We start from the raw sequence: 144179 nt of genomic DNA, 5'->3' as shown, positions 1-144179 counted from the left end.
TTAATAGACATTGCCATTTCATGCATCACCGTTCCCACCCTACGTTTATACACGGGTAAACATACAGATCACAAGAGGACAAAGTCACAGGAGCAACCAGCAAAGCTTCAGAAGGAATAGAAAGCTCTTTGAGGTAGTTAAAAGCTAAACATCCTGTCACAGCCAGGAGGGAAGCTACTGAATTATTTAATAATCTCAGGCCATTTAAAAAGAGAAGCAGCTCACTGCCCGCTTCCATGGGACTTAGATGAAGCGGCATGAGCATTATATATTTATTCACCATGGACTCTGGTAAACTATTTACTAGTTCAGCTGCCACTGACAAGATCTCTGAATGGAGGGGGTGTCTCTGCAGTACCCAAATTTAAACATTCCCTTCATCATTTATGCAGATCTAGTGCTATAGTCCCTCAAATCACCTAAATAGCAGGTAAACCTTTTGCAACATGGCTAAAACTTATTCTACTTTCTATCCACCATGCTGGGTCCAATCCTAGTTGATAGACATTAAATTAATGTGGTTTACTAGATCAGAGCCTCCACTTTCACATAGAGAAGGTAAGAAGATATATGGCTACTGCAGCATTGTGCTTACAAATCATTTCATTCAATGCCAAGAAATAGTGCTTTCAGCTGGCTGTACAAAAGACAAGAGCACTATCCACTAGCCAGTATTGTTAAATGCAGGGAAGCAGAATTTATGCTCCTCCCTGAACAGTGTGTCTTTCTTATTCTTTTTAAATAGATGGGCTAGTTGCCATCTCTAAGCCTGCTCTGAGACCATTCTTTTGAACAGATTCCAATTAAACCTTTCCAGTCATATTTGCTTATTATCGAGCAATAGTGACATCCAGTGGCCTAGCTAGTAGGTCGCTGGCATTTTTTTCCCCTTCTGCATTTTCAGGGAAGGAATTAGTTGTCATCAGTCCTCTATGGAAACAGATCTGAAATAAATCCAGCATTGATCATTTATCCTGCTTGAGACATCTCTAACCAGTATGATTTACATTGTGTTTACATATGATAATAATATGATTTAACATAGATCCTCTGTCTTTCCTGCCTTGTGAAGAATCATTAGTCATTATTATTTGTGTTACTGGAGTGCTTGCAGTCCCAGCCAACAATCAGGGGATTCATCTACACGTGTGCTTTAATGCGCATTAACCTATATTTTGATGCGCATTAAAGCATCACAAAAAAACTGCGTGCTTTCGCTAATCATGTTAAGATAAACCAATGCACCTTTTTTTCTAGTACCTCACAATGGAGGTAGTAATTTAACATGCATTAGCAAAAACACATTTTGAACATGTAGATGCACCTAGGATCTTTCTGTCCTAAACCTTATAAGCACAAAGCCAAAAGGTTGTTCTTTCCCTAAGAGCTTATGATCTAAAACATGACTGTGCCAACTAGTGGCCTGTGGGCTACATGCAACCAGAAGGGATTAAAAATTGCAGCCCCAGGCTCCCATCTGGCTACCACCCCCCTTGTTCCAAGGGGCAAATGTATCAGCAAGAGGGGCGGGAATCATGACCACTCCCCTGTGCAGTTGGAGGGGTGCAGTGCAGCAATGGGACAAGGGGTCACACAGGCATGCAGAGCAGCAGGGAGGAGCGTCTGTGCAACATGTGGCCCATGGCTTGCTTAGTGCAGCCCACACAAGTGTGCACCCCCTGCTAGTGAGGCCCCCAGGGGCTCTAGACAGCCCTGGTCTAAAATGAAAAGATAGGTGCATATGGCAAACAGATGAATGAGCACACAGTAGCAATGGGCAATAATGAGCAGCATGATAAGTAGTGGTTCCAGTCCACAGATGCCTAAATGATAAAAGTAGATAGAAGCCCTAATTAATAAGGATGCGTTGTGCCTACAGCCATAGAAAGCAGTCAAGCCATCAATAGAAAGCAGTTTTGGTCAAGAGGACCACCTGGCTATAAAATGAACTTTCAGAAGAAGGCAAGATAATCAGTGTGATCACCTCCAGGAAATGCTCAAACTCTTCCTCTCTGTAAGAGCCTTTTTATCGTAAAAATGGTGCAACATGAAATCTAAGTAATAAATAAAAATTCTCACTTTAGAATTTTGACCCTGAAAAGCAGAAGTGCCAGACACCTGTGCTAAGTTCCCTAAGTAGTTTCTTGCTGCTTCTAATATTATAATACTCATAATAATACTGTGGGAATACCACAGTGCTTGGATACTATGCTCCTTGGCAGCAGTATAAAACCCTTAGAACCCTGCCAGATGTAACATGTATGGCATGATTAACATGTTACCTGAGTTCCAGCTGAACTGGCAGGTAGAAGTGGCACTGTTGGGATCTGATCCCAAAATTGAGCGTCCTGCAATTCTATTGAGCCATTAAATTAACGTCTGCCAGGGCCTTAGAGAGACAGTATTGTGTGCTTCTTTCTTCTTCTGAGCTTGTCAGTACCACACAGGAACACTGAGGCAGACTAACTGAAAAATTATGATAGAACTACTTGATTAATACTAAGTTTGTGCATTATTGCCCTCAAGTACTTAGGATATTTGGCAAGTGCTGGTTACTTCACAGAAATGTTCATGACTCCCGAAAGTTTCACAAGTTATAGCACCAAGAATTATTAATCTAAAAATCCATTCTGGAAGTATAATTCAATAACAGCTCATTATTTGTTATCAGCTTATTAAGCTTGGTCATTTTGGTCATCTTATCAGGGAGAAGAAATAATACCATCCGATTTAGATGAACAATCAGACATCTAGTAACAGCTGAACAAGATGTGGGTTGAAATTTTTTTTCTCACAAGCTCTCTAGAAAATATTGATGAAGAACCAGCACCTGGTAAGAAATAAAAATGTGTTTAGTAACCAGTCACAGAAAGAGGGCTAAAGGAGTGAAATTATTCATTTTCCACTAGTCATTTGACCATCTTTAAGTGATAGAAATTAGGGCTGTGCGAAGCTTCAGTCCTTGATTTGATTCAGCTGAGATTTAGCCCGATTTGGTGGCTGAATCTCCAAATCCAAATCGAATCAGAGGACCCTTTAATCTCTCTGAATCAAATCAGAACCCTCTGAATTGATTCAGAGAGATTCGCAAAGATTCGGAAATTTGTATATAGACACAGCTTTAAATATTTTTTCTACATCTCTCTAGGTAGCAAGGGCTCATGAATGCTGAGGTGCTGGGGTGCATGGAGTGTCCCACAGAAACACAGGGGAGAGGTCCACCACGCACTTGGCAGCAGACCTGGAAGTGGACCAGAAGCATTTCCGGTCAGCTTCCAGGTCTGCTGGGGAGCACGCAGGGCTTCCCTGCACTCCCCCATCTCGCTGGCTGGTGCCTGCTGGGTTGGAGGGGTACCTGAGGTCTCCCCACAGCTGATCACTGAGCCAGGGGGGCCCCCAGCATGCTCCCCAGCAGACCCAGCAGTAGACTGGAAGTACTTCTGATCTAATTCCAGCTTTGCCGCCAAGCATATGGGGGGGGCCCCCCCTGCACTCCTGTGGGATGCTCCATCTGCCCCACCATTGCAGGGATCTCGAGTCATGCCTGCCACCTAAAGGTATGTAGAAAAAAACTTTTAAAGCTGTGTCTATGTCCGAACTGCTGATTCTCCGAATCAGTATCGAATCTTCAGATTGGGATTCGGCCGAATCGAATCAGGGACAGCGATCCAAATCAACAAATTGAATTACTGGCTAAATTATTCAAGCCAAATCTAAATTGAATAGGGCCCCTAACAGAAATTGGAGAAAGCTTTATAAGGCATGCTCTAGCCTACTTAAGCTCTTTGCAACATTACCATAAGTTCCATGCATGTGATCCCTTTGTAGAAAGTGTTTTTCATACATGCATAGGGAGCACAGCTTTTTGCATCTGCCCATACTGAACGAGTCAGACTTGAAGCATTTATGAACAATTTTGACAGTGTGCAAGGAAGAAAGTACGGACTGTGTTGATGATACATGCAAGACAGCTTTAATCTAGTTAGCCCAGGTAAGAATAGCACTGAAGACAGAGTGGTGTGGGCTTCAGTACAAGGTAACCACTGAAGCTTTTACAATTTCTAAGACAAAAGGGCTTATTAATGTACAGAAATCAGCAGCTGGGGCCACCAGTGTCAGACTCTGTGGTCAAGGTTGGAGTAGTACTGGTCACATCAGACTCCCTTAGTTTTGGATGGTCTGTGCACACTGTCAGGATACTGCTGGTGATACTGCATCACTACTACAGTGGATGCTGCCCCCCCTTGATTTGTCTGCCCATGTTATCGCCAGACTTTCATTTTGCTGTATAAACATACCTAATTACCATGTGGCTTCTCAAATACTGCAGAAACAGAGGTTATAGTCTTTGGTTTCAATTCAAAATTAGTGTTCAAGACAACTATATTTGTGCCCCTTTTTTGGTTCTTATGTGCTAATATTCAAACAAACCAGTTCTTTTCCCTGTGAATGCTTATATGTATTATATGAGTGCCAAAAGTTGCTTGTGAACAAAAATAAAAGCAAGAAAATGTCTTCTATGTCATTAGCTATTCACTTTGTGTTTTCTAACATTCATTAGTCTCCTGTTTAACTAGAGTCATTCAAGTAGGGAGCAAAGACAATACCATGTGACTTATGTGAACACTTACACACCATGAATAATGAATAGGCAAAGTGAACAGCTCAAAGCCTATAGATGGAAAATAATTTACCCAAACTGTTGAACGAATACTTATAAATAACATTTACATTCACAGAAATTAGGTTAGATTTGGGAGTAATTCACAAAAAAAAGAAATGAAACTAAAGACTAAATTTGGACACTAGGCAATTCAACCAGCTCCATTTCCCAGTAACCACAGGAAACCCCAATTGGTTCCGTGAAACAAATTACTTGACCTTTTTTTTTCTTTTTTCTTTGCTGCTTTTTCTAATTTTCCAGAAGGTGGTAGTACTGAAATAATACACTTTGACAGCATGTATGTAAAGAAAGCAAAAGGGAAAAAGTAGGGCAAAGGAAGATATAAAGGAAGTCATAATATCAGACTTCAGAGGGAAAAAAATCATTCCAGCAGTAGGTTCCCTAAGAAAACATGGGCAAATCTTGTCAAATGAATGAAGATGCCCCCTTTGTCATTCTGGCTTGTCGTATTTTGATATTTATTCTGGCTCTTCCATGTTAGGTGCTCATATTCTGTTGAAATCAAGCTTCTGTCTTGAAATAAGATAATGAGAACTGTGATGTCTCTCACAATGAAGACTGCATAAAGCAAAACTGACCATTTGAAAAAGAAATTATGTATATTATCAACACTTTGGGCATAAGAACTATAAGAACTAGAAGCATGCTTGGGAATTGTGAATGACTGAACAAGATAGAAGTTCAGAAAACTTCTGAAGTAGCCTGTGAAATCAATAAGAAAAAAAACATGCAAGACTTTGAATACACTTAGACCCCACAGCATCTAAAACTGTATAGTGCATCATAGGGTACTGTGAACCTTACTTAATTCATGCAAACGCTATATTAAAAGAGCTAGAGTCTATATGAAAGAGCTAGTCACATCTTTGCTAATAGATAGTAAAAAATAAAAATAAAAAAATAGAAAAGCTCACAGCACCTGAACAAAAGGTACCCAGGTGGTTTACAAACAATATTTTGAGCAAGAGCCACATCACTCATACTATGACACGGTATATAATATTTTTCTTGGGAATTGTGTGACCCATATCATTTCCCAACAGGAGGAATGGCTGAAAACTCTTCCCCTCACAATTGTCATTAAGTCTTGTGTTTAATATTACTTCAGCCTAATAATACTTCAATACTTACCCCTGTTTTTGCTTTTGTACAGGAGTCACAATTAGTGATACAGATAGAGAGAAAATTTGTGTTGCGTTTAAAATTGCCAGATGCAAAGCTAAATGGATGAATATACTTTTCTACAAACTGGTAAAATGAAAACATCTGATATACTTCCATGCAGTTTGCCCCAGGCAAAGAGCATTCCATTAAAATGCTTTTGGTTAGAGAAAATTAAATGTTCCCATGGAGGAATAGCTAGAGGTCAAAGGTGAGCTCACTTTGCTGGCACATGTGTTTTCAATCTGTTTGACCCCTGTGATCAGTGAGGCTCAGACATGCCAAAGGAAAGAGGTTTGAATGGGACTGGGGAGAATAAAAAAAAAAATCAAGAGAAATACTTAAAGCTAGCTGCAAAATATAGGTATACATTCCCTTTTGTTTGAAGGAAAAGTAGTATTGAAGTGGATTTTCCCATTTTCTTTGTTAGAAGAAAAAGGAGAAGGAGAAGGTGAACTGTGACAAGAAATAGCTGTTTTCTTAACAGTAAGGAGAGAGAGAATTAACTGAGAGCTGTTTTTAGGGAGATTTGTTTATGATGTAGTGGCTGATGATGAACATATTTGAAAAGAAGCAAGAGCAAAGGGATCACCAAATGAAAAATAAAAATAGGGAGCTGAGTCAGCACTCCCCTTGTACTGCTTACTTCTGTGAACATCTTCCAGCTGGTTACTTTCACAACCTGGTATTTTAGGCATGCCATCCCCTTGGGGAAGCTGGGGGGGAAGTCAACAAAAAAAGAATGCCATGATATCCCAAAAGATGGACTTCCTCTTTCCAAAGCAAGCCTACAGAACAATAGGTCCTTCTGTTGCAAAACTCAATTTTGTAATTCCTGCTAACCTTCCCTGTTTTGCTACCAAGGAAGTCTAGGTCAGATTTGTCCAGGAAAGTCATTCCTTCCCCCGCTAGCCCTTCACGGTGCATTTTCTCAACCATAAACCTCCCTTAGCAGTCCCTTCTGGGCTAATCAGGGTAACATTAATGGAAGTTAGTAATAGGCGGTTGCATGAGTGTGGTATAAATACCTATGTAGAGTAGGCAAACTAGTTATGTAGACTCAGATGTAGGAGCTACTACTGGCTCTTTTAAAGCTGCTCAATTTTACCGTAGGATAAGATAAAGTCATCCCCCTATCTCTCACACTTCTCTACACTGTTGTCACAAAGCCTGAACCCACTGAATGAATGCTGATTTGATCTTTTTTTGTCCCATCATATTGCAGAATGATCCACTTCTGACATTTTCTGCCTTTGCAGTTCCTGGCTGCATGCTTGCCTCCATGTGTAGCTATTACTGTGGATTGCATAGTGCCTGCTTGTTGCAGCTATCTCTGAGTTTGGCTGTGAACACTGTAATTTCCTATGCTGTTTTATGGGCTGCAGGTTTTTAAGTGGAAGTTCCCTGAGTTCTTTGCAGCTCCACTGCTTATCTGACTTTAAGGAATCTTTTAGTGGTTAACAATTGTGATTAAATTCTTTAGGGTCAAAGCAATCTTGGTGGCAATGCCTGTGCTAAACCCCTACCAGAAAAAGCAATTATAAATTTGTTACAAATGTTCAATCCCACTAATCCTGGAGTCAGCTCCTTAGCTGGTATAAATATGCATGTGCCCTGCAATATGAACTTCAATGGTATTATGTGGATTTACATCAGCTGAGGGTCTTCCCCCCATGTGCTGGGATTAGGTCCTGAGGGCCCAACACTGCCCCTTCCCAGCCTCCTTCCACTGGGATGGGGCCCTGGGGCCTGGTACCACCCTCACCTGGCCCTGCGTGCTGCGACTGGGTGGCCACTGTAGGCTGGATGACACAGGGCCAGGAGCTGAACCCTCCTGAACTGTAAAGCGGTTCAGATAAAAGATACCATGAAAAACCCCTGCCACTCATAAAGGTAATGATATTTACCCTACACTGATAACATCTAACCAGCAGGGAGTTCTGCCCTTTTCAGGTCATTCAAAGTGGAGGGAACAGGCTTTCTCAGTAGGCAAACAAGGGGAAGAGGTTGTGCCGTATTAGAACCAATGGAAGTTACGTTTGTATGAAGCTTTCCATTCCTAACATAGATGCATTTCAGGCAGCCCAGGGCTTCATCAACTATACGATGGTGTCACCAGCAAACCTGCAAAGAGATTCCAGAAAATAAGAGTTAAATAGAGCAAAAGTGTGCCAAGGGGACACACAAGCAGAAACATCTAAGTGGAATCCAGAGATGTAGTTGGCTGATATCTGCTTCTGTCACTGGATTTACATCAGTGTAACTCCTCCATTGAAGTGAATGGATTTATACCTATATCACTGAGGCCTTTGATCACCCTTTTAAATGCTATGCTCCTCTTTATAATTAGGTGTTGTGATTAGAATCTGTTTTACATTCCTCTGGAGTTCTCCTTTCAGCACAATGCTGAAGGTTTGCTCTTTAGTTTTTGCATACGAGATTGAGGATTGATGATCCCATTCATTTCCCTTTCATCTGTCTGTGAGCTGTATAACTAAAGTCTCCACTCTCTTGTCTTATATTCAGTGCAGAGTGACTCATCTGCAAGCACAAATTACCTTGCTAAAGTATTCTTAGGAGAAATAATTAGCCACAAGCACCTCCTCTGCAGGCTCCTGCATATGCCTCAGGGGACCAGGACGCTTGACATAAATCATTTAGTCCTGAGCCCTAGCACACACCTTTCCCAATGGACTCCATAATTGGCAAAGTAGTTGCCAACTGGGTTTAAAGTGATTTGAAATTGTTTTCCATACAGCCTTGCTGATAGCAAAAGGTTTCCCCTTTACCTCAAGCATGAGTTACAGTAACATGATTGAATGTAACCAGTTATTCAGTTCAAGCTGTGATTCTGATACAGTATAGACAATATAAATTCCCTGGAGCAATGTGAGGCCACCTCAATGGTCCATTTAAGTCCAATTCAATTAGGCTCACTATAGTTCTTAGGATTTCTTAGGTATGTTTGCAGCAGCCTTGGGGTTTGAATGTGAGAACAGTATTCATCTAGGAGTTTTAAATTAGGTCTCAGGTGTCATCATTCTAAATTAATTATTACAGTGGTGTGTTCATGCCATTACAGTTAAGGTTATGTTAGCATCCCCACTCAGCCATTTTAATGCACTCAGGGCTGAGAGATGGCATGTAAGGTGCTTGCCTAACAGTGACTTTTTAACCCAAATTTTCAAATAATTGCTCTATCACATAAATACAAAGGTGTATTTTTTTTTAAATCAGTAAATAAGTTGTTTACTTCCAGTTTTTGATTGCCAGTGTCATTAAAACACATATCAGGCATACAGCAGCACTAACACCATGCTACTATAGACATCTCTACAGGGAGCAGAGGTGCCTGGAGAACTTGCAATCAAAATACACCCTGAATAAATAGGGGGGAAGGGGCAAAGAAATGGAATGCAAGAACATGCAAAGTGATCAAGCAGTGAATTTTAGCTTATGTCTGGATGAGTCCCTGGATTTTCTTCAGACATATTTGGTTGGAACATAGTTTGTCTGGTCAAAACTTTATTCTGTAAAAAAAATTATTATAGTATATTTGCATGGTCCGGTTGCATAGGATCCATGTTGCATGTGTGCATATATCTGAGTTTTAGGGGTAAAGAAGATGCATGATTTTGAGCATGTAAAGCTGGATTGATACCTTTCATAGCTATAGCCTTTAGACTTGGATTTAAAAGGAAAAAGTAACATCATTTTATGTCTTTCTATTGATTGAATCGATCATTTTTATTATGGTCTTGCCTAAAGGACCCAGTCAAAAACTGGAGCCTACAATACAATCCTCTAAATAAACACACAGTAAAACACGCTCCTGAAGAGTTTTAAAAAGACAACCAGTTAGGAAAACTTCAGTGAAGGGGAACTAAGGTTCAAAATAATTAAGTAACTGGCACCCAATTTCTGTGACAGTCTAGAATTGGACCCCTGTCCTCATCAATTGCCTAATCACAAAACCACCTGCCACCTTCTTGTTTTAAGTAGTCTGTTGTTCCTAATAACTTGCCTTGGAAACTTCAAATCACAACCGTTTTGCTAGGTTCCATTTCCTGCACTCCAGGAAGGCCAATATGTTCTGTACTGTTTCGGACAGAACAGGTTAGACAAAAATGCTCAAAATACCTTCTCCATCCCTTTTGTAGACCTGTGTAAGGGCAGCCATAATCCTCTCCTAAGTTATTTCTTCTAAAATGAAAATAAATGTTTGCAGGCAGGCAGAGATCAAAGGAAAATAAATTTGGGGGTCACTGGTCTAGATATTTCGTCTTAGTAAGGTGACATGTTATGAGGTGATGATATACAACAATTGTGAGCCAAAGCATGGTTCTTCAGGGGCAGTGGCATGCTAGGGAGGAAAAGAATTGAGAGAACCATAGATTGTAGGGTCAGAAGGGACCATTTGGCTATCTAATCTGGTTTTCTGAATATCACAATAAGGAGTTGGTGCCATTATGGCTTCAATATCTGCTTGTGAATTCATAGTACTGTCAGAGGCAGTGGGGAAGCACTGAGGAATAGCCTTTGCCATGTGGTTTGAAAGGAGTTGCCTGTGCAACCTTTCTGTTGTGCAGGAAGAGGCCAAATCTTCCTCTTCTGCAGGTGGAACTATGGACCACCAACCATCACCACTGTTGCTTCTCAATAACAACAGCCAAACTGTGCCTGCTTCTTGAAATACTGTGTAAAGGAAGAGAAAGTGTTCATCATTTAGTCCTAAATGCATAGCTGAACTAGCAAAGGGTCATTACATGCATTGAGGGAATATTAAGAATCTTGAACTCTATGAGAAAAAATCTATTTTATTTTCCTCTAGATTTGTGCACTTCCTAAAATGCACATTCCCAGTGTGAAGGCAGCATATACTCTTATCACTCCTCCTGTCTCATTCGTCATAGAATACTTACTGCAGAGAGAGGTAGGTAGGTAGCCATGTTAGCCTGAAGTAACCCAGAAGCCAGGGTAGAGATGCACCTTATGGACAAACTAAATCACAGACACATACACTTCCATGAGACTCAGCTCACTTCAACAGATGCTGCGAAAGGACATGCACACAGCAGGGTATTAAATATAGAGTGAGTTGAATACAGGGAAGGGAGATGAGAGAGGGAAGAGAGCATTTTGGGAGAGGCAAAATAATAAACCTGTAGAGACAAAGGTCACAAAAGCTAATCCAGGTAACGGGATACAAATCCTACAATCCAGTTTGTGGGTGATTGCTTGTTCTGCAATTTTGCATTCAAGTCACCTTTTAAATTGTCATTAAGAGCCACTCTGAGGTCAGCAATGGAATGTCCAGGAAGTGTAAGTGTTCTGCCACTGGGTTTTATGTGTTTTTGGACTTGATGTCAGGTTGGTGTCCCTTTATTCTTTCATGTAGGGGTTGTCCCATATGTCCAATATAGACAGCAGAAGGGTACTGTAAAGAGGTGATAGCATATATGATGTTGACAGAGGTGCAGGTGAATGAACCTCAGCCGTTATTTAGTCCAGTGATGATGAAGTCTGTATTGATGAAGGGGCATAGTTTGCATCTAAGTCTGCTGCGAGACCTTGTACCTCGGTGAGATAACAGTTAGGTAGCCTGTTGCTTGAGAGACAGATAGAAAAGGCCTAGCATCTTAGTCACTATAGGCCACCTACCTACCTCCTTCCTATACTACCCTGGATATTTTCAAGTATCTTTTCAGATAGTATCTACTTCCAGAAATGGAGCACCCAAAAGTGACTAGCAAACCATCCAACACTCCAAGCACCGATACTGTAAAAATTATTTCCTGAGTTCAATTATAAATTTCTTTTTAGCTGGCTTCATCCTTTTATCCTTTGGCTGCATACTACCATGGCATGTTCCTCTCTCTCTTCAATATTGCTACCATCTGAGTACAATCAAATTGACTTCAAAGTGTTACTGCCATTCAGGGAAAGTGTCTCTTATGTCAGGAACTCAAAGAAATTGAATTTGTGCATTAAGTTTCAGCACGCATCTACATGTGCATGCGCTAAGGCGCATTTACACGGTGTGTGTCCATTGACTTGGGACTAATTTAGTCCCAAGTCAGTCTACACACCCACATTAATGCAACTTAGCACATACATGTGTAGACGTGGACCTAAACTTAATGCACATTAGTCTACTGCATAAAAGTACATGTAGAAAAGCCCAGTGTGTTGGAACTATATTTAAAAGAGAGAATAAATATCTCCTAAGAAATGGGGTTACTTATAGCCAGTTTCCTAAAGAACTTAACATTTTAGATCAATTTTCAGCACTTTTGGGTAGCTGTGATTATCTTTTATTAGATCAACTAAATAGTTGGAAAAATTGTTCTTTGTAAGCTTTCAGGCACAAACAGTTCTACATTCATAGAGAGGTTTCTGGGTATGTTATCATCAGTTAACAACCTCCTTTTGCTAATAACCCTTTTGAAAGCTTCTGCATCAACCACACAATTAGATTTTAGTAGGAATACAGCAGATGCCTATTTCATGCATTGTGATGGGCATGAAAATCCACATGCTAGGCTAAAATCCCTACAGAAATCCCAACAGAATTTGCAGAAAGCTATATCGGTAATTATGAATGAAAGAATTTGCTAAAGGTGCACAATGCTAAAGCCTGGCAACACTGTAAGAGATTTTCAGATCTAGAAACTGATCCTCATTTGATCACAGCTTATGTTCAGCACAAAGAGGCAAACAGAGGTCTAAGCGGTCTTTCTGCTTGTCCTACCCTGAGACTGACCAGGGCCCAGATTGGTCCCAGGGTAGTTTAAAGCTGCTCCAGCTTGCACCAATTGCAATGATCCTTTCAGGACAGTTCCACAGATCTAGAATTATGGAAGCTCATTGTGCTCTAGCTATACACACTTTGGTGGCCTTGCTTACCTCAGGGAGACAACCTGTTTTTGTCTACATACAGGTTGTATAGACAAGTAGCCTTATGGATCAACTGAACCAATTTTACTTCATGAGTATGTTCCCATACATAACAGAATTTTGCCTTCCTTTCCCTACCAGACCTCACCTGATTTTTGCTATCATCTTACGTTAATGAAGTTTTAGAAAAAAACTCCTAAAAATCTTGGTAGAGGTTCTCAGAAAAGAACTTCTGTTTTGCAGAATTAGGATGTACATCATCAAAAGAAGTCTTTCCCTTACAAAATGCCACCCTGACAACACCCATTTGGGTCCTTTTCCTGTAAATCACCTTCCAAACCTACTTAACAAAGAGGCATCCTATAGACTAGAGGATGTGAAAAGCATACTACGCTGTACCTCGGCCAGGAGCTGACATAATAGAACCCTATATTTCTGTGGATCAATAGTGACATCCAGTGGCCAGTTAGTTGAAGTTAAAAGGTGTCCTCCATAAAACAGGAATTTCTCCTGGGAAAGCACATCTACTTTACTTTTCTCACATAAAAGTGATAGTTCAAATTACTAAGAAGCATGAGATATAAAAATTGCTAGTCATTTCTGAGAATCCAGGTCTCTTTCATTTAAATGGAAAATGTTGTACTGTTATGATGAAGTAAATCTATGCATGAAACATTCAGTCTCATGGAATTTCCTGGACCATCATGGCTACACCAACATTTCAACCCTACTGCATTCAGTAAGGCAATCTAGTAGGCTTAAAATCAGAATTGGTCCAAAGAAGAAGAGTAAAGATTTATCCTACAAAACCTTACCCCAGGCCAGGTCTGACCTAGAAACTTTGGTCAGAATAGCAGTAGTGGTTAAGGAAGATATTTTTGTGCCAGAAGAATCCTTAGCTTTAAGTAACTAAAGCCAAAACTTCAGCCTAAAACACCCAATTCAATAACTGTGTAACCCTGAAGTTGCCCAAACTCACTAGGAGTCCCCCTGTTTGAACAGAAAATTTTGAAGGCATCTTCAGTTCTGTATTTGTGCATGCACAGGACTTCCCTAGTCTGAGCAGCTAGATATCGTCTACCTACCTCAGCCCATTTGGATCCAGAAACTAGGTGATACAGCACCTATGTCCCTGGGGGATGTGACCCACTAGGTGTGCAAAGCCCCTTCCCAAAATCAGTAGCTCTGTTTTTAAAATGGCAGTGGTATTGGTATAGACTGGCCATCTTCTATATAATAGCTTAGATGTTAGAGCACTTCCCAGGAAGTGGAAGACCTAGCTTCAGTGCCCTCCTTAGTGTGAAGGGGTTCAAAACAGAGGAATGGAAATTTCAACAGGACCACCCAGACAGAGCAAGAAAGAGGGAGACTGATTCTGCTTAGGAGACTTAACTTGGAAGAGGGAGACCTGGGTTTTAGAGCAAGCTTCTTAAATCCATTTTACATTAACAGAAATAGCCAAGGAAGCAGGAAAGAGAAACCAGGATTCCCCTCCCCAAGGTGTCTGAGTGCAGGCCAGGTCAGCTCTGGAGAAGGGAGGGGTTGCCATAACACCCATGTTTAGCATTTCCAGGTTAGTTTGTTGAGGGGGTTTTTGTTGTTTTGTTTTGTTTTTTTTGGGGGGGGGGGGTTAAGGAAAATGTTGCGTGTTCCAAGTCAAATCAGCCAAATCAATACCAAATCTGTGAGTCAGTCAAGAACCAGATGTGGCCCAACTACCAGCAAACATCTTGCACCCTCAGCTGGGGCTTCAGATGCTTCCAAATCCTTTGGCGGGCATCCTATGTGCAGGCCCAAGCCCGGAGACTTGGGGTTTGGATGCCCCCCAAGTGTCACTTGCCCTCAGCTGTGTGGCCACAAGAGCAAGCTAGGGAGGAGTCTCCCATTTCCGTAAAGTTGGCATAGAGCCAGGATCCTCCCACTGGAAGTGAAAGTGGGTGACTAACTATCATTACCTTGGTCAGGGTACTACCCCCTGCCAAAAGTGGTTTTCCCCTACCAGTAGGAAAACCACCTTTGTGGTCATGGTAACATGCTGCATAGGTTAGTGCCGCCCATTTCCAGGTGGTCGCCTCTTGGTGGCTCCCTACACAGTGTGTGGGATTGCTGCACTGCCATTCTGGGGCACCTCATTCTCCTCATGAACTGCATAGGGAAAGCCTAAGAGCCTCACTCTGGCAACCAGAGGCCTCCAGGCCAGGCATTTTATCACCTAATACGCGGGCACCAAAGTCCATTAACAGATCGAGCCCCTAGTTCAGAAACAGCTGTACCAATAAAAGCACTCCTAGGAGAGTTTACCAGCTTAGCTTTATTAGTACAGAGCGATCTTAGAGTAGCCTTCTGTAACAGGGTGGCCTCTCGCCTTAAGAGGGAGCAGCCCGTCCAGCTGAGTAGTTGCGCTGCAGGAAAGCTGCTGCTAAGGGAGTGGCTCACTGGGTGAAAGCCAAAGCCACAAGGACCCTTCCCAGTGCCCAGGACAGGACAGCAAGGTTTTGCTTGTTATTTAGTTGTTTAAAGACTGTTTTATTGGTGTGGACTGGCCCACTTACACCTTCCTGTGACATTCCTCTGCAACAGAAAATGCCTACAATCAAAGAAAGGACTACAGAACATCTTGATTTTAGCCAAAAGGCCAAAAAGCCGCACGTGATAGCAATGATAAATCATTTTCCCAGTGTAAAACAGCTGGGCATTGCTCTGGATGTCATAGTTCTAACATTAAAAAAAAAATTAACCTGGGCACAAGGGGGAATCCAGAACATACGTGAGTCAATAGGTGATATCTTTCTTCATGGAAGAAAGAAAATTAGCAAGTTTTATCCAGGTCAGTATTTGTTGTCCTCCCTGCTGTCTCAGATGGCCACAGGGACATTCAGAGGTACCCACTGGGTAGGGAAAAAATCAAAAACTAATTGAGAAGAAAGCATTCATTTGTCACAGCCCTCTTGCAATGGAATTGGAGACCTACCTATTGCTATTAGAATCCCACTGCTTTCTAGACCCTTTCTGGAAGTCCTGGAGGCAGATTCCTCCAAGACATTCTCTTGCATTTGGATAGGATATAGGACATACCAGAAACCCTGTCAAAGTATAAGCAACCACAACTGCTTTATATATATGAAAAGCTCGAATAGGATCCTGATAACTCAGGTGATCCCACCCACGTCTATTTTTAAAATGTTTCTGTGGAAACTTTTAAAAGAAGCATGCCTAGAAAATATTTGCTGCAATACATTCCATTGATCTCATGAAGGGAGGGATAAAATTGCTTTTTTACTGCTGCTGCTTTTGTACTTACTGTTGCTGTCTCCCCAGGCTCATATATGAAGAAATATACACTCTGTTTCTTAATCAGCAAGTTCCTGCTGCTGCAGTGTCTGAGAGTGGTCTGTGCATGGAAGGAGAGGGAAAGGAGGATGTTGGCTATTCCACGAGGCATTCAGAAGCAGGGCAGAGCATACCTCACAACTGTACCAATTAGGCCTGTACAGCAGTGGGCTTCTCTCCTGAGTAATAGGCTTGACTGTGTTGGCTATTACTGATTTCTTCCCTCCTCAAGTCTGACAGAACAAAACCTGTGAAGAAGCAGCTATTGATAAGTACACAAGAGCTGCGGTTAGGTCCCCAGGTCAGTGTCAACAGCAGTGTGATTGTTATCTAGCAATGTTCCTGCATCAGCAGTACAACTGTCGGCTCTATAAGATGTGCACCAAAGTTATGCCAATGTATCACTGGCCCAGAAGGACAGCTCTGGACAGAAAGAGCCATAGACTACAGAGCAGAGGGAAACCACAATAGTATTAATGTTGACATCCATGCTACAATCAACAGCTCCATGCTGTTATATAGGTAGTAAGGAGAAAGCTTCCGGCTTGCCCTCCTAACAGGAAAACAGTGTAGGTTTCTGATAACCTCACTCTGGTTTTGTCTGCCTTTTCATGTGCAGAACAGTCACCATCAGAGACAGGGATCGATGAGAGCCACTTCCATGTAGCGATCCCTGGTAATGTCTCCAATGTCCAAGAGCTCCCGAATTGACAAAAATGCCAAAGCACACGGAGATAAAGATACAGACACTGTTTCTATCATACGAAAGAAGAAACCATCAGAAGCAACATCTCCTATCAAATGCCAACAAGGGCTCCTACCTAAAACAGCACAGATGCTGTGTCATGGTGGAAGGGGACAATATGCCAGCAGTAGAGCGGTGTTGAGTATCAGAAGATTTAAGGGGAACATGCTCATCTTGTAAAGGAAAAGGTGGATGGTAAGAACAAAGATGGCAGTATGAATGAAAGGGAAGAAAAAATCTGATGTGAAGAAATAAGGGACATATAACAATGGAGTGGAGGAGAGCGTTACTGTTAATTTTGGTATGATAAATTGTAGTGCCTTTACTGTTTCCTGCCCTCTTCCTCAGACTTAGCCTCACACTGATGCTGCTGATTATCTCGAAGAGTCAAAGGCAGGAGGGATAGTGCAATAGAAGTCTACTTTATTTCCATCTAAACCTATCCTTTGTCACTAATCAGGACCAAGATCCCATAATTCCTCACTCTCACAGTTCCGAAATTCCTCATACACCTATGATACTCCCCTCACTTTTGCAGTTTGACGTTAAAATGAGAAACATGGAACCACGAGCTATCCAGAGCCAATTTGTCTGAGTACGCCTTAATATGGACTAACAACAAATACAGAGGTTCTGCCTTTTGGCACCCAGCAAGAATTTTTCATCCTCTTTCATTTCTTTTTTCAACCACCTGAGGATATTTTGCCATGGCAACTTTCTTTTATATGAAGCCCTAAATTCCCATGTATTTTCCCATAACCCTTTGTTTCACAGCCCGTTAAACCTCTAACTGTACCAATTAGGCCTCTAAGCATTGCTCATTCCTATTTTCCTATATCCCACCCTTTTCTCTCAGCAGTTTCTTCTATACATGCTACCTTTGCTTTCCTTACCAGACTTCCACCTACTGTGCCTTACTTTCTGCTTTTACTCTGCAATCCCAGGTGTTATATCTGAGGTTTGTTTTATAGCAGCATAGTCACTCTTGTTCACCTGGAAAATTGAGCCATCTGACACTGAATTTGTACTTTCCCAGAGGCCAACAGGCTTCAGCTAGTAAACCATCATCATCTAGATTTCCTCTATGGAGATGATATGCTAATTTATGCCCAAAATCAAGCATCTGTGCTGCCATTTGTGCTGTAGATAGTGTGCAGGGATTTGACAGTTATTCAGATTTTGTGTTAACTGGGAAAAGATCTGATTTATTCCCCCCTGAGTGGAGTAGTTACTAGAGTGTGTGTAGATGAATTTCCTTTCTCAGTGGGTCTTGGCATACTAATAGTTTGGAGTCTAGGTGACACATTCATTGGAGAAACTTTTCTCACTGAATTATTCACTTATTCTGCCTACTAAGCCAGTTAATAAGAGATGGCAGAACCTTCTCTTGTCTCTCATGGGGCATATTAATATATTTTAAACATTAATATTCTGCCCAAATATATATCTTTCAAGACTTATTTTTACCTGGTCCTTTTTCTGTAGTTCAAAAGAAGGCTACAATCATTGTTTTTGTGTAGCATTTTAGGTGAGTCCATGGTGTACACTGGAGTGCCAGGTACAAAAACACAAACCAGCCAAGGGAGCAATCTAGCCACAATAGTACAGACCTCCAGTTACCCAGCTGAGAAGCTCCATACGGTATTACTTCACTGCTTCCAGCAGGTGAGCTACCTCAAGTATCTCCCTCCTGCACCACAGTATTCAGTGTATCCATACCCTTTGCTTGAGTTGTCCCCATTTTGAGTACATCTACCAATTTCCACTTTTCCATTGCATCAAGTTCAAGCTTCTTGTCCTCATGTCCAAGCCTTTCACTTCTCCACTTCTCCAAACTTATCCACTGTTTCTGGGTATATCACTGCACCCTCTGCTTTGCCCATGATACTAGCCATGACCATCCCTGTCCACATGGAGCATACTTTCCATCATCTCAAGAATGGCACACACAGTACTAATACCTCCTTTGACACAATCCTCTACCAACTTCCTTGTCCCCCCCCATAACCCCGCAGTAAAAATTAGAAACAAACTGTACCTCAAGGACCTAAACAACTTAGATGGAGGGGAATTCCAAAGGGATTTCACCATTGCTATCTAGTTTGTGCGTAAGGGGTTTGGAAAGTATGGTGGTAAATGACAGTAGAAAACCATAAGGTGGATAAAATATTTCAGAGAAACTCCATTCTCCTCCTTTAAATCTCTCCTGGAAGTTTCACTTCTTCCAGGATTCCTATGAGACAGGATCATTTGGGGAAAAGTTAGGAAGAAATGAGGTGTTTATTTTATTAATTTTTTTTTTAACTATGTAGTTTGTGTATTTAAGCTGTCCATACTTTCTGCTTTGGGGGTCAGGGACCATCATTTTATTCTGCATCTGTACAGCAACAAACACAGTGGGGACAAAGTACATCACTAAATCTCCTAGGTTATGGGCAGTATAAATAACAATATTTTATTTTATTCCTGTCTGCTCCCCTTATCTTCCATTTGTTCTTAACATCCTAAGTCAGGGAGGTCCAACTGGTGACCCATGATGTTGCTACTGTCCCTTGCTTTGACTGCAGCAGCAACCAAGGACATGAGGCTCCCACTCCCTCCCCTGGCTTCTGCTACATGACCCTACTCCAGAGGGCAGCCCAGAGTACCTGTGTGGCACGGTGCTATGGCAGAGCCGACAGGAAACTGCAGCAGAGGCAGGGCATTGTGCTGTGCAGGAGTGGTGGCTGGGCCTGCCTGCCTCCAGGTGCACAGTACAGAGGGGTGAAAGAGCTCCTGCCCTCCCACACACAGTGCAGAGGGGAGTTGGGAGTGCCCACCAACCCACACACAGGCATGGTGCACTGCTGGGGGCCTGTGGCCTCTGCTAGTGCAGCCTTTGCAGTGTGCAGCCCCTGCTGGCACAATCCAGGGACCAGGTGGCCCCCCAGTAACTTAGAAGTTGGACAGACCTGTCTTAGATTGTCACCTCCTTTAAGCTGGGGCTGAGTTCTTCCTACACATTCATGTCTGTATCTTGCACAAGAGATCCTATTGGGATGTCTGAGCACTATTGCAGCACTAATAAAACATAACAATATATTGCAAGGCATGACTCAGAACACTTTTTTTCCATTTACTCTTGTCACAGGAAATGTTAGAGAGATCCCAGCTAAATGATAATGAAGTTAGGCTTAATTCTGTAAATGTATGAGGAAAGCATCTGATCATGATAAGGTGAAACAGACCTTGTTTCTGCTGTGGTCTATTTGCTCCATGTTATTATTTACCCCTGGCTCTTCCTAACCCTGCTGTGCTAATACTGTTTCAACAGTTTCAACATTTGATAGAGGAGCCATGTTAGCACTTAACCAAGTGATTGTTAAATGCCGTATTGCTAAATCTATTTTTTCCCCAGTTTCTTCAAGCTAAGCATTACATTTCACTTCAACCAAATCACTCCCTTAATAGGCTGAATTTAAGTCTGATGGAACATTCCAATGACTTCACTACTAGTGCATAAAACAGCATCTACACTATATATGTTTTGCAGTGTAATTCCAAATGATAAATTACGAGCCAAATGGAAAAGAGGGTTGGATACTAGCCAGAGAATGAAGTCTCATAAGATTCTCTGTTTTTAAGTATTTATAGGCTATCAAAAAAAAAGGCTGAAGATCATCTACAAGGCAGGCTAACTATGTATAACATACACACAGGTGCAAGCAGAATTCAAGCAGATTTTTCTTTTTTACACAGGTGACATAAATGGTCACCTACAATTTCATGCTTTGCACTCAGGGGAACACAGAAGCTGCTTTTTCCACATATCCTTATGAAGCGGAGGAGCAGAAAAGGTCTGATGTGCCCTTCCATGGATACCAGCAAATTCAGGAAGGCACTGTGTCTCTACGTGTTTTCCTATGGGGGCTGCTTGGCCACACTACCCCTTATAGGTATGATCTTGCCCAGTGTGTTTGTCCTATCTTAATAGCAGATGAATTAAAGAGAGACAGTGTTAAATTTTTCTAGCATCTATTTCAACAGCTTCTCCATTCTGGGACTTTAATTATGTCCAGGTGGTGTCCAGGTGCAGTTGTCTGGACTATGTCCATTGGGCACATTTGCTTATAAAATGGTCTAGCTGGTGCTTTCTTCCTCTTTAGAAAAATGTGCTTTGCTGGCCATTCATTATAGGTTTGTCTTTCTTTTTTTTCCCAATTTTTTCCTCATACCTCCAGACAGAATAGCAGCTGATCAACATCATAAAATAAGAAGCCAGCTCCAGTGGCGACACATAGGGGGTACACAGGGGGGCCTCTCCCCAGTCAATGCGATCGATCACAGTCTCTGACTGGCTGCTGGTGGGGTATGTGCCCCCCCAACTCAGGTGGCACCAGTCACCCATGGCCAGCTCTGAAAGTTAAATAATTTAATATGTTACCCTACAACATGTTTAGCTTTACCATTCTTTCTAAATTATGCAAGTCAATTTTTAACATAAATGCTTTTCTTGTGCTAAATGTAATGAATCTTTTTTTTTTCTTTTTTTCCTCACATTAAATAAGGGAATCTAAGGTGTTGATAGTGACATAATCTGGCAACACTGTCAACACCTGCTGCTATGAAAACTGACAAGTCTGTCACCAAAGCAGATCCAGAAAATAGGAGGGTGAGCTCTCAGCCAAGAGCAGAGATGTAAGATCAGGACTGTGGCAGCTGGAGCCATTCATGGGAGCCAGGGGCTCCAAGAGCCTGCCCCAGGGACCCTGGCCCCAGACAGGGGACCCTGGGGCAGGTAGGGAACTCACCTGAAGGGAAGCAGGAGCTGGAGCAAGAATGGTGCACGATGCCGGTGCCCAGGCTTTTGAACTGACTGTCAATTAGGATTGGCAGACACCACTGAAATAATGCTTAGACATCCCAATAAGGATCTCAGCCTGTTGTGCAAAATCAATATATGAATGTGTAGGAAGACTCAGCCCCAGATTAAAGGAAGTGACAGTCTAAAATGGGGCTGTCCAACTTCTAAGTTATTAGGGGGGCACCTGCTCCATGGATTGCACCAGCAGGGGCTGCACACTGCAAAGGCTGCACTAGCAGAGGCCACAGGCCCCCAGCAGTGCACTATGCCTGTGTATGGGTTGGTGGGCACTCCCAACTCCCCTCTGCACTGTGTGTGGGAGGGCAGGAGCTCTTTCACCCCTCTCTACTGTGCATCTAGAGGCAGGCACCCCAGCCTCTATTCCCGGCTGATGACATAAGGCACTGCCACAAGAAGTTGAAAAACCCCAGGAGATGTCAGGCAGGGGAGAAGCAAATGGAGACATAGCCAGGGCAGCCCAAACGCATCCAGGCTGTGGGTCACTTCCCAGCACTCTGTCCTCTTGGGACTGGACATGGGGGCAGGGACAGCAAGGCTGTGAATACTTCCCTAACTGGGTGTAGCCCAGAGTGGAAGCCAGGGGGAGGCAGTTTGCCTTCCCCTTATCTGCCTTTTTTTATTTTATTGTTTAATGGGGTTGCTGCTCAGAGGACCAGGGCAGAGGCAACCACTGTAGAGGTGGGCACGGGAGTGTCCCTAGCCCAAACCTCCTCAGATGGGAGTTGGCAGGGAGCTTCAACAAGGAAACTCCAGAGGCCTGAACCAGTGGCTGAAGACCATGGGGTCCAGACTTGCATGGCAGGTGTGTGGACTGGGGTGTAGGGGAGGTGGAGCCCCAGGACAATCAGCACTGGCAATGTGAGCACTACTGGCATCGGGCGCGAGATAACACCACTGAACCCCTCCTCATTACATTTTGACATCAAGGTGTGGCAGAATATTGAGGGAGCCTGCCCACCCTTAGGTGCCAGGTGGTATGCCCAACACATAAGCCATCACTGCAGGGACCCTTCTTCACAAAGACCTAAAACCTGAAGTGTTTTAATAGAAGCAGGAAAAATTCCACTGACTGTCTTTCACCTTAGGACAAATCCCACTACAGATGAAGGGGGTGGCTGTTCCAGACTGGCCAAAGTTCTCAAAGAAATGGAGGTTCTAGTATTCTTTAGTGGAATTCCTGTGGTGTTCCACAGGGCAAGATAATAAAAAATATTGATAGATCTAGTACTGATGCTATAAGGCAAGTTCTGGGATATTCAACCATTGGGAGACATTCACTGTAAGAGGACTCCACACAAAGTGTGGACTTAGTTCCTTGGGCCTGGCATTCTGGCACGAAGGGTCACACAAGGTATAGTTTAAACCAGTGGTTCTCAACCTATTTGCCATAGTAGGCCACACTTGCAGCTCTCAATATGTTATGTGGGCCATACCCACATAACATACATTCTGTGTATCCATTTAAAAATGCTTTAACAGGATGTCACATAGGCCTCAACAGTCTGTTGATTTGGCCACATGCAGCTCGCGGCTGAGAACCACTGCTTTAAACTAAGAAATGACAGGAAAAAATCTTGCACAATCTTCTTGCCAGGTTTTAGTATACAGAAAGAGGAAAACTGGGAATAAGGATACGGCAGTGAATAGAGGAATATGAATGAGGAGAAGGGTACATCACATAGAGGGAGAAGAGCTGTTTAAGCTGAAAGGACAATACTGGGACAGGAGCAAACACATATAAACTCAGCACACATAAAATTAAGCTAGAAACGAACTTAAGTTGGTCATTAGAGAAGTGAAGTTTTAGAACAACTTTCCAATAAGAGAAGCAGGGTCAAAAAAATCTGACTACTTTTCAAAAGGAACTTGAACATCTTATGAAAAATATTATCTAATGTAGTGCCTGCAGTAGCAGGTTACTGAACTTGATGACCTAGGAGGTCTCTTCTAAGTCCTTCATCCATGTTCCTCACTGACGCTTTTCTCAGAAGACAGTTGTTTTCACAACTTATTTGCACCTGTGTCTTTTGACACTGAACTATATTTCCTTTCCTAATATTATTTATTTATTCACATCAAAATCCTGTTCATGGTGCTATTCAGTGATAGTAAAATCTATCTCTGAATATGAATTGTGTGAATTATGGCAGACAAGGTTCTTTGGGTAAATGTGATATCTTTTATTAGACCAACACAAATAGGTGGAAGAAATTCTTCTTTGCAAGCTTTTGGGTATAAATACCCTTTCTCAGGCTGACGAAGCATCTGCAGTTGGTCTGTGATCTTCCTGGATGGAATGAATTGTAAAGAAGCCAGAGTCTTGTATGCATGCAAGAAAGGCAGTCAGTGACAATATAAATTAAGGAGTCAATGGGTGAGAGACAGGTTTGGCGGTGGAGGGGAGAGAATGTAGCTGGTAAATAGTGGAGAGGTACCTGGGGAGTCAGATGTGAGGCAGGTTATAATGTGTCATAAATCCAATGTTAATACTTAGTCCATGATTTTTCATATCCAGGAGGTTGATAAAGTGAAGTTCATAGGCTTGTCTGTGAAAGGTGTTTTGTAAATTCCCTTTGAGGATTAGAACTGAGAGATTGGAAAGAGAGTGGTTTTCTTGTGAGAAATGTGCCCCCACAGGTATTTGGGTATTCTTGTCTTTGATAGATTTCTGGTCTGCATTCATTCTGGTATGAAATTGTTTAGTCTCTCCTACATGTTTTCCATCAGGGCATTTGGTGCATTGGATGAGATATGTAACATTTCTGGAGGTGCAGCTGTAAGATCCTGAAATGCTGATGGTTCTGTTGTGGGGTGTAGTAATGGTCTAAATCAAGGGTTGTCAACCAGGGATATGCATACCCCTGAGGTAATTAGAAAGGCCATAGTGGGTACATGTGGGTGGGCAGGCAGATGAGGACGCAGCATGCCCTGGAGCCCAGCAGCAGTGTCTCCCTGGTGCATTCTCACAGTTCACCTCTTACCCGGGATGGGGCAGGGGGGGAGCAGGAGGAGGAAGAGGGTGCCAGACACCACAGCATACCACAGTACCTCCCCACCCACCACCTCATCTCACTCTCCTCTACCCCCCTCCTGGAGAGCAGCAAGGGGAAGGGGACTGTGCTTCTGTGCCTGCCCCCAAGAGCAGAGCCAGGGGAGCAAGGGCAGTGGCACTCCTCTGTGGGCTGCACAGGCACTGCCCAGCTGGCCAGACATGGTGGCCACTGTCGCCATCACCACTCATCGCCCCACACCACCATTGCACCCATGCTGCTTTCCCACTGGGAGCAGGAGTTGAAACTTTGAATCACAAGGGGTACACTTATTAAAAAAGGTTGAAAACCCCTGGTTTAAATGTATAAATAGTAATGGACTAAATATAGACATTGGATTCATAACACATTATAACCCGCCTAACATCTGACTGCCCAGGTACCTCTCCACTATTTACCAGCTACATTCATTTCCCCCCACTTCTCCCACAACCGGCCTCTCACCCATTGACTCCTTAATTTACATTGTCACTGACTGCTTTTCTTGCATGCATACGAGCCTCTGACTTTTTTGCTATTGATTCCATCCAGGAAGATCACAGACCAACTGCAGATGCTTCGTCAGCCTGATGAAGGGTGTTTATGCCCAAAAGCTTGCAAAGAAGAATTTCTTCCACCTATTTGTGTTGGTCTAATAAAAGATATCAGATTTACCCAAAGAACCTTGTCTGCCATAATTCACATCACTCATATTCACAGATAGATTTTACTATCACTGAATAGCATCATGAGCAGGATTTTGATGTGAATAAATAAATAATATTAGGAAAGGAAATATAGTTCAGTGTCAAAAGACACAGGCGCAAATAATAAAAGATTCAGATGATGTTCCTGGCTTTACCACAGACTTCTTGTGTGATGGAAAATTTACAGAAGAGGCTGTTCTCATTTAAATTAACTAAAATAGGCTCAAACAATTTCTGTTTTTTCTTCAGTTTCCCCATTCCTAAAATAACAATACTATAAACTGGGGAGGCAGGGAGTGTTTGAATATATGAATCCTGATTTGAGAAGTTATTTGGCTACCTTGGATAAAAAAATGGAAAGAGTGATTCTTAAATAATGAGCAAAAATTGGCTCAGTAATAAAACTGAGTGTTGTGAAGAATAATGCAAAATATTGGGATTATATTTTTGCTCGGAAGGAAAAAATATCTACAAAACAGCGACTCTGAGGAAAGAGATAATTAGATATATGTGTTGGTTCCTCTGATTGAATATACATGTACTCTGTCCTTGTAAAAATGGATCATTAGGGCAATTGCTATTATTGTTTATTAAAAATGGATATACTTAACACTTAGATCCTACCATGATGTATATTACTGAAAACTGCTAAGATTGCATAGATGTTCCTGGCACTGTTGGACTCTAAATAAAGGAAATCTGACCCTGGAAGTGCTTAAAATGTAATGAATGGAAATAAAGAAGACAGGACACACTAGGAAGCTCCAAATTAAACCTGTATGTATGTTTAGGGCTAAGTACAGACATTCAAACAGCCTGAGCCTGAATTGATTCAATCTTTTCAGGTTAATCTAACCTGCATAGCTTGAACCATTTTGCAAGTAAATAGACGTTCACTTTTGATTCAGGAAATGCAGATACAGGTATGCAGTGGTTCAGGCTAGAAGCTGTGGGGCATGAAAGTGAGCCCTCCCTTCTCTTTGGGAGCAGCAGCAAGGCTGGAGGGAAGCAGACCTGGGGGTGTGATCAGGCCCTGGCAGGCTGCAAAGTATGAGCGGGAAAGGGTTTAAACTCCCCACGGTCTTCAGGAACCCCAGCCAGGGTGTGCCTGGAAGAGGGAGGAAGCAGCCCCTGCCAGGTTGTCCTTTGGGGTGTGGGGGGAGGGACTGGCCAGACACCAGCCTGGGCAGCACCTGAGGTAAAGGTGGGTAGAGAGGGGGATTAAATTCCTTGTCTCCCCTCTGTCCCACTAGCATGGGGACCCCAGCTGGAGTCTGCCCAGCTTTCCACCCACACTCATGCAACAGGGGTCGTCAGGCAGCAGCCTCAGGCAAAGATGGGGACAGGAAAGGGGATTAAATGGCCCTGTCTCCCCTCTCAGGCACGGGGACTCCATCTGGGGTCCACTCAGCTTTCTGCCCTACTGGGCAGATGCCACCAATCTCAGGGGCTACATGTGCATCCGCATGCATCCCCTATGCCTTGCCAATGGGTGAAGTGGGTGGATAGCGGGTCCATACTGGCTGGCTCTGGCCACATCCCAGGCCTACTATCTAATCTCCTCTTCCAAGGCTTTGCTGTGGGCACTGCTAAGAACAAGTGTGGAGGGGTCAGCTCAGGCTGGGCTGCCGGGGCAGGGCCCTTCCTAGCCAGCTGCAGCCCCATGACAGCCCAGCCCAGGCACAGGGAGCTGGGAGCAGTCCTGGTGCACCGCTCCCATAGCCCCAGCCCAAGCCACAGCCAGCTGGGAAGGGCCTGCCCCCTGTAGCCCAGTCCAAGCCAGCCCCTCTGCACCTGCCCTCAGCAGTGCCGACAGGCCAACCCAACTCAGCCCGCTGCCCCAGCCCCAGCCTCAGCCCCAGGTGAGGTCAGTGGATAGTGGGGCCACCTGGTTGGCTCTGGTCACAACCCTGCCCCTGCTACTACAGAAGCCAGGAGGTAGGGATCGTCACAGGAGCTGCTCCGGCCCAGCCAAGCAGACCCTGGCTACAGTCCCCCAGAAGGAGAGAAGAGGGAGGGGGAATAAACCCCTTCCCTGCCCCTTCACCTTAAGGGGCCATGCCAGCCAGTGTCTGGCTATGCCCCCATCCCTGCACAGCCTAGCCCAGGGCTGAAAAGCATGCTGGGATGCTGGGGGACTCTGATTTAATTTAAACCAGGAAGGGGTCTGAGACAGAAGTTCCATAAACCAGTTTGACCCAAATCAGTTAAGTCTGATACTACATTCAACCAGGTTTATCTTAAACCAGTTTCGGCCATTTTGAAACTGGTTTATGTGCACTGAAGTTATGTTCTGTGACAGATTTAAACCAATTTTTTGATCACTTGAACCAATTTATGTATAACTTGTGTCCCTTGCCCAGGTATACTGGGTTTTCTTTTCTTTTTTTTTCTTTTTACTTTGATTGGTTTTGTTTTATGCAAGTAAATTCCTGTTTAAATGTCTATTTGACAGGTAACTTCACCATCATGTCAGAACTGACAACCAAGCAGCAAGAAAAATAGGATGTTGGTTTAATGAATTTAAATAAAAAGTGGTCTTAGAAGAATTTCTTCTTTAATTGACATTTGCTTTGACTTTGTAGCATCAGAGATCTTATATTCATTTCAATTAAATGATGTCGATTCAATCAAATATAATTCAAGTTTGTTCTTTCCAGTGTGTTTTTCAAGTGTTCTTTCCTGCTAATTTTTTTTTTTTTTAAGTGACAGGTGATAGGGTTCTCACCCTTCCCTTAGGGATACTATTTTACTGTCCAAAACATCTTATTGTCATGGTAAAAAAAAGGCCAAAGAAAATGAATAAAACTTTTTTATCTAGGACAGTTGAAATATACATTCTACCTTTTAATTATATTATTTCTCAGCTCTGGTACAATCCGTTGCACTGAAAGAGGAGGAATGGGAGAGAGGATTAAACAGATTAGATAAATATACTTTATAGGTTTTCAACTTTGCAACATGGGATAAAAATTAGAAGCTCTGTTTCATTCACATCCAAATTAGTCTTAGAAGTATCTGAAAGACCTGCCTGGAAATTACAGATTTATTCCAGGTTATGTGTCAATTGGGGATTTATATGCATAAAACATCAAATTTGAAAACTTAAAATTATCTCCTGAATGCTATTTTGAGTTTCTGCAATGTTCACATTTTTGCATTCAAGTTAAACCCAGTTCCTTCAAACACTTATGCTTAAGGCTATCCATGAGAATAGATCCATTGATTGAAATAAGCTTGCTCATATGCATGAAGATAAGCACATGTTTAAGTGTTTGCAGAATTCAGGCCTGTGTGTCCTACTTTACAACACAGAGTCTCTGATATTTATTGGAGAAGATTTTTGCCCTTTTACATGGTTTTCTTATCGCAATCCCAGTAGTGCACTACACTGGAGTCCAGCTGTTGTTCCATGCCTCCATTTCATCTGCTCCAAAGCAGCTCTGAGCAGGCTTCATGGAAGCAGCCAACATCAGTGAGAATGAGCAAACTCAAGAGATGGCTGTCATTTTAGGTCCTAGTTACATGGTAATTTTGGGTAGCTCCTGGAGCTCTTAACACCTGGACTGTCTGCACAGTAACACTTAAAACTAGTTTTAAACATTCATCAGGCAGGTCAAAGTTGCAGTGCTTTAGGCAGGATTATCTCTGATTTGTGTTACACTAAAGTGTAGCCACTCTAGGCTACACTTTAGTGTAAACACCCCTGTGCCCCTTCCGTGATGACCCAGATTGGGCCCACTTCCTTTCCCCACACCCAATCTCTCTGAGGCCTCCAAATCCTAATTCAGTGCCACCCCATCCCTCCTGCTTACTTGTGGCTGTCTGTTGCAGGGGAGCAGGCACATAAGGGTTAATCTGCCTGCCTGGATTTCACTGACACTGCTGCTGTCTCCCGAGCTCAGCCCAGAAGACAGCATCAGCCCAGCAGCAGTGGGGGTGGGGCTGGCAAGATAATCCCCCCCTGGCTGCTTCCCGGGGACAGAGAGCACAGGCAGCTACAAGCGGGGGGGCGGGGGCAGGGGGTACAGAGGGATCCCCAAGGGCAGTGGTGGAGCCCAGAATGAGAGAGGAGGGTAGGGATTCTTACTTTCCAGTCTTCCAGGCCCCTGATGGCCTTAATGTGAGACTGCTGCAAACTCAAGCTAGTACTAACACAAAACAGCTCACAGGAGTAACATGTAACAAATTCCTTAATCTCAAAAACATGCACACTCCATAGAAATGCAGGATCCCCTCAGTTCTGTTGCTAATATTTATTTACATCTGTATAAAATAATAAAACTGAAATGACTAAGTTCTTTATACTAAAGAAATACTTCTCTAATGAATAACTTTGTCTCTCACATATTGGGTCTTTGCCACATATGGCATCACATAGACAGACTTTGTCACCTTGAGAGGTATTGGCCAGTTGAGAAAGGAATATTATCTCATTGATTTAAGTGGGGAGGAAAAATAGTCTTTGAACTCTATTTTAATGTAAGTTGCAACACGCTTTTTAAAAATGTGAAATAATACTTGTAGTTTTATTTTTACATAGATGCGTTTCCCTTTTATCTAGAAGGAATGCAGTTCAAGTAAGCTAATACTGAAGAAAGCAATCCCATTCCGCATTCGTCTTATAACTTTTCAATACCCTGCTACAGAATACGCCTTTTATTAGTCTCAGTAACAGTTTCTTCCATCCATCTTTCTTTTGAGGGCCAAGAAAACCTTTCCTCCACCCCCTGCTTTGATTCTTTGTAAACTTTTCCTTCCAGTTCCTGCAATATTTCTTTTTACTTTGTGTGATGGTCCAAAGAAAAGACAATTTGGATTCTTTTCTCTTCACCAGTACAAAACTTCTTGCTGAACAAACTTTTTTTTTCCCTTTCTGCTTTTTGTACGTCTTCCATGTTTGAAAGGACTCATCTCTCACTTTGGTGATGGTTACTCTGCAAAGGAGTGGGTGGAAGAAAACAAAGGTGGTTTTCAAATGACATTTGCAATTTCCTGATCCACTACCAATACTGGAGTAACTTGGAGTATCGTTAAGATTCACTGAAGATATGTATAGATGTCCACAGCAATAAGGGCTCTACTCAGAAATGTTCTACCCACACAGACTTTCATGGTGGGAAATCCATTATACACAGAGCTAGCTGCTCCTGCTCTGAACTACATGGGTATTCCCCACTATCAAGGAAATGAATCTGCCAATGACTAAATCTATAAGATTTGGCAGTTTTGCACCAGATGTAAAGGTGGTACAAAGGGCAAGGATACTCTTCCATCAGGTATCGCCAACGATGCGACTCCCAGTCAGACAGTGGGCAGCTTATAGGCTGAAAACCTCATAAGCAACCAGTTCTTGCATTATGTCCAAAGCATTAAAGAACAGGCAATGCCTTTGGACCTTTGCTCACATTTTAGACCAAGAAAAAAGTGAGTACTCCGCCAGGAAGTAAATTCATATCATGATAAACCTAGAATAAATGCAAAACTGAAAAAATCAATGAGTCCACTGCCCAGTTTTGAACTCAGAAGTCTTGAGATAGTTGTAAATTAGGCAAAACATGCTGTTGATCTGTAGTTTCCCATAATATAATAATTTATCACTCAAATACTTAAAGGCCTTAGATGCAGGATTCCTTAATGCACAGGAGACTCAAAACTTGAGAGAGGCATCTTGGGCTTAATTTTATGCAGCCAACTCTAAATCTTTCCCCTCTCCTCTCTTGGGTCTAGCTATGGCTTTCAGTACCATTTTGTGGCCACTCAGCAGCTTTCACCTATTAAGAAAGCTAAATTGGATGCTAGGTGTCTCAACTGCCTGCAAAGCACCGATAATGACAATGGCCAAGGGGGAAGTTTGAAATACAGCTCTTTGCAATTTGCTTGCTTGGCCACAAGGTTCAGCACAGCTCCTCAGGTAGCTGGCCCATCTTGGAAGGTTTCCTTTCAATTAATAAATCTAAACCAGGAGCAGTCAGACAGAGGGAAGAATTATTCAGCATAGTCAAACAGGACACAGCAAAATCTAATGGCCTGAAGCTAGAAATAAAGACAATCCGAGATAAAAAGAATCCTAACAGCAGGATCAGCCAAGCAAGAATCACCCGAGGGAAGTCATCAAGACACCATCCCTGGCTGTAGTGAAGGCAAGATTGGATTTGATAGTTTCCATAGGGCAGAGCAAGTCTTGCACTGGTGACCTTTGGGGGCAAGTAAGGAGAGGTAATGACCTACATGGAGAATTCCTGCCTTCAACCATATGATATAAACAGATTCAGCCTGAGAAGGAAAAAACCCTATAGCCTTTAAGCTACTCTACTTTCAGTAAGGAAGTGCACATCTAGACCATGGCCTAATGGTTTGGGCACAGTGCTAGAAAGAGGGAGGTGCCAATTCAAGCCCTGCTGTGGCTGAAGAGAGCCAGCAACATGGGTCTCCCACCCCCCAGGTGCTTTAACCAGCAAACTGTTAAGCTGAAAGAATTTCCTTACATTTACTACTTCAATTTCTTTCTGGGATTTACATGAATTTACACACCAGCCCAGGAAATCCTATTCCACCACAGAACGTATGTGGACATTTGTGGGGCATTCTGAGCATGCTCAGATGTGGACGTATGACTGCACAGGTGAAAACAGGATGTAAAATCTGCATAAGTTCCAAAAGTCCCACTTTTGCAGCTATACCTGGGCATGTAAAGAACAGAAATAATATTCAGTTCTGTGTTTATATAACCAACCTATTAAAAGCAAAAGCTATCTTTTTAATCAGTTTAGTCTTAATCTTGCAAAGAATAGTCTGGTTTTTAATGTCCCTTTTATACACAGTGTAAGAATACAACAACAAAGAAAGTTTCCAGTGAAACCATTTAGCTGCCAGTATCTTCAGTCTGTCTCAGGCAGGTTTGAGGCCAGAGAGTGGTACTGCTAGTTGCTCTAGTAGTTTGCCCTCTCACATCTATAAATAAGGGAAACCTCTGCCTATACAACCTGACAGTCTTCTTGGTACAATCTGATACAGCTGATCTTCAGAAACTTCTATCCTGTCTCCAAGAAGCTGCAAAGGGAAAAGAAAGAATTGTGTGTGGCTCAGGGTCTCTGAACAACTGATTCCTCACCTGTTGAGTCCCAACTGATCTAGTCTTGGGGTCCATCACTATTGGACAGCTACTAAAAATACACAGGCTTTTCCCCTAAGTTATCCATGCATTTAGCTGCTTTGCCTAAAATGCTGGCCTTCTTGACTTCCCTCATATTATCCCAGAGATTACTATATTACACTTACCTATGCATATCCTTTCAATGGTGGCCAATCACAACACCTACCAATATCCCGCAGCTGCATTACTGCCCTGTAAAAAATAAAATGTCAGCAAACCCTTTATTTTTTTATTTTACTTTTTATTTTCCAAGCCCATACTCAAATTCTGTACTTCGCTATACACAGCTCAAACCCTTATTTAAAAGTTGATAAATTTCTTTGTTTTAAATGCAGAATACAGGGTGCCTTCTATGCTGGAAACTGGAGTGAAAGTAAAACATAACTCAAAAGGTTTGGTAGCCTTCCAGCAGAAATTTTCTACCAATATCCTATCAGATGATATTATACAAATGTTGTTTTTTAAAAGACTAGTCATTTGAAAGATATGCAACTACCATGTAGCACTAGTGACATCTACTGGAGAGAGCCTGTTGAAACAGTGACAGGAAAATACAAACTACATTCAGCCTCTTGCAAGCAAGTCACTGGAGAACTTAGAGTTGGTTTTTGGAGAGACTGGATATTAGCACAGCACTTCCAGACATTTGGAACCAACAAGCCTGTGCAGCCATGACAGAAAACCAGTAAAATAATGTTGTGGAGTAAATTAAGGCTGATATGGCTAAATACTGCCCTTCATTCAAGATAGCTGCTTTGCATCCCCAAAAAAGGCAAATGCATGTGAATTCTCTGGGTTGAAAAGTTTATGAAAGTATTAATGAGAGAGAGCCCCACAGAAACTCAAAAGCAAGAAATGCTGACTGGAAGTTGTTTGGTACTGTCAGTATGGCAACTGATTATTTTATTCCTCCTGAGCTTAATCAGGAATTACTTAGACCTTATATTTTATCTAGCAGCTTGGGTCAAAAATAGTTAGCAATATCAACCAGCTAATGGGTATTAAATTTTGACTGTAAATTCCATGGTAAGGAGGGTGGCATGTTGCACTGCAGTATTGCATGGTTGGAAAAATAACAATTCCCAATATAATTATACTACCTGGGACTGGTAGGCAGCAATGTAGCCAGGCACCCAGGACACAGCACTGACTTCTGGTTGCCACCATGCCACCAGTAGCCAGTTTTTTTGGGCCCCTCCATACCCCCAGCTGGCACCTGGAGCAGTTGCCCCAGGCACCCCACCCTAGTTATACCAGTGCAATACTGTACCAAACAGGACATTCAAATCTTCACATTAATAGGACATTAATATCCTCTTTGTCTCTACTCAAACCACAATCATAAATATAAGTTTATAATAAAACCCACTGTTCATACTTTAGGCACAGATTACTAACAATCCTGTTAGGCAAATACCTTAAAACTAAGAGCATATGTACAGAAAATCAGAAAGAACTTGCAGTAACTATACCTTCTCAATTTCCACACATTTATTGAGCTCCTTTGCTTAAAATGCTAGCTAGCCATCTGTTGTTTTGGAAGAAAGGACCAGATTTCACATATTTATAGCACTTTTCATCCACAGCTCACGAAGAACTTTACAGATATTATACCAGATCCATTATAATTTTATTGAGAGCTGTTTGGATGGCAGTAGATAAAAGAACATCAGTGGGGAAATGGATGAGCATCATGGAAAATGAAAGTGCTCATATTGATGGGAATAGATAAATGATACAGTCTTAGGCAACTGTCTGAGCTGGTTACAAGTAGTTTAAATGCAAAATGATAAAATTAGGAGATCTACTTACTGTATTAGTGTTAAAAGAGCTTCATATTATCAACTAGCTAATAAATGGAGTAGCTTTACCCTTGGATTGGGTTCCTCTTGCTTGAAGTCTGGTTTGAGCAGAGGATCCTACATGCAGTTATTATAAAACCCTTGCTCCTTCAGGACTTAGTCTCTGAAAACTTGGGAAAGGTTGTCCCTTTCAGATTGGCCACCTGTTAGAAAGACTTAAGAACATAATGAGTTAGATACTTTAAGATTTTAGAACATAATAAGTTAGATAAATAAAGATCACTTTCTTTCTGTGTCAGGTATTGTAATCTTTTCTCTATTGTTCAGATTCATAACTATTTTATCATTTGTAACTGGCACATTTTTCAGCAAATAGTCACTGAACCAACAGGAGTTTTTGCAATTTTACATTTGATTTTGGCAAATAGTAACGGCATTCTAGAAAAGCTGCCCATAGAAAACACACATGGATAAAGCAATCAACAGTTTTTCAATGTAAAATAAAATGAAAGAAAGACAAAAGTAGGTTTGTAACTAAGATTTCTTATCTTAAAAATGAAAAAATTGATAAACTAAGACAACTAGTTTGTAAAATCAACAGAGCTACTTCCAGGGTTTGCATAAAGAACAGGTTTTGAATTTCTATAAATCAAAATGCAAAACCTATCTGAAATACATTTCCTCAGCAAGGAAAAAAAAACATGTAGGGAAGGTCTGCAGACCAAACTGGAAGGGCCATAAAAAGAAGATTAAAAGCAAGCAGGGAGCTAAAAAGAATGTGAAAAAGTGCAGATCAGCACAAAACATTCTTCTTAGAGGTCAGGAAGGGTGAAAATTGAGAAAGCATGAACTTCCAAAATCAAGTTGTGTTAGACTTTGCAAAGGATATTAAAACAAATAGGATCTACAGATACTAGAAATACAAAATTAAGAAAATATGGAAAGAATAAGTTGAACCACTGTGCAAAGAGGTTAAGGATAATCTGGTATGGCCCCAAAATGAAATTATTACTTTCCCTCCGTTTCCAGTAATGGCAATGATAATGAAGGGAGAACAACGACAATATACCTATTGGAATTATAGGACAGAAATGGAAGTTAGTGCAGCTGAGATGGGAGCAAATTCAAATTGTTCATCGTATTGAAATGAGAACAGTCAGATAATCTCAAACCTACAATTAGGAAAATATGGTTTATGAAATCATAGGCCTCCTAGCAAATTAGACATAGCATGTGTATTAGGGTTGGAGTTTGTATAAATGAATAAAAACAAAGGGCTTATATTTGAGGAGGGGAAGCAAACTGGGTAACTATAGTTCAATAAGTACAACCTTAGTTTTAGGGAAGGCTTAATGAAAGAAGTGGAAGGAAACAATAATTAAATGTATGGAGGTGAATAGCAAAGAAGATCAAAAGCAACATGGATTTACCAAAAGTAGATTGTGACAGACTAACCTGATACAGTAGGACCCAAATCATTCATCGCCAGGTAGTTCACAATCTACTTCACTCACAGCAGGCTGCCAAAGAACCATCTACTCAGCTGTTTGCAGTAGTTTACTTCAAAGTGTGCTGCTTCTCCACTCAGTTGGAGCTCATCAATGGTCTTACAATCAGAGAAGTTGTGCTCTTTGAAATAAAAACTGCAACAGAGAGTTGAAATGCCTCAGTGGTCCTGTACAGATGTTTGCTGTAGCTCTGTACATCCCCAGATACTTAGCAAACACTTATCTTTCCAGGAGGTAGGAACCTAACCCTTCAAAGAGTCTGGGCTGTCTTGTAAAAAGATAACTGATTTTTCTCAATGTAAGAAATGCAGTTGATCTCATCATCTGGACTTCAGTAAAGCATTTGATTCAGTGCCACATGGAAATTTATTAGCTCAACTAAAGAAGCTAGAGATTAGCAGAAAATAAACTGAGTAAGGAACTAGCTACAGGGGAAACAACAAAAAGTACTGATATAAGGGGAACAGTCAGGCTGGACAGAAATTACCACTCAAGGATAAATTTAATATTTTAATTAATGATTTTGGCATAAAGAAGTAGAAGCGTGCTAATGATCCTTCCTAATGACAGAGTTTGGAGATAGTGTTGATACAAAGGAAGGAATGGAATGCCTTGAGAACTGTAGTAGTAAAAATAAAATGACACTCAATAGTACAAAATGGGAGGACATGTGTTTAGGGATTAACAAAAATATTGTCTCTAATCTGGGAACTCATCAGTTGGAAACCATCTTAATTTATTGCTATATAAGAAAAAGTCAAATGTTATTCTACCATGTATCAGGAAAGGTATTTCCAGGAGAGAATCCAGTATAATTTTATAAGGCACTGGTAGGACCTTATCTGGGAAACTGCATAAATTCTGGTCACCTACATTCAATAAAGAGGAATTTAAGCTGGAAAAAGTGCAGAGAAAGACCAGCAGAATTATCAGGGAAATGGAAAGCCCACCGTAGGTGAAGAGACTCAAAGAAATTAATTTGTTCAGGCTAGTAAAATGAAGGCAGAGAAGGGGAATATGCTTGGTCACAACACATAATTCATGAAAAATACCAGAGCAACAAAATAACTAAGTGAAACTATAATGCTGTCCAAAGAACAACAAGGAAAAAACAAACCATGATTAAATTTAGATAGGGAATAAGAAGAGTTTTTCTAATGATCAGAGCAGTAGGATATGCTAAAAGTCTTCCAATCACAGTACTGAAAACACAGAAAAGAAAGCTGCATCTTTTTCAGATGGAGTTTGATCACTTTAGGAAAGGAATGAGGAATGATGGGATTCAGTTTCCTATAAAATTGCTATGAGTTGATGATTCATGAAGTACCTTGGACTCACGGAAAAAAAATCATTCCACAAATCAGCATGAAAACTAGGAGTAGAAACCAGAAATCCTGACTCCCAGTTCAATTTGAGTCAAGTAAAAAGTTAGAAAAACATCATATTTAGGGGTAGACAGTCCCTGACCTATTGCACAATGACTTAAGCTTTTAGCATATATCTGAACTCTGTTTAGGTAAGAAAGTTCTTGTTGGGAAACAATCACATACCAGTTCTCAAACAGAATATTTATTTTGATGTATACTGTTTAAAGTCACTCTGTTATTTTGTATGAGACAGGACATCTATTTAAATAAGGAAACAGAAAGAGAGTTATGTCTTCACTCTTGCCTGCCAGCCTATGGGTGAGCCTCCTGGATTCTCAGAGACCACCCTCAGTGCCTGAGATCACATAAAAAGCATTGCCTGGCTTGATAGGAACTGCCGTTTGTATTAGCGTGGTCTCATCCTAACTGCCTTCTCTCAGTATCATATCTACCCACAAATTTCCTCTGCACAGCCTCTGTGGACTGCAAAAAGTAGGCTATCCGCAACACAGCTGGTTGGGACAGTGGTGCCAGATCCACTACCACAGGAAATTCCCAGCCAAGTGGTCACCCCCAGAGCAGTGAATCTGAAATAGGAGTGTGGTGCTTACTGCTCAGACCCCTAGTATCTTGTGCTTTGCAATGACGGAGGGCTCTCAAGTAGTAGCCAGAGGCTACAATTAGGATTCAGAATGACCTTAAACTTGGAAAATGCCCCAAAATGATTAAACTGAAATCAATAAGAGCAAGTACAAAGTCCTGTGCTTAAAAATGGAACAATCAAATGCACAAATACAAACTACAGACTGACTGACTTGGCTACAGAAAAACACTTGGTGGGCACTTGTACTGTTGCAAAAAAAACAATATCATAATGGATGTATTAATACAAGTGTTGCTTGCAAGTGAAGAGAAGTGAATCTTCTGTTCCATTCAGCAGTGATTAAGCCTCACGACTGTGTTTAAGCTAGGGTACCACAGTTCAAAAAAAAGTTATATGAATTATCATTTATAGGTGTTCCCTAACAGGACGCTGAGGGAATTGGGAGATAGTCCCTTAGGGAGCAGCTAGTTAGGAGTTACAGCACTTTCAAAACATTTTGAAGGTGCACAGGAGTGACTTGCCACTAGAGGGCCTGGCGAGCAGGGACATGGACAGGAGCCAGGACTCAGAGGTGGCACATAGCTCAGAGGCAGAGAAACCAGCATAGGGCCTGTGGCTTGGGAGGAGAAAAGTCTTGAAAAAAGATTGTTTGAAGCGAACCACAGGAGGAGAGAAGTGAAGAGAAGTAAAGAGAAAGGAGTGAAAAAAAAAAAGAATTGAAAAAATAAAAGACCAAAATCTTGCACATTTCATTGAATTGGGGTTGGGGCTGAGAGGAGTTAGTACTCACACCAGGGCAGAGATGACACTCAGGGGTCTCTCTGCATATTGCATGAGGGCAGAGTTGAGACCCAGTACTACAGAAGTAATAGGATTAATTGCCACTGCCATCTGCACAGGTGATGCTTCTGGGTGCTCCGAGCAAGCAGCAAACTGATGGGCTGAACCTTGGTAGTCAGTGTGCTCAGGGTTGCAACCCTAGGGAGGGGAAGAAGTGTTGATTTGTGGCCAGCGCAACCCCTGGGCAGTAGAGTTGAGGAGGGCTGAAAGTTTGTCCACAGAGCAGAGGAATGAGAAGGGTTGAATGGTGTATCCTGGGATGCTGGAAGAATGAAAGTAGAGCATTTCATCTCCCCAAAGCATTCCAACGAAATCCTGGAATAGCTGGATAAAATGGTTCAAAGATGAACTTTACCCTGAGTTTTTGGCCCTGGATTTGGACCCAGCCCCTGTACCTTTGTTCCGGGCAAGCACAACCCTCAAACCAACCACAACACCTGCCAGTTGATAATAGGCGAGTTTATTGATAAAGAGTGATAACAGAAAAATAACAATACAAACAATCAAACAATTTTCTCTCCACCAATCCTAGGGCTGTCATCAGAGTCAAAGTACATCTGGTCAGCATGCAGGGTCTACTCTGAGGCTCTTTCCCTTAGGTGTGAGCAGTCTGGAGGTGGGATGCCGAGGCCCACAGACCCCCTCCAGTGGGGTGCATGAGACAGGCTACTGGTATGCCCTTAGTCCATAATGACCTTCGGGACCCTTCTGGGGGAACAGGGATGGGGACCCCTCCTGGGAGCAAGACAGGAGGGACAGGGAGGAAGAGGAGGGACGAGAAGTAACAGGGAGGGATGGAGAGGAACAGGGAGGGACCCTTTGTTAATCTCAAGTCTCTGCTTTTGTATTCTCCTTTCTCCCTTGATGACTCCTGATGACACTTCATCTGTCGCTATCTCTGGTTGGTTGTCTCTCTGTGGTCACACATCCACTTTAGCCTTCCAGGCCTTCTCCTAATTTGGTCTGTTCCCCTCAAACTAGGACTCAGCCCCCACTCTGCTCCGGGGCCTTGTAGCCGGTGTCACTTATCTCGTGTTATGGAACAATATTATGTATACTTCCTCAGTTCCCAGGTTTTGTGTCCTTGTTGTGTTAGGCAACCTGTATGCCTTGAAGGCTGTGATCTTGTGTTATGGCATGCCCCCCTCAATTCTCAGGCTGTGTCCATCTGTTGGCCTTATTGTGCTAGACATCCAGTCTTCTTCCAGGAGCTATATGGCACTCCGTGTGTGAAACACAGGCTCTTACAAATCAATTAATCCCTTCTGCCTAACTAGACCCCCTATAAAGCATATATCTAATACCTATAAGCCAGCTCCCAAAAAACAGACCCTTAAATGCCATTTTTAACCCAACATGACTGGCATAACTTTAAAACATTTGGAGGGAACATGTAGTGGGTTGACACTTTTTAATGAGTGAATGTTCCCATTTTAAGTGCCTTAATGACCTTACAGGTTACCTTCAAACCACCCACCTTAGTGAGTGACATACCAAGGGTCTGCAGATGTGTACTAGTCCCGTTGTTCTTCTCATTCTTTGTATTTACTGAACCTGGTGATCACTGCATTAAGAATTTAAATGATGCATTTCACTGGAAAAGAAAAGATACGGGGAAAAATCTGGGTGGCTACGCTTTGGTACAGACTACCTAGAGCAGTTGTGGAACCTCCATCTTTGGAAGTTTTTAAGAACAGTTTAGTCCAATGCTTGTCTGGAATGGTTTAGACAAGGCAGGAGCATCCCTGAGCAATGGGCTGGACTAGGTGACTTTCCAATGTTCCTTCTAGCCCTGTTTTTCCATAAGTCTATCATTATACATAAAAATGTATGAAAAATGGTTAGGAGAGAGGTACAAGACATTTTGTTTTTTATCTTTAAATATTATGTGTGCTGCCTATTGATACATTTGATTGAATTAAAAATTAGGCAAGTGCTTGACTCTAGCAAAGCAAAGAAATTGAAGGTTTGTTAGATAGTACAATATATTCAAATACACTTTCCACCATAAATACCCTCCAAAATCTTTAACTTGTGCTGCGTAATATTTTTTTAAAAGAAAATGCTAATCCCCCATGGAGGATACTCATTGACCTTTTAATAGTGCATCTTTTTTTTAGATGACAGTTACACAATGCATGAACATGCTCTGCTCTTTAAAACCTGCTCGTTCCCTATGAATGAGAAATGCAAGCTTATTTTTTCTCCTGTAAAACCTCAAGAAGTCTTTTAAAATATTACTATGTTCTCTCAGTTTTATATAATAATATCCATGGTTTTTGTATCTAAGGACAAAAAAGATGAATTAACAGAACAAGCCAAAAGATACTGAGAAAACAAAAAGATCCTGAAAATTACCAAAGTCATGGCAGCTTACATATTGAGTACATACTTAATGTCATGTATAAACAAAGATATCTACTGTATTATTATTGGAGATGATGTATGAACATCTTTAAAATATGATGAGGGATCTTCTCCTGCATGTCCTTGAGTTTTGTTTTCTAAGGAGAACCTGATGGCCACAGGGCAATACTTCATGCATTTCTTTGCATATTTTCCTGAAATCTTTCTGAAACTTAGCATGACAGAGAGGATAGACAAGAGGATTCACAGAGGAATAAAGCCACAAAAGCCAAAATGTAATTTCATACAAGATTTGCAGATACAATTTCCATTGTAGGCTGTGTGAATAATCATGAGCAATGAATATGCTGCCAGACAGTTATGGCAAGTGACTTGGCAACTTTTCTGTCCCTTTGCATCTTGGAGCTAGTCTTTTCTTTGAAAGATCCTGACGGATCATTTTCAGAGATTATGGGAAGGACACAAGATGGGTCTGAACTATCAGGTGGCACTAACTGCATCCGTCTCCTTGAAGAACTAGATTGTCCTCTGTTTCAAAATCAGGTGCGTCTTCCTCAACAAATAACAAAGTCTCCATATTTGGATTCTGCTCTTTGAGGTTCAGACAGCTCTTAAGAGACATTTCTCAGATTATTTTAGGTACTCTGAAAGATTCACATGTTGAACTAGGCCACCAAGATCAAACATATAAAGGACTCAAAGGTTGAAATGCCCAAAGAGGAAGTGCCAGTTGGAGACTAATTCAACATAGCACTTGCCATCAGTACAGTGGTGCAGCTGATAACACCTAAATGGAACTGTTGGACCATGGAGGAAGAATGCAAACACCCAGACTGCAACCATCAGTACAATTAACCTTTGAGATCATTCCCAGGTGCATTCTATAAAACACCTAAAGCAAAATGAAAAGTCCACATTGAGAGATCTTTTTGGAACCAGTGTGAGTACCTCATAAAGCAACTTCTGGGAACCTCAGAACAATATTTATATGGTAAGTCTCCAGATGTCGAGAACATCTGTACTTCTTTCAAGCCCTGAAAGAAGTATTACCCTGCCAAATTTCAAGACTTAAAAAGGAGCTACTAGTCCTTGTTATGGAAAAGGTATTATTAGAGGTATCATTATCAAAACAAAGTGCTTTCAGTTAAGAGATGTTGCAGAAGTGTTTATCTTTATCCTGGTACAAACAGCTAAGTATAAACTTCAGTAGGCATGAAAGGCTAACCAGGAACTTTATACTTACAGCTTTAGTAACTGACAGAAACAGGGTGGATTTGATTTCAATCAAATAGATTTAATTCATGATTTAAATCACAATTTAAATCATTGATCACAAGGCTTCAATTTAATTATTGTTTTCCACAAAAAGTGCATTATTGTTGTTTGATATAACCTCAATACATATTATTCACAAATTAGATGTAGGTTTCATTTTTAGACAGTACACTGTATGTTATAAATAAGTTCTTTTGATATTTTTCAGATTAATTTTGCAACTACATCAGAAAACTTAATTATGATTGGGGTATTTTATTTACTAAATCTAACTGAAGCAGATACTTGTGAAACCACTGGGAGGTGAACTATCTCCAATTCACTAGACTAATCATGGATATTTGGGGGATATTTTTTCCATTAGGACAACTACCACCAAAAATAATAGACATTTAAATGGTTTTATTTAACTAAAGCAGTTGAGCATATACCCAGAGGTACAGCAGCACAGCTCCAAGCCTGGGGCAGCTGCCTGGTACCCAGAGCAGCACTGACTCCTGCCATACCTATTGTGGTGGTGAAGTCAATCACTGCTACAGCAGCATTGACTGCTTTTGTGTCCCATCCCATCCAAACCTCCCTATCCCCTCCACACACAAAGGTGCCACCCAGGGCTGCTTCCCCCATCACACCCCTCCCAAGTTATGCTGCTACATATACTGTTGAGATCCACTGGAACATACAAGAGTCCTGTCTAAATGTAGTGACCTTAGGAGGAGCTGCTTCATGCTGCTCCATCAGTATCTTTTGAAAAAAATCAAACCATTTGCTTAGGAAATAAATTTAAGGGTTATATTTAAAAAAAAAACCCTCAAAACCTGTAATTTATTTAATAAGAAAGACTTTCATCCTGGTTCCTGCCCAGCAACAGTGCTTCAATGGCTGTGCAGAGCTCGCCAAGTGTTTCACCCAATATGGCGGTGTCTTTAAAATCCATAGTCTTTGCTATATTGACAACACATTTCAACATTATCTACAGAGTATGGAATCTGTGTCCAATTTGTAATAAATAATTATCCAATTGATGTTATGTGACTGCAGGGGGTGACATTTCTCTGTTCATATTATAAGTTTGGTATAAAGTATAAAGTTAAGCACAAATTAAACACTTAGGAGCCACATATACTAGTTGAAAAATTTCACATATTCCCTTGCTGCTCTTTGAACTTCCCTGTTAGTCACTATGTTGCCCTGTGGGTCAGGTCAACTCTCAGGATCTCAACATTGCGCTGTTAGACAGGAGGGTGTGACACAATTGCACATATACAAACACACAAATCAATCAGGTGCATACACACACACACACACACACACTACCAGCTCAGACACAAACACATCCAAACCAACCTAGGCACATGCATACCTATTACCAATTCAAGCACATACACTATACACTGCAGAAGTTAGACACAGATCACTAATTCATGTATCATGCACACAATGCCATATTTTTATACACACGCACACACACACTAGCAACTCAGATACACACACATTCAAAATAACTGGTCTAGGTTCATGCATGCACACCTATCACCAGTTTAAGCCCATACACGCTACACACACCAAATTTAGACAGAATCAGTTACCAACACCTGCACATTCAATACATATACATGGATTACTAATTTATATACCATACACACGCAATGATATCTGTATATCTATATCTATATATATCTATCTATATATATGTGTGTGTGTACTCACTAATTTACAGACATACCACCCACCTACACATACACACAGGTGAGTTCCTAAGTTGGGTGTTGTGATGTGTATGTATGTATGTGCCTGGTATACTTGGGATACCTGGGGAAAGGTTAAGGTAAGAAAATAGAAGTGTAGGGAGTTAAAGTTATCAGGACCGGGATTAGAACTGGTAGACTACACGGGCCTCAGCTGAAGAACTGAGGCCCTGGGGTAACTTTAGGTTAATTAATCTTAATTGATTAAAAGACAATGTCAAAGTCTGCAGAACAGGGAAGCAATGCTGGCACAGAGGCTGGGACTGGAGCCAGAGCTATGGGGGGATGAAAAGATAGATGGGGAGACGGAAAATGGGACTAAGGGAAAGTGTGGGTGTTAAAGAGGGGCTCTGGGTGTGGGGAGCCAGAGGATGGCTCCAGGGCAGCTAGAGAAGTTGCAGGGAGTGGGTGGGGGGGAGGATTACAGAAGGTGCAAGGGAAGCTTGAAAACAGAGAGATGGACAGGAGAAAATCACAGGAAAAGCAGCAGGTAGCAGGGCAGCAGGAAAGCAGAGAAAGGTAGCAGAAAGTCACAGGGAAAAGGCAGTAGGAACAGGGGAGGCTGAGAGGTGGCAGAAAAGAGGAGATGGAATTGGGAGGAGATCAGGAAACTAGCAGAGAGGGTGGGGACTGGAGCTGAGAGAGAGAATGAGGCTGGAATTTAAGATAGGGAAGAGACTGGAATTCAGTAAAACATGACCCAACTCAGGGTTGCAAATGACAGTGGTTTTATTGAACAGGGGAGATAGTGACACAATGTCTTATTGGTTCTCTTGTACCCACAAACACACACACACACACAAAATGATAGCAGGGGTTAGAGAGGCTTGGTGCAGGGGCTGAAGTCCATTGAAGTCCAGGAGGAGAGAGAGACAGAGAGAGAGTCCAAATTGTAGGAGGAGGTGTGCAGGTAATATCTACCTATCCAGGCTGGAAAGGGATCCTTGTCTATTAGGTGTTGTCCAGAGGGGGGTCACCTGCAGGGCCTCTGGGTGAATAGGTGGTATGGTGCTGGTCCAGATGGAGAGAGAGCATCCCACTGGGTCCATCTTCACTACCTCTTTTTATAGGGGCAGACCTCGCGTGACCCTAGTGACAGGAGACATGCCCAGACAAGGGTCAGCGCCTGGTGTACTGAGCATGTGTGCTCCATGCAGTGATGTACAGTTTTGGGTATCTGTAATGGTGAGAGTTGCTGGTTCTGCAGGGTCTTTTGTCTTTCAAATGCTGGGTTCTTGTCTCTGTTCCTGGGTGAGATCCATGGTTCCTGGATGAATCAATGCAAGGTGATGGCCCAGTTGAGGCTTGCTACCATTGTATTTCAATCATTCCCAATCACACTCGTTCATTGGGGAATCAATTTACATGGGAGGGATACACGACTCATACAGCTGCAACACAGGGGATGCCCAGGCAGAGGACACAAGATGGAGACTTGACATATAAAATGGAAACTTGACATGACTTTGGTTCACTTACAAACACAGGCCTAAACCATACAAAATCCATATGAAACAATAAAAATCAATACAAAAATGATGATAAAACAATATACAACAGTAAAAATCAATACACACCTAATAATACAATATAAAACAGTGGATATCCAAAACCAAAAACTTGCTACCAAAATAAAAATGTTTAAAGCTTATCCTACATCTTAGCTTACTTATACTTATCTATAGGGAATAGAGAGGGAGAGAAAAAGTCAGAAATGGTGGGGGAAGGGGAGCGAATGCAATAAAAACAAACAAACCCAAAACAAACAAACAAACAAAAGCTGGGGGTTTTGCTACAATCCCTCCTGGAAGAACAGTAGGATTGCACCTTCTTTGGCCAGCAACTTTGTTCCTGAAACTGAAAAACTTTTCCTTCTCCCCAGTGGATGGAATACACATTTCTTAACAGCATTCCTAGCCCACTAGCAACATGAGTAGAAATCTGAGACCACAAAGGTAATCTAAGACATTAAAGAGAGGTCTGCAGCTGATCCCAGGAGCTGAAAATCTCTCCCAAATGGTACACATGCTAAGAACATAACTTCGAGGTAAATTTAAAATTTAAATAATCCTTAAAATGCTGCTTTATTTTGTGCATATTTAAAGCAACATCCTCTGCTCCAAGAAGAAAAGACTTGTTTCTTTTAGGTGTAGTCATTACATTCAAACATAGCAGTACAATACTGTTGTTTAAAATGAACAGCTATATGTACCAATTCCATTCTATAATAGCAGTTATATGGTGCATGTCTCAGGGTCACTCTACTCATCAGGCCCAAAAGAAAAAAGGGCCTTGTTACATGGTAAATTTAGGTGGCTTCTGGATTTCTTAGCCCCTGGATTAGCTGCATGTTAACACCTTTAAGTGATGTAAAGCACTTGTTATTCAGCCTAAAGTTACACCACTCCAGGGCAAGGTTTTCTCTAATGCATCTAATTTTGCTCCTGTTCCGTTAAGGTGTGGCCACTCCCCTCAGTTCAGCTATTCCACTGATGTTAAAGTGCTCTAGCCCCCTAGGATGAGTGGGGATGCTGGGGTTCAGTGGAGCTGGGCACAGTGCTTCAACCCCTGGAGACAGTGGGCAGAGCAAGTGCTGCAGCCCAGAGTAGCAAGCAGCTGTGGCACCTCCTGCCACCACATGAATCAGCTCACTGCTCCTACCAATGGTGGAAGAGGAATGGGGGGGAAACAAGTTCCAGAGGAAAAAAAGGATCAGGTCCCCTTGGAGCTCAGGTGGTGGTATGAACAACATGTGCCCCCGATGGCTGGACAGCAACAGCATGGCGGCAGTAAGAGCAGAGCTCCTGCAGACACCACCAGCTCTGTCAGTGGGAAGGGGAGGCAGGGGTGAGTGCCAACCAGGGGTCAGTGACCACCCGCAGATGCTGCTGGCAACTGAATGGGGTGGCAAGTGGCGACCACCCACAGGTGTCACCGACACTGTTGTAGGGGTGCACCGCCACGCTCAGGGGGTGCACATGCACCTGCATGCCCACTCACGTGTCACCCCTGGCTGGCAACCAGCATCCTGGGTAGGGGTGGCAGAGGGAGGTATGCTCCAGAATAAAAAGGGATTTCATGCAGCAAGCCAGTCTGACTGACTACACGAGGCACAATAGTTGCTGGGTGCTCCAGGGCTGTGGTCCTTGCTTTGTCCAGCTGGAGTAATGAGCTGGTCCTGCCCCTAGCATATTTATTGACATTGGCTGTTTATTACAATCAAGGTAAGAATTTAAACATGTCTGTAGAATCAAAGGGCCAAACCATTGTCACCCAGAGCAAACTTTTTCATTCTCTGACTACCTCAATTCTGCTTCCTCCTCTTCTACAACAGACTAAAAACACCCAGAAAAGGTGAAGACACAGTAGCTGACAGCAATGTCTTGATGTGCACTAAGAAACATTTAACATTGGCTCTTTTCCGTGTTCACCAAGCCTCTAGTGGCAAGTCACAGTTGTGCAGGTGAAGGACAGTCAGACAGTTTTTCATGCCTTAAAGCATGACTGCTCCACTAAGCCAATTAACATTTTGGGGGCTTACAAGGTAAGGTGTAAAGAGTCCCTAGGGCTCACGATCATCAGCCTCAGGCCTCTGAATAGCAGATGAGGTTACACCATAATCATCCAGAAATTAACTTCTGATCTTATCGTTCAATCTTAATGCTTATCTAAAAATATTACACACCCGCGTAATCATCAGATCAACAAGGTTTTTATGCTCTTAAATATGCAAAGACACACAGGACTGTAATGTAGAATACTGCCTGGCTCAACTAAGTCAGAAGGTAATTTAATACAATAGACAAGGACACTTGCAACATATACAGAATATATTCTCTTTCTGATACATTTCTAAAACCTAACAGGTTGCTAAAGTGCTGAACAATTTCCACCACATTATTTTTCCACATACTTTTAGGGAGTTTCAGCACTACATTGAGAATGCAACTCAGTTTTGTAAGATTTCCTGATTCCAGAAGTGAGAGGCATGACCTAAAAAAAATTCAAACTGTAAAAAAGAGTCACCAAGAACTGCATGCAGGGTTTTCAAGTCCGTATTTTAAAATACTCTGTCCATGCTTCTTCTTCTGGCTGATCCTTTTCTACTGAGATCAGAAAAGCTAGCTTGAAAAACAGCTCTGGCTTTCATTCTATACAGAAGAATGTCTTTGTTTTTAGGATTGTGCCCATCGTTTTTCTCTGAAATTATTTTTCAACTTCAAATGTGCAGCAGCAGCATTTTTTTCCATCCTCCCCACACACATAATTGGCACCTGGGGCAGCTGCCCCAGTCACCCTACCCTAGTTATGCTACAAATTTTGCATTAAGAAATGTGTCAAGAAACAATTAAAAAAAGTAATATTTCTGTCAAGAAAACTACAAAAAAATATTTTTTTGTAAAACTGCTATAATCTTTGACCAGTCAAAAAACATGTAGTCAATTGACCAGCTTGCTAACCCTATTTTGAACTGTTAAAAATTATTTTACTCATTTAAGAGGAAAGGATTTCTGTGAGTGATATCTTTTGTTGGATCAACTGCATGGTTGAGATAAGCTATTGAATGCAGTGCTTTTGACTTGCAGTTGGTTAAGATATTACCCACAAAAATCCTTGTTTCTCACACATTTCCTAGACCATCATGCCTACAACATCATTCCCACATTCTTTTTACTCTTTGTTATTTTGAGTTTGGGACAGGATATTTTTTAATAAGGAGGCAAAACAAATCCCATGTTCATTCTTACCTACCAGCCTATGCACAAGATTCCTGGTTTTGATGGTTCACAGACAACTCATAATGCCCAAGATCACATAAGAAATGTTGCTTCTCTTCTCTCCATCATATCTACCACAAATTTACTCCGCAAAGCCACTGCAAACAGAAAGTAGGCCTCCCCAGCACAGTTCCCTCTCCAAAAGACCTCCCGCTTTATTCTAGCCCTAGCTGAAGCCTACAGCCTATTTCTCTTTTCTTGTTTAACAAGAAACTTCCAGGCTTTATTCCCCTTCTGCTAACTCTCTCTACAACAAACCCACCTATTCTAACCACACCACTATTCACCCGTCAAACATACTGGCCAGTAAGAGGGAGAGTATCACAGCCTGACTATTAGGCCCTAATGGGGCCTGCTCAACTGACCTTGCAAGGGACCCCGATTCATTTGACCAGACCTTGATCTCCAGTAGCATTGGAGGACTCCAGTGAGTTTGCTCCATTGCTCCTGCAGCCAGTAGGACATTGGCCTTCCTGAAGAGTGAGCAATAAAACTCAAAAAGAAACTCAAATCTTTTTCTCTTGTGGGAATTCCCTCAACTGCCCTACTTCTTTGGCTAAAAGTCTCCTGCTTATTTCTCTCAACTGACAATAAAACAAACAAAAAAAGTGGGAAGTATTAGAAGAAGGTAGCAGTAAGTACCATCCCAATGTACTGAACCAACAATATTGGTCTGTGACTATCTGCTGGTGGTAAAGATTGGGAACTGGACTGTCTCTGCCTATCCAAAATGAAGGGAAATTCTTAATGTTTTGTCCAAATAAAAGCATTATAGGTATTATTTTTACAGCACCCAACATGCTAAGCACTTGGCAGCACAAACAAAAAGACATGCAGTACCTAACTACTACTCTACAAGTCTGTTTAGTACCATACAGCCACTGTCCCAAAGTGTTCCTATGGACATGAGTGCACAAGCTATGAATTAAAATAGGGATGGCTTTACAATGCATCAACTGGTCTGCAATAGTTGCCTGTGTACTTGCTTTTACCCCCAGGTAAGTGAAAACTAAACCTGCTACAACTTGTCCTCGAAGGAAGTGTGATAAACTGCTGTGAGTTTGGCTTTCATTGACTGCAGAGTGAAAGCATGCACACAAGCCACTAACACAGAGCAGGTAACATGTTGGTAAAGCTTTGCCCACCTTTAGCTCATGATAACGTGCTTGTGTGCTGGTACCCTATATTTTAGCTGTTGCCCCACTCCTTACAGCACCTAACTGTGATAGGATTCACAAAATATGCATTCTCTCAGGAGAACTCCAGTACCACAAATCTGACAGTCTGGGGTCAGTTTCTCTAAGTCAATGGTCTCCAAACTTTTTTGATCATGCACCCCTATCAGTAAAAATGTTAGGCATGCACCCCCAATATATGTATATTTATATATACACATCTAAATAGAAGTTCTTCCTGTACCCCAATGGATCATCTCACGCACCCCTTGGTGTACGCACCCCACTTTGGAGACCACTGCTCTAAGTCTCTCCTTTGAATTTGTTCTTGATACACAATGCTTAAGTATTCATGAGGGCAGGGGCTGGATCCTGGGTCTCTCAGATCATGTACAGAGTCCTTGTCTGGCCCCCAAGAAATAAAAAAGACTCACCCCAAAGCAGTTTAGAACCCTGTGGTTGAAGTGCCCAGTTGGGAGCTGGCAGACCTGGATTCAGATTCCTTTTCCAAATGAGACAGAAGAGTGATTTGGATCTGGGAATCCCATATCTTAAGCCTGCGCTCTAACCAGTAGGATATGAGGGGAGGGGGGGAGTAGAGTGTGAGAGAGAGAGAGAGACCTTTTCTTCCTCCATCTTTTTTTTTTTTAAGTTTTGAACCAGCTAAAAGAGAAAGCACAGCTCTTATCTCAGAAGGAAGGAAGCTTCTTTCTTCACCTCATACTTAGATACCTAACTCCCTGAGAGGAAGGAGCTTGAACGGTAGCCTTCTCCTAGCCATTCTTTTGGCTACTTTAGACAGCTCCATGCTTTGCTGACCTCAGTAAATTCTACCCTTAGACACTGTACATGGAGACGAAGTGCTTGACTGGGGATTGTGGATTCCACTAGCTAACAGGCTTTCTAAATGTTAGATATTCCAATGCCTAAATCCATTCAGAAATGCAAAACTCAACAACTCTTGGTTCAGAGATGATACCTTTTACTAGACCAACTAAGAAATTGCAACAACAACAACAAAAATTTGCGAAAAAATTATAGTGTTTTGCATTTCTTTTTGCCTCAGATCAACATGGCTACCAAATACATCCCTAAATCCATTCATGGATTTAACCCATTATAGTCTCTGCCTGGGAGGGATAACAGACTAATATTAGACATAAACATGACAAGTGGAGATAAAAAAAAAAAAAAAAAAAGCAGAAAGGAAGATGAGAAAAAATGAGGGTTACAATATGATCACACAATTTCTCAGTCTTAACATGCAAGAATCCTGCTTCATAAATCATGAAATGCCAGAATTGATTATCAGAACTCTTGTACAATAAAAGCTACAGAATATCACCCACTTCTTCCTGTATTCAGCCTGAAAGCTTGAAATCAACTAAAGCAGTAGTTCTCAATCTTTTTAGAGTCCAGGCACTCTTGGATAGATTTGCAGCACCCTCCGAAAATACCAGCTCTTCGTTTTCATACTTTTTCACTGCATAAAAATAATAGAACAGTTTTTCTGTTGCAGAGAACTCAGGAATACTTTAACTACGGATTTCTATTTGAAATCTGTGTTTTTCTTGGGAATCATGCTAGCAACATACCAGTGCTACCATTGTGTGATGCTGGCAACCAGAATCACCCTTGAGAAGATCTTGCCACCCTGGTTAAGAATCATTGGACTAAAACATACCTTCCATTCTCAATGTGAAGGCCTCAAAGGGAGATTAACTCTTTAGTGCCCTGTACCTGCACCACAGAAAAGTAATTTTACACCACAATCAAGTCACTCATTCTTCTTTTTGATAAACTAAACATGTTGAGCTCTTCGCATTTTCAAAAGCATTGCTTACCAACATTTGTTTGCCCCTAATGCCAAAGCAAAAATATTTCTTTGTGCAGGGAAGTAACTTTTTTCAATTTAAAAAAAATCTTGAAATGAATCAGAGCTAATCTTCGTGAAAAACTGATAAATGTGTCAGTTAAAGAAGACAGCTGGTTATAATACATGCATATGTTTTATTCTTTACTATGCTTTAGATCAGTGGTTTCCAGCCATTTTGGACCAGAAGACTACTGTCAACTCTTAAAATTAGGTATAGGCCACTATGCATTCTCATCTTCAAATTTTAATAGAAAAGGGAAAGTCCAGAGAAATCTGCACACCACTTAGCAGGACCTTCTGGTCCACCAGTCTGGTGGTCTGCTTTAAATATTTCCAGCAACTCTAGTAAATATCTATATAATATTGGATAGGTACAAGGCTTCATATCATAATGCTCTTAATAGGGATATCCCAACGGACAATCAACATGCATTACTAAATGCAAACTCTAAGTTGACAGCAGGAGCGGCAGCAGCAGCAGCAGCTGCTAGGCAGCAGCAATCCTTTCATTCAAGAATGACAGCCTGCTCAATGGCGTCCAAGGCCTCTTGATAGCCTGGTGAATCTGCAAGGTTGTCCTTAATTGGGTGCTGTGGAATGGCTTTGGTGGTCTTATCTTTGACGTTAGAAGATCAGTTCAGAACCTCCTGAACATGTTCTTTCCACTGTGCATGGATGGTGGAGCTCTCTTTATATAGTGTTGTTCCATCCCCAGAACTCACAGGAAAGTCCCTTTGTGTGCTTGGCCCATAGACAGCTTTGGTTGCACTGAGGAAACTACACATACTGTAGCTGTCTGCAAACTTTTGTAGCTCTTTTGCTTTGTCCTCCCACCATTTATTCATTTGCTCTCAGATTTTACTCTGGGTATCAGCTTTAATGTGACAGCAGGTGTCTTGCTTCTGTTTGGAGCTGATGTTATTCTGCCAAACTGTGAAAGTGGAAAGCAGAAAAAAGAGGCTTTTTCTGTTAATGAGAGCTTAAATTTCCTTATTACTCTGATCAAACCAGTCCTGAAGTTTCTTTGTGGAAAAGCCTAGAAGCTTGAAGAGCCTTTTAAAAAGATTATGTAATAATGTTATAATAATACATGGCATAACTTTGCACTACATAAAAATGTACAAAATAACATGGAAATACACTGTATTCCACATCTGATGTTTGCTTCTTGCTTTCATACTGATTTACCAACCTCTATTTGATTGTCAGTATAAAAGGAAGAACCTACATTGAATTAAAAGGAGTTATGTCTGATCACTGATAAATTTAGTACCAGATCTCTGAAATTCATAACTGAAACCACTAACATTTTGGAAACTGCATGAGTCCAAGAAATTTATGATCATTCTGACCTACTACAAGTAATTTTCATTGTGTAGGAAGTACATTGTAATTGGTGTCCTGAAAATTACTGAACTTGTGGCAAATTCACACATTTATCATATTAACTAATGCCCTCAATAAAAATATGGATCTACAGTATTACCGGAGATAATGCAAGTTTAACTAACATCAAACAGGGGAGCTTCTATGAATCTTTTAGTTTTGCTTCTTAAAAAGAAACTGATTGCCGTGGCGATGATACTGCACTCTTGTAGGGGCACAATATTTTTCTGAAAGCATTCCGAAACTTAATATGACAGAGAGGATAGAGAAAAGGATTCACAGAAGAATTGAGCCACAAAAACCAAAATGAAATTTCATACAAGTATTTGCTGATGCAATTTCCATTGCAGGTTGCAGAAATAATCATGAGCAATGAATATGGTGCCCAGCAAAGGACAAAGATACAAACAATTATGGCAAGTGACTTTGCAATTTTTTTGTCTCTTTGCAGTTTGGAGCCAGTCTTCACTTTGAAAGTTCCCATAGAATCAGTTTCAGAGGGACGGGAAAGTAAGTGTGATGGTTTTGGTCTGTCAGACGTCGGCAAGTGCCTCTGTGACCCTGAAGTAGAACAACTCTTCTCTGTTTCAGAATCAGAAAAAGATGCGTCTTCCTTCAACAAGCAACAAAGCCACCATACTTGGCTCTTGCTCTTTGGAGACTCAGAAAGCTCTTGGGGAATTTTTCTCAGGCGATTTTGGATGCTGTGGAAGATTTGTATATTGAAGTAGGCCACTAAAATTAAAGGTATGAAGAACTCAAAGGTTGAAGTGCCCAAAAGAAGATGCCAGTTGTAAATGAATTCAGCATAACATTCGTCATCAGGTACAATGCTGCAGCCAACCACATATTCCCAAATGATAATTGCTGGGCCATAGAGTAAGAATGCAAACACCCAGATTGCCACCATCATTGCACTAGCTTTTGACGTCATTCCTGGGTTAGTTCTGTAAGACACCTAAAAGCAGAATGAAAAGTCCACCTTGAGAGATCTTTTAGAAACCAGCGTAAGTATTTTGTAAAGCAACTTCTGGAACCCTAAGACAAAATGTGTACTTTAAGTCTCTTGTTGTCCAGAACACTCATGCTTCTATAAAGCCAGGGAAATTTTTATTAATGTATTTACTCCAATATGAGATGAGGGTTTTCCCCCCAGTCAGCATGGAGGAAAAAGCCTTTCATTTTACATTCATATACAAGGAAACCTCACATTTTTACTTCCTCTTCACTCCCATAGCTGAGCTGTACCTTTCTATCCAAATTTCAAGAATTCCTGTTTCCCCACCAGCCTTAAATGCCTGGCAAACATCACCAAATTGGACCCCAAGCAGTTTTCCCCAGACTCTCTCTGTTGCCCCATCTCTCAGTCTGTCACATATCATTAGTGTGGCCTTATCCTCCATGAGGTGAAGCCAGACCAGCTTGCCCTATGCCTCATCTGTATATAAATTTTTGAAGGGTCCCAAGACTCATGACAAAAAACACATGGTTCCAGTCAGGCAGGGGGTGGAGGGAAAACTAGCACATGGATCTTTTGTGGAGCACACATGCATACTGAGCAGTGTTGAGCTGTGGGGTCACCGTGGCTTGAAATGCTGTTGACTCTTCTGGGACAAAGCCCAAAAAACTATATGGTACATCATGAGCCTTTTTGACTTTGGACAACTATCAGACATAATGGAGATACCCTTCTTCCTGGCCTTGAATAGCCTGGTGTAGTTAAAAAGTGAAGTTGCTTGCACTGTGGGCAGGTTGACCACTGAGACAATCCACAAATGCCTCCAAATACAAGGATCATGACTGCGCAATTTATAGTGATGGGGGACTGCTCTTGGGCTTTCCTTCTAGCTTGTTCCTTTGGCCTTTTGGCTAGGGCAGGGGTGGGCAATTATTTCAGGTGAAGGGCTGCTTAATGAGTTTTTGCAAGCTGTCGAGGGCCACAAGGGTAGCCCACTCCTTGACAGGTGCCCCGCCCCTCTGGTTACCATCTTGGGACCAGAAGTCCCACCTCCTAACACCTGACCTTTGCCAATGGAAGTCCCTCCCCTCGCCCCCCAAAGTACTCCTTTAGGGACAGCAGTACCCATTTTAGAACTGGAAAAAAAACAAATATACTAAAAATCAAACACCGACAATAGCATATTTTAATTTTATTTCTAAAAATATTTTTGTCCTGATTTGTGTGAGTTTATGTGGTGTATATAGAGGTGACTGCATAATAGCTCAAAATAAGGTCTTACTCTTGTATATTGTAGGGGAGCAGGGTATGAAGGGTTGTTTATGGGGCTTGCAGGGGCTGTGGGTGTGTGCATATGTGGATGTGTGTGTATGTGGGGTGTGGGGGAGGCTGTGGGGATGTGTGGATGGGTGGGTATGGGGGGGTTGTGGAGGGGGAGGGGTATGGAGTGTGCCTGGGAGGGGTGTAGGGGTGTGTGTGGTGGGGTGTGTGCACATAGCAGTGAGCAGGACTCCTGCCAAAGGCATGCACACAGATGCGTACGGGGCCAGGTGGCAGGTGGCTCCTTCAGGGTGCCACCGCCACTGTCCCCAGCCCCATGGTACCAGCAGGGACCCACACCACACAGCCCCAACCTGGTGCCCTCTGCACCTACTTCAGGCTTGCCCATCCAGGCTGAGCAGCAGCAGTGTGGCATAGAAGCTGTTGCTCAGCATGGAGGGAATGTGACCCCTCCCGCTGCCAGCAGTTTCCTGCTGCAGCTGCCTGAAGCCCACACCAGGCTGCCCTGCAGCTGCTCTGTGCTGCCACTGCTGCCCTGCTGAGCAGCCCGGAGCAGTAACAGTGCAAAGCAGCTGCCAGGCAGCCCACCACAGGCTCCATGGGCAGCTGCAGCATGGAACTGCCAGCAGCAGAAGGGACCATTTCCCCCCCACACTGAGCAATATCTTCTGTGACATTGCTGCTGCTCAGCCTGGACAGGCAAGCCCAGAGCAGGTGGGGCACACGAGGTTGGGGCTGTGTGGTGCAGGTCCCCACTGGTACCACAGGTCTGGGGCTAGCAGCAGTGGCAGTCAGGAGCTGCCTGCCCCCTGGGCTGCCTAGAAAGATAGTCCAGCTGCAGAGCCACCCCAGCCTGCTGCATTCCCAGGGGGCAGCAGAATGCACCACAGCTGGACTGTGCCTGGGTCAGGGGACCAAAGGACCCTCTGTGGTCCAGACAAAGAACAACCATAGTCCAGATCCGGCCTGCAAACCATATTTCGCCCACCACAAGACTAGAGGCAAACGAGATTAGGGGACATCTGAATTCCAAGGCCTCTGGGCTTGGGGTCTACATGTAGGATACTTGCCACGGATTTGAAAGTGTCTGAAGCCCCAGGCTGAAGAGTCTGGTATGGAGGATTCTTTGCCAATGGCAGCACCACAGTCTTGAACAATTCAGCTCTGTTCAGCCAACAGAATTAGGAATCAATTTGGCTGATTTGGCTCAAGACACAAAATTTCAAAAAATCATGTACTAAATATAAGTAGGTGCCAAAGTGCTGCTCAAATGTATGTTTATGGAGTACCTGTTCTAAAACTTGTGGCAGTTCCAAAAAAAGTAAAATGCACCAGTTCTGGAAGAGCTAAGTTTATAGGTACCCTGAATAAATGGCCTACTTGCAAAGTCAGTGTTTTCAAATCTGCCCCTAACTTCCATGTGCTCAGGGAAAGTAAAGTCTGACAGGAAAAAGTGAAGGGAAGAAGCTACAGGGGCAAACATTGGGGAAGAAGATGGCAAAAGGGCCACCTGACCTTCCAGTTTTATTTTCCCTGCTGTAGCACTGGGAGGGGGACAAATTCAAGACAAGCTCCCAATAATTAGATTCTATATCTAGAAAAATATGACAAATTTATATATTTTTTCTAGATAGAATTTAAGTGTTGGTAGGGTCATCTTATAATCAGGATCATCTTATATTCAAGTAAATACAGTGGTTTTGGCCTCAAGTGCCCTGGACTGCTTAAAAATCCTTGACATCTGTGGGGAATAAACCACGCACCTCAGGTTAATAAATAACAGGAAATGCTTCATTTCATCACCTCCATGCTAAGGAAATGACAAGGAGTTAACTTCTAATACATGGCAATATTTCATCTCAGAAGTGAACTGCAAATTACAGAGGTTTCTTATGCTATGGTAGACACAACAGTAAAAATACTGTATCTTAGAGTACCATGATATCTTTCAATCTCTAGGTAGTGTCTAAATTTAAATACAGTTGCTGCTGCCACTAGAAAATGTAATCCAGGTGGATATGCATCACCATCATCTCTCCTATGCAAAAATAATACAGTTCAATCTTGTAAAAATATAATTTAAATATTCTCTTCAAGTGTCCACTCAGCTAATATCTGATATGGAATTTAATGTCTTCCTAACTTTATTCATATTTTCAGTATCCTGCAGCATAATCAAACAAGTACCTTGTAAGGCCATCAAAGTGGCAGTCAAGTCTTTAGCAATAATGCAGCCCAGGCTTCTTTAGTTGAGCCACTGTATACATAGCTGCATAATTAGATTATCTTTTTTTTTAAAAAACTGGGCCCCCTGCTCTGTTGATGTAAAGGATGAACAGCACTCACTGAATAAGTAACTATTCAATAGTTTGTGTTCTTGTCATTGTTCAATGTGTGTCCCCTGCCTTAGTAGTGTGCACTCTTCAAACCTCCCTGCCTTTTCTATAGGGGTGTGGGTTGTAGCCATCTTACTCCAAGGACATAGGCAGACAAGGTTCTTTGGGTAAATCTGATACATTTTATTAGACCAACTAAATAGCTGGAATTTTTTTTCTTAACAAGCTTTCAGGTTTAAAAACCCTACGTTAGGCTGAAGAAGCATCCAGGAAGAGCACACAACTGCAGATGCTTCCTCAACCTGACATAGGGTTTTTAAACCCGAAAGCTTACTACGAAAAATGTTTCCACCTATTTAGTTGGTCTAATAGATATCAGATTTACCCAAAGAACCTTGTTTGCCTCTTCTATAGCATTCAGCATTGTGACATGCAAGTACTTCACAAGCAGTAATAAATTCATCTCCACAGCATCCTATGAAGTGAGGAAGTTTTATCATCCCCATTTTACAGATGGAGAACTGAGACACAGAAGCAGTGTCAGAGGTGTACAGGAATTTTGGATCCCTGATTTTTCCATGTATTTAGCATGTTATAAAACTGCATGCGTTCAGAACAGAACTCTTGGTCTTAGCTGCAGTTAGGATCATTCAGCACATCATTTGAAACCTTAGCTGTCACGGTCTGGACACATACAATGAGAAAAACAGTTAAGGCCATCTGTGAAAAGTTTCATACAAAGCAACTTGCCCAGAAACACATAAGAGTTATCCAGCAGATGTAAGTCTACAACTAAATTGTACAGGGCACTTCAACTGCCTTAATCATGAGATCAGACCTCCTCTTCCTACAGCTCCCACCTCACCACCTATGTTCTTTCCAACTTCTGACTTAAAGGCAGGCATTCTAAAGATAACAAATCTCCTTTGCCATAGTACCCTAAATACCATCCGCTGTCGGTGCTGCACAAGGCAGAGGCCCTGTGGAAAAATAGCATGTGATTATGTAATTACAGACTCTATCATTATGCCTATTTCCAAGGTGCTTAAGTGAAGTTACACAGGCAGTCTTTAATTTGGCTTTTCCTAAATTTGGAGTGTTTAACTTTGAAATCTTGTTTCTTATATCTAGCAATGTTGTATTCAATTCCCTAGGTCTTTTGAAAAAGAAAGCTTATAAAACCCCAGAAACTCATCACAATATCATATTGACAGCCATAAGGGTTATCAACAGGGTCAGCCCTACTGAAGTCTACCGCACAGACATATAGGGTAGGAGCTAACAGAGATATAAACTGGGCATTTTAGTGGGTTGCCTCTAATCCAGTATGCCAACCACTAACAGAAGGTAACACATATTTTGCCGCTAATCTTCACAAATATAAATAGGGATCTACCCTATTTGTAATTTCGTGCTTTTCACAAAAACTGTGAAAAGAAAGAGTTTCTGTGAACCCTGCAAAAATAATCAAACAAGTTTCTGTGAACCCTGCAAAAATAATCAAACAAGGTGATCTTGACAATTTTGGCAAGGAATCTCCGGGAGGGGGGAACAAAACCAAACACTTATTAAAAATGAAATGCTGGCTCACTCTCCAGTGGTCCTCAGGGTTGCTGTGGCCCAGGCTCACAGTCAGCTGGGGGTGTGGGGCGGGGAACTGCCAGCATGAAAGCAAGCAGCAAAGATGCAGGCTACCTCCCACTACTGTTTGACCAAGAGGACTGCCCATCACATGGCCCTACTCCCCACCCGCCCCCAATCAGCAGCAAAAGTATGGGGCATATGATGGACCACCTCTTGGCCAATCAGTGGTGAGGGGCAGGGCTGTCAGCTAATGAGTGGCAGGGGAGGCCACCATGAAAAACCCATGAAAATGGTGCCATGGGCTGTTTGTGGTCCATGATTTTGCTTTCGTCTCAGAACAATTTAGGTAGATCCCTAGATATATACCAAAAACAAAGGAAGAGCGAGAGTCTGGGATCTTAGATTCTCTTCCAGGTTCAGAGAAAAGTAAATGCTGCTGGTTATAGACTCTCATATCCATTGTCCACCAGTCTGTTTTTTTATGGAGTGGATCATAGAATCATAGAAAATTAGGGTTGGAAGGGACCTCAGGAGGTCATCTAGTCCAATCTCCTGCTCAAAACAGGATCATCCCAGCATGCTACTTGCTCTCCTTCAGTTCCCTGTCCCAGACTCAGTTGTTCCTTGCAACCCCCACCTTGTAGTCATCTCTGAGTCCCAATTTCCTCCCTTCTCTCCATTCAGCTCCTTGTCTTGGTCTCCTCTACCACACCTCAGCAACCCTTCACAGGCCCAGTATCCACCCCACATCCCACTTCCAATTCGTCCTATTCAACTCTACCACATTATTCCTGTGCTTCCTCAGCCCTTCATCCCAACACCACTCTGCACTCCTTTTCACTACTTGGGAACTTTGGAAAAATATTCTCCCTGCTCCTCAGTCCTGTGCCACAGCAGCCAGAAAACTGCTCAAAAAGCCCTGTTCCAAGCACAGCCCAACTGGCCCTGCACTACTTACCCAGCCTGCAGGACTGGAAGGTTACGTTTCACCAACCTAAAGCAAATCTTTTATATTTTCTTATCCTTCTTAGTAAAGTGCTTTCAAATCTATGGATGAAATGGTTAATACTTAGCTGTTGACCATTACGGCTACACAAAGCTATATATAAACCTCAGTAGTCACACAAGGCTAACTAGGAATCTTATACTTACAGCTTTAGTAACTGACAGAAACCGATCATAGCTTATCAGGACAATGTTAAATACCGAAGCTGTGCACATTAGATAATCAACAACAAGCCAGAGTTTGCAGAGGCCTCTTCCAAATGGCCACTTGCTTGTCAGGATATACGGGATATATAGAGGGATGCAGAACGCACCTGTGGGAGGAAATAACAAGAACTTAATCCAGAGATTATCATCAGGATTGCATCTGGTGCAAATGTGAGCACAAGACAACATGGTAAGAAATCAAAACAATGTTAATAGAAACCAATAGAACTGTAGAGGCTGAAGTTCTTGTATTCTCATGAAATCCAAAGGGATTCCTGGGCACTAGGTTTTAGCATGGGTTTTTATGCACGGTTCATTTTCTTGCCAACACACCATAGTGCTGACTTTTAGTACAATAGTCCAGACTTGTATCACAACTTAAAGGAGTAGCTGAGATATCTTTAGCCACATTTTTAAAATCCTCAATCTGTGCTAAATGACTGGAGTCATCACCCTTTAAATGCGTGTGACAACAGCATCTACTACAACTCCAGAAGTACTAATTGTAGAAGCACATTGCAACTTCAATATCCATGTAAACATTTTTCAACAATTTTCTTAACCATACCAGTAACAGATTAAGCGATCATATAGTGTATTAAGCATATTCAGGCCACTTTTCCCACTGATCTTAATCCTAACTTGGTAAAAAGATAGAATACATTGGTTAAATGCACTGAAGCACCGTCGTTCCCCAGCCAGCTAGGGCAGCATCTACACGTGTGCTACTTCACGCAAAAAAAACTCCACACAAGGTAGCATTTGTATTTACAAGTACTTTGCTACTAATGGAGTTTATCAGCTTTGTGTGCCCTAACAGAGATGCACATATAGATGCCAAGATGTTTACTGTGCAGTTAATTAGTCAACTGTGCAGTACATGCCTATGTAGATGTACCCACTGTGAAATATTTAGGAGCAACATACTGCTGTTGGAATGCTTAGTATGCTCTTTTCCTTATCTTTGAAATCTCTTACATTTGCCATCATTCCCTGGAGTCCATCAGAAATAAAGCATCTGTGGCCAGAAGGTTGCTCATGACCACTGTGAGGCCTTAAAAAAATCCTTTGCTCAGAGAAGGAAAGACTAGTTCACTTGTTTACTACTACTAGCTCATTACCACTCTTGTATCAGTTCTGTTCTATGATAACCGCATTATCCCATGCCATCTTAGGGGTTGTTATACTTAGACTCAAGATCATCAGCCATAAATGCCTCGGAAATAGTAGCTGAGGTTATGCTTTAATCATCCAGAAATTCACTGGTGATCTTATGTTAATGCTTATTTAGAAGCATTACATACTCGCACCAAATGATTAGACCACACAAGTAATTAATTTTCTATTCTTCACAGAAGCCCATATGAGAAGACACTGGCACACAGAATGCTTGAAAACACTGACTGGTTACAGCTAGTTGGCTTACTAGTTTAACTGTCAGCCTATAGTTCAATAAATAGATAAAAGACATTTGCAACATATACATGATCTACTAGCAAATGCATACTCTGTTCAGTCTGACAATATAAGGGGAAGAATTTTAAAGGTAAATAAAACTCAATCACGACATGTAACAAGCCAGATCTTCAATATTCATGTAAAAAGAAAAAAAAGTCAGCAATATAAATCTTACCTTGTCTCAAAAATACTGTTAAAAGAAAGATTACATTCCTTCATAGTAACAACTTACCTACTATAAAGTCAGAAATTGCAAGATTAAGAAAGAAATAATTACTCCGATGTCTCAGATTTTTGTCCACAACAAAAGCCAGGATGACCAAGGCATTTCCAAGGGCTGTAATAAGGATTACTATCACCATAAGAATACCTAGTAATGCCAAAGTCCCCACTGAAAAAGTTGGTTCTGAATTTGTGGCTGAAGACAGACTTCTGTTACATGTTGCAGACATATCTACAGCTTTATAGCACTGTTATATTCTGGATCCTGTTCAGTTCACTTCATGAAGAAAATCAAATCCAGTGAATGTATCCAGTTAAGCTGATGTAAATAAATAAAGTTAGTAAAATAGGTTGGCAAGAAGATATAGAAATATATTTAAAAAATTTAAAAAAAAAAAACAAAAACACACCAACTGTGAGATTCTGTTCCTTACTAAGCCTGAATTTTGTAAGACTTCCTGGTTATAAAAACCAAGAGTTATATAGCTGAAATGTTCCAAAAACTGAAACTAAAGGAAAGCCACTCTTTACAGTACAAGCAGGTTTTAAGTACAAAATTTAAATGCAAGTACAGTGTTTCTCCTACAGGCTACTCTTTATCAATTGAGATCAGGAAGTCAAGTTAAAAAAAACAAATTCCTGCTTTCTCTTTCAAAACATTGTACATGTTCACATTAGGTGCGTGTCATATTTTCTTTAGAATTTGTTTCTTGTTTTCATGTTTTGTACAGATACTTCTGCTGAAGAAACAAATAGGTTTTATTTCCAATATTCTCAATATTCATCTGACTGCAATTAATAATGTTTTTTTTCTATTACAGTTGGGTTGAAGTCCACTGTGCTTGGTTCTGTAAAAATCATACAATACAACATAATCCATAACTCCAAGATCAATATTTTTAGATGATCCTGTTTACACAGTATCTGGAATTCAAAGCTTGTAGGCTACAATGATACCAAGACTGATACTAATCAATAAATCAATGAAATAGTTGCAAACCTGTCACTGACCTCAATCATCCAATGAATAAAAAGATAATTTCCTAGAAAGGGGCCATATCTTGCCCCATTAAAATAAGTGGATGTTGACTATTGACTTCTGTGGGATTAGGATCTCGTCTCAGCATTGGTGACAGAAATAGAATGACATTTGCATGGATATGTTAGATTCGTACTTGTAATTCATCCATTTATTAGAGGTAGAAGACATTAACACCTCTGACAATCCAGTCACCTTTATCCCAGGACCTGAATGGATTTGGGTGTCCAATTTTAAACATGTTTGTAAAATGCTGGCCTCAATTTCTGTACCCTGTTGTGAGGAATAATTCCTTAATGTTTGCAAAATGGTTTGAGAGTACTTTGATTTAGGGCACTGTAAAAATGCAACAGCATGATTTTTCCAAATATCTGCATACATCAAATTTTAAAATATGTTTTTAAAAATTCACTTCTGCCTTAAGTTTTGTTATCTACTTACAGATATTTGCAAGTGTTGTAGTAACCACAGTTGTAGGCAACAACTACCAAGCAATTCTGCAAACTGCTTTCTGCCATCAATACCGAAACTAATCTAAACAAAATTAGCACCAACTTCAATGAAGGATTTTCCACGTAAGGCATACTTTTCTACCTGCAGTATGAGAAACGACAAGTCATACAGTGGACTACCCAATGATTTTTCCAGTTGGTAAAGCTCAAAAACAATTTGAGAGCTAACTGCTTTATCACCAAAACACACAGACACAACAGCCTGTGAGAAGCTGAAAGGGAATTATTTAGGCTATGTTTTTGTCAGAAGTTCAAGTCTTGCAATGGGATCAATGGAATTCCATGTTAATCAGTTTCACCAGAGGGGAATATGGAATTTGAGTAACTCCAATATTGCTAGAGAAAAAACTGGGGCTGGGCATAACTACCAGAGATGTGATTCAAACCCATTATCAATCTAAAAAGCTTTTCTCCCTCCCCAATATTCATCCAACAAATGCATGCAAAGGATCATCGTATCCATTTCCAAACTTTTTTATTAAGCTATACAGGCCTACTCCTTCCTTTCCTAGGTAAGTTTCCATTCCTTTAAACATCCTAGAGGTCCTTCTTTGAACCTATTCCAATTTATTTTTTAAGCTTAGTGACCAGAACTACACACAATATTTTAAATGGGATCCTATCAATTTTTCACTAACAATGCTTATTGAGTACAAGAACACCCTGCACAAAGCTTTTTTGCATCTCATTAGAGCTCCTTAATCTGCTTCTCAGAACAGATACACCTCTAATAGTTGCCTTGAAACTGACAGTACAAAGCTGTTTTCTAAAGCCTTGAAATTGATGGCTCCTACTCAGTGTCACCAATTATGTACAAGTAGGCATAACCAATTACATACAATTACATTGCAAAGCAGACAAAAAGGCTGAAGATTTCCTATGTACTTAAGCAGTTTATACATTTAAACAATGTTTGTTACAGTGGAAGCAATAGGCAAAAAGTAGGAATTGGTATCATATTGTATAATTAAGTGAATTATACACTTATCCTCTGCACATACAAGTAGAGTCCAGTGTACTCCAATATTTTTCAGGGAAGCCCATAAAACATTTCAGGTTACAACAACAGTTCCCTGTTTTCTTGCATACCATGTAAGCTCCCAAATAAGACATGCACCTTGTTTTTGGGAAGGCAGAGTAAAACAAAAGAGACTTCCAGTTATGGCTGGAATAAAAATAAGGCTAGAGCCTAGTCTTCAGCTCATGCACCTGCCCTTTCCTGCTTAACCAAAAAGCTGAAACCATAGCTACTGCTGAAAATTGGTCTCTGAGCAGATCTATGATTTTAAAAAGAGCTAAAAACAGTTTGCAAAGCAATGGAATAGGAGAGAGACCAGGAGCAGCTAGCATACAGCAAAAGAGCCAGCAGAAAGGTTAGTTTTATTAATGGAACATCAGGACCATTAAATAGTAGAGACTATCATAAATATCATACAAGCCATTAAGTCAACTGATTTCCTCAGCCACTTAAATAGAAATGCTGCTGTTGTAATCAGGAACAAAGTAGAATGCTTTTATTGCAGGCAGAAAATCAGATTCCCTGGTTAAGACATGCACCTCAATTCAGGGGGAGGAATTTTTTGGCAAAAGGTATGTAGTTTAATTGAACAAATATGGTACTACCAAAATGGGTCAGGCTTTAAGATACTAAAATTCACTGAAGGCAATAATATGTATTTCTCCATAAAAGCAAAAGTAAACAAATATCCATTTATTTTGAGCTAAACTATATATTTGCCAAAAACCCTGACTAAAGGGGCAGCAACAGACCATATTGTGAATCAGCCCAAGTGGAATACCCTATTAATCCCTTATTCCATTTTAGGGCAGTAAATTGTGCCAAATAGACCACAGACAACCCTCCTTCAAATAACAGCACAGCTAAACCTGGCATGGAAGAGGCAAAAATCAAGGTTCGGCACACGCTCCCTGCCCACCTCCACAAAACAGAAAAAAATTGCTCTGCAGAGGGTGCTATGCTCCAGTACCATGACTGCAATTTAAAATTATGATTTCTTATTCAGAAGGAGAGAATCCAACTGTAGGCACAGATGGAAAACCACAGTTGTGCTCTGTGCCATTAGCTCTAAAACAAGAGGGCAGATTGCATCAGTGGCTGGCATAGTTATAAGGATGGAAAAGACCCTTCCATTTCGTGCCAGTTAATACATTACCACCAATCTAGAGTTTAGCGGCACAGCAAGATTGGAAAAAGCATATTTTTTAAATTATATTTCATTTGATACAGCAGAAAATACTTAGGAAGCATGTGCATCTAGCTACACTGTCAGGTTTATGTGAAGGTACGAATCCATGCAAGACCAGAATGTGTGCCTGCTGTGCTTGCTGTCATAAGAGCAGAGGTAGCATTACTTCAAAAACCCTGTGACCACATGCAGCCGCTGAGCCTGGAGTTTTTTCTGATCAGCATTGATTTGAAATAGGTTGGCTTCCTGAAGGTAACCATCTTTTAACAGTGATTCTCATCAGCTACTGAGACATCTCTGTGCTCTAAAGAAGTTAGAGCAAAAAACCATTTTTGTAGTCCAGTTTCTGGGGACGACAGTTCCATAGCTTCTTGATGATTCTTTGGTTTCATGAAAAGCTACGGGAAGCCATCAAGGAACTATCAATCTGGTGTTAGGTTCTGATAGAAATTGCACTTCCCTTGGCATCTAGCATAACAGTGAAAAAAGAAAAAAAAAAAAAACAAACTTCCCTGGCATATATCTTCCAGTTGTCACACAACATTTCTGATGCATCTTAGAGGCCTTCACACTTACAAACCAATACTAAAAACTTGATCTCTCACATCTGGTGACCTATGCCGGCCCATACACCAATACTCAAAATCAGGGGTGCTCAACCTCTGGTCCATGGGCCGCACCCCCTCCCCCCCCAGATGGCTGGATCAGATCTAGGCCATGCTCCTTCCCCACACAGCTGGATCAAGGCTGCCCCCCCCACACACACACACATACATGAGGTCAGATGGGGACTCATTACACCTGCTTTGGGCACCAAACAGGGACCACCAGGTGGATCTGGCCTGGGGATGGATTGGGCAGCACTCATCTGGCTCACAAGGCAAAAAGGTTGAGCATCACTGCTCTAAATTATAATGCAGAAACAGGTATCTGCAATCAAATGTTAGAGCACAGCCCCCTTGAAGCTCAGACAATAGTCCTAACTACAGCATGGAACAGGGAGTGAATGAAAGACAGCATTGCACAACTCATAATGCTGAAGAGAAAAAACACTCTCTTAAAAAGCTAATTTCCAAGAAAATTTTTTGTGAGTTTCCACAGAATACAGGAAGTTTTAACTTAGATAACTTCTTATGAACAGAAAAGCAGAAGAGGATGCAAATATCTTCACTGGCCATCTCCAGACAAAGACAGTTGTCTTCATGCAAAAATGTCTTTGTGCAAAAACAAATGCAAAAATGTCTTTGTGCAAAACCACATTTTGTTCACTCTGATGGTTTGCTATTAGGAGCATATTACTGGCATTCTGTCCAACTATCATCACTTGGATAACAAGCATTTTAGGCAAGAAATAAATAGCCTGGACTAATTTCTTTAGATTTTCTACTGAGCAATTATTTGGACTAAGGCATATTAACCTCTTGGAGCTCTCTAACATTCTTATAAAAAACAGTACTTTTAATGTATTCAAGCAATTTTCATGACACTGTGAATAGCTGCTCAGCAACGTTAATCATTTACATACTAAAATATATTAACATTTTTTAGTATTATTCAATCAGCTCCGAACTAGAGACTTCCATGTATGTCTTTTCAAGAATTCTCACTTCATTTAGCTTTGCAAATCACTTACTAGCCCCCGGAATGAAAATTTGGTCTACCGTATTTTTGGAAAAATATATAGGTTTAAAAAATGACTAGTGGGAATATTTATCAGTAGTGTGCCGAAAACAGACAGCAGTATTTTAGCTTCAAAAGACTCCATCAGTAAAATAATTAAACAAAAGAAGGGATAGTACAGTCAGAGAAGATTCAAAAAACTGCTTTAAATTAGTTCCCCTACAGCTTTCCCTTTACTAATTACAAAAGCAGGCATCAGACAAAACACAAGAGATATTACAAAATTAGGTGCTGTAGCTGAATAAAGGTAAAAGTCAAGAAATCAATGCAAAAAGTTTATTTTCAAAGATGCTGATAACCTGCAACTCCCTTTGTTGTAGTAGAATCTGTGGTTATTCTGTACTTTCAAAAACAGTCAGGTCATTAGGCTCCTTTGCTGCAACTTCATCCTGACTAAATGCTAAAACGTTCTCCATTTCTGCAAGGCATTTTGAAGTAACTAGTTTAATTAGGCCAACTTTACACTAGGACAGGTTGGTGGCATAAGCTACACTGGTGAACTCTAGACATAGATAGAACTCAGGCTGGCAAAACAGTGGATTTGCTGCATAGTTTATATCACTTTTACAAGCCAACAATATCACAAACATATTTTATGCTACTATGACCGTATCTGCACTATGATTTTTCTGGTATAGAAATGTCAGTACTAAAATCATGCCATTAACTGATATCATTATCCAGCAAAAGTTTCAACTACAGACCAGGCTAAGAAAGTAGCTTTACTGTTAAAACTTAACAGAATTCTAGCAGTTAAAAAATAAAAAAACAGTAGAAAAGAAAAATATCCATCAAATTATCCACTACATCCTCTGCAAGTAAGGGATAAAGTATAAATCAGTGGCTCCCAACCTTTTTTGCTGCAACCCTAAATCCAAGTCGCAACCCCCGCCCCCTACTCATTCATGCCTGGCAGTGCCAGCAGAACCCAGGCTGCACCAGGATTGCAGGGAGCAGTGGTAGCGAGAGCTGCACAGACCATGTGCTGGGACAGCCCTGCAGGCAGAAGGGGCTGAGCGTGGAGTGGACCTCCCACAACCCTGATTTGGGTCATGCCCTGAGGTTGGAAGCCACTGGTGCAGAATCTAGTTTTTTATATTTACTTCTGCCAGTCTCCACATAGCAAGTCCTTAATACCAAATGACTCCCTTTTATAGTACCAAGGCTTAAATTGTTAATGCATTACAGAAAAATCCAGCAGAAGGAGAAATAAAGTTACTGAAAAAAATCTATGAAATGCAATCACTAGGACTAATATTTCATATGTTTATAATTAAATTCAAAATACGTTTCAAAATTTGTTTCTTGATCTAAAATCATTGGCTCTTTCAGTTTCACAGCTCACCACTGATAAATTCAGCCAGTTTTCATAATCTGACACTTTCAGCAAATCCTCAATAAATTAATAAAGTGATTCCTTTACATTCCTGTAGGTTGACACTTCTTCCAATGGTTCTTTTATGTCATCAAGCAAACTCCAATGCTGTGCTCAACGACGAAGCAGACGCAAGAAAGTCCATGTAGCAGTATGCTACTTGCTTTCTTCCCAAACATATAAAGTTTTAATAGACAATATCCTAAAACATAATATCTTTTACAAAAGTTACAGTACCATCATTCCAATGAAGAACTCAACTAAGGAGAAATTAGGGCAATTAAGGGAACCTATACACATGCTCCAAGGTGGGGGTGGTGTTTTAATTAGAGCAGAGTGGCTCTTGGGAACTGTTCTAATTACAGCTTTCAACGAGCTTTAGTTAAAGTGCCCCCACTGCCATTCTGAAACCCAAGGGTGCTGAATACAAGAGATGCTACAGCACGCTGGAGTATTTTGATCAGAAAGCTCCAACACACTCAATTAATCGAGTGTGCTCTGACACATTCTAACTGGAACATGTCAGAACATGTGTAAAAGTGCCCTAAGATTCCAGTACAAAAGAGGTATTTAATTAGTGATGGTACAGAGGACAGCTGATCCATATTCTGAGTTACTTAAAAGGTGAAAGCTATAAAGTACTGGTTTTGTTACGCTTTGGAATTCATTGTAATGTATGAATGTATGGCAAAATCATTTGTTCACATTCCCCACTCCAAAACAACTAAGGTAACCACAGAAGAAAGTGAAAATGCTGCTAAGGCCATCCTAAATTTTCTGCTGAATCTGATATGTCTTTTTTTAATGTAGGACTTTATAAAATATGTGCAAACTGAACGCTGTCAACAGGTTCTTTTAAAAATTTATTAATGTTCAGATTTCTTCTTGTTGTCCTTCCTTATTCTTCTGTTCTTACCCAACTGTTTAGACAATTCTTCCTGAAAGAAAATCAAAAGAAATATGACTATAATCTATAAAGACAGCTGTGCTCTCCTCTACACTGCTAAGATCTTTCAGTCATACACTAGGCACCAGTTATGTTATAATGAATTTTGAATATTGTTCACTGAGATTTGTAACAATTCTGACTATGTCCACACCAAGGCTTTGTGATGGCACAAGTATATTAGTTAGGGACCTCAACTCTTCAAATCCTAAATGGGCATGGCTATGTCAGAAGTCTCCAGTATAGATACAGCTAAACCTTTTCTAGAACAGGAGTCCATTTCCAGGAGAGTAATACTGGTATATTACACTGGCAAACTGTTCCTAGTGGGATTGCAGCTACATCAACAATAGGGCACGTTAAATTGGCAGAGTAAAACACCTTCCCTCTGAAAACAAGGCTAGAGTAGTAAAAGCCCAATTTTAACACACCAAAGGATTCTGCCTACACGTCTGTGTTGGCAAGGATCACATCTGATCACACCCATGACCAACGCAGTGTTGGCAGAAGTCAGAAAGGTAAATGTAGCTAATGTGGATTATCAAGTCTAAATTCAATAGTTTTCCTCACAAGGAGAAATTAGCAAGCTGAAAAAAGGATTTCTTCACCTTTCACCTGACAACACTGAAACTGGTGTTTGGGGGATTGCAATTACAACTGCTCCAACTTTTGTGGGTTCTACTGTGTTAATATGTTACAAAGGGTCCAGCTGAGGGCTATAAATTCAGCTGGCTACCTAAACAGTGGTCCCAGGCACTTCTGCGAAAGGATATTTCTTACGCTGCAAGCAACAGTACAGATGCAATGAAGGGATCTGCCTTTATGGCCCCAACAGACTTTACATGCATCACACAATTTGTGCCACATATGCAAACAATCTAATCATGCAATAAAATGACAAATGAGCCACAAACATGTTCCACATTAAATGTGGAGGTGGAACATTTAATGTGGAACATCTTTGTGGCTGGTTTGTATTGAGCTTTAATTTGAATGTATGGCATAGATGTTATTAATTTAAAAGGCATACAAGGAGTCTAAACTAGAGAGCCGCTCCTCATTGATGGGTTGCCCACTTACCCTTGCCACTTTGGAAATTGGCTCCCCTATGCTGGGCTGACTAGGCACTCCCTTTAAGTTCTCTCTTAATGTGCCAGCATGTGGGAAATGGGTGCCTAATCTTAGGCTCCCCACGCACTTTTAAAAGGTGCACGTGCAGCTGGCAGCTGCTGCCTGGTACTGGGTTTCCAAAGTACCAGCAGACATGAATTGGGATTTATCCCACATCCTGAACACCTGGCACAACAAGATGTACAATTTTGGAGATCCAGAATAAAATCCCAACAAATTTAAAATAACATCTCCCAGGCACCTATGTCTCACATAACTCAAGTCTTGCCTTACCTCATCTCTCACAACTAGCGTGAATGAGGGGAGGGGGTCAGAGCTCTGGCTTCCAGCAGGGCTCTTAGCAGATATAAAGTTTGCAAGGGGCCATATCTCACACACTCGCCCACAGATTTATATTTCATTGGAGATACTGATGAGTAGCCTGCAGTGGCTCACCCCAGTTTATCATTAATCATTAAAAAGATGCCACCTCCTCCAACAATTACTGTATTTTCTCAAAACCAATATAAGATTTCCATACCCCCCCCCATTTAGCATGGGGGAAAATGCCCTTCCTCTTGAATATGAGTACAGGGCAGAGGTGGGAGGGGAAGGCAGCTGCTCCAGCTCTGACTTCAACTCCAAACCTGACTCTCAGACAGTCAGAGCCACAGCAGCCATCTTCTCCCAGCTCTGCCTGCCCCTGAGCCCTCTGCCCCGCCCCCTACATCATCTGCCACCACAGCCTCTGCGCCTTTCTCCTGTTACTGTCACGCATGGCTTCAGCTCCAGTCATTCCCAGGGCATGAAGCACATGGAAAACCCTGCCCAGTCAATCACCACCAGCACAGCTCCAGCTCCAGCTCCAGCCCCAGCCCCAGCCCTAGAACATAGCTGTATGGCTGGGCAGGGGTCACACTCCCATGTGCTCTGTGCCCTGGGAAGGAATGGAGCTGCAACTGTATCTGTCAGTAAGAGAGGGGAGAAACAGGCAGAGGCTGTGGGGTACAGGGGTGGGGAAATGGCAGAGGCTCCACAAAGCAGGGGAACAAAAGCTGTGGGAGGGTAGGGGACAAAGACCACAGGAGACAGGAACCAGGGCAAGGCTGCAAGGGCAGGCACAAGGTAGACAGGCAGCAGGGAGTGCAGTCATCACAGCTGCAGGGTGCATCCTGCATACAGAAGAAGAGTTGGAATGTGGGTTAGGTCAGAGGGCAAGGGGACCACCTAGTCCCTCAGCCACCAGACCCTCCCAGCTGCCTGCTCCCTGACACTGCTTTTACACTGTAGCAGTAGCAGCAGATACATTTAAGACAACCCTCCTATAATACAATTCTATACCTGAAAAATTATAACCTTTTCATATATTTATAATTTTTCCTTAATTTTACCTTAAAGTCCGGTAAATACAGTATTCATATGTGTGCTTCTTATGGCTCTCTATTCAAATGAACATAGTGTTCAGGTGCCAGCCACAGTGCAGGGCCATCCATTTTTAGGTATGCAATAAATACTAAACACATTTACATATGGTACAATAACTTGTTGTCTTCTTACTGTCATGAAATTCTGATGTTTTATGAATGATTTACAATTATCTGACTTCTAACTGGAAACTAGCTTGAAAAATCAGAAAGATCAACTTTTGGACCACACTGAAATGTATGGTTGCATTCTTACTTACTTCATTCTTAAGAAAGTTAGCAAAAAGGGAAAATTTTTCCAAGAGTCAGAGAGAATTATAAAATAACCTATTAATAGTTTTAATGCTTATTTGAAAAACAAGAACCCTCCCCTCAAAAGAGGAAGCTAATCAACTGACAAGAACAAGAAAGTGAAAAGGTACAAAATGCTGCCAAATGAAGAAAAGGGGAATTCATCCTTTTTCAATCTTAGATATTTTTGCATTAAAATACAAAAGTATTTTCAGACAGAAGTGTATTTTTGAAGTATTTCTTTACATAATTAGCTTTAAATTTCTCTAACTTTTTACAAATGATAATTGTGTACATATATTACATTTTATTGTATAGAGATAAACAAAAAAACCCCCAAAAAAACATTAAGGACAGTAAAAATAGTATGAATGGTTAAGTGTTGCAGGTATGAGACCTGACATCTGCATATGTGAGTTATCTGGGGCAAAACAGAAGAGAATATAATCCTAAAAATCATAGAAAAATATGGCTGAAGACATCTCAAAAGGCCATCTAGTACTATCCCTACTTGAAGCAGGCCCATCAGTGTCCAAATCATCCCAAATATTTGTCTAATCTACATTTTAAAACTTCTAGTGACAGATGCCACAACCTCTCTATAATCTATACTGACAAGTAACTTCTAATTAAGATGTTTTACAAATATCTAGTCATCCTTAATACAGCACAGCATGAACAAATATTACTGCTTACACAGTGCATTAAGTAAGCAAGTACTATTGCTTGCATTGTAATAAAGTATTATTATCCTATATTTCATAGATACAGAACCAAAAAAATCCATAAAATTTAAGAGGCTTACCCAGCATGAAAAAGGGAGTCTATGGAAGAGGCAAGACTAGAAACCAGGTGACCACATTTCAAATTAAATACTTTCATATCAAAACCACCATAATCTCTTATTATCCTGTCAGAAGTGATACCCAAACTGATATCCTACTCTGGAAGGCCTTGTAGAACCATTCAAGCTTAAAACTGTAGCAGTTTCATAAAAAGCAGGAGTGAGCAGTAGGGCTGTAAAAAGCTATGGTTCCCGATTCAATTCGGTGGAGATTCAGCCCAGTTAGGTGACCAAATCTCCAAATCCAAATCGAATCAGAGGACCCTTTAATCTCTCCAAATCGATTTGGAGATTAGAACAAATTTGGAGATTCGGATGTAGATACAGCTTTAAATGGTGGGGTTTTTTTTTACATACCTCTAGGTAGCAGGGACTCTGAACGCTGCGGAGCTGGGGCAGATGCAGTGTCCCACAGGAGCACAGGGGGTCCTCAGCGTGCTTGGCAGCAGACCCCAAAGTGGACCAGAAGCACTTCCAGTACACTTCCTGATCCACCAGGGAGCCCGTGGGAGGGCCCCCCATGCCCCGCCCCAGCTTGGCAACTGGTGCCTCCTGAGTCAGGGGTGGCACCTAGGGTCCCCCTGTGGCCAACTGCCAAGCCAGGGGAAGTGGGGGGACCCCCCAGTGCACTCCCTGGCAGACCCAGAGGTGAACCAGAAATTCTTCCGGTCCACTTCCGGGTTTGCTGCCAATCACGCTGGAAAGCCCCCCTGTGCTCCTGTAGGATGCTCCATGTGCCTCAGCACTGCAGCTATCCCAGCTGTGCCTGCTACCTCGAGGTATGTAGAAAATAACTTTTAAAGCTGTGTCTGTGTCCAAATCGCCAAATCAGCATCAAATCTTCAGATTCAGATTCACCGAATTGAATCAGGGACAGTCATCCAAATCAACGGGTTGAATCACTGCCCCCAATTTGGGCCATATCCAAATCTGAATAGAATAGGGCCCATTTCATATGGCCCTAGCGAGCATTCCTCAAACTCACTGGAAAGGGAATATAGTTCTGCACTAGACTTGCAGACAACACTGCCAGGTGACTTGGTACTAATTTGTAAAAGTATCGATGTCTATATTATACAATCCCTTAAAATTATAGCAAAATTTTGAAAATTTCATAAATTGTGTAAGTGATTTAGGTGGATTTTAAATCTCCATGAAAGTCAATTTAAGATTTATACCCTTAAGCCAGTTGGATCCCATTTAAAAACTTATCTTAAGAGTGTACAGTTATTGGTATTAACTCTTCTAGTCTATTTGAACAAGGAAAATGTTTGGTATTACTATTTATATATTGTAATGTTTTCCTGTAGCTAAAATAATGAACTATAGTCCACAGTAATTCTGAGAGCTATTTTCTGTTTAACAAATCACATAAACATTTGAATAGTACAAGCTGCACAAAATACATTCTATCATTTCTGAAAAACATCAGATTGAAAAATACCTTAGATACAAGCTTATTAAAACAAGTAACATGTTGAAACAATTGCTGCTATCAGGCCAAACTCCAATCTCTTTGAAGTTAATGTCAACATTTCTGTAGACTTAAATGGGATAAGAACACTTGCCTAGTCCTTACTAGCAGTGAATAAAACAAAAAGGCTTTTTCCCCTCATTTAATCTACTTGTCACCTGATGGTGGCTCTCATAACACTATCCATCACAAATTTGGTTATGAAGGAATGGACTTTAATGTGAGGATGGCAACACCTACATATTTTGCAAATAAGTCATTCAAGTATTAGCGTTTATTTAAATTTTACAGTTAATATTGTTTACCTCAAATTATTATTATTGCTGTGGTCAAAAGTGATCTTTACAAATCCAAGAGAAAATACCAAAAAAAAGTTAGAAACCAGCGGAAACCTATAGAATGATAATACAGAAATAAAATTCCAAAGAAACTTTTATTACCATTCTACTATCAACCATGCCTCTGGATAACCATAGGAGAGATCATCATGGGGCTTCTTTTGTGATACCCTTTACTAAATCAACTGTGCAGCTGGGAGAGGTACTTGCCAAGCTTTCAGATACAAAGCATCGTTTTGAGGTCTCAGGACCCAGCTTCTCCCAACTAAAATAAAAGATATCACAAAAAAACCTTTCCCCAAATATTTTTCCTGGACTATCACAGCTACAACAACCCTCCAATCCTACTGTAGCATGAAGGATACTGAACATATACAATATGACCTGAAGAACGGTGCTTTGGATCCCAAAATAGTGTCAAATATCTTCCCCAACTGTAGTTGATTCAATAAAGAGTATCATTTAAAAAAAAAAAAACAAAACAAAAAAACCCCATACACACACATACCTTCGCATACATCTCCTCAATCATAACAGCCACAACAACACTCCAACCCCAGGAAATATCCTCAAGTAACGTATATTTTCATAGCTCCAGGGATTGCAACTGCATATGACAATTTACACAGATTGAAAAACCAACACCATTGGTCTATCAGTCACAACTTACAGCTGAATTTGTATAGTTGTATTCCACTAGTATATTTCTGGCACAATTGTTGATGTGTTTAAAACGATCTGGTCCTAACAGGATTCCTCCATACCAACGGGATACCACAACCAAAACATTACGGACATTCAAAATCTGTATAAAAAAAAAAAAGATTATGCATCAACAGTAAAACCAGAGTATTGTACATTGAAAGATTTCTTTCCCCAAAGAAATTCAGATATTTTAAAGGGATTTTTATCAAATCACATTTATTGTTTTTAAATACACGTTCTTTGTATTGTAGTCTGAATCCCTGCCGCATGAATACACTGTGTATCCATATTCTTAACTGTGCCCCAAAATATTGGAGGTAACATCTTGGGCCAGTGTTCTGAAGACCATTGTAATCAGCAGCCTGGGAACATATGGATAAAGCAGAGCACTTGCGAATGCTCTTTTAACGCTCAGGGTCTAGCTTACTGCTATAATAGCACTTAGGGGGAGACCTAAATAGCAAAGAGGTCTTCAGTTTTGAAATAAGTTCCTTTCCCACACTGAACTAATTGTAACGAGTCTTTCAAAATGTATGTATTCATTAAAATGTATGGTAGAGTACGGTATACAGAGTTTTATGCATTTATGAAAGATGCTTTCAGTTTTAAGTACAATTACATACTGAACTTGAGACCTTTTTAAAAAATAACAGGAGTAAAATTGAAACAAAAAATCTTGATTTAATATTGCACTGGGCTGTAAAATGAAAAGCACAGAAAATTTTCTAAAAGTTTTATTTTTCATTGCACCCAATTCCTTGTGCATGAATACTGACTGGAAAACTGCATCATCTACCCCTTCTGGTATTCTAAATATTATGCCAGTTCCTCCTTCAAACAGATTTCCCCCCCACCCTGCCCCATGATAGGCAAGAATTGGCATTGCAATGAATGATTGTATTCTCTGTCTAGGAGAGACAGGGTTTCTGTTTTCCAGCAAAACATTGACTATTTCCTACTACTTTCGCTCTCTTTACTCCCCCGTTCTATGTTAGCCGCCCCTAAGCATTTCACAGCCCCATTATTTCTCCCCAATCCCTTTTTATCACCTTTCAAATGAATGTATTCTCAGAAAAACAACTAACCCACTAGTTTGTATTACCAGTTTGTATATATTTTACACATTTCCATTTGCTTGTATACAATTTCATGTATTCCTCAGACATGCTTAAGAATAAATATCAGGAACATGCCAAAAGAAAGGTTTCTTGATTTAAATAACTCCTGGAATGCTAAATCGCTTCTACAAGAATTGATTAATTTTCAGTTTGGATTCAATAGGTGGAGCTGCACCTGTAATTAGCTCATTGGGATTCTTTTTAATTCTTTATAAAGACAATGTTTTGCAGGAGGCTAATTTTCACTATGGTTAAATCTTATGCAAATTTACTTGTATAAGACAATCATGCTTGCTATTTCCAGCTAAAATTTCCTAAAATGTTTAGATTTTGAACTAAAAATACACTTAAAAACCAGGAGTAAACATACATAAGAAGTCTGGGTGAAATACAAAATACTCTTTCCTGAGAAAGTTATGTGCCTAACTTTCATCAAATGTTGATAAGATTTAGTGCCTAACTCCCTTAGGTCCTTTTGAAAATCTTTCCCTGAACTTCTTTGAAGATTCAAAGCACAAACCATAGGTAATTATTAATTTATTGGACTAAATTATTTTCTGATGTATCCATGAACTTCAATGGCGCAGCAGTACTGTAACTTTAGGTATAAAATTTGAAGCTGTATAACAAATGGACCCACAAGTAAGCCAGTAAAATTACATGTTCAGTGGCATCCTTAGCCCAGATAAGTATGTACGACATGAAAACTTGTCCTTGTTTATGTAACTGTAAAACAATATCAGATTGAATACTTAAAATATTCCAATATAGGAAAAGTTAAGGAAATTATCTTTAAAAGATTGTTTGGGGCTGTTTTTGCAAAATTCACATTCACAGCAGCTATGAATTCAGGAATAAACTGTCATAGCAAACAGATACCAAGATAACTTTTGAATTCTCAGTTTTAACTTTAACCGGAAAGTGCTATCTTGATTGAAATGTTCTTAGCTTATCTTACACAAGATAAGAATGCTATTGCAGAAGAGGCTACGTGGACCTTCAGTGATTAAGACATATGCCCATTTTTTGTTGTGTAGTTTTTACGATGCAATGTCTAGATGGCACTTTACTGCAAACTGTCCTTTATTCAAAAGGATGTGGAAAGGAAGAACTAGAGCATATTTAACTGCATACAGTCAATCCTCTTTTCCATGGACAGGTATTTGTAAACTAATACTTCTCCCTCAGTTCTTTCAATGGCAGAGGTTAATTTAACCTCCTTTGTAACATTGGGTGGAGTATCCTTAGGCCAGAGATAAGAAAATCAGAGAATTAAGAGAGAATTTATGGTTTAAATTCTTGACACATTGTTTTGAAAAAACAGAGATTGGACATGTTGAAAGTGATATACTTATAAATGCCATAAAATCTCATATAAAAGCAATAACTATAGCAACAGAAGAAGTGGTTTAACTCACATAATATTTCAGTGAGTATCATCAATTCTAAGTGTTTTTAAGAAGGAAATCAAGAGAACTCAGTGACCAGCTAACTTTGACTGTTTACTACTCCTTTATTTTCTTACCTTTGGGTATTGTGCTTTATGATCCATACAGAATTATTCTTTCAAAACACACTCTCCATGAACTATGATTAAACATTATTGACCATATGGCTGATAGGCACTGAACCTTGAGAAATCACACTTTATGTCACTTGATTGTGTGATATATGTGGAATGCTGAGAGCCCCGGTGCACTTTTAAGAGCGACCAAATTCACAATGTTTACAGACAAAGAATGTGCACACATTCAAAACAACTCTCAGAGTAAGCAAGCTATCACTAAATACAATTCTACATAAACTAATTTTTCATGACTATACTTTATTACACAAACACTGATATCCAGTGTACTTTCTTGTATGTTTTGCATAAATAGCATTGGCCATGAGCTAACAAGGAAGGTTTCAAAAACTTCCAAATTAAAAAATGGAGAACATTAAAACAAGTCCTGGAATGTCACTCAAGTGACAATCAACAAAATAAGCATTTTATGAAATAATCCCATGTAAGCGGGGGAATTACTAGGGATTATATGTACTGAGAATGGTGGAACTGCTGAACTAGAAAGTGAACATTTCAAGAAAATCGTGAGTACTCTGCGTGGCTGTGTGTTAAAGGGGCAAATGTGTGTAAATGTTGCTTAAGCCTGTAATATACCATCATTATTGGTTTTCATTTTAAAATGCTGAAATAATACATGAAAAAATTAAATTAACAGTTCCTATTGTGAGGGAACTTCTAAAATTCATTTATGTGAACATGAGGCTAAGAATTCAGGGTAGAGCCCCATCTTCTTTATTTAGAAGTGCTACTCACATGCTTTAGATACGAGTCCCTATTTTAATCAAGAAAAATCATAATGAGAAATTGAAGTCAACTGTAAATAAGGATGTCCTCTTGTGCCCAACATCTTTCCTATATACTTGTTTTGCCTTTCGGCTTGATTCTTTTGTGCTACAAAAGGTATAGGGAGTCAATACAATTCTTCTCTTAAAAACAGACAGGCTGTCAAAACTGTATATGAAATACAACCTACTTTATCTGTGGCACTACACAAGTGAAGTCGATATCCCTAAGAGCTGGAAGGCCAAGTTTGGCAAGCTATACTTTCTTCTGTTTCACTTCTTTGAAAAGCTAAGTAATATACAGAATACTCTCATATGATAGGCTATGTACACAGCAAGAATTAAGACCAGTGTAGGACTTAAAGCAGCAAGTTTTTGTTAAACTTTTCTGATTTTAGAGAGAAATGTAAAACTATCTAGGGCATTTTTACACATGCAGTGGGATGATGCTCCAGGCATTTTAAGTAGCAAGCCATGCTAATTAAAAGCACCTTCACATCACATGCATCAGCATCCCTGTGCTGGAAAAATGGCAGCAGGACACTATGAAATAAAGCTTATTGAATGTGTTTATTTAAAGGTGTCCCACTGCCATTTTTCAGTGTGGTGACACTAATACATGAAAATTGTGCTTCTAAGTCATGTTCCAGAAGACTTAATTAATCGAGTTTGCTCTGATGCACTGGATTTCCAGTGTGTCGGAACAGTCCCCTCACACATGTACAGGAGCTGATAAGACAAAGTTTGTTGCCTTTTAACCTGCATAAGATGGAGGAGGCGTCCACCTGCAGCAGTCTCCCCATCATCCTCACAATCCTGTAAGTATGTCTGCTTATCTTCACAGTATATTCTAAAAATAAACAGCATTAGATGCAATACAAAATATTATTAAAGACGTCTAGGATACCTTAGAACAGTTTCATAAACACTATATCAATGTTGCTTTTTCATAATAGATATGTGCACGAAAACAGGATGAGTCTTGAGGTAAATAAATATTTGTGGTTTACATCAAGGCACAAATGTCTGGTGACTGTCTTTACAGGCTTTTACAAATGCATTGACTCCCTCATGTAAATTGGCAATTGACTATCACAAAGTAAAATAACCTAGTCGAGGCAGGCTTAGCTTAACTAGACCTGAAGGATTTTGGCAAGTAACTTCGAATTAAAATGTTTTACAAATATCAAGTCATCCTTAATACAGCGTTGCATGAGCAAATATTACTGCTTACACACTGCATTAAGTAATCAAGTATTATTGCTTGCATTGTAAGAAAGTATTATTAGCCTATATTTCAAAGATACAGAACCAAAAAAATCCATAAAATTTAAGACTTACCCAGCATGTAAAGGGAGTCTATGGAAAAGGCAAGATTAGAAACCAGGTGATCAAATTTCAAATTAAATATTTTCACATTAAAACCACCTTAATCTCTTATGATCCTGTCAGAAGTGATCCCCAAAAGGATATCAGATATTACCCTTACCAGATATTACCAGATGGATTTTATGGATACCTGGTCAGATATTACCTCCAAAATTACATCAGAGACAAAAAGAAGTTCTATATCAGGAAGAGAGTCCAGGAAACTCTAGGACTTCTGGTAAAACGACCACTGATTTCAATGAAGTCGAGATTTTCATCGCCAGTCTGAAATTACTCCTGAGATTTACCTCCAAACTTCCCATTCTACTTTCTGCCAGGAACGGCTTTGTACATGGACATTACAAGAACTATACACCCCAGAACAGTTAGTTTATATGAAAGCAGAATGGTTTCAATCCAGTTTCAAAAATAAAATCCTCCGCACAGCTGGTGTCCGACTGCTTGTTTCCTAAATGATTTCATAACTTTGTAACATTGTAACTTTGTACTTAAGAAGTCATGTTAGCAAAATAGGGTTTTTATGTTGCTTTTAAGAAAATTTGGTGACACAAAGTGACAAGTGCCAGGTAGGCAGCAATAAGAAATTAAACTCTTTCATCACAGACAGATGCAGCAGAGATGAACTTTTAAGTCCTAAATATTCTTAAAGTATACATCTCCATTTCCTACAGCCATACTACTGCGAGAGGACTGGTCAGTATCCATCCCTGGTGCTACAGATCATAGGCTTCTTTGCTAATTCTACTGAGCTCTGGGGGGCTGGATTCCTCCCCCGCCCCCACTTCCCCTCCCAATTTCACTAAGATCTAATAAACTCTGTATGAGCAGGGTTTTTTAATCTCAATATTCCAAAGATGTATGACTGGATGCAGAAAAAATGATGATGTAGGTTGCTCTCAGAGCACATGCTATCACTCTGTAGGTATTCTAACGCTTTATTTAAATCCAGATGCATTTTAAGAGTTATGAACATATTTAAAAAGTTTCTAGCTTTCCCTTTATTTTACATCTCTGATCTCATGATTTCTATAAGTTCATATACCAATAATGAATATTAACACATTTCATGTAGTTATGGCTGACCAAGAAATATGCCAAAAATTGATTTAATTGGCCAAGAGAATAATTTATTTGAGGGATTCCCTCTGAACAGTGTTTTACTTCTTCGACACCTCTCAAAAGCTTGCAAAAGTGCACTGAAAGTTCTTTAATCACAGCTTACCGATAGGCATATATGTTGTGTGTAGCATTCTCTATTTTCTTATTCTCATACAATTTGTCCAGAACTGTTTTCACCTGGAAAAACAACAAATGTGCATCTTTTAAGAGTATAGTTTGTTATGTAGGATTTGTTAACTAATATTAAATTAATACTATCAAACAGTAATTTTACTCTAATAAAAAATGTTTGGCTGGTCTTTCATACAAATTATACAAGTTACTACTACCCACTTCTCTCTGTGGCTCTGATTCAGGAAAGTACTTTAGCAAATCTTTACCCATATAAATAGTCCCACTGCATTCAGCACTTTACTGAATCAATATGAAAAGCAACATTTTTTTGGTGAAACCACAGAATCATACAGAAGCACGGATGCAAGGGACTTCCAGAGGTCATCTAGTCCAATCCCCTGCCTAAAGAAAGATCCAAACCATCCCATACACATAAAACTCAACTGTAAGACTGTTATCAGTCCTGACACAACACAGACCTAACATGCCAAAGCTAAAGTATGGGAACCACGGCAACCGATGTCCTGCTTCTATGAAATTCTATCAATATATGCTCAAGCACTCACAGGCAGAAGGTCACACCCCTCCGCTACAGAAGAAGGCAAACCACACCAGTCCACCCCCAATATAATCATGGGATAACATTCATTCCTGACCCTAAACATGGCAATGGATTTAACCCCGAGTGGAGGGGTAAAATCCTCTAGCTAGGAACATCTGGCTTTGGTCTCAGGCGGAGCACTGACACACCCAACCTTGACTGTAGCCAATACCCAATGCCTTTGAGGAAGCCTTAAAAAAAATCCTGACACATAGTAGAAAGGGGGGTGGGAAAAGGACAATCACCAAAGCCCAGAAGCCTGGGACATACCCATAGCAGAACATACACCTAAATCACCCCAACCCCAGTGGCTGTCCAACCTCTTCTTGAACACCTCCAGCAATGGAGAGTCCAGAACTTCCCAAGGCAGTCTACTCTACTGCCTCAATATTCTAACAGTGAAGAAGTTATTTCTGAATATTCAGTCTAAACTTACTTTCCTGCAACTTCAAGCCACTGGTCCACATCCTCTGATCTGCAGTGATCTTCTTTATGGCAGTCCTTCAAGTATTTGAAGGCTGCTATCATGTCCCCTCTTTTTAAGCATCTTTTCCACAAGCTGAACATTCCTAGCTCCTTCAGCTTCTCCTTGATTTGCTATCCAAACCCTTTATCCTCTTCAATGCACACCTCTGAATTGCTGGATCCTCTTCTACTAGACCCAACAATATTGTTGGGAAAAATGTTAAACAAGTTTTTGCAAACAAAGTGCCCTTCCTCAAGTCTTGACTAACATCTCCCAATTGTACAGCTGGTCCAATAAAAAATACCACAAAACCCCCTTGCATTCTGCATGCTTCCTGGAGCATCACTGCCATGCTACCACTCCAACCCTATTACTGAGTCAAGGCATATGCAACCACATTTAGAGCACCCATCATCTAGATCAGTGGTTCCCAACCTTTTTTGTACCAGGACCCATTTGTAAACATCAATGGCTAGTCCTGACCCAGTGCAGCCCTCTCTCCTGATCTGGTGCCCCCTTGCCCCAGCCCCACAGTGTGTGAGATGGGGGGAGGGGGAGGGGAGAGGTGTGGAAGCAGCCCCTCACAGGCTGGAACTCTGTCAGCCTGCAAGTGAAAAGCCATGGTTTCCCATTTTTGTCTCCTTTAAAGGCGAATCCTTTTTAAAGTTTGTCCACAGCCCTTTCACTTGTGACCCACTTTTGGGTCATGACCTATGGGTTGAGAAACACTGACCTAGATCGATCAGGGTGGTCAAATATGTAGCCCACAGCGCCATTCCAATTCTATTGATGGGCCAGAGACTTTTGGGGCTTTGCTGCTAGTGGGCATGGCCAACCACAGAATTTGGGGCCCCATTGGACATGGCCATCAGAAGCAGATGGGCAAGCATGGGTTGTGCTAACAGAGCCCAACTAACCCTATGACCATTTCATAGAATCATGGAAAAGTTAGGGTTGGAAAGAACCTCAGGAGGTTATCTACTCCAACGCCCTGCTCAAAGCAAGACCATCCCAGCCAAGGCTCTGTCTACCTAGGTCTTAAAAACCTTCAAGGATGGAGAGTCCACAACCTCTCTGGCTAACCTGTTCCAGTGTTTTACTACCCTCCTAGTGAGAAAAGTTTTCCTAATATCTAACCTAAATTTCTCTTGCTGCAACTGGAGACCATTGCTCCTTGTTCTGTCATCTGCCACCACTGAGAACAGTCTAGCTCCATCCTCTGAAACCAGCCTTCAGGTAGTTGAAGGCTGCTATTAAATCCCTCCTCAATCTTCTCTTCTCCAGACAAAATAACCCCAGGTTCTTCAGCCTCTTCTCAGAAGTCATATACCCCAGCTCCCTAACCATTTTCACTGCCCTCTGCTGGACTCTCTCCAATTTGTCCACATCTTTTCTGTATTGGAGGGGCGCAAAACTGGACACAGGACTCCAGTTGTGACCTCACCAGTGCCAAATACAAAGGAATAATCACTTCTCTCGAACTGCTGGCAACGCTCCTAGTAATGCAGCCCAATATGCCATTAGCCTTCTTCACAACAAGGGCATACTGTTCACTCATTCAGCTTACTGTCCACTGTAACCCTTAGGTCCTTTTCTGCAGAGCTGCTGCTTAGTACAGGCTGGGAACCAACTGGCTGAGTCATGGCATTGTTCTGTCCCATGTGCAGGACTTTGTCCTTGTCCTTATTGAACCTCATGAGATTTCTTTTGGTCAAATCCTTCAATTTGTCAAGGTCTCTCTGAATCCTAGCCCTACCCTCCAACATATGTACTACTCCCCGCAGCTTGGTGTCATATGCAAACTTGCTGAAGGTGTACTCTATCCCATCTTTAGGTCATTGATCAAAATATTGAACAAAAACAGCTCCAGGACCAACCCCTGGGGCACTAGACAGTTTTCTGACTCATAGGGTAGTAGTCAATGTCTGGACCATCAATCTGCTTTACATTCTATTCATCCAATCTGTACTTCCTTAGTTTCCCTGTGAGAATGTTGTGGGAAACTGTATCAAAAGCCTGGCTGAATTCAAGGTACATCACACATCCACTAGTCTCTCCATCTCCACAGAGCCAGTCAGCTCATCATAGAAGGCAATCAGGCTGGTCAGGTATGACCTGCTTTTGGTGCATCCACACTGACTGTTCCTAATCACCTTCTTCTCCTCCAAGGGCTTAGAAATAGATTCTGTGAGGACCTGCTCCATAATTTTTCCAGGAACTGAGGTGAACTGATAGGTCTGTATTTCCCCGGATCCTCCTTCTTCCTTTTTTGAAAGACAGGGCACTATATTTACCTTATTCCAATCATCTGGGACCTCTTCCGATTGCTATGAGTTTTTAAAGATGATGGCCAGAGGCTCTGCGATCACATCGGCCAACTCCCACAGTGCCCTCGGCAGATATCCAGCCCCATGGCCTTGCACACACATCCAGATTTTTTAAATAGTCCCGCACCTGTTCTTTTGCCACTGTTGGATGCTCACCTTCTCCACAAAGTGTGCTGCCAGGTGCAGTAGTCTGGGAGCTGACCTTGCCTGTGAAGACTGAGGTTAAAAAGGCATTGAGTACTTCAGCCTTCACTGCATCTTCTGTCACTAGGTTGCCTCCCCCATTTAGTAAAGGACCCGTACTTTCCCTGATCCTCCTCTTGTTGCTTACATGCTCGCAGAACCCTTCTTGTTACCCTTCATGTCTCTTACTAGCTGCAACTCCAACTGTGCTTTGGCTTTGCTGATTTCACCCCTACATGCCTGAGAAATACTCCTATACTCCTCCCTAGTTGTCTGTCTAAAGTTCCACTTCTTATAAGCTTTCCTTTTGTGTTTTAGCCTGCTAAGCCAAGCTGGTCCTCTGCCATACTTTCTGATCTTCCTGCACATCAGAATGGTTTGTTTCCTTAAAGTACTGTCAATTCTCCTGGACTCCTCTCCCTCTCAGACTGGCCTCCCACAGGATACTGCCTATGAGCTCCTTGAGTGAGTCAAAGTCTGCTTTTCTGAAGTCCAGGGTCCATTCTCTGCTGCTCTCCTTCCTTCTTTTCCTCGGGATCCTGAACTCAATCATCTGATGGTCACTACTGCCCAAGTTACCCTCCACTACTATTCCCTGTTTGCAAGCAACATGTCAGGAAGAACACAGCCCCTAGCTGTCCTCTTTAGCACTTGCACCATGAAATTGTCCCCAGCACTCCCCAAAAACTTCCTGGATTGCCTGTGCACTGCTGTACTGTCCTCTCAGCAGATGTCAGGGAGATTGAAGTCCCCCATGGGAACCAGGGCCTTTTATCAGGAAACTTAGCTAGAAGAAAACCTCACCTACCACATCCTCCTGGTCTGGTGATTTATGGCCACAACACCACCCTTGTTGCTCTCCCCTCTGACCCTAAACCAGAGACTTTCAGCAGGCCTATCTCCAGTTTCACACTGGGCCTCTGAGCTGATAGCTTTTTTACATAAACAGCAGCTCCTCCTCCTCTTCTCCCCCATCTGTCTTTCCTGAACATTTTATACCCATCCATGACAGTGCTCCAGTCATGCAAGCTATCCCACCAAGTCTCTGTTATTCCAAATGCATAGTTCCATGACTGTGTGAGGACTTCTAATTCTGACTACTTGTTTTCCAGGCTCTGTGCATTCATGTATAGATGCCAAGGGTGGCTGGTAAACTCAGAGATAGATGGGGCGGAGGGCATAAGTGGAGGGAGAAAAAGAAAATGGGGTGGGAGGGCTGAAAATGCGTGAGCACCCCTCTGCCCCCAGGAAAGTCTGTGGGGGGAGGAAGAAGGGCCGTGGTGGGGAATGGGTCTGGGACTGGGCAGGGATCAAAACACAGCTGGGCCCAGGATTGGGGCTGGAGCTGGGGGCAGGGCCTGCTGCGCCCATCCCTTCCCCAGTGCCCAGGAGTCATTGCCCAGTGCTGGCAACCCCTGTAAATTTGCCAAGGAGAACAGAACATGAGCCCCTGTCCCCTTTACCCTTGCACCAAGCCCTGAAGTCACTTTATCTGCTCAGGGTCTCCACAGGGAGTATCACTGGTACCCACATGGATGAAGAACGTGGGGTAGTAGTCAGACGGCCAGATGAGTCCCAGTAATCCTTCCATGACATCTTGGATCTGGACAAGCAGCAGACCTCCCAAGACAACAGGTCAGGCCAGTAGATAGATGCTTCCATCCTCACCAAAGGGGAGTCTCCAACCACCACCCATCGCTGCTTCTTGGTAGCAGTGGTATCTTTCCAACCTTGGGGAGGCCTGGCCTGTCCTCCACCACCAATGGAATATGCTCCTTCTCCTATAGTGCTAGGGCTCCATATCTGTTCTCCAGGCCAACTGCTACAGGTGGAGACAAAGACTTTTGCTTGCTACCAGAAGTCACAAGCTTCCAGCTTCCACCTTTCTGGGAGTCCTTGTCCGCTCCCTTGTCTAGCACTGGCTTTAGCAGTCCTTCCTCCACAGTTCTAGAGGTCTCCTTCAGCATTTAATCAATGAAGTACTCATGTTAAAGGATGCTTCAGAGCCTTGCCACCTCCCTCCTATAGCTCTCTTGCTTGCTCCTTGAGGAACACTACAAGGAGGCACTGCTCACATCACAGGCACTCCCCAACCTGGATGGCGCTGGAATGAACCTGTAAGCCGCAGTTTACACAGCACCAAACCAGGACCTGGGTGGAAGCCTTGACAGTGAGCAGTCTTGCCTGGACAGACACCTCACAGGGGCAAGCAGAAGCAGTGGCAGTGGCTCTGGCACTGCAGTGTCCTCCAGCCATTTCTCTAGGTCTCAGTCTGTCGCCCCTGTCTTGCCCCTCTTCTTCCAACCTGATGTTCCCTAGCAAATTCACCTGTAAGCTGTCCTGTCTATTGCTCCTTGCCCCAAAAAGTTCCTTTTCCCCTGCTTCCTCTCACCAAGCTTAACGGTTCCTCTTTAAAGCAGGGGGCAACAAACTGCATGCTGCCCCTGTTCACTCACTCCGTGGTTGCTTGGGGAGTCTCCTTTTATACCCTGCTGGGCCTGGATTCACAGCTGCTTGGCTTGTAGCCACTTAGCCCATTACCTCTACCAATGCACCTAGTCCTGCCACAGCTACCACTTGCCCTGTGGATGCAGAATTCTGGCTTAGGCCACAGAGTGAATGTGACATTCCTTAAGGATTAAAAGATTTTACAACATTCTGCCCTGAACATTTGCATGTAATTCCTGAAAGCATCAGTGGTACTTACACATAGCATAATGTAAAGACTACACCATGACACTATTAATGGAAGCACAAATTTGCTACCATCACTGCTATACATGAGCATGCAATGCACACAGGAAGAACTCACATAACTTGCAGAGCAGTCTCTAAATTGTACATTGTGTAAGTTTCACAGACATACATTTTATAAACTCAGCAGACTACTGGGCTCTCATGAGTATTCTGTTGATACTTTTTTGTGGAACAGTACTAACATTTTCTTTAAAAATAAGTCCAATTCATTATATTCAGTTTCTATTACGCACACCTGCAGCTTCATTCCAGCAAGCAGCATTTTAAATTACTTCTCTTATGTAATACATACACTACAGTATATGAACACCTAAGCCTTAGAATCATTGAAAGTTAGGGTTGGAAGGGACCTCAGGAGGTCATCTAGTCCAACCCCCTGCTCAAAGCAGAACCATCCCCAACTAGATCATCCCAGCCAAAGCTCTGTCTAGCCAGGTTTTGAAAGCCTGCAAGGATGGAGTTTCCACCACCTGTCTGGGTAACCTATTCCAGTGTTTTACTACTTTCAGCTGCCAACTAGACATCAAGCCATTGATTACAACCCTGTGAGCCTGGTGCTCCAGCCAGTTTTCTATCCACCTTGCAGTCCATTCATCCAGCCAATATTTCCTTAGCTTGCCTGGGAGAAAATTGTGGGAGACTGTATCAAAAGCCTTGCTAAAAATCAAGGTACACCACACCCACCAGTCTCCCTGCATCCACAGAGCCAGTCATTTCATCATAGAAAGCAATCAGAGTGGTAAGGCACGACCTGCCCCTGGTAAATCCACACTGACTGTTTCTAATCACCTTTTTCTCCTCCAAGTGCTTACAGCTTCTTACTGGTTTTTCCTCTTATGATTTCTTTTAAGTTGTACCATATACAAAATTAACAACCAGAAAAACAGAAGTTTAAAAAATATATATTATATTTTTGTGACTTTGTTTTGATATGCACAGAAATAATACATTAATAGAACTATTCAAAATATTTTCATTTGATCAGTTTTCCATTGAACATGGATGTTTCAATTAAGTCATCATTTTGTGAAATCACACCAACTGATGACATGTCCTGAAAAGACCAGCTCTGAAGTGGGAAATTTCCGACTTGGAAACATTTCAGTAAAGAAAAATCTTAAAATGTTGGTTTAAAATGAAACTTTCATTTTGAAAAGTATATTTATAAGCTTTTATTACTTACATTATTTCATGATGCCAGTATTAGTATAAACTGATGTGATATGATGTGCCATCTTACATATGACTGTGATGTCATAATATGCCATGCCATAAAAATATAAAAATAAGATATCCTGCCTATATTAACACTATTAAAGGAAATGAAACAATACTGATTATAGTATCTTAGGACTCCTATACACATGCAAGAAGACTGCTCCAACACACTGTAATTATAGCACGTTGGAACAGTCTTGATTAATCAGGTCTCTTAGAGCATGGTAATTACCACGCTCCAGCACACTCCCAGCATCGTATATACCAGTGTTCAATGAACTTTGGTTCAAAGTGCCCCATCAACATTTTTCAGCGCAGGGACACTGATACACATGACACTCTGGGAGCTTTTCATTAGTGCAGCTCTTGGAGCTGTGCTAATTAAAGCACCCCCCGCCCCAACACACACACCCCTCCCACAGCACATCTATTTTCTGAATCAGTGTGTTTTTAGAGGAACAGCTGCTCTCAATAACGTAGAAAACTGATTCCAGGCCAATACAAGGATATCAAAAACAGCCGCTTCACTGGTTAGAAGAGTGAAACAGAGATCCCTTATAGGGTTTGGCAATGAGTGCTTCATTTTCTAGAACAAAGTGACAGGAACTCTCTCCTTGTTACTTGGTAATAAAACAGACGGATGCTTGTTTTCAACAAGAAAAATATATTAAGCAGGCAATGTTCTAATCTGAAAAGCAGTATTTTGCATCACACTTGCATAACTTGGAATCATTTTTCCTGCTTGCTAAAAATAGCTACTCCTCTAACTAGTACATTAAGCACTTTTTGGCTGAAAATGTCACACAGTTTCATTACAACAAAAACAAGAGATACATTTTTGTGGGTTACATATGTAGATCCAGGGTACCAGCCACTTTTTACTACAAAGTGTGTTCCAGTTTTCATGTTGCTAAATCATTTGTTTTAGTGCAAATATGACAGGGGGGAGGGGCATCGGCTTGTGTGTCTGATTTGTACAGCACGTATTATAATCTTGTTTTCTATATTTGAGATCTGGTCTCCTCTTCTCTAGTTAGGTAATTTCAAGAAGAAGCTGCACTGTGCAAATACCTGAGGCAGAAAAGGCACTTGTGGCTTCCTTTTTAAAAAAAAGGTACAAATGTTTACTAGAACCAAGAAACCTGGCCTCTAGTCACCTACAAACCAGGAGGAAGTGGTGAATGAGGCTTTCTTCAAACAACTAACAGAAGTTTCCCAATGACAAGTCCTGGTTCTCATGGAGGACTTCAATCACCCTGACATCTGCTAGGAAGGCAACACAGCAGTGCGCAGGCAATCCAAGAAATTTTTGGAAAGTATTGGGAATAACTTGCTGGTACAAATGCTGGAGTGGCCATCTAGAGGCCATGCTCTTCTTGACCAGATGCTCACAAACAGGGAAGAACTGGTGGGGAATGTAGTATAACGGAGGGTGTCACAGCACACTATGGTGCCCTGCTCCTTTAAAGAGCTGAAACTGCTAGGGAAAGAGCCCTAGCAGTGAGGTGGAAGCCCCAGCTGCCGGTTACCAAGGCAGCCAGAATGAGCTAGTGGCCCACAGCTGTCAGCAGTCAGCTGCCCGGAAGGGGCAGGGCCTGACTCATATATAAACCCAAAGGCTGAGGCCGGAAGGGCAGTTCCCTGCCAGCAGCAAAGGGAGAAGGGCGCAGCACTTGGGGTGCACCGACCCCTGGCGCCAGAGGGGGCGCAGAACTTTGCAGGGCCGTGAGGAGCAGAGCGAAACTGAGCTGCAGAAAGCCCGAGCACCAGCGAGGTACGGAGCCAGACTGGGCTGTGGAGGGCCCAGGGAGGACAAGGGGGCCAAATTACAACAAGGCCCAGACCAAACAACATTGGTACCATCTCCAAGGCTTAGGGTGTGGTAAAGGGGTGGTTGGAGCCACGCATAGCCCATAAGGCTAGGGTGCCCCAAAACACCCATTGTGACATCTGTCTTGGAGCGGGATCCACCAGGGGTCCAGAAACCCACGGGGTCCAGAGAGTCAATCAAGACTGTGTCCAAGAGGACTGAAAGGCAGCCTCCCTATCATTCATACCATTAAAGACATGGTGGGCAAGAATCGAGGATGCCCATTGGGCCAACTTGGCACGGTTAAGGGGCCTTGGGAAATCACGACCCTCCTCAAGGACCCCTGTCCCGTGACAGGGCAACTTAGCCAGCAGTGACCACAGAATGATTCAGTTCAGGATCCTGAGGAAAGGAAGGATGGAGAGCAGCAGAGTATGGACCCTGGACTTCAGAAAAGCAGGGGTCAGTCTCGCTCAATGTCTTCATCAATGACCTGGAAGATGGCATAGAGTACACCCTCAGCTTATAGATGATGCCAAGCTGGGGGGAGCAGTAGATATGCTGGAGGGTAGGGCTAGGATTCAGAGTGACCTAGACAAATTGGAGGACTGGGCCAAAGAAGGCTAACAGCACACTGGGCTGCATCAGTAGGTGTGTTGCCAGTAGGTCAAGGGAAGTGATTAGTCCCCTCTATTCATCACTGATGAGGCCACATCTGGAGTACTGTGTTCAGTTTTGCCCTCTTTCCCCCCCCACTACAGAAAAGATGTGGACAAATTGGAGAGGGTCCAAACAAAAATGGTAAGGGGGCTGGGGAACAAGATGTATGAGGAAAGACTGAGGGAACTGGGCTTATTTAGTCTAGAGAAGAGAAGACTGAGAAGGGATTTAATAGTAGCCTTCAACTACCTGAAGGGGGGTTCAAAAAAGGATGAAGCTAGACTGTTCTTAGTGGTGTCAGATGACAGAACCAGAAACAATGGTCTCAAATTGCAACAAGGGGAGTTTAGGTTAGATATTAGGAAGAATTTTCTTACCGGGGGGTAGTAAAGCACTGGAGTTTGTTGCCCAGAGAGGTGGTGGAATCTCCATCCTTGCAGGCTTTTAAGACCCAGCTAGACAAAGCTTTGGCTGGGATGATCAAGTTGGGGATGGTCCTGCCTTGAGCAGGGGGTTGGACTTGATGACCTCCTGAGGTTCCTTCCAACTCTAATTATCTATGATTCTACACAAGGGGATCAGACCCCTAGCATAACTGGCTAACTGGGCAGTTTTTTTAATCAATTGGTTAAGAGGAAAAACAGTAAGCAGGGCAAGCCCTGATTGGAAAAGCTTGGGTGATGTCATGCCAGGCTGTATAGGAAACACTCAGATAAGGTTCTCTCTCTTTTTGGGGACTTGAGTGAGAGCTGCTATAGAGGCTGCTGAATTGGGAGCCAGAAAAACTGATCCCTTGTGGGAAGGGGTCTCCCCTCCCCTGCCCTTCACTGGAGAAGGGAGTTGGAGCTATGTGAAGGGGAAATACAAGGTATACTAATAGAAACTGTCTCAGAGTTTAAGACTAAGCTCTTGTCTTTCTTTCCCCCGTTTTCCTTTGAGTTTTGAGTAGGATAATACTATGGGGAGGTATTAATCCCTGGAACAGACTAACCAGGTTTGGAGCCTGGCAATTTTTGGGCCAGATTTAAGGCGCTGAGTAGGATAATACAGTGGAGGTAGTAACCCCTTGAGCAAACTCACTTGGAATGGAGTCCTGGCAGTTATTGGCCAGGACAGGCCTGACCTTCCCCCTTTGTTTTCTAGCATAATTGTATAGCAGAGACCAGGGGTGTTGACAGGTATGAAAAAAAAAACCCAAAACTGTGCTTAACTGGAAGAAGTAGAGCATTAGTTTGACCTGGCTCTGCAACATCTGTATAGATCAGGCCCTTCAGCAGGCCTTTTTGATGCTATTATCTAATAGCTGCTTCAATTATTCTAATTGCTATTAGATAAAAGCTCCCAATCTATACAGATACTGGGCAAGTCAGATCCCACTAACACAATGTCTCTTCTGGGCATGCACTGGGCTCAGCACAGGCATGCCAAGTTTAAAGTAAAACACAGTCTGTAAGCCACCTAGATGTCCAGGCCACTGTCTGCTAGGCCTGGCACTTGTCGTTTGGTCCAGGCCCAGCACATAATGGCCTGGCTGTCTTTTATTGTCTAGTCCACACCCAGTGAAAAAGGGCCTGGCCCTTTTTTTTTGAGTTTGTTTGTAGCTTTCTGCCATAGCAGACCTGGGGAATTGGCACCACGAATTTGAGTGCAGAATGCTGACAGAAGCTGCAGTTAACCCCTCAAAGCCACCATGTGGAAGTGGAGATCAGTGCCCTACACCTTCCCAGGAAGCAATGAAGAGCACTTTGCAACAGAGAAGGACCTATGCCCTATAGCAGCTCTCTGCAGCACAGCAAACCCAAGGAGCAGCTCATAAGACTCTCCGGTGTGGCTCCCCCTCTCCAGCCCATTGCTGAAGGGCAGATACAGGGGGTACAAGCCCTTGTACCAGAACTACCGTTTGTGGACCCCGCCAAATCCCAGACTGTTTGAGCATGGGTGAAGCCTCCCCAAGACATAACTGGTACTGTTTTAAGTTGCATTTGGTGTCTTCCTTTGCTCTCCTTGCCTTCGTTTTCTGTAATAAATCTGTCCTTTGTGTTTATACTGCTTGCAAGAAGGGGGTTTTGTTTATGGGGGACACCCCAGCCAAATTCAGGGATCCCAGATTTTTTGGTGGAGGCTCAAGCCATAGTAAAAATTTATTGGGTAGCCCAAAATTTGAACCCAGCCTTGCTGCTGCTAACCAGTACCCAGCAGATGAGTTACACAAAATAATACATTTCAACCAGTGTCCTTAATGATTTAAAAAAATGAAATTAAAATAAATTATTTTGGCTATTATACATATGTCAGAATATAATATATTATGGTATGATGTCACATAATGCCCTATTATTGTGATTAGGAAATAACAGTAAAAGATGAAATAAAAGCTTAAAAACCTATTTTCAAACTACATTTTTCCAAACTTCTTTTTTTAGAATTTCTATTTCATGGGAAATATACAAATATGCATCTGCATTTTGATTAGAAATATAAACAAATTTCATTTTACAACTTCCTGTGAAGTAGAAGTTTCTGATTTTAAGTAGCTCTGTCTATTAACAAACTTCTGCTATCCCTGCTTTCAATAGTTGGTAAATCAATGCTAGTTCCTTTTCTAAATCTAATTAAGCAGACTATCAATTGTTCTGCCCTGATCAACTCAGTCTAGGAAAGAAAAAACATTGAAGAACATGCTATTTAAAAACATTATACATAATTAATACTAATTTGAGCACAAAAAAAAAGTATTTGTCTTTCTAATATTATGCATTTTCCATTTTTCCCCAGAGTAAATTCAGGCAGTCTACTGTAAAAAATAAAAAACACGATACTGCAACAAAAATTACACTTTTCAAAGGGACTGTTGCTTTAGTAACTTTTTTCACTAAATGTCATTATGTTTTTCTTTAAAAATACTGGAAGAGGACTATATCTCACTTAATACACTTTCAGAAATGTACCTGATTGGATTAATTTAAATTATGTGATGTAAGGATCATCACCCACCTGAGACTGCCAACCTAAAATAGTACATGACAATCTATTAACTATCAGGCTCTCAAAAGTGTGACGTAAAAGGCTCATTATATACTTGTATGCCTCATGTCCCTTCAAGATGTGCACATATAACTAAGCAGCCGAATAACTGTTCTGATTTTTTACTACTTGTTTCTTCTTATTATTTCCTCTCTCTATTGATCTTACCGTATATTTAGATGGTGTTCCTACAGATAAGGAATATAACTCATTTAATGTCCATCTGGAACCTAAGCAGTTTTGAGGCACTTGATAAAATAACAAAGTAGGACACTATTTCATATAAACAGTCTCTTCTGGGGTAATAATTTTATAGATAACTTTGATGCAACCATTCATGAATTTCAATAACTCAGTACTTAAGAGGTGTTTTTTTTGATTTGTTGAATGCTGCAATACTTGTCTTGTAGATACTTGGAATGTTTAGCAGAATCCACAGCCCTAAATTAAGCATATTTGCTCCCTACACAATATTTAGGGAGAATTAAGTCCCTCACAATGAGATACCCAAAAGCCAATTTGATGATCAAGCAGGCAGTAGGAAGGGCTGAGGATGAGAGGAATAGCAAAGGAGCATAAGAAAGTCGGAACTAAGGGATGGCACAAAGTCATCCATCCAGACCCTTACTCATCTCTGACAAGACCATCACAGCGAAGGGTCTGTCCAACATGCTTTTGAAAATTTCCACAGCTGGAGATTTGACTTCTCTAGTTAGCCTAATCAAAAGCTCGACCATCCTTGTTAGAAATGTCTTCCTAATCTCCAACCTAAATTTCCTCTACTGCAGTTTAAGGCCCTTGCTCCTAGTCCTGTTCCATATGACCACAGAGAAAAGTTCATTACACGAAGAATTTCAGGCACCTAAGGAACTCTGAAGTTGAATGAAAAACGTTTCCGAATTTTAGATGCATCCAAGATTAAGCAGCGTCTGAGCAGGGTTTTGTAGATCATAATTCTGGACTGAGGCATGTAAATCCCACTACAATCTTCTACATGCCTAAATCCTTTCATGGACCCAGGTCTTATGAATTTTAAATAATTAATCTCATTAGGGTCAGCCAAAGAACAGAATAAGTTGTATTGCTGAACATGTTGATGTATCCCTTCTAATCATATTTTCTACTTTTCTTCCGCTATAACATTTTCATATAAATTTGCTGATGTTACCAAGACTGCAGCTCACTTTCCAATAATTCTGTTGGCTATGTAGTATTAAACAATTGTTTTTCACTAAAGCAAGAACACATAACTAAGAACATAAATGAGGATCAGATCTGTTATAACAAGAGTATGTTTATGCAGTCACAGAATAAAAATGTACTTTAAATGATTTCTCTCAGGTGACTTCATAAGTCAAAGAATCCTGTCTCCTGATGGGGGTGGGTAACCAGAAGCACATAACTCCACGGCTCCACAGTCTGCACTGATGTTCAACAGCTTTCCAGATGCAATTAAGATGCCGGTTTCAACCTATGAAGCCTAAAATGGCACAGGCCCTACAACCCCTAAGGCAGTGGTTCCCAACCTTTTTTTTCTGCGACCTGCTGCTGGGAGCGCAGTGCAGCGGCAGCCTGGGAGCAGGGGAGCTCCCGGCATGCGGTGTGGCTCACTTTTTGTGTACAGCGCTGCAGGCATTGCCCTCACAACCCCCATTTGGGTCATGATCCGGGGTTGGGAACAATTGCCTTAAGGTCAGCATACAATCACTAAGGTCAACCCAGAGCAACTTCCTGCAAATCCTATCTGTGAGCCAACTTCATTTAGCAAAACCAGGTCATTCTCAGTAATCATCCCTGGAATTGGAACTCCTTGTCCTTTGAGGGTGTCAGAGCCTGAACCTGGGCATCTTCCAGAAACACTTTAGCAAGTAAGGTTGTGTTTGGAGGTGTGTAGCAGAGCACAGGGTGTGCTCTGTTACTCACAGGGGCGTGAGTAGCAGCAAGGCAGCCTGCAGCTGGTTGCGATCCCAATTAGGCTCAGTTGTCTGACTGGGAACAGGCTCCGGCTGTTTCCTACAAAAACAGGGCTCTGAGCAGTAAGGCTGGCAGGTTGCTGCTAGCAGCTGAGAGAATACCACCACCCAGTTGGAGCTGCTGCTCATGCCCTCTTGGAGGTAAGAGAAGAAGCTATGCAGATGGCTGGAGGCTCCTTGTCCTGGGGCGTGACCTAAAACTACAACCTGCTAGGGAAGATTAAGTGTCATGGGACTGCTGGTGGTGGGGCAGTCTCCAGGAAATGCCACACCTGGGGCCTCCCCAGCGAAGGGAGAATATGTGGTGCCAGACAGCTTTAGCCCCTGCTGCCTTGTGGCTGACCCCATGGAGGGAAAAGACTAGGGGAGTACACCCTAAAGAACAAAGCAAAGGCCCAGACTCACGGTGAGCTCTGAGGCAGTGTCCTGGCCAGGTAAAGAAGCCAGAGAGAGTGCCCAGACTTGCTGAAAGCTCTGAGGCTGCATTAAGGAGCTGAGTGTGTGGTTCCAAGGAAGTGGGACCCTGAACCTGTGGGGAACCATGCATGAAGCTCCTGGAACAAAGGGATAAGGGAACCGTAGCCCAGTATAGGGCAAAAGGACAAGGCCCCAGTGTGGAGATGTTAGGGGACCAGGACTGTCCCAAGCTCGGCTAGGAGCCCTGAATTGGTAGGAGCTGGGAATCTTGAATTGGTAGGGGCTGGGAGCCCGAGTAACAGTGAAGGGCTGGGAACCCCAAGTGATTGAGTGGCTGGGTGTTAGACCAGACAAATAGGCCAGCTGTTAGGCATGGGACACAGTATAGGGTAAGTCAGAGCTGTGTAGATAAGCTCTTGACATTAGGGAAAGTAAATGGGTAGCCTCCCACCCTACTGACATCTTCTAACTGATACCAACTAAGGCAAGGTAGGTAAAGTAGGTGGGCAGTTTGCCCACAGGCAAGTGGGCAGGCTGATGATTTGACTGGCCCAGGGATGCTCACTTGTTATAGGGTATTAAACTACCATTATTTTATTTGGTTGTTTATTATATAAGCTGCCTTGAACTTTTTGGGGAGGGCAGCATATAGATCATACAAATAAATAAAAGTGTCATGCTTGGGTCTAGAAACCATATTTCCTCTCACACCCATTCCCATGGATATAGCTAACTCCAAATTCTCTGTTGGGGTTTAAGCAAACTTAAAATAGCAGGCAAAAAATTAATCCTTCAAAATTTTACTAACCTGTTTGGGGCTCACTACTGGAGCCAAATGTGCCTGGAAAGTGCTCCTTCGATCTGTGATGGGGTTTCCATGATGAATTTGTGGTAGTTCTTCACCTACAGATTTAATATTACGACACTTTGATATAAATATTGTGGGGGTGGGAGGCACAATGTAGCTTCAAATTCCTAAAAATATACTTGGCTAGTCAGGAAGTACAACATGTCTTTAAGAGTCAAAGATCAACAAAAGCTGGACGGCAAGATTTGACAAACCACAAGAACATTTTACAGTTACTGGATAGAATGGTTTAATTTACCATACTATTATTCTCTGGTAAAATACAAAAGGTTTGAGACAAAAGGCTGAAATATAAAATGGCTCTCTCTTCTAAACAACTGCATCAAAGTTTAGTATTAGTTACTTTACCTTCTTGGCTTTCAGGTATAATAAAATTTAAAGTTTTAACTGTATCCTCTTGGTTCAGTTGATAGTCCAGGGAATAATCATCATCATAATCCTCTTCAATCTCTTCAGTAATTTTCTTAGTATCTGGTCCTGTTAACATACATTCTATTGCTTTATTAGACATTTTTATGAAAACTGAACAGTACAAAGGAAACCCACATCATTTTGCTCGTTGTTTGTGTTGGTGGTTTTTTTGTGTTTTTTTTTTTTTCTCTAGGTTGTCACTTCAAGTCAGTTTTATAACTAGTAACCTCTAAAACAGGGGTCAGCAATGTTTTTGGCCCAATGCCAAAAACAACCCAAACCTGACCTATGCCTCAACTTGGTGTGCCAGGGAAGACCATGGGGGCCAATCCTCGTTTTACTGGTGGCAGGTACAAGCACACTTCTGGGCAGACAGCAAAGGAGGGGCAGGGTTGTGTTGCCCCGGCCCCTCCCTGCCCTCTCATTGGGGCGCTCATGCAGTCACTGCCAGCATGGAACCAGTGCCAGGGCTCTGGAGCCTAGTGCAGCTGGTTGCAGCCTGCCTGCTGCCTGCTGCAGCTGCCCAGGGCCCATGCTGGCTGTGACAGACAGCCCACAGACTGCAAACAGTTTCACTAGGCTCTGGAGCCCCAGCATTGGCTCTGTGCTGACAGCAACTTCACGCACGCCACTAAAAAGACAGCAGGGGCCAAGGTTATGCTGCCCCAGGCCCCTCCCCTGCCATCCATCCATTCAGCCACCACCACCACAGAACCCAGCCAGGGCTCTAAAGCTTGGTACTGATGTTTGCAGCCTCCCAGGTACAGCCAGCCCGGGCTCTGGGCAGCTGCTGCCAGCCACAGAGCCTGGGCTGCTTGCAGCAGGGCTTGCAGACTCCTGCTGCAAGCAGCCCAGGCTCTGTGGCTGGCAGCAGCTGCCCAGAGCCTGGCCCAGCAGTTGCATGCTAAGCAAAATGGCATCGCTTGCCATGCTCTGGTACACATGCCAGGGGTTCCCAACCCCTGCTCTAAAACACATTGGAAAATAACAGTGATTATAACTTAGATTTCCAGCCCAACTAGTAAGATTGCCATCATGGGTGTGTCACTCCAAAACTGGTGGTATTTTGATTCCAGTTTAAAAGACCTGGGGGGCGGGGGGAGGTGAATGATGTCCAATATTTAAACATTTAAAAAGTGATTATACTATAATAGTAAAAGAACAATGCAAACTGGTTCTCTACTAACAGACTTTTTTTTTTTAAATGTCATTCACTCTCTCTCAGGAATAAAATTAAGTCATCCTAGCATGATTTAGTTCAGTCTCCATGCCTATTCCTGGTAAAGGCAGAGAACGCCAGCTGCAAATGACAGGGGGTTTTTTAATGTCATAAAAAGGAATTAGCCAAATAACATTTTTTTAAAGGCCTTGACAAACTTATCAGATGTGCAGTGTAACAGGAAGCCCAAGGCTCCTGTTACTTTAAGGAGAAAGCAGACCAAGCTTTCTAGGTGGGACCAACAGCTGAGCAGAAACAAGCTGCTGAGAAGGGATAGAGATCAGAGCGATCACTGGGGGAATAACTATTCTGAGAGCTAGAGGTGCTGTAGTAAGCAGCTAAGGGGGACAGACACCTAGGCAGCCCAGAAGCAAAGAACTGCAAGCAGCTGAGCTAAACTTCAGCAAAGGAGTGCAGGCTGGTCTTCAAGCAAAAACCCCTGAAGGTGGCTGAAGAGCCACCTGACAGTTAGGGTTGGAGCTCTGGAGGCACGTAAGGCCAGTGCTTGAGACTAGGTGGTCCGTCTGGGCCTGCAAGCTGCAGTGATAGGAGCTCCTGAGCAAGAGGGCTGCAGGAAGTGGACTGACTGGCACCCAAGCCATCCAGGAGAGCTATGAGGAAAGAGCTAAGGAGGACTTGCAGCTTGCAGGGAAATGATGACCCAGTATGGGGAAGATTTTTGTTGTACAGCCATTTTGCTTGTGTTTATGTTCTTATTAGGCTAACTGGAGTACTGGGTTATACCTACAGGGGAGGTGGGGAAGCTATGGCGGGTACCTGATCAGGCACTCAATAGCAGGCAACCTAGCTGGGGGTTAGGGACCCAGAGGGCTAAGGCTGATGTAATGTGTTCAAGCAATGGCTGGGAGAGCTCAGGCCAGGGTCAGGCAGCCTAGCACCACCCACAGAGCAGTGGGCTGGTGCAGGCTGACTCAGAAAGCTGGTCAGGGACCCAGAAAGTTGAGGGCTGAGACAATTACAGCAGCCGTGGTAGAGCCAGGAGCCAAGAAGGCTGAAGGCTGAAGCCAGAGCCATCTTAAACTGAGAGGGCCAAAGCCTGGGGAAGGATTAGAAACCAGAGGCCCAGGGAAAAGAGAACCTTACCAAGGACCAGGGGCCTGCCCAACTGACTACAGTATTTGATGGACAGGCCGGAGGGCCCAGTGGACAACTTAAAGTAACATCTGCAAGGCCTGGGCTTAGCTATGGGGGGGAGGAGGGGGGGGAAGGAGGCCACAAATAGCCTCTAAGGCAACTTAGTGCCCTGAGGCACTAATAGGGCTAGGAGGGCCACGGCATAGGAGTCCAAGGGGAAGGTGAAACTAGACTGGGCTCTCTTTGGGACCCCTGGTGGCAGCTTCCCAAAGTGTTATAAATAACATAGATTTTATAGATGTCTAGGATCAGAAGGGACCTTAGTAGATCATTGAGTTCAACTCCCAGCCCTGGGCAGGAAAGAGCGCTGGGGTCAGATGACCGCAGCCAGGTGCTTATCCAGTCTCCTCTTGAAGACCCCCAAGGTAGGGGAGAGCACCAGCTCCCTTGGAAGCCCGTTCCAGATTCTGGTAGTCCTTACCATAAAGAAGTTCTTCTTAATGTCCGATCTAACTTTGCTCTGTCAGTTTGTGACTGTTATTTCTAGTAACTCCAAGGGGTGCCCTACATCAAGGTATGGCAGACAAGGTAAAAAGTGAGGGTATCCCAAGGAGCCACAGTGCTGGGGGTAAGTGGTCACCAGGAGCGTCACAGTCAACCCTAGGTCCTGATCTGTCACTGTAGGCAGTAATTAAAAGTTGTTACCAACATCCCTGCTGTCAAACCAGTGGCCTATACATTAAAGCTTTAATCTCTCATATCCCTTCTTCTACCAGTCAACCAGTCACTCATTTAGTATTTAAACTCAAACACTAAAACATTTGACTTTTTAGATTACTATATTACTGAAAACTAAAACCAGGCCTTACTATTAGGGAACAGAAGAATGAACAGTGGCTTTGCTTTGCATTTTTTATTTCTTAAGAGACAAAATCTGTTTTTCAAAATCCTTGATAAAGAAGTCCTTCCAGGTTCCTTGCTGTCATAAGTTCACATGCACTGCTCACCCCCTATCAGCACTCTAACTTGTTAACACACAAACTCATTTTTAAGAACATAAACATGAATTTACATAAACCTCAGTCTCTGTGGGAGACAGGAAATCTCTTAAGACTAGCTAAGTCCATGCTGAGACCTGGGTTTTTGGCTGTAGCCTTGTTGGTCTAAGGATGTAGGCAGGCAAGGTTCTTTGGGTAGATACGATATCTTTTATTAAACCGAGTAGCTGGAAAAAAGTTCTCTGTGAGCTTTCAGGTGCAATCGCCCTTCTTCAGGCATACATTCTCACTGAGATCCTGTCACACTTTAAGCTTCTTTCACTCCTTGGTGTCTCAGAACAGCAGACTCCCTATGCCTGAAGAAGGGTGATTTGTGCCCAAAAGCTTGCAAAGAACTTTTTTCCAACTACTCAGTTGGTTTAATAAAAGATATCACATCTACGCAAAGAACCTTGCCTGCCTACGTTGATCATGCCCAGGAACAGCATCTTGAAGCACCCTATTCTGCAATGGAATACCTGAATTGGAAGATCATGTGTCTGCATATTCTAAACAGACTTTTTTTTCCTCTCTTGTTCAGAATATCCTTATCCTAAGAGCATGCTCAGTGCAACAAGAAGGCCAAGCATTCTATATCTGTGCATTTCTAATTTGAACTTTACCATCATATTAGTTCCTCAACATTTATTGAATTACAATCATTATTCCTGTCTACTATTAAATTCCTATTTCTCTCTTGGTATTTAAAAAGAGAGAAATTTGTGTTAGAACCCCTTTTGGAAAGGCATAAAAAGTTCAAGAACATAATAAATGCTGAGCTAACTTTAGAATAACACAGAATATATAGATTTTTTTTTTTTTTAAATCTACACCTACTAAAACGACCCAGAGAATTCAAAACAATATTAAATGGTAGAATTTAACCAGGAGTAAAGAAAGACCAGCACATTTTTCTATATTACCTGGATCAGAAGACTGAGACTTTTCTACCAAAACTTCTCTTATCTTCTCCACCCATAAGTAAAGGATACTTTCACCAAGGTTCTGTCTGAAAGTTATTTAAAAATCACAAAGTAAGTGATCCTTCTTGTAGGGTTTGCTTGGAAATTATTTACATTCAGTTTATAAATATAAACATTTTAGAAGCTTTTTAAAATATAAAAGTGCTCAGATGAACTTGTGGGTGCAAAGAACCTTTTTTGTGTGATCATTTCTGTAAGATGATGCATTTCATGCTATCTTCTGCACAAGGTATACCATTCATATTTCTCTTGGGTATAAGGGCTCCGTATGCATTCCTGATTCCCCCTGCTAGGCTGTATGTGAAGCTCTTCCAAAATTTCAACATATTGTGAACAGTACAAAAGGCAAAATTTTAATAAAACATTGTTCTCACCTTAGAAGGGGGTATACATCTAGCTTTAGGCTCCTGATTTTGAAAATCTGTGTGCTGTTTGTTTTAGACATTGTGACCTTCCAAGTAAAGTAGGGTTGCACAGAACACAGTTTTACAGTTGGGGTCCACAGACTCAGGGCACCCACCCCTCCACAGACCCTGACCTCTGCACAGTTAGCTTTTAAATGAGCGAACATTCCAACTAGCTTCAATTAAATTTCTAGTACATAAAATTAAGCTTATGCATATGACTGCAAGACTAGGGTTTTAAAAGTTGCTATAAAAAACCCCCACCTTCTTACAAATTCTCCAAATGTGTAGATTAAAGTGAGAAACAAGATAAAAGGCCTTCCACAAAATGGACTTTTACTAAATAAATTTCTAGAAGACGTATGTGTAGCAGACAGACTGAAACCACATTCAAATAAGTGTATTGCTTTAATCCGCTCCTACTTGCACCTGAAATCACTACATGTTTGAAATAAAGCTGCCCTGCATTTCTGATTTAAAGCTCAGTTCATACCTTAACGGAACCTTACTCTTGGTTCTGCAACTAGACCAGATTCTTGGTTTCAGAAGACAGTCCTTCACAGTGTCTGTTTCAATTAAGCATTCCCTCAACCTGCTTCCCGAGATCCCTTTACAGTTTTTACAGTGTGGCTCTGCAGAGGCAATTTACGGTGAAAAAAGAAAGGTTGAAAGGATTTGTGCCTGAATTACTTTTGCAGAGCCACATTATTTCACTTCCCCTCTACTTTTAATCATTTTTAATACATAAGGAAAGAAAGGAACCAAGAACTGGTATGAGGACTGCTTTTATTTTGAGTCCTTGCATTTTCAGATCTTAAATGGGTCCAAATGGCACCTTAAAAAATCACATGACTATAAATGGCTGTATGACTTTCTAAACATGTCATAAGACTTCAATATGTGGATCTGCAGGAACAATAAATTCAGAGCGCTACATTTACTGGTTATTAACCACCTGTTACTAAAGTTTGTTTTAGTTACAGATGAACAGAATTGCTGACAATACCATTAATTTGTATTGTATAAGAAATAAAAGGAGAACATGACGGATGTCCAAAATAAACCAAATTGCAGTGAGGCAGTACAATGTTAAAGTATAATAAACATTAAATCAGTAATCTGATTTGTAACTAATTTTCTCTGAGATGTTTCCTCAAACAATGCATATAACTCAAAACAGGAAATGTGTGTTTCAGTTTCTTGCAGTCATTTTGTTATGAATCATAATTTTACACGAGAAACTTATTTTTGCAACTTAATTTACACATTTCAGCTTCACTTTGCCAAAATAGGACAAATGTTTAAAATCTTAGCAAACTTGTACTGTTTCTTCATCCTTTATAAAGAAACAGAAAATAATAACCAAGGACACTTATGCTTTGCATGTGATTGGAAATATTTTAGGCTGAAACTGACGTGAAGAAGAATGCCTTAAATTTAAAAGCTTGTCTAACCTGCAGGTCTGATCTTGCAGTCAGACTTGTCTAACTATACCAACTATACAGTTGGTCCAATAAAAGATATCACCACCAACAAAAAAAACCAAAAAACTTTGCGCCTTGTGTATATACATACTAGATATAAATGGCTTTACTAAACACTCATGTTTTAAGGAAAGTATTGAAGTAAGAGTTTGGAAAATACAGACTTGTAGCTATGACCTCAAATTTTAGACAAGGGGCAGATAAAGCTGAATACCATATTTCATACTGGTGTTTAACAAATATATAAATGCATGTTATTTGTAATACAGAAAAACATATTAAGTTCTTTATTATAAAAAGCAAGTCCTTAATTATTAAACTGGGTAGTACTTCCATAACCCATGTTTAACAATATTGTTGTTCCAAAGGATATTTTATACTGTTGAAGTCCTCAGAAGGAAAAGTTTGCAAAAGGAAGTGATCAGATAATTCATGCAGTTCTACTGCTGGGTGCAGACAACTGATTTCTGGAATCTTAGTCATAAACTACACATATTATCTGCATGACACCCATTCTGGTGGTCATTTCCCTACGCTCTATGAAGTTTCTTAGCTTTTGTACCAATGTTGCTAAATTATATTTCCTTTGAGAGAACTTTTAATACTGAGAATCTCTGGAAAAGGACCAGCATCCATCCACTTGTTAGAAGTTTAGTGTTTAATACTTTGAAGTAGGTCTGTTTGTGGTCTTTAAAAACTAGACCAATGACTATTCAAGAATACTTATTTTTGTAATTTTTTCAAAGCGTTTTATGACTTTATTTGGGAAGACCATCAGCAGGGAGGGTTGTTTGAGGACATGAGACTGGCTTCATATCTTATCAGTAACCCTCACACAGTACCAGTACCCCTCTTCCCTCCCAGCCGTCTCATAAGTGCTGTGTCCGCTTTTATGAAACAGAGGCAAAAAGACAAAGAAATGGCCTCACTTTTAGAATTACAAAGCCTTGCTTTTAGCCCTACAAGATTCATGTACAACATCAATGTGCCCAAGAGGTAGCATAGGATCTGGCCCAGAGTGAACAGTGAGCATGAACTATATTAGATTGTTTTATTTTGTCTCAGCTATTGCTGCAATAATTTCGTAACCATTCTAATTTATACATTACCTAGCTTCTTACATTAATGAACTGAAATTACCCTATTCAATTTTGTAGAGTTTTCCAGATTCTGTCACTTACACATATATTTCTTCCAGGCTGTTTCCTAATTCCATATAATCTTGTCTTCGAAGCCAAGGAGCGCTGGAATGAAAGTAGACAATGAAGGGTGGAGTCAATAAACTGATTAAGGTATTGTATGCTTCAGTGACTGTATTTTCCTCAACAAATGTTTTTCTTTAAAACAAAATACAATAAACTCCTGAAGAATAAGAATTTTTAAATAAAAGACTGTCAACTGTTCCTTCTGATTTAAAGATTTGGAGTTTTTAAATGTAAGAGGCATTTAAAAGGTCATCTTACCTTGGGGTTTACTCTCACTCCCTGTGCAAAGAGCTGATCACTTTTTCCATGCTAGTTCATTAATGTAACTACCATTGCACACTAACCCAAGTTTTCTCTGGAGAGTCTTTCAAACCTATGCATGTGGCATAATTTTTATTTGTATCTGGTGCAAGGGCTCAAGAACTTCCTCCAACCTGTCTTCCACTGATCCTTGACGATGATTCTTCAGGCTTACAGTGCTAGCTTTTACATCCCAAATGAACCACAAACTTTTTACAAAAGTTTTCTTTTTTTTTTTCTTCTTCTTCTTATTGTTAGAACTTTATTCTATACCGATACCTAAGCACTGCTTATCGGAGTGAGGGGGATTGGAACCTTACTGTATTAAGGGTTGTACTAACTAGGAAGAATCCCAACCCAAACTTACAATCCAAGCATAAACCAACAGGTAACAGGTGGATTCAGACAGACCACAAGAAAACAAAGAGGCACTATAGAATCAATGTGATAGGCAGAAGCCAAGACACATCACCAGCATAATTGTAGTTCAGAACTTTGTAGGCTTCACTGCAAAGGTAAGTGTTAAGGACGAATCTGGAGGAGAACAAGGCAGCTTTACAAATTTTTATGGGCATTTCTTCCTAAACATAAGTGGCATCACAGAAGAAAGTTTCATGGCAAGCCTATCCACCATCTCCCTGCCCGCCCCCCCCAGTGTCTGGAAGGCCTGGGCTCTTTCCACCCTACTTCACCCACACCACTGCAATACTGATCATTTAACAAAAATGCAATAACTGGTTAAAGAGGTTGACTAAGTGATATCACTTACTTCAGTTGATAAATTGGTGGGGCTGAGGTTGGGTATTCAGGAGGCAGAATCACCTGAAAGAATTTTAACATAATCATTAGGCTGGTCCTCCAAAACTAGCCAAAAGCTAATTATAGATTTTGGTACGGAGAATTCAGGTTAAGCAGTCGTCCACAATGGGGGGGAAAAAAATTGTTCCACTATTATTATGTGGTGACAGAAAGATGCATCCTTCTACACTAAGGGTATAATCTTGGTATTATTTTAAGATACTGATATCTATAATGTACATAAGTAACATGTCCTACGGTCTGGTCTATGTGAAATAAGTGTTATGAAAAATAAAGGAGTGAAGAAATTCCATGTGAGCCAACACACAGCTATTAACTTACTGAGAAGCTTGTACTCACATATACGTAGAAATTTCAGTTCTGTCCATGCTACAGAAAAATGTGTTTTAATTCTAAGTGTTTTTGGTTTACAGCAGTGCATAGTGACATGCATAACTGCTGTCCCAAATATTTTAGACATTTCAATTAAAACAAGTATATTAATCCTTTCAGGTATGTCAAACTAAGGTGTTATGTAGCTGTACCACTTCAGCAAAATCAATATAAAAACAGCTAAAAAGAAAAAGGACAGTTTAGGAACTTTTTTTTAAGTCAAATTTTTAACAGTGCGAAATAGTGCAAAAATCATTCCTAAATAGTTAGCATGTAACTTTTAAGGCAGTGATTACAAAAACAGGATTAAAGGTCCCATTTAAACAATGGGAATACTGAACAACCAAACAAATGCTGGAATCCCACTAAATGGGACTCCAAGGAGTAATAGAGATAGCTGTGTGATTAATTACACAGTCTATTAAAACTATGTACCTACAAACCCAGTACCTGCAAACAAAGAGTCCATTTTGGTTGCTCCAAGCAATCGCTGATCTTAATGCAAAATATCCTTTCAGCTTCCTCAACAACACACCAATCATCACCATATATGGATGACAGGGCATCTATTTCATCAATCTACAAGACAAGTACATTAAAACTGAAAAAGGCACTTTTCTTAGAAGCTAAGCAGCCTCCCATCACGCTCACCAGAACTGTGATCCTATCTAGAAATAAAGTCTAAGTTGTTACACACACACACAGAAACAATGGACTTGTTTACTTCAGACCTCTCTTCAGTTTCATGCATACTTTATAAAAGCACACCACCAACAAAACCTTCCATTCTTGTCTGGAAATGTCATACCATAGGGGTGCAAGAGTACTATTGTAGCTACAATAATCCAGAAATTATGCGAGACAAGGATTTTTCACTATGCTGTGCCTGATTTCCTGTGAGCAGACTTGAAGAATGTCTTATAGTTGAAAGATTAAGTTAGATAATCTCAACTACATAGTTGGTTCCACCCCAAGACAGAGGTTTTCAACCAGGGGTACTTTGGAAGGCCCCAGTGGCAGCAGCATGGCAAACCTGGCAGCACTCCCGGGTTTTGTTGCTGCACGCCACGCAGAGGCCCCCTTCCCCCCCCCCCAACTCGTCAACCGGCCACAGGGGGAATCCCTGCCTCTCGACCAGCCGCCAGAGGTACCCCAACCAAAAAAGGTTGAAAACTCATGCCCTAAGAAATCCTTGCCTCCTGCATATTACAGGTCATACCAACCTACATGAAACCTAAATTATGTTATCAGTCACTCTTTGAAAGACTGAACCTCATGAGACTTTGCCTATATAATCCACTACTCTAAATGTCTTGATTCCAGAGAGTAAAGTTTCCTGAAAAAATGAATCAGTGAATGAAGCATTTAGACCTGTGGATCTCAACCTTTTTAGACTCAAGCTACCCCTCAGAAAATGCTGCTCTTGGCTCTCACTCGGTCTTTTTGACTATGGAAAAATAATAGCAAAATCTTTCTGTTGCAAAGAACTCAGAAAGACTGCAACAGGTCAGAATGGTTCTGATACTTTGGATTCCTATTTGAAATCTCTGGGTTTATCGTGTGAACCATGTGTGGGTGTTTGCACAGCTAACCGTGCTAAAGCTGTGCAGCTCTCTTTAAAGGATCTCATCACAGATGGGCTGCAAACCACCTGTCTAAAGAAGAGCAGTGACACAGGTGTTTAAGACATGGTTCTTTCGTTGTTAGGAGGTTAAAGCCATGATCTCACATCATGTAGCTTTAGGCTAATGGCAATCAGCCTTCCCTAGACCCAAGGCACAAAACTACCCTCCCCACCCTGCTGACTCCAGGAGCCCCTTAGTACTTCGCTTCTCTCTTTTTTTTTTTTTTGACTGCAGGAAAATACAGCAGCTCCTTCTGCTGCAAACAACCCTGAAAGCCCACAACAGGTTGACCCTGCCAGCTCCCGCATGAAGTCTCTGCATTTACACCATGCATCAGGCACAAGCATCAGCATACCCTCGGTTTTCCTAATAAGGGTGCATCACCCTTACAAGGATCAATGCTCCGCCCCCAGTTAAGAAGCACTGCTTTCTCCCCCGTTATTTCCTTGTTTACAAGGACACAAGGTGCAACCCACTGGGCGCAAACACCACCCTCCCCCCAGCCAGGAGCCTCAATCCCTAAACATTTCTAAGCCGACACTGCGGAGCGACGTCCCCACTAGGGCTGGGCAGGCGCAGAGGAAACCCCCCCGCCACCACAGTCTCCTGGCCTACACTAGGGCTGCACATGCGCAGACCTCCCCTATCAGCTGCCGGGGGGGACCAGCCCCGCACGCTGGGGAGGTAGAGAGTCGCCCCAACCTCCCCGACGCGGCTGAAAACCAGCAATGGAGCCCACCGTCCCTCACTTGTTTCTGAGCCGTTTCCGGGTCACGCGCTGCCATTTGGAACAGGGAGCAAGCTAGGGGGAAAGCTGCGGCCGCCGCCTAAAGGCTTTGAGCGATGTGCGCATGCGGTTGAAATGGAGTATGCGTGTTAGTGGCCGTGATGCTTTTGCCAGGATTTGGGGAAGAACATGGGGCGGGAAGACGCGTGGGTCCGCTCAAGGTTAAGCACTCGCGCCTTGCACCCAGCACAGCCCCATCTGTCTCCGGTTACCGGGGAGCAGCCACCGAGGGCTGCATCCTGGCCGTGCAAAGTGCCCTCTGGTTGCCCTCGTCCGGGGCTAGCATCCAGCTTGCCCAGGGATGAAAGCCAACGGAGCAACAGCTTCGCTATGGGCTTCAGAGGGGCCAAGACCTCAAGTCAGAGCCCTTTCCGCCCCGGTGCCCCACATGAAGTGAGCCAAGACGGGGCAAGCGGAAGGGAACGAATCTGTGACTCGACCTGACTGCATGCTGTCCGAGGGGAAGGGGAAAAAATACTTAGCACAGATTTCTCCAAGAGGACAGAGCAACAACGCGCTGCATGTGGGATTCAACCCTGTGCAAGCAGACGGTTTTTTATCAGTCTGAGCTGCTGTGAGGAACAGCTTCTGCCCACTAGGAAAGTAGATGCCAGGCTGTTCAGCAATTGGATCTCAATTCAGAAGCAGGGTAGAGCCATGGCCCAGTGCATGAGCAGCTGGCAGTGGGTGGAGGTGTGGACAGCATGCCCCACCTGGTCCATTACTCCTCACTGCTGGCTGCACAGCTGGTGCAGGAGTCCTAGCAGCAGCAACAACAACAAGTCTCACTGCCCTGCTCCCCTCTCCCACAATGGGTCCTGCCCATGCCAATCCAGTCAGGCTGCAGCCCTGTGCATGCTGTGGGTGCACAGATCCACCTGTGCCCCAGACCTGCTACATACCCACACACTTCCCCCACATAACCATACACTGTGGGGATGGTGTCAGGAGGCAGTGGGTTGGGAGTGAGTGGTATCAGCAGGGGGCAGAGGCAAAGGGGAGGCTGTGGGTTGGGAGTGAGGAGCACCAGCAGGGCAGGGCAGGAGTAAGGGGGGCCTCAAGTCCAGAAAGGTTGAGAGCCACTGGCTTAGAGCAGTGGTACCCAAAGTTCTGGCCCCACAGCCCGAGTGGTGCGGGGTCAGTCTGTGAGTGTGAAACAGTGCCACCACCTGGCTCTCCTGGACCAACACCATGTGCCAGCCCAACTGTAGCACCACTGTCCACCAGGTAGTACTAAGGGATCATTAAAACACAATTAACCCTTAAGTGGAAGGTGAAATACGAACACAGACAATTCAGTATCCTAAAATCAAAGTTTAACTTTATTAGTACAACAAATGTTATCATAGCAGTTTCCATACACAGGGAGAGAAAAACAGTATGATGATCTCACCCAATCCCAGATGTTACTTTGCTCAACAGAAAAGGTGGCCAATCAGTTCCCGCAAGCGAGGGGTGTGTTGTTGGCTGAGATGGTCCAGATAGGTATTGAAAGTTGGATTTACGACGACGCACGCTTAACCTTTCTTGCTGTCCCCTTTTTATGCTTTTTTCAACTTCACTCCTCTGATGACTCTTTGCTTTCGGATTGGTCTCTCTGCAGTCAGCATGTTGTCCACATTTTATTCTGTCAGCACGTTCCTTTGTTCAACAGACCCATCACAAGCATACATCTTAATTTGGTCTTTTTCCAGTGCCTTGCTTTGGGTATTGTCCATTAGTCTCCCTTACCTTTCATTAACATATCCAATCATTTCACCCCTCTGATTCAGCTGGTTAGCGCCAAATTCAGTTAATCTGAGCTGGTAACAAGATGAGGCAGGGCACTGTTGGTGCCTGCCACTTTAAAGGCAGTCAGGCAGCTATCAGGTACCTGGTGGCAGCAGCCATTTTGAGATCCTACTACATAAAGAATGTAGTTTGCTGTTGCCTGCCCAGGCAGAAACACCACCTAGCTGAACTGCAGCAGGAACAACTAGGAGGTAAGGGCAAGAGCTTATGGGGATGGCTAGGAGGCTCTTGGTCCTGGGCATGACCTAAAACTACACCCTGCTGGGGGTGGGTGGCCTGGTGGGGCTCCCAGGGGCATGGGAGCCCCCAGGAAATACCAGGCCAGTTACCACCCTGGTAAAAGGTGGGCTGGAGCACCTTAATAACCCCAGTTCCCACATCCCTGGTGGGTGAGATTGAGCAAGGGGGGCCCAGGGTCACAGTGGAGCACTGAGGCAAGGCCCAGGTTGGTGGAGGGACCTGTGGTGGTGGTGCCCAGACTCTGCAGTGAAGGTCTGAGGCTGCATACAGGAGCCAGCATAAAGCTCCAGGGAGGTGGGGCCCAGTCTTGGGGAGCTATTAAGGAAGCTCTTGGGGCCAGGGATAAGGGGATTGCCCAGGGAGGGCTTAGGGACAGGGGTTGGAGCCCAGTGTGTGGGTGCAGGACCTGGTGTATGTTTTGTGTGTGTACCAAGTAACCGCAGTGTGAGGGTGCTGGGACCAGGAGCTCTGCTGGAGAGTGACAGTCCCAGTGAAACCCAGGAGCTCAGGTCCCGGTGCTAGCTAGTTGGAGGGAACACCTGCGAGGCTTGGGCTCTGGGGGTAGGGGAGGAACAGAGCTGCTGATAGCACCCCCTGGCATCGGGGTGGGAAAGCAGGCAGCCTCCTGCCTAATTAACAGCATAATTGAGAGGCGGGCAGTTAGCCCAGAAACAGGTGGGTGGGCCAACATCGGACTGGCCCTGGAAAAGGCCCACTTGTTACATAGCCAGATCCAGTTACACAAAGCCATTACTATGTTATGTTAGAAGAACTTCTCACAGTGATAGAAAAGAAAAAATGCTCATATATATATGAGCAGTAGGGATGTGCAAAGTGGGCCATACTCAATTGGGATTCAGCCTGAATCGGGGGACAGTGATTCAATTTGTTGATTCACACCACTGTCCCGATTTTGATTTGGCCAAATCTGAAGATTCAGTGCTGATTCAGAGAATCAGAGATTCAGCCATAGACAGCTTTAAATATTTTTTCTACATACCTTGAAGTACCAAGTGCAGCTCATAAACACTGCAATGATGGGGGGAATGGACTGTCCCACAGGAGCACAGGGGGCTGCATGCTCTGTGGTGGACCTGGAAGTGGACTGGAAGTGCTTGTGGTCCACTTCCAGGTCTGCCGCCAAGCATGCTGAGGACCTCCCCCATCCCATATGCCCATGGGACACTCATGAGCTCCACCTGGTACCTCAAGGTATGTAGAAAAAACATTTAATGCTGTGTCTATATCTGAATCATCGAATCTCTCCAAATTGATTCAGAGGGTTTCAATTCAATTTGGATTAAAGGGTCTCCTAATTCGATTTGGCCACCGAATAGGGCCAAATCGCCACTGAAATGAATCAGTGACCAAAGCTTTGCACAGCCCTAATGACAAGCTACCCTAACACAACCCTGTGCACTGGATGTGGTTGTGGAGCAACCACGTATGCTAGCATGCAGGGACACATTTTTCAGCCGGGAGAGCTCCCCATAGGTTCAGAAATATGATAGCAGGGGAGCAGCAGTTAACATTGCCACTGCTCTCCTCCTGTCAGATTTCCAGATCTGTGGGACCCCAATGCCTAGATGATGCAACTCTCCCAGATTTGGCCTGGAGGCCAGATATTGAGGACTGCTGACCTAGAGAGAAGGGAGTTTATTGCTATGAGAAGGGAAACTTTGATTACTCCTAGGGTCAATGAGATGAGATGCGTGTTCTTGTGACCAAACAGGAATTGCACCAAAGATACTTGACTCTCTCAAGAATTTCCCTTCATCCATGAAATCATTTAAAATACCCCAGATTTTGACTAACTCCTCAGGTGAAAAGATGTAACTGTGAACTACATAAAACAAATGTGGATTTTAGTTCCATACTGACAAGGATAATGGGCAGCAAAGAGTGGTTGGAAAATCAGTGATACTCAGGCAAGTTACCAGAGACTGGCAGGTCACAAAAGTGAGAATTAATTTGTTGTTGAATAGGACATCAAATAAACGGGCATCAGTGCCTTCACCTCCTTTCTCTGCTTGGGGTTAAAGTATTGCAATCCACCTTTCCCACTATACTATTCTGCCTCAATATTGCAAGCTGAAATCCAACTACTTTACAATTCAATAAATAATTGTCCATGTGATTTTGCAATTTAAAATATATTTACGTTTTATTCACACTTCTCCAGCAATTCTGTTAAACACCCTGTTTTCATACTAAAAGCATATGTACAGTAGATCCTAAAAAGTACTGTGAGTAACCGAATGTTTTCTCAGGCTGGGTATAGTAATCCATTTGCCTCATAGACCAGCCTTCTGCTGTGGCTGAAGAATAGACAGATTTTTTTATTAAATCAACAATACCTTCCACATACATAGTGCTTTTCATTTAGCACTTTCAGAAGGCTTTCGGATACTATGTCAGCCTCTCATCTCATTGGCCTGGCTCTGTTGGAGTCAATGGTGCCTTGACAATTTATACCAAAAGTATGGACTATTGAGTAAAACACTATTCCTGTGAGGTAGAGAATCATTATCACTTTAATGACAGTTTTAGGCATACAGAGAAAGAATGACTGGTAAAAGGTCAATCAGGATCAAAACTAGAAACAAAGCAGAAATATTGACTCATGGTCCCACTAGACTGTTTTTCTCCTTATGGAGCATGACAACTGTACATTTTGAAAGTCATTCACTTTTGTCATTTGTGCAATGACATGTGACAAACATTTGGATTTGAATAGCTGACCTCCACTGGCACTGAAGGTCTCCAGTAAGCCTGCTCCATTGTCTATTCATGTCTCTCCAATGATGGTCAGTGGGAGCCTTGCCTTTCTGAAGGGAGAGCAGTGTAACATACAGATATTTTCTTCTTTTCTCCAATAGGGGGTCTATCTACTTTAGAGGGATAAGAAAAATAATAAGGATCAACTAGAACTTAACTAAAACCAGTCTATTTTCTTTTGTCAACAGATTCATGCATATTTATTCATCCTCTTAAATATACCAATAGTTTGAAATCGGGCAGCATGCAGGGCAGGGTGGCACCTTAGAGACTAACAAACTTATGCCTTAATTCAGAGAGGCACATACTTCTACAGGCAATGGAGTTAAAAGCTATTGCATCTGACAAAATAGGCTGTTGCCTGCAAAAGTGTATACCTCTCTGAAACGGTTACTCTCTGATGTAACACCTTGCACAAAGGTGTGATATGTGAAAAGAAAAGCAGTAAATACCTCCATAACTAACTTAGACCACTCTGAAGTGCTGGTGATAAAGCTTAGGAACTAGATCATCTTTGTTGCCCAAAAAGAAAACCTGACTCCTATCATTCAGATCAGTTAGAAACATTTTCCCTTTTATTATTAGATCCCACAAAAGACAAGGCCTTGGCAGATATATAATTAGATCCACAAAGAGACATAAGCATCTAAACACTATTTTAGGCATCCAGATGTGCCAGCAAACCCCTGCTCAGCTGCTTACATTTCTGCTCATCCACATGAGTAGAGCACCAAACAGCACTGAAAACCAAGTGAGATTTGCAAACTAGACATTACTTCATATATCACTCCTGGAAGACGAGGTCCAGTGGGCACTCCCAGAGCATACCTAATCTTCACAAAGACAGCCAGAAACTAATAATCTGTCTGATCATTCCTTTGGACTGTGGGAGCTCCAGGCTTAAATCTGTTACCTGCCTAAACTCGAGTAGGGATCCTGGTCATTGCTTTCCCAAGTAAGATTCTTTTGGGATGAACTTATGAAAATCTTCCTTATGGAAACTCAGTATAAATATACACTGGAGTAGGGACTGGACTGTAGGTCTCCCAGATAAGTTTCCTAACCAACGCTCTATAGAGCCATAATCAGTCTCTCTCTCTGGCCCAGGAGATACTAAGAAAAATTCAACCCATGAAACATGTATCTGCAAAGCTTGGGCTGTGGTGTAGGGGAGGAACAGAGCCACAGATAGTGCCTCCCCTGACATCAGGGCAAGAATGGGCAGCCTCCTGCCTAATTAACATTGTAATTATATATCATCAAGGTGTGGCAGGAAAGGAGGCGGGTGGTTGGCCCAGAAACAGGTGGGCAGGCCAATGGCAGACCGGCCCCAGGAAAGCCCCCTGTTGCATTAAGTTTCACATAATGGGAAGGAAAGGAAAGGAAACTTATAGAATTCCCACATAGTAACACCGTGCTATATGTGACCAAATGTCTCTACTCTGTTGCTTAAAATATGAGCATGCTTCGCTAAAATAAGATGGGATCTTTTGCTGTGAATCTCTTGGTTTAACTCTTTCTTGATATGTCAGCATAACTAAAGGAGCATGATACTAAACAAACTCTAGACGCCCAACTATTTCCTCAACAGCACAGTAGGGTTATGTAGCCCACACATAGCTGTGTGCAACCATGGCTACCTTGCCAATTACAGCTAAGCTATCTAGTTTAAAGCTGCAGTTATTTCATGCTGTGTCAACTGATGGACCTTGTGAAGAGTCTGGTTGATGAAATTCAAATATTACAGGCTTTTTAAGGCATAATATTTTCCTAAAAGCTCTTTGGAACTTAACATGGCAGAGAGGGTAGAGAAAAAGGTTCACAAAGAAATTGAGCCACAAAAGCCAAGATGTAAACTCAAACAGAGGTTCACTGATGCATTGTTTTCTATAGACTTCAGAAATAATCATAAGTAATGAATATGGTGCCCAGCATATAGCAAAGATATAAACAATTATAGCAAGTGACTTTGCAGCTTTTTTGTCCCTTTGCATTTTTTACCTTGTCTTTTTTCTGAAACCTTTTTTTCTGAAATGAGCTTCCTTAGCTGTTTTGGAATGGACTTGAGATGCAACTGAACTGTCAAGTGTCACTGAATACATATATCCTACTGAAGCAGAAAAATTGTTTCCTGACAATGAAGATCCCCATGATTGACTCCTGCTCTTTGAATTTTCAGAAAGCTGATGGGTGGGGCTCCACAGATGCTTTCATATATTCTGGAAAATATGGAAGTTGAAATAGGCAATGGAGATCAAAGATATGAAGAACTCAAAGACTGAAGCACACAGAGTAAAATACCAGTTGTAGATGAATTCAGGATAACATTCATCATCAGGTACAATGCTGCAGCCAGCCACATATTCCCAAATGATAATTACTGGGCCATAGATTAAGAATGCAAACACCTGAATTGCCCCCATCATAATAACAGTCTTGGAAGTCATTCTTCGTAGAATCCTGTAAGACACCTGAAAGCAAATGGAATTGACCGCACATCATGCATTGAGAGAGATTTTTAGAACCAGTGTAAACAACCTGGTTTCATGACCCAATCCCAACTTCTCTTCCCCCAGCTTCTTGTCCCATGCAGGTGAAGTTACGTTACACTTATACCGTAATAAGTTAAGCTGTGGTCAAGTTAGATTGCACTGTGAGCAGTCACATATTAATACCATTTTTTGCCTGTACTTGCCACTAGAGGGCTGGTGACTAGGGGCATGACTAGGAGCCAGGTCACCTGTGTTCTAGCCCTACTTGGGGCAGGGGCATAGGAGTGCTGCATCCTGGGGTTTTGGAGGACTGCAAATTGCTCATTTCATCTCCGTGGAGCAGACTGAAGTTCCCATAATACAAGGTAAGTAGTGCAGCCCAGAATTAACCCTCACCTGAGGTAGTGTAACTTTATGATTCTCAGAGGGCACACAGCATGAGTTTAATGAGCTTTAATATGTGGATGCTAGTGTTTTAAGTGCCCTTAGTATGGTCTAAGTGTAGTAACTTCACCCATAGTTTACATTGGCAGCACTAAATTCAACTCAAAAAACAATGGTGGTGCCATTTCATAGGTGGAGGAAGAAAAAATTGGGGAGGGCTGAGCATATATGTGCATGCACACAGGTGCCTCCTCTCCAGGAAAGTCTGTGTGGGGAAGGGAAGGGAATGGGGCTGGGACCAGGCAGGGATTGGGATGGAACAGAGTGGAGCCAGGCCCACGGCACCCATGTGTTCATCCCTTCCCCCATGTCCAGGGTAAATGCCCGGTGCTAGTGCCAATGAACCTGCCACCCCCAGCCTGACATTCCCTCCAGCGGGGCCCAGAGCAGAGGGCCAAAGAAGTGACAGCCTTGGCTGCACTGCCAGGCCAAAGAGGTTGGAGTTCCTGTGACTCTTCTGGCCACCCCACCAGTCCCTGTACAGCTGGGGCGGGGCAGAGTATAGTATGAATCCGCAGGTCATCCAGGGGCTGCGGGGAGGGGGTGGTGGCTCCTGCTGCTGCACGTCTCGGGAGACATGGCAGGGGGGATGCCCCCAATCTGTGCAAGGCAGGACGGGCTGCCACTGTGGACTGGGGCCGAGGCAGCACCGGGCTTTTCCCAGTGCGGGGGAGGGGGCTGTGGTACGCTGAGAGCAGGCAGCAGTGGCACTGGGAGGGGGGTCAGGTGGGCTGCAGTGAATCTTGGGGTGGCTGCATCTGCCCCCACCACCTGTAGCCTCTCTCCCAGTGCTGCCCCTAAAGTAGCACAGTCCCCCTCTGCCGGGAAGAGTCCGGCGCAGCCTAGGCCCCATCCCATACTGGCAGCCCAGAACACCTTGGCTCTATCCCTACTCTGGTGGTGGGGGTGTGGTTTGGAGCAGTGTGCCCTGGGATACTGGAGGACTGTAAATTGCTCATTTTTTATCTTCATGGAGCAGACTGAAGTTTTCCTAACATGAGCTAGTTAGCATGGTCCAGAGTTAATCCTCGCCTTAAGTGACATAACTTTAAGGTACTCAGAGGGCACTTAGCACAAGTTAATAAGCTTTAACATGCAGATACTTGCATTTTCAGTGCCCTTAATATGGCCTAAATGTAACATGTAACTTCACCCCCAATCTCCCCATTAACCCATTTTCATCCCTCCCTGTATTCTGTGCCAGCTTCATTTTTCCACCTTTTTGGCACTAGCAGGGGGGATCAACAACATAGGGGAGGCTTCTCAGTGCTCTCAATTGTGCTGCCTCAGTGGCCACAGCAGACAGGAACAGCAATTGTAAGGAAAGATTTTTTTTTTTTTCAATCCATGCATACCTGGAGTGGAATATGGGCAGCAATTGATGGAATCTCTGGATAACTTAGCTGATAAATTCTACTTGAACATGTGCAGAGAGATTTGCAGATGCTTGTGTCTTAGCTAAATGCAAGCTAATTATCACTTACTTGGGTGAAATGCAGATCCCTGGCACCAGAACAATCACCAACCCAAACTGAATTCCCTGTTCAAAACAAGATCTGCTTCAAGAAATGGTCCTATTAATTCTCTAATATTGAAAAAACAGAGTGCTTTCAAAACTATAAGTGAGAGCATCTATATCATTGTTAATTACAATTATTCTATGCAATGTTGTTTTTTTTCTATAACACTAAGTGGGCATGAAGGGTTAACTATGAATGTGCTACTCACAGCTTTAGTAACTGACAAGTACTGATCATAGCTGATAAGAGCAATATTAAATGATGATGCTGTGCACATGAGATGGTCCAGGAGAAGCCAAAGCTTGCAGGGACCTTTTCCAAATTCCCACTTTCCTGTCAGGACATAAGGGATATACATAGGGATACAGAATGCACCTATGGAAAGAAATCATAAATATACAATCCAGTCATAATTAAGACTGCAAAAGAAGCAAATGTGAGTGCAGAGCAGTTTTTGTGGTAAAAATATAAATAAAGATATTGGCACCAGATAACAGTTCATAGCATGATGTTCTTGTTTTCTTATGAAATCAGTGAGTAGTTTTCTTATGAACTAGGTGTGACAAAGGTGTATTTGCCGACGTGTCCTGCTTGCTCGAAAGGTCTCCCTCAGGATACAAGACTCTCACCCTCCGGGCCACACGCCCCGAACTCGCCTGCCACGACTTTGATTCCTGGTTCAGATGGACTGTCTGGCATGTACACGTCCGGAAATGAGACCTTGCGTCTGCTGGTGAGCTAGTGTGGACTCCTCCACCCCTACACCCTCGCCCTTGCCTCCACAGCAGGGATCCCTCTGAAGCCTCCTCCGAAGCCTCCCTCCTCTCGTGTGAGTCCAAACCTCACGAGAAGTGATGGAGGGGCACCATGAATGGTGCTGCTGCCTAAAGCAGCAATACTTGAGGTCCTGCTTTCTTCTCAAGCAGGATCCTGCTTCGTTCTCAGGGGGCCTTCTTCTATGGGCGACCTCAGCTTGCCCCTCTGAGCTTGCCCCAGTGGCTCAGCGCAGAGAACCCCGCCGGCAGCCCTTCCGCCCCTTTGACCCTTTCGGGCTTTGCCTTTATCCTGCTTGCACTGAAGCCAGACGCTCCAGCGTGCTGCGGTCGACCCATCGCCACTCTGGGTCACCGCCTCTGGCTCGTGCCCCTCAGCGGCACCTTACTGCTGCCCCAGAACGTGCGGACCCGGCCTCGGGCAGTGCGCATCCGCCCCTCCGCTTCCTCGCCAGTCTCTGCCGCTCGCCGTGGGACTTCCACCTCTGCTCTATGCTCCGGCGCAGCTTTTGAGCCGGGTGCTCCCGCCGCACACCTATAGGAGGTAAGTGCTTGCGCCGCCTTCTGACTCCACGATGGGGGAGTTCCTACAGGGGGAGCAGCCCAGTGAGCTTCACAGCCCTCTGAATTACCTGCTCCTGCACACTAGATATCAGCAAGGTTTTTATAAACTGCTCATTATAAGGCTTTTTATTACTAATGTCCAGAGATGTATCACAATTTAAAGGGGGAGAGCTGACTCTGGTCCTTGGCCATCATATGATAATATCAACCTGTACTAAGCTAATGGAGTGAGGCAGCCACTGTTGTTTCGTTTAAATGAGTATAATTTACCAAATGATTTCTAGCAATGTATTCCTGTCACTACCTTTGCTACCTCCAGATCTTTTTTTAAACACTTCAGACTATTCCTTTTCATTGTATCAAGAATGAAGAAAAAGATTGTCTGGTTTACTAGAAATATTTTAGACCTGTATTTTCTAGTGTTCCCAAACCATTTGAGCAGTGAACTGATTAAAATATATTTGACTGGAACATATGTGAACTGTTCTAACAGGCATGATCAACCTAAATATACGTTCATAAATGTCAGCACTAATTTTAAAAGTTTCAAGGTTGCAGACTACCTGCCATTCTCATCAACTTCTGTAGAATTAGGCCATGCTTATCACTTCTTAAGCACATAAATCTCGGTTTAAGAACAGCTTTAATCACCTAAGTTTGGAAATGTTATCATGTTTGTCATCATAATTGGAAATGTAAATCTAACTTAACATTTCTCATTGTTACTAATTAGAGAATGTACAAGACGTCATCTGTTTCTAGCACTTTTCACTGACTGAAAAAAACTTCAGGCCTATAGAAGAGTCAAATGGACTGTGGGAAACAAGAAGTTGATCTGAGGAGAACTGTCATTTTGTGATTGCTCTAAGAAACAAAATATTTGGAAAAAATTTCCAAAAAGATGAAGAGTGAAAGAGCTGAGCTATATTAGAGCACCCAGAGATCAGAGCTCTACTCAGTCTGGGATGCAGATTTCCCAAACTGAAAATTTCTGGATGACAGAAGCTTTATCTTGAACACTTTCTTCAGTTTCACCTCTCGTGCTTGTCCCAAAATTAGATGGGGAACCACCAGCCATAAAATGGAAGGCTGAAAACAAAGCTTTTTGACTTTGTAATTTAATTAAACAGCAAACAGACTTCCACTGTCCTACAGCACTGTTTCATTGCTTATCAGAGGCTCCCATTACTGTAGGAGAACATTTCAGTACAACAAAACACCACAAGTAACTCATTATTACCTAGTTCTTCTATAGCAGCCTGTGATATTCAAAGTAATGCCATTGGGAATATGAAGGTTTACGCAGCAAAGCACATAAGGTCATTGATCCCTGTTTAAAGGCTATCCAGTGGACTAGGGTCCTCGCTCTACACAGCATTTCAGTAATTTGTACATTTGCACATTCCAAATATTTTAATGAATCTGCCATGTAATTTACAAGGTCAGCATCAAGCTCTACCTAGATTGTAGATAATGTTAGCAACACACTATGACACTATCTGTAGAGTATACTATGTGTTTCCTGTTTGTAATACTTAATTCATACATTGACCACAAACTGTTCTGCCACGTGAAATCCTTCCCTGGCACAGCACAAAAAGAGAGTCTATTTGTTCATCACATCTCAATGTAACATTAAAGAAAAATCTATTCCTGTTGGAGCATACAGCATACTCCCATTCTTGCCTTTGAACCCACCTACTGCAACCTCAGTTGTTGTAAATCTGTCAACACCATTTTGGCCTGCAGGTTTGTTCTTCAACATTTGGAAGCTTGCTCTCTCCCAGCAGATTAGGTGCATGCTAGCTTTCGGGCACAAACACTCGTCTTCAGGCATAGGGAAAGTCTACTGGTGTTTGTATGCTTTCCTTGGTAGAATAGAAGCCAAAATGCAGGTCTGTCAAAATGCAAATGCCTGGCAGTAAGGTGTGAAAAGGTAGTTGGGGATGGGGAGAAGGTGATAAAATGTAGCTGGTAAAATGCAGACAGGTTACCTGGGGTTATCAGATGGCAGGCAGGTATAATGTGCCATAAATCAAATGTCTGAATGGGGGATGTCAGATAACAAAATACGCCAGTTAATTGAGCGGCCCTAGCTGCTGCTTTTTCCGCCATGTCTGAGGCATCCCTCTACCCCTCCTGCGGCATCTCCGTCCCTCCCATGGCACCGCCACCCTTCCTGCAGGCCCTGTGGGACAGGGTGATGGGCCCTGTACAGCCCCACGCAGCCTGTTATGCCCCCAGCCCATGGGGGCTCAGCAGTACAGGCTGCTTTGCCCCAGGCTGTTGGGGCTTGGAGAAACTGGAAGTGCCACAGTGGACACTTCTGGTTTCACTTTTCCTTACAAACCGGCATGCTGGTTAGTGGAGCATGCTGGCTTGTAAGGTGCCAGTTACCAGAGAGTTTACTGTAAATGTTTCTTTGCAATTAACTCATGTTTATGTGTAGAAAGAGAGATTTTCCATATGGGCTTTGATAGGTGTTTCCTCCTCATTTATTCTTGTTATGCCTCAGTGATTCCCTTTATCTTCCAAGGATGATTCCACAAAAACCTTGTGTTTTTCCTGGTTGTTAATCAATTTCTTGATATGTTCCAACTTAGTATAATTTGATAACCTCTTGTTACTGAGGAAGGTAATTCAATCAACATCGGGACTTTCTGATAACCAATAATGAATAGTTTGATTAATGGGATTTTCCTATTAATTACTGCTTGGGATTCTCTCTTGATTTATACAACTACAAGAATTTTGAAGATGCTGAGCTAAAGGGTGTAAAAGAGGAATGAAACAGCTAACAGGGCACACTTCAAGAATGAGAAATCAATCTGACAAGAACAGCTGCTGTGCCCAGCTGATGTTCTAGTGAACAGATCCACACCTGGAGAAGCTGACAAGACTGAGACCACCTCTTTTGCCTGTATTGGTGAGATGCTATCACTTTTCGACAGGTGTTTCGTTTTGAAGCTGTTTTGAGCTCGAAACAGCAAAATCGAAATGAAACAAAAGGCTTCAAAACAACTTCAAAACAAAACAAGGACATTTGAAATATTTTGAAAAATTCAAAATGTTTCAAGTTTCAAAGGCAGGCTTGATTGCAGCTAAACAGAAAGTAAGGAGAGGGAGGAAGGACTGCTCTGATATTGACATCTACTTCCTGGTTCGATTCCCCAGCTCTCTGATCATTTTTCCAGCTCTTCCTGGGGGGGTGTGGGCCCCCGTTCTACATGCGGGGTTTCAGCAGGCTGCCACTGCAGGCTGGGGCCAGCAGTAGCTGCTTGGCACAGCCTGTGCTGAGCACTGGGAAGACTGTGGTGCTGCTGCTGGCCCCAGCCTGCAGCAGCAGCCTTCTGAAACCTGGTGCACAGATCCGGGGGCCCACGCCCCCCATATAGAGCTGTGGGAATGATCAGAGAGCTGAGGAATTGAACCTGGGGCTGGGGAATCAAACTGGGAACTCTGGCTGACAGGTGGACCCACCCCAGCTACCAGACAATGTGTGGTGCCCTACCGAGCCATGCTGCACCCACATGATGGTGCAGCTGCCATATAGGTGCTGGGCAGGGAGGGTGGTCTCCACTGCCCCGCGCTGCGCAGGGGGGCTCTGCCATGAGACCCCAATCACCGCTGCAAGACCCAGTGAGTGCGGGGCTTTTTTTGTTTTTTAAAGCTCCACACTCACCAGCTGTAGAGCATGTGGATGACAGCAAGCTGCCTGGTCTGGATGACCCAAGTCTGCCTGGTGCAGCCTGCACCGAGTGCTGGGAAGAACCCAGTGCTGACACTGGCCCCAGCCGGCAGTGGCAGCCTGCTGTCATCCAGCATGCAAATCCAGGATCCCATGCCCCCTGGGAGGGTTGCAGGGCTGTGCCAGACTCCTCCTGGGGGGCATGGGCCCCTGGATCTGCATGCAGGATGACAGCAGGCTGCCGGCAAGTGATACTAATTTTGCTTTGAACAGTTTGAGGTGCAGTTTCACAGAAACCCCTGCACCTATCTCCTTGAAACCTGGCAGGCTTCATGCCCTCAGAAGGGGCTACCATCCCTACAGTTGTCATCTGAATTGAGCAAGAAATCACAACGTTTAGGCATTTTCTTGAGTCCCCATTATAGCGTATGGTCAAAACGCATCAAAACAGTGAAACAGTTTCAACAAAATGAAACAGAACAGTGCTTCAAAACAGCAAAATGAAACACTGTCCCTTCAAAACAGCAAAATAGAAGTCAAAACAAAATTGTGCTGTTTTGCAGAGCCCTACTAAATATACTGGACTTTGCTTTGTTAGGCTCATTTAACAGTGAATGCTTGTAGTAAATAAAGCCTTTCTGTCATTCAACAAACAAGTTGTTATGTCAATCCTTTATACATTAGTCGTGAATCCCATTTCATGACTTACCATCATCCTTCCCAGCAGAAATCAGAAGACCACAAAGAGAAGCCCAAAGACATAGATCCTCCCCCTCTGTGCGACATTAGTCAGGCCGCAATTGGAATACTGTGTCCAGTTCTGGGTGCCGCACTTCAGGAAGGATGTGGACAGCATCAAGAGGGGCCAGAGGAGGGCCACTCACATGGTCAGAGGCAGCAGGGCAGGCCCTATGAGGAGAAGCTACAGGACCTAGACCTGTTCAGCCTCCACAAGAGAAGGCTGACAGGGGATCTGGTAGCTGTCTATAAACTTACCAGGGGGGGACCAGCAGGGAACAGGAGAGTCCCTGTTTCCCCCTGGGGTGTCTTGAGAAGGAGGCTAGATAATCACCTAGCTGGTATCATTTGACCCCAGAGGTCTTTCCTGCCCATGGCAGGGGGTCGGACTTGATGATCTGCTCAGGTCCCTTCCAATCCTACCTACTATGAAACTATGAAACTATTAATGGAGCGTAGCCGCTTATCCTCAGCACTGAGCGTACCCTTCCTCCCAACCAGTGCCTACTGTAGGAGTACACAGAATATATGAGATGAATATAAAATATAAATAAATCCAGTGGTCCTTGGTGTGACTGTAAGCTGTATCTGACTGGAGGGTCTGCTGGCAATGTGGTAGGGCTACTCATCATGGAGTAGCTCAAATAAAACACCACAATATTGCAACCTCAGAAGTAAGGCAAATATAGGCACCTCAAAATCCTACCCTCCACTGCCTTGTGGGAGCTCCTTAGTTGGAGAAAGGCTAAGGGACATCACCCTGACAGAAACATGCCCTCAATGAGGCCTTAGGCAGTCAGCAGCAGTTCTTATCTGTTGCTGTCTGGCAGAAGCTACAACCATCCAGGCAGTGAATGTCTGGACTCAGTCTGGCCTTTGGATTCTGTCTCGATGGTCTAAAAAAGGGTTTTAGGCAGCCTCTACTCCTCCATACTCTTGCCTGTGCAAATGCCTCAAAGGTATTCAGTGATGGTTGCAGGACTCTACATGTGGATTCACTGGGTACTTGATTAGACCTGTTAGGCATACACCACGATCCAGAGGATTGATGGTTGCCTACTGGAAATAATCCCAAAGAGAGTTGTTTTATTCTGTGCCTATTCGTTAAATGTCTTTCATAAGAAAAAAAGACCAATTCCTTAGTTCATTCTCATTTCCATTCTATGATAGCACTATGACACTGCATTACTAGAGCTTACTAAAGCGGTTCAGCTTGGTTTTGTAGGCACCTAAGGAGGAGTTATGCATAATTTGGGCATCTAAACTCCAAGAACAAACCAGATTCAGCAGCCACCACTTCCTTTAGGCACCTACATTTTAGAATGCCATAATCCCCAGGCACCAACATGTGGGCTTTAGCACATGCTCAGAAACAATCCAGTTTGAGCACTACGCCACCTAGCCCCACCTGTCTATTTGCATCTTCCAGAGATTGTGGGCCTTAAGGCCCAACTACTTAACTAATAGCTGCCACTGTGTGTGGCCAAGAGTTGAAAGACACATCTAAGATTTATTTATTTATTTGTGGGACAGCTAAAGAAGAAAAGGGTAAGAGTGATGTGGGGGTCAAAGATTCAAAATGTGAAAAGTTCTCTGGAGGGGGACACAGAGCAGTTCCCCAGGCCACACCCACTGGTCCTTAAAGGCATCCAAGGAGCCTGTAGATGCTGCCCACTGGTGCTGTGTCCAGAAACGTGCACGGACAAGTAAGAGGAAAGCATCCCCACAGTCTCCAGGCAGCTTCCCGATCAGAGCCTCCTTCCTGGTCAAGTATAGGGCCCACTTAGCCAGAGCCAGGAGGAGGTTAACCAGGAGGTCCCGGGACTTAATGGGGCCATGGATGGGGTGACCAAAAACAAAAAGGTGGGGGGGTGAAATTCAACCAGAACTTCAGGAGGAGGTTCTGGAGGTGGAGGTGCTGCAGCCTGGTGCACTCGAGACCTAACCCCACCTGAGGTCCGTGATTCCTTCCCTTAGAAGCGGAATTAGGATTTTGGGATATGCAGGGGCCTTCCTGGGGCCAAGCAACTATTGCAACACTGATGTGGAGGATGAATTATATAGCAAGGACAGCCCCAAAAATAAATGTCAGAGGCTAGGGACAGATATTCAAAAAGCCTGAGCCTCAATTGATTCAACCTTGGCAGGTTAGTCTAACCTGGCTAGGCTGAACTGGTTGGAAACTGGACAGACATTCTCTCTGGACTGAGGAAATTCAGGCACATTCCTGCAGTGGCTCAGGCTAGAAGCTGGGGGATGCTAGAGCAGCCCTCCCTTCCCTTGCACAGAGTTGAGTTGAGGGGGATCTGGCCAGGCCCTGTCAGGACATTCTCATTAGGGAAGTCTGCCTGCACCTTCCCAGGCTTTTCCCCACTGGCTGCTCAAGGGGTGGGAGAGTTGTCAACCCCCAGACCCTTACTAGCACTCTGAGGCAAGGGGGAATATGCAGTACATACATCTGTTGATGATATAGAGCTTTTCAGTCTCTCTCCCTGCCTGTCAGACTGTTTGCAGCAAACTGACAGGCAAGCCAGGTAGCCTGGTTCTGATAAGAGTCTTTATCACCCGATTAGCAAAACAATAGCCTCTCTCCCATTTCTTCAAACTCTTTTTAAACAGCTTACCAGGGTAACCTGTTAATTAGATCCAAAAGCCCTGTTCTGTCTGCCTGCCTGTCCCAGTGAAATTAGAAACAGACACCTCTCAGCATTAGCTAGCATACCACATGCCTAGGGTCCGTGGGGCCGGGGTCTGTGCTGTGGGAGATGGGAGGGAGGGGGTGTGATTTCCTGCTTGAGCAGCGAGGGGAGTATGGCAGGGGGAAGCCAGAAGATCCTGCTATGTCTGCAGTCTGTGCTGGAGCCTTATACAGCACAAGCTAGCATACCATGTGCTGGCTATGATCCGTGCTGTGGGAGAGGAGACCAGTTTGGCTCAGCAAGGATATCTTCAGTAAACTAAATCACAAAAAGGAAGCTTATAAGAAGTGGAAACTTGGACAAATAACTAGGGAAGAAACTTGGACAAATAACTCAGGCATGCAGGGATGAAGTCAGGAAGGCCAAGGTGCAATTGGAGCTGCATCTAGAAAGGGATGTGAAGGGTAACAAGAAGGGTTTCTACAAGTATGTTGGTAGCAAGAAAAGAGTCAGAGAAAGTGTGGGTCTCTTACTGAATGAGGGAGGCAACCCTGTGACAGAGGATGCAGAAAAGACAAAGTGCTCAATACCTCCTCCACCTCAGTCTTCACAGGCAAGGTCAGGTCCCAGAGTATTGCACCAGGCAGCACAGTTTGGGGAGGAGGCAAGCAGCTCTCAGTGGTGAAAGAACAGGTTAGGGACTACTTAGAAAAGCTGGACATGTACAAGTCCATGGAGCCAGATGGGATGCACTTGACACTGCTGAGGGAGTTGGCTTATGTGATTGCAGAGCCACTGGCCATCATCTTTGAAAACTCATGGTGATCAGGAGCAGTCCTGGATGATTGGAAAAGGGCAAACATAGTTCCCATATTTAAGAAAGGGAAAAAGGAGGAGCTCAGGAACTACAGACCAGTCAGCCTCACCTCAGTCCCTGGAAAAATCATGGAGCAGATCCTCAAGGAATCCATTTCTAAACACTTGGAAGAGAATAACATGATTAGGAACACTTAGTATGGATTCACCAAGGGCAAGTCATGCCTGTCCAACCTGATTGTCTTCTATGATGAGATGACTGGCTCTGTGAGATCAGTGGATGTTGTGTACCTTGATTTTAGCAAGGCTTTTGGTATGGTCTCCTACAACATTCTCACAGGCAAGCTAAGGAAGTATGGGCTGGATGAATGGAATGGAATGTGGATAGAAAACTGTCTGGAACATTGAGCTCAGAGAGTAATAATCAATAGCTCGATGTTTAGTTGATAGCCAGTATCAAGTGGAGTGCCCCAGGAGTCAGTCCTGGGGCCAGTTTTGTTCAATGTCTCCATCAACAACCTGGAAGATGGCATAGAGTGCACCATCAGCAAATCTGCAGATGATTTGCTGGGTGGAGTAGTAGATATGCTGGAAGGTAGGACTAAGATTCAGAGTCACCTAGACAAATTGAAGGATTGGACCAAAAGGAATGTCATGAGATTCAACAAGGACAAATGCAAAGTACTGCCTTTAGGACAGAACAATCCCATGCACCAGTACAGGCTGGGGACTGACTGGGTAGGGGTAGCAGAAAAGGACTTGGGGGTCACAGTGGGCAATAAGCTGAATATACACCAACTGTGTGCCCTTGTTGCCAGGAAGGCTAATGGCATACTCAGCTGCATTGCAAATATGTTGCCAGTAGGCCAAGGGAAGTGATTATGCCCCTCTATTCAACACCAATGAGGCCACATTTGGAGTGCTGTTTGCAGTTTTGCCCCCTCCCCCCACCCCTCACTACAGAAAGGATATGGGCAAATTGAAGGGAGTCCAGCAGAGGGCAACAAAAATGGTGAGTGGGTAGGGGGTAATGACTTATGAGGAAAGACTGAGGGAAATGGTCTTATTTAGTCTAGAGAAAAGGAGACTGAGAGGGGACTTAATAGCAGCCTTCAACTTCCTGAAGGGATGGTGGGGATCAAAATAGGATGGAGCTAGACTGCTCTCAGTGGTGGCAGATGACAGAACAAGGAGCAATGGTCTCCAGTTGCAACAAGGGAAGTTTAAGTTAGATATTAAGAAGAATTTTCTCAGTAGGAGGGTAGTAAAACACTGGAACAGGTTACCCAGAGAGGTGGTGGAAGTTCCATCCTTACAGGTTTTCAAAACCTGGCTAGACAAAGCCTTGGCTGTGATGATGTAGTTGGGGATGGTCTTGCTTTGAGCAGGGGGTTGGACTAGATGACCTCCTGAGGTCCTTTCCAATCCTAACTTTCTATGATTCTACAACAGTGATTCTCAACCAGTGTGCTACAGCAACCTGCCATGCCTGGAGATCTTTTTAGTGCCCCACACAGTGCTGTGTAATATTAGCCTGATGAGGTGTGCAAGCACCTGCATAGATTCACAAGATAAACCCAAGGATTTTAAAAGGGAATCCATAGTGCCAAACCATTATGACCCATTGTGGTCTTTCTTAGTTCTGTGCAACAGAAGAATTGATATATTATCTTACCATAGTCAAAAAGTAAATGAAAGCTAAGAGTTGACATTTTCCAAGGGGTGCCTTGAGTCTAACAAGGAGTGCTTTGAGTCAAAAATGGTTGAGAACCTTTGTCTGTAAGGTGCTCTGCTACCTTGCCTTCTCCCTATATCAACCTGGGAAAGCAAATTAAGCACAGACTTTAATTCTATACTCACAAGATAATGAACAGCTGTGCAGTGCAATGGTATATATTTAGAAAAACAAAAATAAATGTAATTACCAGGGATCCTGGTTTTCTCTGATAAAAAATATTCCAAAATTTTCTGATTTTAAACTCCCTCCCCCCCCACAATCCATATTTTTCCATGATTACAACAAAACGGCACTATATATGCTCCAGCATCACAGATTGAAAATCCAGATAATCTAGAACTCAGTCAATATTCATGCACATAATTCTGCAACAAAAATCTATTTATGGTTTATTCACATTTTTCCAGCAATTCCATTAGACCACTGCTTTCAAACTAAAAGCATATGTACAGTAATAAAGAACCCTGTGAGTAATTGGATTTTTCTCAGGCTGGATATATTCTTTTATTGGCTTCATAGGCCAGTCTTAAATTATCTTTGAAGAAGGAACACATTTTTATTAAGTAAACCATATTTCGCACATGGATAATGCTTTTCATGCAGCACTCTCAAAAAGCTTTCCAAATACTATGCCAGATTCTCATCTTATATAAACTGACATGCCTCTATTGCAGACAATGGTGCCTTGACAATTTATCCATGCCGAAAGTCTGAGCCATTAAGCCAAACACTATGCCTGTGAGGTAGGAAGTCATTACCACTGTAATTGAGAGATATAGGAAGACACAGAGAAAACAATTGTTAAAAAGTCACACTCTGAGTCATGATGAAAAGTAGGAAGAGATAGCAGACATCTTGACTCCCAGTCCCATAGTGCAGAGTGGAGCGTGACAGCCATGAATTGGGAGCCATTAATTTTTGTGCAATAACATTTGACAGACACTTGAATTTAAATGACTCTGACCTCCACTGGCATTGGAGGACTCCAGGGAGCAATCCCTGTTGTCTATGCCTGTCTCTTTAATGAAGTGCCAGTGGGACTCTTGCCTTTCTGGACAGAGGCCCATAGGAATATAAGAACATAAGGAGTGCCATACTGGATCAGACCAATAGTCCATTTAGCCCAGTATGCTGTCTCTGACAGTGGTGAGAATGGATATTTTAGAGAGAGAGCATATCAACAAGGTATATCTACAGTGATCCAGCCTCTGTCATTCCCTTCCCATCATTGGTTTAAGGATGCCAGAGGATACATCCCTCATAGTTCTATTTAATGTTTATTAGTATGTAGCAAAACCCCCAGTTTTTCTTTTTTTTATTTATTTTAAAATGCATTACCTCCCCTTCCCCAACCATTTCTGACTTTTGCTCTCCCTCCCTATTCCCTATAGGTAAGTATAAGTAAGCTAAGATGTAGGATAGGCTTTAACATTTAATTTTAGGTAGTAAGTTTTATTTTTCTCTCCCCTCCTTGCAAATAAGTTCCCTGCTATTTTGATATTGATACCCACTGTTTTATAAGTGATAATTATTATATTTGTACTGCTTATATATTGTGTGATTACAGTTTTAGGCCTATATATGTAAGTTAGCATAAGTCATGTCAAGTTTCCATTTTGTAGGTCAAGCATCCATCTTGTGTCCTCTGCCCGGGCATCCCCTGTGTTGCAACTCTATGATTCATGTACCCCTCCCATGTAAATTGGTTCCCGGATGAATGAGAGTGATTGGGAATGATTGAAATACAATGGTAGCAGGCCTCTACTGAATGGCTTGTAACAACCAGGCCATCACCTCGCATTGATTCATCCAGGAACCATGGACCTCACCCAGGAACAGAGACAAGAATCTAGCATTTGAAAGACAACAAGACCCTGCAGAACCAGCAACCCTACCATTGTACCCCACCATTACAGACACCCGAAACTGGACATCCCTGCATGGAGCACACATGCTCAGTACGCCAGGGGCTGACCCTTGCCTGGGCATGCCTCCTGTGACTAGGGTCACACAAGGTCTACTCCTATAAAAAGAGGCAGTGAGGACAGACCCAGTGGGACGCCCTCTCCATCTGGACCAGCACCATGCCACACCAAGTATCTACCCAGAGGTCCTGCCAGTGACCCCACTCTGGACAACACCTACTGGACAAAGACCCCTTTCCAGCCTGGATAGGTAGCTATCACCCCCCACCTCGTCTTCACCCAAGAACTTGGACTCTGCTTCTCTTCCCTACCTGGACTCCAGCCCTTCCACTGAGTCTCTTTCTCCTGCTGCCATCGTGAGTGCTTGTGTGAACCAATAACTTCATGGGGCTGTGTAGTGTGTTGTCTGTGTAATAGAACTGTTATTTGGACCCCTAAGTTAGGTTTTACTTTACTAGGATTTGGCCCTACTCCAATCTCTGCTCCTCACCCTTCTAAGTTCTGTTTCATTTCTCCCTCTCCTGCTTCTGGCTCACTGCCACCTCCAACAGCTGTCCTGAGCTCCTCTCCACCTCCAACCCCCTGTTTCTTTGCCATTGTTTTATCCCCACTGCCTTTTCCTTTTCCCCTGAGCAACCAGGTTCCTGCCTCAGTTTCTTTCCTGGCTGTGTCCTCCTTGCCACCACTTATCTGCCCCCCACAATATCTCAGCTGTTTGCCTCAGTTTCCAGCCCCAGTCTACCTTAAGTAAACTCCAAGCCTCAGTTCCTCAACCAGCTTCTTTCTAGTCTACTGGTTCTAATCCTGGTTCCGGCAACTTTTACTCCTTACACTTTAACTCTCTCTCTCTCTCTCACCTGAACCTTCCCCCAGGTCCCCAGGCACTCACATACACACTGTACCATTCAAGTTAGGAACTTACCTGTGTGTATGTATAGGTGGTGTGGAAGAAATCAGACTTTGTGTTGTGGTTGAATCAGAACTGACAGAGCCAGCTTTTCTTTATTTAGGTCTATACTGTGATCACAGGGAGGATTTCATACAGCAAGGGGTATCACCCACTTGTCTGTTTCAAAGGAATCCTCCTCCTCTTTAAGTTTTCAAGCATTTTTATACTGAAGACAGATAGAGAGAAAAAAATATGACCTTGGAGAAACTAAAATAAGTTTACTTAATTAGACGTCTGTGCACAGGGTAATAAGACATGCAGGATTTCTTATCTCAAAACATGTAACTAAAATAAGCAGTATCAGCACTTCTGGTCGCTGTCTGTTTTTCTAGTCAAGTAGGCCAGAAGCCTGACTAAATTTACTCCTACAGTAGGTTGTACGTGTGTGAACTGGTGTGTGTGTGCATAATATACAAATTGTCTGTGTCTAACTTTTGGGGTGTATGGTGTATGTGCTTGAATTGGTGATAGGGATGCATGTGCCTAGTCTGGTTTGGATGTGTATGTGCCTGAGCTGGTAATGTGTGTGTGTATGCACCTAATTGATTTGTGTGCTTGTATATGTGCAATTGTGTCACATCCTCCTGTCTAAGTGCACTATTGAGATCCTGAGAGTTGGCCTGACCTCACAGGGCAACAAATAAGTCTATCATCTATGAACTTGTCTAGTCCTTTTTTCTGAACCTGGTGATACTACATGATTCTACAACGTCCTGTGGTAATAATTTCTACAAGTTAACTACTCATTACATTAAAAAAGTACTTTCTCTTGTTAGTTTTAATTTAAAGTGTAAAGTTTTACACTTGTCTTGTACTAAAAGAAGTAACTAGGAAAATTGGGCACCCTGATTAGGGATAAGAAGAGGGGGGTGTTGCTGAGCTCCGGAGAGCTAAGCAGGGGCAAAGAGGGGAGCAAGAGTCTTTCCTAACTTGGAAACTCAAAGACTCTGGCTGGTGCTGAAGAGGCATGGGCTCCCTCTAAATCAGGAGCAGGCAATTATTTCAGGCGGAGTGCCACTTACCCAGTTTTGGCAGGCTGCCAAGGGCCGCATATGTAGCCCTGCCCCTTGACAGGTGCCCCGCCCCCTGGTCACCATCTTGGGACCAATGTCCCAATGTCTTGGGACTAATGTCCCAGGGCCAGCACCAGTGGGGCCAAAAGCGGGGCACAGGCTGGCAGGGGCCTGTGGTGTCAGGCTGCGCTGTACCACCAGGGAGAGGAGGGGGCTGACCGAGCTCCATAGAGCCCCTGCTGGCTGGGACCCTGCGCTCCTGCCACCCTGCTCTGGGCTCCACTGGCACTGGCCCCAGGACACCAGTGTGGGCTCCGTGCTCTGCTGGCTCCCACACCTGCTCACTCCCACTCTCGGTGTCCCCCAGCCCCACAGTACAGGTGGGGGGGCAGCACACAACCCCGACACCCTACTCACCAGCAGGGAAGAAACTGGTGCTGAGCATGGGGAAAAGTGGCCCTTCGCCCACCCCTGCTGCAGGCGCTTGCAGCCCACGTAAGGCTGTCCTGAGCAGGAACAGGCAGCCCCACGTGGGCTGTAAGTGACTACAGCACGGGGCACCAGCTACAGGGCAAGTGAGGGGCTGCTTTTCCCCATGCTCAGCACCAGCTTGTACCCCAGCCCCACTGCCAGCCGGGGCTCTGTGCCAGCTCTGGGCTTGCACATCAGGGCTGCATGGAGCGGCAGTAGCTGCAGCCCCCCTGCTTGCCAATAAAAAAAACCACGAGAACAACTAAAACAACCCTTTGAAGTTTTGGTTCCAACCCTGTAGGGAATGAAGGTTGGCTTTTGTTAGATGCTGCAGACACATATTGATGCTCAGTACTTGCGTTGTTCATATTGTGCGTCCAGTTCAGTTCACTTACGAAGAAACTCAGATCCAGTAAGTGTGTCCTGTAATTTAATGTAACTAAAATGTATTAAAATGATATGCTACTGAATCCAACAGGAATCCAAAATAATTTCAGTTACAATCACACCACTCACTGAGACAGAAACAATAGTCCTGTCAGACATTTTTGTCTTTGAAACCTCCTATCCTGACCACTGATTCTTAGAGTCCATCAACACCATTTGTTTTCTGGTCTGCAGATTTGAACTTGAACACTGAGAAGTTTTGCCTTCCCCCCAGGGGACTGTATACACATTTTTCAACAACATTCCCAGACCACATCCTCCTCCAGCAGAAATCAAAGACCACACAGAGAAGCCCATAGACATTAATGGAGCATAACAGCTAATCTTCAGCACTGAACATACCCCTCCTCCCAACCAGTGCCTGCTGTGGAAGTACATGGAATGTATGAGATAAATCTAAAATATAAATAATCCCAAAGAGAGAAGTTTTATTCTGTACATATATTTTACAATTCTTTGATAAGAGAAACAAAGATTCTTTTTTATATTCAGTATTTCCATTCTGTGATAGCAGTATGGCACTGTGCATTACTAGGGCTCACTTTGGAACAGGTTCTGATTAGTCTTGTAAAATCTAAGCAGGAGTTGCTTCATTTGGATATCTAAACTCCAAGAACAATCCAGATTGGCTTAGCTCCAACAGCCACCGTTATGCGCCAAATTTTGGACTGCACTATTCCTCAGATGCTAACACTTGGGCCCCTGGCACATCTTTGTTTAATGGAGTGGTGGGCTCTGATCCCTGGTCCCAAAAAACTTGCCTCCTGTTTTGGAGGAAGGCACATTTTTGGGACCAGGGATCAGATCCAAAATGCATCATTTTTACTTGCCAGTGCATAATTTTAATCCCAGGCTCCTCCTTCACTGACAGGTTGGGCTGGGGGTGTTCAATCCAGCCTCAGGATGTCACTGGGGACCCAAATCATCAGTGGGGGGCTAAGGCTGACAAACAACTGATTGTCAGGATGGAGCCAACAATCAGCTGATTGTCAGCCCTGACCCCAGATCAAACTGGGGCCAATTCAAGTCCCCAGTGCAGTCCCTGTGTGATCAGAAGCTCCTAGCAAAGGGAACCAAAGGGCTTCCCCCTCAAGTGACTTTACATTTTAATGACTGTTGGCACCAGCTCCATGTTAAACTTAAATGTTATACAAAGCAACCATAAAAATGTTCTACATTATACATGAAATATTTAATGGCTAATTTGCCATTCTATGGCACCATAAATTGGGTGCACGTGTAGCACCCTTGTTATTTATCCTGTAATTAACATGTAGAGGAGGCCTGCGCATGCTCAGAAACAATCTGGTTTGAGCACTCTGACACCTAACCCACCTGAGAGGAATTAGGAGCTTGGGATCCCCAGTGGCATTCCTGGAACTGAGCAACTATTTAGTAAACATTGCAACACTGATGTGGGGGATGATTTATATAGCAAGGAGGAAATCGTAAAAGTAATTCCCTCAGCAAGCCCCAATAATTATTATCAAGTGCACATTTTTTAGATCAGGTTCTTTATCTCTCCTGCAGGCTGATTCATGCCCAGTAAGGTCAGAAAAGCTGGTTTGAGCAATAGCTTGCTCTCTTTTGAAAGAAATAATTCATTATAATACTCCATAGGATTTAGCTTCTACTATACCTCGCGTACAAATATGACATATAAAAAGATGCAAAATTCTCCTCTTCAAACATCCTCTAGAATTCAAACCTCATACAAAATTGTTTTATGGGTGGTAGTAAGCATTAAGGGCCTGATCCTGTCCTTGCAAAGTACCCTCTGACATCAATAGCCGAAGATCAGTATTCAGTTTATTAATCCCAGGGAATGAAAGCAAATGGAGCAGTAGAGTTTTGCTGCTGACTTCAGAGGAACCCAGATTTCACCTCAAAGATGGTAACACTGTTTACTTTGCTTCCCCTTTCAGTCCCCTATGAGGGTGACCATATGTCTTGGTTTGTCTAGGACAATCCCAGATTTCATAGGCTGCACAGCATCCTGACTGGTTGGTGAAAATTGAAGCAGAAGTCCTGGATTGGTGGAGAATGGGGCAGGGAGAGAGTGCTGCTGTGAGTGTGGGATGCTCACACGTACATACGTATGTACGTGTGTGTGGAGCATCTTGGAAAGGTGCTCGGTGCGGTGGCTTGAACCCCACATACTAGTAGCCCATGCCCACAGCAGCGCACCCCCACGACCCTGCTCTGCCCCAGCTGATCCCCACCAATTCAGGACTTTTGCTTCAATTTTCAACAACCAGCCAGGATGCCAAGACAGCCTCTGTCATCTGCAAGAACAGCCTAGCTCCATCCTCTTTCAAATCCCCCTTCAGGTGGTTGAAGACTGCTATTAAGTCTCCTCTCAGTCTCCTCTTCTCTAGACTAAATAAGCCCAGTTTCCCAAGTCTTCCTTATAAGTCATGTCCCCCAGCCCCCTCACCATTTTTGTCACTCTCTGCTGGGCTCTCTCCAATTTGTTCACATCTTTTTTGTAGTGGGCGGCCCAAAACTGAACACAGTACTCCAGATGTGGCCTCACCAGTGCTGAATAGAGGGAAATAATCACTTTCCTTGACCTACTGGCAACACATTTGCAATGCAGCCCAGTATGCCATTAGCCTTCTTGGCAAGTAGGGCACACTGCTGGCTCATATTCAGCTTACTGTCCACTGTAACCTCCAGGTCCTTTTCTGCAGAGCTGCTGCCCAGCCAGTCAGCCCCCAGCCTGTACTCATGCATGGGATTGTGCCATCCTCAGTACAGGACCCTGTACTTGTCCTTGTTGAACCTCATAAGATTTCTTTTGGCCCAACCCTCCAATTTGTCTAGGTCACTCTGAATCCTAGCTCTATCCTCCAGCACAGGTGTTGTCTGCCAGGGGTATGCATACTCCTAGAAGTACTTGGAAAGGTGATGAGGGTATGCATGGGTGGGCAGAGACAGAGCAGGGCAGGGGGGTGAGGGCATTGGTGCCCCTCTGTGAACGGATGTAGGGCAGAGGGACTCACACGTGGCAGCTGCCACCACCACCTTGTGCTACCACCCGCTACCTGACACTGCCGTCTCCCAGGAGCAGGGGGTGAAGGCAGTGGTGCCCCCCTGCAAGCCGCACAGGTGCCACCCAGCCCGCAGTTTTGTGGGCTGCTGACAGGCAGTGCACATTTGGCTGGGCACAAAGCTCATCATCAGCCCATGGAGCCACACATGCAACCAGCCATGGGAAAGCGGAGCACAGTGGTGGCATGGGAGGTGGGTGGCGGCGGTGGCAGGGAGTGGTGGATGGCAGCCAGAAATCAGAAAGGGTACACTTGTCAAAATGGTTGAAAACCCCTGCTCCAGCATATCTACAACTCCCCCCCAGTTTGGTGTCAATTACAAACTTGCTGAGGGTGTACTCCATCCGATCTTTCAGGGACCAACCCCTAGGGGACTCTGCTTGATCCTGGCTGCCAACTAGACATAGAGCCATCAGTTACTATTTTCTGAGCCCAATGCTCCAGCCAATTTTCTATCCACCTTACACTCTATTCATCCAGCCCATACTTGCTTAGCTTGCCTGGGAGAATGTTGTGGGATACTGTATCATAAGTCTTGCTAAAATTAAGGTACACCACATCCACTAGTCTTCCCACATCCACAGAGTCAGTCAGCTCATCATTGAAGGCAATTAGGTTGATCAGGCATGACTTGCCCTTGGTGAATTCATGTTGACTGTTCCTAAATGTTTGGTTCTGCACCAAAATAGGAATTTGTACTTTCTTATGAATAAACAGAATTACATCAGAGATATCAGCCCCCTCACCACTTTCTCCCCATCCATGTAATCATTTACAAGTCCTTGCATTTTGCTAGCTGGTCTGGTCAAATGGTGTAAAAATGTGTACCAAGTAAAGCAAATTAAACATGGACTTTAATTCCATATTCACAAGATAGCAGATAGCATCACAGTGCAGTGCTATAGTGTTGAAAAAAGTGATAATCAGGGTAATGATCAAAGACTGGCAGAACACATGCTATGAGCTCTGTGGTTAGTGTACAGGACTCCAAACAACTGAGCATCAGTACCTTCACCACCTGTATTGCACACCATCTTTCCCCAACATACTGTACTGCTCCAACATTGCAAACTGAAAATCCAGACACTCTAGAACTCAATCAATTATCATCCACAGGAAGCTCCACCAAAAAAAATAATAAAATATCTCCCCACACTTTTTTCACAGTATCCAGCAATTCCATTAGACCCATGCTTTCAGACTAAAAGCACAAATACAGTAATCTAAAGAACACTGGGAATAACTGGATGCTCTCATCCTGGCTGCATTTATTGAGCTTCCTGGCCTCAAATGCCAGCCTTCTGTTGTTATCAAAGGAGTACAGATTTGTATTAAGTAAACAATACTTTGTACACTTATAGTGTTTTCCATCTAGCACTCTGAAAAAGCTTTCCAAATATTAGATCAGATCCTCATCTAGTGTAAATTGGCACAACTCCCTTTGAGTTAATGGGTCTTTGACAATTTACCCCTGCTAGGTATCCTGCTTAAGTCCAGCATCAGCCCTCTAAGGCAGGAAGGTATCATTCTACAGAGATTTGTATGAAGGCAGAGACTGACAAGTGAAAATGCTGCCAGAAGTCAGTATTATAGCTGGGAATAGTGCACACTTAGCAGATTTCCAGATGACACCAAGCTGGATGGAGTTGCAGACACTCTGGAGGGTAGGGTTAGAATTCAGAATGACCTTGATAAACTTTATTCTGCACTGGTGAAACCTCAGATGGAGTACTGCATCCAGTTTTGAGCCCTGCACTTCAAGAACCATGTGGATACATTAGAAAGAGTTCAGCAGAGAGTAATCAAAATTATTAGAGGACTGGGAAACATGATTTATGAAGGCTAAAAGAATGAGGATAATTTAGTCTGGAGAAGAGAAGACTGAGGGCTGATTTGATAACACTCTTCAAATACCTGAAAGACGGTTATAAAGAGGATATAGACAGCCTTTCTTCCAAGTAATAGGACAAGGAGCAATGGTCTTAAATTAAAGCAAGGGAAATTTAGGTGGGATATTAGGAAGAACTTTTTCACTATGAGGGTGCTTAAGCATTGGAACCAGCTACCCAGAAAGTGTTCAGTTCACATTTGCTGCACTCTCAAATGCATATGGTCGAAAAATGCCCCCAGAGTCCAAAGTGGTATATTAAATTTAATTGTCACTACAATGTACGTTTGGATTTACTGTAAAATAAAGACAAGTTTAGTATAAAAAAATATATACTGTCCAGGTATTTTGAAGAAATTTTATTCCCTCCTTCTGGCAAGTCCCCAAAAACAAAAGAAATACATTTTCCAATACTTTTCTTAGGAGAACATCTTGACAATTGTTCCTAAAAGGGGTATTTCTACTGATTCATAAGTCTCTGCACTTCACCATGTGTAATTCCTCCACAGCCTTGCCCCAGGCTTGTGTTATTATTTAGAATACAGGCAGAATTCAGGACAGGTAACAGTCAGTAGTGTGCAAGTGCATGCCCTAGTCTCCCCAGCTGTACCTTGCAATGTCCAAAAGCTCATTTCACAGTTACGCAGCAGCTAAGGTAGTACTTGAACACTTCCTTGCTGGCATTCAGATACTCAATATAAAACATCATGTATCAAGGGATGAGTAGATAGGCTAGTTATCCAAATAGCAGGGGGATTGTCACTCCATCCAAACCAATGCTTGGGGCATTGCAGGCAAATGCTCCCAACATCATCACAGGAAAAGAACCAGTCTGAAACACCCTAATGTAGTGAAACTTGCCCAACAATCTTATAGTGATATATGAATTGCTTCAGGCAGTCAACTACATTTTCTGTTGAAGTAGTAACTGTGATGTTTAATGTACATTAAGCTGTAGTAAGCAGGCAGAAGATAGCCACCAAGTGCAAAAACCACTAATAACTTCTTGTGTATTGGACAGTCTAAGAAAACACAACACGAGCACATTCTGGATGGCAGATGTTGCCAGCCTTGTCCATTTTCAAGGGTCCTAGATCAAGCTGCAGAATCACGGCTAAGCAGAGGACCCAAAGCCTGTTTCAGAGGACCATAGCATGAACCTTTGCAGATGTGACAACTAGCTTGGTCAGCAAAGTAAAGGAATCCATGAAGCTATCTAATTAACCCAATAGTGAGATACAATTAAACAAAACACAAGGCCTGAAAGGAGAAATTATAAGAGAAGACCATACATTAAATAATCCAAATACACTATATCATAGCTTTATCTTAAAATAGTAGTAGTGATTGATGTAACCAAATGTATTAGATGTTATTTTGTTGCAATAGATATATTTTTCTTAAGATGCTTAGATAATTTGTAACAACAAAACATCTTGTCTGAGAAGACAATAAACTAAGGTAAAGAAGAAACAGGACAGTGTTGAACAGCCTTCCACAATGGGGAAGGGAAGGAGATAAGAAACCCTGCCTTTGACTGTCCCAAGGATATAAATCCCAACTGACACCTTCCAGGTCTACAAGAGTCAGTCCAGTTCCAAAAGTTTCAATGAAACAAAGAAATTTAAATAAAATGAATCAGAAGTCATTTTTGCCTCCATTTTCCCGAGCAGGGACCGGAACAGCCACCCCCCCTCTGGGCTCCCTTTAGACCCCAGGGGAGGCGCACCTAGGCCAAGGGTTAGTGAGGAACAAGTTAGGTAACTTCTGGAGGGACTAGATGTATTCAAATTAGCTGGTCCGGAAGATTTCCATGCTAGAGTACTGAGGGAATTAGCTGCAGTCATTGCAGCACCCCTGGCATGGTTGTACGAGCACTCGTGGTGCTCTGGTATGGTGCCAGAGGACTGGAAGAGGGCCAATGTGGTTCCCATCTTCAAAAAGGGGAGGAAGGAGGACCCGGGGAACTATAGGCCAGTTAGTCTTACCTTAATCCTGGGCAAGCGTTTTGAGAGAATTATTCTGGCACATGTCCACAAGGGGCCAGCAGGGGAGATTATGCTTAGGGTCAACCAACACGGGTTCATTAGAGGCAGGTCCTGTCAGACTAACCTGGTGGCCTTCTACGACCAGGTCACCAAATCCTTAGATGCAGGGGTAGCAGTGGACATAGTCTTCCTGGACTTTTGGAAGGCCTTCAACACTGTCTCTCACCCCGTTTTCATTAAGAAACTGGGGGACTGTGGTGTCAACACCTGCACAGTCAAATGGGTCACCAACTGGCTGGATGGCCGCACCCAGAGAGTGGTGATGGACGGGTCATTTTCGACCTGGAGGGATGTGGGCAGTGGGGTTCCACAGGGCTCGGTCCTCGGGCCCACACTGTTCAACATCTTCATCAGTTACTTGGACTTGGAGGGGGTGGGTAAAAAGCACCGTGTTCAAATTTGCTGATGACACTAAGATGTGGGGGGATGTGGGCATGCTAGAAGGGAGGAATAGGCTGCAATTGGACCTGGAGAGGTTACAGGGGTGGGCGGATGAGAATAGGATGGGATTCAACACTGACAAGTGCAAGGTCCTGCACTTGGTGAGGAAGAACCAGCACCATACCTACAGGCTGAGAAACACTCTTCTTATCAGTGCGGAGGCAGAAAAGGATCTTGGAGTCATCATTGATACCAAGATGAACATGGGCCAGCATGTGGGGATGCAGTCAAGAAGGCCAACCGCACCTTGTCATGCATCCACTGTGGCAGAAAGCCACCTTGGTTTCTCCCCAAAATCTCTACCCTGTGACCATGTGATTAAATCTCTGTGCTGTGACCATTTGATTAGGATGGGCCCAGCACAGAGAAGACACACCCTTACCCTGTCTCTTTAGGTAACTTGAGCTGGCTACATTCCCGAGGGAGGGGGGAAACCTGCTCCCTCTGACTACGTGACTGGTATCAGCTACCTGGGTGAGAGGCATCTACCTGGTGGGCTAGAGTCTGCCCGGCAACTAGTGATGTATTTCAAATTGGTTGGCCAACAGCCAACCGGAGCTGGCCTCCACTGGACCAGGTGAATGAGGTCACAGGGGCTATATAAGTTAAGACTGCCCAGGAGGAGGGGACAGTAGCCATGCGGGGGACTCAGTTTACCATCTGAAACTGGCTCGCTCCCCCAAAACTCACAAGCTAGAAACGGCCTGACTCCAAAGGGAAACTTCACTGGGCTTTGGAAGATGCTTGTGAGTAAGCTACTCAAGATCTGATTAGATATCTAGCTGGCAGTAACTTAGATGCGTGATCAAAAGACTACCTCAGCCAGACTGTTTGCTCTTTAGGATTTCTAGGATATTGCTCAATCTTGTACCCTATTTTCACCCTACCCCTGTAATCAATAAAGTTCTCCTTTGTGACCGGTGTGGGAGACTTATTGAGAGCTGGGTCTAAATTATGCCCAAGAGACCCCTTAGGTCTGTGGACTAAGGGAGACTTTCCTTTTTGCCCCCTGACTTGGGGAAGTGCCCCAAGTGACTGTACTGGGTCAAGTACCCTTAGGACTTTAGGCCTGTGTTTCCCCGAGGACACAGGGCCACGAGACAGTCCCTTCTTGGGGTGGTGGCAGCTATGTTACCCCCAGGCTAGCGAGTGTGCTCCAGGAAGGGAGTTGGCCGGACGTGAGGCACCCCTAGGGAGGCATTCGGAGCCTGGAAGGAGGGTGGGTGCAGGGAGGTGGGCGGCTCAATGCAGGAGTGCCCCCTACTGGCTCACCACATCCACAGATGGATCGCAA

At 42.7% G+C, this 144179-nt stretch overlaps 2 protein-coding genes and 1 long non-coding RNA gene across 5 annotated transcripts; all 3 read right to left on the bottom strand.

The window, feature by feature from the left end:
* Window positions 1-29437: 29437 nt before the first annotated feature.
* Window positions 29438-36059, bottom strand: LOC149869166 (uncharacterized). Its single transcript, XR_016441407.1, has 4 exons — window positions 35831-36059; window positions 34386-34590; window positions 32699-32765; window positions 29438-32470 (listed from the first exon to the last, which is right to left on the bottom strand). It is a non-coding gene; the product is annotated as an uncharacterized LOC149869166 (long non-coding RNA).
* Window positions 36060-44800: 8741 nt separating this feature from the next.
* LOC149869165 (histamine H3 receptor-like) lies at window positions 44801-64217 on the bottom strand. The gene is made up of 3 exons (XM_090039838.1): window positions 62361-64217; window positions 60611-60777; window positions 44801-54257 (listed from the first exon to the last, which is right to left on the bottom strand). The coding sequence occupies exons 1-3, from the start codon at window positions 62578-62580 to the stop codon at window positions 53466-53468; spliced, it is 1179 nt and encodes a 392-aa protein (XP_089895964.1). The 5' UTR covers window positions 62581-64217; the 3' UTR covers window positions 44801-53465.
* Window positions 64218-64359: 142 nt separating this feature from the next.
* On the bottom strand, window positions 64360-110492 carry IMPACT (impact RWD domain protein). Of its 3 annotated transcripts, none has more exons than XM_090039839.1 (11): window positions 110392-110492; window positions 108468-108596; window positions 107596-107648; window positions 106503-106565; window positions 103374-103459; window positions 99037-99180; window positions 98629-98723; window positions 82374-82447; window positions 80522-80612; window positions 76261-76395; window positions 64360-70101 (listed from the first exon to the last, which is right to left on the bottom strand). In XM_090039839.1, exons 1-11 carry the CDS (start codon window positions 110425-110427, stop codon window positions 70030-70032), a joined length of 978 nt encoding a protein of 325 aa, XP_089895965.1. In that variant the 5' UTR covers window positions 110428-110492; the 3' UTR covers window positions 64360-70029. The 3 variants fall into 3 exon arrangements, with proteins under 3 accessions (XP_089895965.1, XP_089895966.1, XP_089895967.1); XM_090039840.1 differs by having other exon boundaries at window positions 99037-99165; XM_090039841.1 differs by lacking the exon at window positions 108468-108596 and having other exon boundaries at window positions 110392-110487.
* Window positions 110493-144179: the final 33687 nt, after the last annotated feature.

Source organism: Crocodylus siamensis, chromosome 3, assembly GCF_052110815.1.
Source record: "Crocodylus siamensis isolate JL-2025a chromosome 3, ASM5211081v1, whole genome shotgun sequence".
NCBI classification, from domain to species: domain Eukaryota; kingdom Metazoa; phylum Chordata; order Crocodylia; family Crocodylidae; genus Crocodylus; species Crocodylus siamensis.
Note: the sequence above shows the minus strand (reverse complement) of the source record. Positions and strands in the feature narration are given on the sequence as shown.

Coding starts and splice junctions, on each gene's coding strand:
- LOC149869165 (XM_090039838.1), bottom strand. CDS start 62,580: ATGTCTGCAACATGTAACAGAAGTCTGTCTTCAGCCACAAATTCAGAA. Junction 60,778..62,360: donor AATTTCTGACTTTATAGTAG/GTAAGTTGTTAC, acceptor TTCCTCCCACAG/GTGCGTTCTGCATCCCTCTA. Junction 54,258..60,610: donor TTCTGTCAGTTACTAAAGCT/GTAAGTATAAGA, acceptor TTCTGCTTTTAG/GTGTCTTACAGAACTAACCC.
- IMPACT (XM_090039839.1), bottom strand. CDS start 110,427: ATGGCAGCGCGTGACCCGGAAACGGCTCAGAAACAA. Junction 107,649..108,467: donor AATGGACTCTTTGTTTGCAG/GTACTGGGTTTG, acceptor AAATTCTTTCAG/GTGATTCTGCCTCCTGAATA. Junction 99,181..103,373: donor GTCTCAGTCTTCTGATCCAG/GTAATATAGAAA, acceptor ATAAAGCAATAG/AATGTATGTTAACAGGACCA.